The following is a 110,072-nucleotide window of genomic DNA, read 5'->3' on the forward strand; positions in this document are numbered from 1 at the left end:
TGAGTGACATTTTTCATCTAAATCTGCTTTGAGGAATGAGTATTGAAAATATCAATTCTAGAATAAAATAAATACATTTTATATTATAAAGACATTATTGATAATTGCTTCTTGTTATTTCTAGAAACCCACAATATACTGAAGGACTTGAGCCCAGCAATTTGGGGTCAGTGAGATCCAATATTTTAACAACAGCAGCAAATTAATAATAAAGGTTTATAATAAACATAAATTGGTTTAATACAAAGTCAATTATGTCTGCTAATAAAAATTTGGAAAATTCTATCAAAATTATGATAGTCATGTGCAATTATGAAACAAGTGAATATACTAAAATAATTTAATAATGCATAATTAAAACAAAAATCAGTGCAAAACACATATAATTCTTTGTAATAGGTACAATGAGGCATTTCTCCTGTCCTTTTAGTTAAAAACTAGATTTTATCCTAGTAAAATATTCATCAAAGAAATTCAAAAGAATGTGATAACAAACATTTCATTAGGATAAGAACCCACTGTGAAATATTATATTTCTAGAAATCAAAACTTCAAACTTACAAAGGTAGACCCAGTGACTATTTTTTGCCAGAAGCATCTGAATAATTTTAAGCATATATATACATATATATATACACATATACATATATATGTATATATATATGCAAGTTGGCATAAATTGTACCCGTAAGTTGCCAGCAACCTCTTTTGACTGAATGTGAAGAATGTGACATTAATAGTTACTTCCCCTCAGTTTTTGAGACAGTCTCCTAGAGTCCAAGCTGGCTTCAAGTTCACTATGTAGCCAAGGATGACTTTTAACCTCTGATCCTCCTGCCTCTACCTCTCCAGGGCAGGCATTGTGCCAACTGAGCTAGCCCTCCTATCTTATTATTACAGTTACTCTTCTATGGGTATAAATCACTAGAGGCATCAGATATTTTACAAGAAATGATCAAGTAATAATTTCTATTATATAGAAAACAGTCAATGGAAAACAAAAAGTACTATACCATGATGGTTGTTGGTATACATAATGATGGTATTGGATCAGCTAACTCCATCTCTGGATGGTTTTAATGTTGACTAGTATAATCAAGGGTTTTAGAAATGGGTGACCCATGAGTATAATAAAGAGCTATAAATACATCTCCAACTCAAGAATAAGACTAAATAGAAGGCTCTATTTTTAATAACTTGAACTTGGCTGAGCACTCACATTCCAATATGCTTACACACACATCACTCTGATACTGTACTGTTTTATTTTCCTGTAGAGGAATTTTAATCCAGCAACATGGCTGGTTTAGCAAGTGATGACATCCAAAGACCTTCTGGATCTGTGTGATTTGGCTGGAATACACAGACACATCTTTAATCCCAGGAGACAGAGGCAAGCAGATTTCTGAGTTCAAGCCAAGCCTGGTATAGAGCAAGTTTCAGGTAAAAAAAAAAAAGCTTAGGTCCATGCATGGTGGTCCACACCTTTAATTCTAGCACTCGGGAGACAGAGGCAGGCGGATGGAGCCAGAAGATTAGAACAGATTGTCAAGGTTAGTATGAGGCCAAGCAGAGCAATTCAGTCAGAAGCTGAGAGAAGCCAGTTTGAATCAGTCAGCTTAGAGAGGAATTTGGGCCAGAATAGCTGAGTTGAGCAAGCCAACCAGAATTCAGAAAGAGCTAGAAAGGATGGCCTTATTAAGAAGTAAGTCTCAGAGGCTGAAACCATTCTGGCCTAGATTAGATTATATAGACTATAGAAGCTTCCAGAACTAGGCCTAGGTTAGAGGTTATAAGTCTCTGAGATGACAATTACATCAGGTGAACAAAAAGTTATTTTTCCATTTTTCCTTAGTGGAAGTGAATTTCATCACATTGACTCTTCCTGTAGATCAGCCTCACATGCAAAATGGCAGCTCATGTGTACTGTTGGCTCCCCTGACTTTGATGACATCAGCAATATATCATATGTTGATGCTAATGGTATATATGTTAGTGATGATACCTTAGCCTATGAAATATGAGGGAGATGAGCAAATTTCTAAAACAAACATAAAATGGGTGCTCTTTGTTGTATGCAAATTATACCTAAGTTAAATTCATACAAATTTGAAACCTGAGAGTCACTTTTGGGAGAAGGACTATGGGTCAAGTTATGTGCGGTTAGTAAAGCCTAGGGAAGCTGCCCTCTGATTTTGGGAAAAAAGAAAGAAAGAAAAAAAGAAAGAAAGAAAAGAAAGAAAAGAAAAAAAAAGTTGTATTCATTTATCATCTTCCAAGCATAATCTAGGCTTCTGGAAAATTAGACCCAACCACTAGCTAGGTTCTACATTCACTTGCAGGGGGTGGGTGGACCATCCTTGGGATTCCAATTCCCCTTGAAACTCCGCCATTCTGAAATGATGAATGGCTCTGTAAAGAGCTCAGAGTATCAGGGATTACGGGGGGTTTATGCGGTGTCCTAAGTGCCCTCACCTGGGCCTGTAATGGTTAGCTACAGAAACAAAGTCCCCCTTTGCTGGAGCTGTCCTCACTAGTTTCCCCCCACCCTCGCCTAGCCTCTGTACGTCCCTCTCCCGCAGCGGGCCTTCCCCATTGGCCAGCCAAACACAACCGACTGTGACAGCCAATGGGAGCCGCCCTCCTGAACATTCAGAGGGTGGGTGCTCGTGGTGTGATGAGGGGAGGTTGGCGCCTGGTACGCGCCCCCCCCTACATCTGGCAAGTCTTTGACAGAAACAGTAACACTCCCTACATACTCACGCCCGTGCCCGGTGTCTGCCTCCTTTCAGCTGTGTGGGGGCCCTCCGCAAGTCACTGCGTTTACTGGTGTCCTGGCAGTGCCCTCCCCAATTCCTTGGGCACTAAAGAGTGCACCTGCTTACTCAGTAAGACTGAATACCTCTTTTTTTCCTAAGATTTGGTGGGGGGAGGCAGGGAACCAGAGCGGCGCAGCTGTCAGTGGCCGTGGAGATGTGAAAGAGGTATCTCAGATCCCCTACCCCTTAATGCTGCACCGGACCCCGAAACTCCGGTGATGCCCTAGGGCACAACGCTCTTTGTCCTCCCCAGCTGTGCTCACTGCCCACCGACCCTGTGCACTCTAAGCGGGGGTGGGAAGCCTGAAACTCATCACAGAACTGGGGACAAGAAGGGCAGGCTATCCTGAGGTGGTGTATTCCACTCTCCTCATCCCTTCCCTGTTGTGCTTCGGCTTTCTCCCTCCAGTGTGTCCCTGGGGTCCAGAAGGGGAGGGTCTAGGCGAAGGCGCGGCACAGCCTGAGCCTGCAGTCTAGAGCTCACACGCAGGCAGAAGGACTCCTCTCAAGGCTAGCCTATTCTCCATTTCTTCTCTCTCAAGCTTTTGTGTCTGTGCCTTTGAGCTGAAAGGAGGGTGCACTAAGGAAGGAGGAGGGGTGCCTGGGGTGACAGCACCCTCTTCACGCGCGCTCGCGCGCACACACGCGCGCGCGCACACACACACACACACACACGTTGCCGGCGCACGCACACACGGGCGGACACACACTTCCAGTCGCGCGCGCGAACACACACACACACACACACACACACAAAGCTCTCTCGCTTTGAGCACACTAACGTGGCCGCTTTCTTTGTGTGGAGCCCTCGAGTGGGGTTGGGACCCGGGTCCTGTCCCGGGGAGATGGCGCAGACCATCTTGGGCCATGGGAGCCTGCAGCCCGCCTCAGCTGCTGGCTTGGCATCCTTGGAGCTCGACTCATCGATGGACCAGTACGTGCAGATTCGCATCTTCAAAATCATCGTGATTGGGGACTCCAATGTGGGCAAGACCTGCCTGACCTTCCGCTTCTGCGGGGGTACTTTCCCAGACAAGACTGAGGCCACTATCGGTGTGGACTTCAGGGAGAAGACCGTGGAAATCGAGGGCGAGAAGATCAAGGTGATCCAGCTGGTCAGGTCCGGGCAGGGAGGAACCTGGGAGGGGGTTTCTGCCTGAGGTATATCGCAAATGATAATAAATGACTAGCTTTGGCTGTGTCGCCACCTGCCGAGCTCAAGACCCTGGGCACATCCACAACCCTTTTAGCTTCTTTCAGGGGCCCATCCCCACCTAACCCAAATTTTCTGGCAAGCTATAGTGGTTGCATTCTTACCCTTTGCCCCTGCCTGACAGCTTTGGCCTGGAAAAGCAGGTTTGAAATTGCCCTCAACCCTAAACCGGGAGAGACACCCCTAAACACAGGAAGGCCTGAGATGTCTCTGGTCCTAGTTTTGTGGGATGGATCTCAAAGCACTTTATACATTTTGAGATCTTTTTTATCTCTTGGGTGCCAATAGGCTGAAAAAAAAAAAAAAGTCATCCTGGCTAAGCCCTGTGACATTAGAAAGGTTGGGAATCCATGGAGCCAGAACACTGCTTTATTTTAAATTCCAGCTTACACTTGAGATTAAAGCTGGAGGTGGAGTGGGGGATGGTTATGTCACAAAGGCATGAGCCCTTTTAAAGATTGAGACACAGTCACCCGCTGGCTCTTCATAATGTCCAAAAACTTGTTCTTTGGGGGCAGTCCCTCCCACAGGCTTGCTGCTTTCTCTGGGTTGGATGAAGCTAATGAATGAAGAAGCCGTTACCCATTCTACTGGCATTGTCTTCAGAAGGCCTATTGGGAAACGTAGAACAACTTATCTGAGGGTCAGGGGAAGTGCCTTGACTCCTCCACAATTTACTAAATAGGCCAAGTAGAAATATTTTTGTGTGTTCATTTACTGTAGTAGAAGTAGAAACTCGGTAAGGCAGGCTGTGTCAGTGTGTTGGGAGGGGGTAGCAGGAAGCAGGTTATGGCTAGGACAGCTTTGTGTGTCACAGAAAGCTTCTAAGAAGATACCAGGGCTACTAAACACCAAGTCCTCCAGAGTCATAGCTGGCCTTTGCTTGAGCAGGACCCCAGGGAGGGCCAGAGATGAAGGTAAACTTCTTGCTGGTCAAACAGCTGAAGGAACCACATGTCCTGTTCTGTGTTCTGAGTGACATAGACAGAAGGACTGGTGAACTGGAGAGAATAAGGAAACACCCCAAACTGTGCAAGATGTCTTAGTGATTAAAATGATTATGTTTTAAAATGACTTCAGCAAAGAAGCCAAAAACACTGTGCTTTTGGAAGACAGGTGGGAGATAAGGAGAGATTCCGGGTCTGGGAGATTCTTTTGAACTTCTGACCTATTTTAGCTCTTCCCAATCTGAGGCGACAGGATGTCTTTTTAAAGCCAATGCTATCTGTCTTTATGTTTTTCAAGGATTCTTCTTGTTGTATGTTTGCACAGGTCAGGGCTTCTTCCTCAACAGTGCCTATTTTCTTTAATATATGACTGTAAGACCCTGGAAAGTCTAAGACATGATTTATTTTTAAGAAAATTAGAAATAAATCAATGGATGCATTTTGAAACATCTTCAAAATCATTCATGTTTAATTTTATCATTTATTTAAAATCAAATGTTACAGTGAGCTTAAGAGTTTCTCAGAATTGAAAGTTGGAGCAGTATGTTAAATCCCTCTGAAGTTTGAGTGGAGGGAAAAAGGAAGTGCATGGGAGGCTGAGGGGTGGAAGGGAGATGAAGGGGGAGAAAAGGAGGAGGAGAAATGAGGGGTAGGAGGTGAACAGTGGATGGAGTCATCACCCAATGGCCTGGGGAGGGTTTTAAACCATTATCCCCACCACACACACCCCTGTACTTAACCAGAGGCTTTCAAGTCTCTGCCAAATATCCTAGACTTTTTTTCCCCAGAGGGTAGAGCCTGTGACAGTGTGACTCACTAGAAACAGAGATCAGCACAACACCCCATGCTGATAAGTGCTTACTATGGGCTTTGGGGGGAAGATGATATTTTCAAGAGAACAAAGCCTTGTAGCACAGTTCAAGGAGGAACCTCTGAGGACAAATTGGACAAGAAACCTCAGCGGAGTGTGGGACCTGGGACATGATGACCTTGCTCTCCTGTAAGCTGTTGAAACACTAATGCCAAAGCTGGCAGGTGAGAGGCCAGAGTGTCTGTGGGAAGATGGCAGAGCATGGCATGTGGCAGGAGATCAAGAAAAATGTAGACTGTGCCTCATTCTTTTCCTGCAAGAAAAAAGTGCCAAAACATGGTTAGAGTTAGGGTTGGGGTTGGGGTTAGGTTTGGGGTTGGGGTTAGGGTTTGGGTTTGAGGTGGGGTTGGGGTTAGGGTTGGGGTTGGGGTTAGGGTTGGGGTTGGGGTTAGGGTTGGGGTTGGGGTTAGGGTTAGGGTTGGGGTTAGGGTTAGGGTTGGGGTTAGGGTTAGGGTTGGGGTTGGGGTTAGGGTTAGGGTTAGGGTTAGGGTTAGGGTTAGGGTTAGGGTTAGCCCTAGTAAGCTATCAGATTATAAGCAGAAGCCCTGGCAGATGACTGGCAGAGACTCCTCACTGTCTTTTTTTAGTTCTACAGTGGTGTATTGCCTCTCCTAGGCTTGCCTCCTTGTGTCCCCCAAGTGGCACATGTGACAGTCTCTGCTGGGGGATGTCCAATACTGCTCATTCAGAAGACTCTGTTATTCCAGTTCTAGCTGGATCTGATGCTTCTGTCCTCCACATGTACATTCAGTCATGTGCACATACCTACACATAATTAAAAATAATAAAAATAAATATAAACTAAACAAAACCCCACTTATTGACTAAACAAGGCCAAGGTAGGCATTTTATGTCTTATTTGATGCAACCCAGGAATTAAGATTTTAAAAATATTTTTAATTTTTAAAGTCTATAATGTGTGTATGAGTATGTGGGGGGGGGCACATGTGTTCCACATAGCATGGTGGAGTTCAGATGACAGCTTGCAGGTCCCGTTCTTTCTTTCTACCCTCCGAGTTTCAGGAATTAAAGTCATTAGGTTGGGCGCCAAGTGCTGTTCCATTTTGCCAGGGTAAAATTGGGATTTTTATTATTCTCCTTTGACAGATAAGGAGACTGAGTTTGAGACAGATGAAATACCTTGCCCATGGGCACAGAGATCTTTTGTCACTGCTAACATTTTAATTTAGATTCAGAGAGCATGTTCTTTATATTGAGGTCTATTTTAGACTGGAATATCTAGTCCACTAGATTGGGAGTGATACAGTACCAAGCAGCCAGTCTTATTGAGTCTAGGCAGGGACTCAAGGCTATGGTCCAAGGATCAAGGAGCCTTCATGTTATCTTCTTCAGGTTTGGGGGTGAAGTTCAATGGCAGAGTGTGTGTTTAGCATACGTGAGGCCTTGCGTTATATCCCCAGAGTCACTAAATAAGTAAAAAAGAATTTAAACAAGACATCTATTTTGCTGTACTCAGGACACTCAACAGAGTACTCCAAGTTTACTTTTCATACCATGTCTGTCTCACTGTGGGCATGAGAATTACAGGGGTCCAGAGATAGAAAAAAAACTTAGGGGCAAATCCTCCTCTAATCCAAAGTCCTCATTTTAGAGATACTGAACTGGAGCTCAGAGAAAGAAAGTGACTTACCTAAGACCAATCGTCCAATGCGGGCCTCCTAATCCCTTTTCAGTGCTCTTTCTGGGTTTAACACTGCCAGGCTTAGAAGAGTACACAAGTCCTAAGTCCATTTAACCCAGAAGGCTGTCTGTGCAAGCAACAAGGTGGGACACCACACAGGAAAGCTGGCGGCTTTTCCTAATCAATCTAGGAAAGATGGAGAGACATCTTCCAACTCCCAAAGGGAGGGTGGAGCCTCTCTTAATAACCATTATGCATTATGTATGTGTCACCTACAGGGTTAGCTAAACCATGTTGTGTCTGTCTCAGCCTATAAGCATCAGAAACCCATGAATAAGGTGCGGGTGTTGAACCATTCTTGGTAAAATTACAAGAAAGTAGCCCTTCTGCCTAGTTTGGGTACTCCCACAGGCCTAGCACCCCCACTGTGATTTGGCCATATCTATAGGCAGGCATAGGCCAGACTGCAGAGTTCGTCCTCTCTGCTCATCACTGGGGAAAACACCTTCCTGTGCTATGTTACTAAGTACAAGGAGGCTGAGCTCAGTGTTCCTTACAAGCTGCCTGTAGTCAGAATGACATCATATCTGTGGGGGCTTCTAAGCTTCCATCTTCTGTCAGCCTAATGATTAATTATCCATCACTGTGCGTTCCTTGCTGCCTTCCCCTCTTCCTCCCCCTCTTTCTCCCATCCTTTCTCTTCTTCCCCTTTTTCCTTTCTTCCCTTCCCTTCTCGTCTGTCTGTCTGTCTGTCTTTGTCTCTGTCCTTTTTATTGTTAGGTTTGTGTATCAGTGTATCTTAGATACACATGGGATAGTCTAGTTAATTGATAAAAAGATTTCTTTTAAACTTTCCCCATCCACCAAAGGTTGTAAATTCTCTCTCTCTCTCTCTCTCTCTCTCTCTCTCTCTCTCTCTCTCTCTCTCTGCACTTATGCCTTCTGTCATTGGCTTCCAACAAAAGGATACCCAAGGTCCATTTATAGAATGATGCCAGCTATGTCCCCTGAAGAAAAAAAATACTTAGGTCAGCTAAGAGATTGTGTCGGGGTGGAGAGCTGAAGCTCGTCAGGCAGATCTAAGTGTCAGAAAAATGGTAAAAAAGGTTCAGTTTCTCTGTGGCAGCTCTCCACACTGTGCCCCCCCACCTCAAGCTTCATCTATTCCCCATTAATCTGGGCCTATCCCAAGCTACTCATGGGAAGTTGATGACTCTTTCTCCCTGTACAGCCCCACTGGCTGCCCTTGCCCTGTTTCAGCTTCTAGAATGTTTCAGCTTGCCAGAATGAGAACCAGTAGATCCAAAGCACAGTACTAAAAGCTTCTGTTCTTTCTGACACAATGATAACAACTAATATTCATTGAGCACACCCCGTTTTGCAAAAGCCGTTTCTCATATGTCATGTCATTGGATCATCCTAGCAACCAGAGAAGCTTGTGTTCCCACTATAGAGATGAGGAGAGTGAGGCTCAGCTAAGGAATGCTATTCATTTACTCAGCTACTAACTAGAAGCCAGAATGCTGTCTTTCCAGCTGTACTCACTCAGTCGGCTGTCCATGTAGATTCAATGTGGTGTCATGTAGATTCATGTAGTGTCAGGCCTGGGAGGAAGACTGTATACAGTTGACCTTTTGTACTCATGGAGCCCAACTAACTGAGAATAAAATATTTAGAAAATAAAAGCAGGGACTGAGGGTATAGCTCTGTTAGTAAAGTGCTTGCCTAGCAAGTATGAGGCCCTGAGTTCAGTCCCAGTGCCACAGAATCCTGACCCAGTGGGGAATCCTGAAATCCTAGCGCTCAGGAAACAGAAGCAGAAAAATCAGCAATTCAAGGTCATCTTTAGCTACATACAGAGTTCAAGGCTGGCCAGCCTGGGCTATTTGAGATCTTGTCTATAAAACATATAAAACAACACACACACACACACACACACTACACATATATAGTGTACATATACATATATATGTATATTATATATGTGTGAGCATGCATCTACCATAAACATATACAGATTTTTTTCTTATTCCATAAGCAATACATTGTATCAAATATTTTAAGGATTATGTAGGAGGCGGTGTGCAAAGCAATATGTAAACAGCACATCATTTTATAGAGAGCATTTGAGCTTCCATGATTTGGGCATCTGGGGATTCTGGAATCTCCATTAGGCAATGTCATGCATAAGCCAAGAAATGCCACCAAAGCACACCTGTACAATTGCTCTTACTCTCTTCATTTTCCAGGTGGGGATGTTGAACAAAGGACCCACAACTAGCATGAGATTTGGACAGAGATTTGCACTGCAGTTGGTTTGACTCCACTGTGCCCTACTGGCCCTCTGAGAGGGATAAGGATCTTGGGCATGTGTAGCTAAGGGGCAAGCCTCTACCCTGTCCACTGGGAAGGAAAGACAGGGGAGAGGGAGCATCTACTGTCACTTCCTAGCAAGGATGAAAGGATTGTGGGGATGTTGAGGACAGGAAAACCTGGATCCCCTGACACAGAGAGCCCATTCCATGTGTCCAGCGAACCTGACTAATGTACTTCCCTTTCAAAGGCATTGAAGCCTCGTTCTGTATTCTGCTGGGTGTAGCCTGCTTCTAGGCTTCAGTCGAATTATGGCAGGGGTGTCAAAACTTTGGATGTGGTTTCTATAGAGCGGGGAGGGAGAAGTACCTACCCCTGAACTACCAAGCCTCTGCACGAAAGCTTTGAGGCTTTCTTTGTAGCTTCGGAAAGGCAGAGGAGGTCTCCAGCAGAGGGGAGACCCCTACGGTTCTGGCAACTTGAGTGGTGTACACAATTAGGACGCCAAGGAAAAGTCGAACAGCCAACCTTACTCTGCTTCAAACACCTCACACATTCCCACCCGTGTTCCTTCAGGTATTTTTAGAATCCTGAGCTCATGGTGTTAAAGCATCTGCCGCATGCCTGAGGGCCGTTAGGAATTCAGCTTCACTCAGAGGCGAGAGTTAAGACTACTGGAGACTGGGGGTGGGAAGTGGCGAGCAGGAGCCTAGAAATGATATTCTTGGACTAGGCCTGTTTTCTTCTCCCTGACCTCCATCCCTCTCCCCATCTGCCTCTCTTTCTTCCTGTTCAGAGTACCAGAGAGGTAGAAGGAATAAAAAAAAAACTCAAACATTTTTGTTTCGTTTTTCCTTACAGAAACAAATAAGTCTTTGAGGATTTTTGGGTTTGTGTGTAACCAAAGTCAGATGCTTTCTCTGAAATGGCTTTGGCAGACACCTGAGCTGTCCAATTGCGGGGGGCTCTAGTGGCTCAGGCCAGTACTGCTTTTGATCACCACCATCTCAATGATGTACAATCCATCGCTGAAAATTACTGCCAAGTTTAGTCAGCAAGGGGCCAGCAGCACTCATGGACACGGAACACACATATGTATTCTAAATGCTATGCTGGAGACCCAAGGCGCAATCAAAATTCCTAAGAGAATTGCAGAAGCTAGACAAGACGTGAAGAGATGGCTCAATAGTCAAGAGCACTGGCTTCTCTTCTAGAGGTCTGGGGTTTCGTTCTCATCACCTCTATGGTGGCTGATAACCATCTATAACTCCAGCTCCAGGGAATCTGCCAGTCCTTTTCTGGCCACTGCAGGCACTGCATGCACGTGGTACGCAGGTAAACACTCATATACATAAAATATAAATAAATAAATAAATAAATAAATACAATCTTTAAATATTTTTTTAAAAATGTTTGAACAAGGCATGGTGGCACATGTCTTTAATCCTAGCACTTGGAAGCAGGTTAATCTCTGAGTTCAAGGCCAACCTGGTTTACAGAGTGTGTTCCAAGATAGTCAGGGCTACACAGAGAAATCCCTTCCCCTCAAAAATGCCCCCTCCCCACCCCTAAAAATTGAGGATGATAGTGGAGGCACAAGTTGAATCTTCAAGAATGGATGGGATTAGAATCAGGAAGAGGAGGCGACCAGATCTACCGTGGAAGGATGGACCAGTGAACAGAAGTCACAGAGAAAGACATGGCCACGTAGCTTGAACATAGGGTGAAACAGGTCAAATTAAGACTGACTGAAATACTTGCATTTGGCACGGCATGCAGTAGAGGGCTACCATAATTTTCTGAAGAGGCAGATACAAGCAGGGATGTAGGTGGCTAGTGTGACAACAGCCCTCAGAGGGCAATGGAGAGGAGACATCTAGAAACCAAATGACGACTAGAGTCCATGAATAAGGAAGGAGAGGAGAGCCTGAGCCAGGGTCCATGAAAATCCAAATGGAAACTGAAGGTGGTAACAAATTGCAGCAGCCCAACACTTAGCAGGCTGAGACGGAAGGACTGAGGCCAAGCCAGGCTATAAGTGAGCTTCTGTCAAAGAAAAATTCACATAGAAGATGTAAAAACAAATGCCTCACTGAAAGATCTTGGAGGATGAAGGAGAGCCTGGGCAGTGAACACAGATGTTCAGAATGATGATGTTAGATCTTCAGTCAGCAAAGAGATTTGATTAGATTCCAAAGATTGTACTCACTGCCTGCTAATTCCAAATAAAGGCTATATACTTCATTTGAAAAGTCACAGTAGTCAAATTAGTGGCCATAACAAAATTTGGTTTCTTAACTGAGAATTTTGTAGGGTCTTGAGATCATCATTCTGAGCATGAATGTCTGTTGTCCCAGACCCTGCATACATAACAGAAAATAAAATTGAACTTGAATATATGTTGACTCCCAGAGTAATCCCCCTGGGAATTATGTCTGTGCATATGCTACTGACACCAGATTTTTCTCTTCATAAGTTGGCCTTTATTCCAAAAGAAAACAAGCAAAAGTAAAATAGATCGAACTTACTTATCTTTTACATAACAAAGAAGTGAATTTAAAAATAAATTGAAAAACAGGCATGGTGACTCAGACATATAGTTCCAGCCCCAGGTTGGCTGAGACAGGAAGATCATGAATTTGAAGTCAGCCTAGACTACATAATGAGATTTCATATAAATAAATAAATAAGGCTCAAGGGTGAGGATTTAAAGACTAATTTCGCTTTTATGATGGGAGGAAAGCAAGCTCTCATATAGCCCAGGCTGGCCTCCAACTTGCTTTGTAGCTTAAGCTAGTTGGTCTCAGTGTTGCTTGTAATGCAAAGTTAGATAAGAAGGTTCATGCTTATAATCCAAGAGCTCAGAAAGGTCAGGCAGGAGGATCACTAGTTTGAGGCTAGCTTGGGCTATATAGCAAGTTAGACGCCAGCTTGAAATATATATATATCCTGTGTCAAAACAATGGCAGCAAAGAAAACAAAGAAAATAAATAAATAAATAAATAAATAAATATTTCCTGTATTTAAACAGCCATTACTATTCTGATATATACAATTCTATACTTTTCTACAAATATGTTCATGTTGTATGTTTTTGGAAATTGAGACTATAGCATATGAAACAGATTTGAGACTGGTTAAAAATTGAGCACACCAGCCACGAAATGTTCTTTTGTATGTTTTCTCTCTTTCTCACTTTGTGTCTCTGGTCTTTTAAGACAGGGCTTATCATGTAGCCCAGGTTTGAACTCTCAGCAATCTTTTTGCCTTACTCTTGTGGATCGCAGGAATTGCTGTAATTGCAAGTGTGAACCAAGGCAAACACTACTGCGTGTGTGCTGTTCCTCTCCTAGTGAACATTGTTTTCCTTCAGGAGCACTAACACCGAGATGAAGATGTTTTCACGGAATGTAAGGCATCTTTTCAGTGCTTTTTGTATAGGCTCCTGAAAACAGGATTATAGGTCTTAAGAGTCATGAACATTTTTTAAGATTATTGACAAAATTGTCATATTGCCCTCCAGAAAATTTTGATCAACATGGGTGCTATTTTTTATTAATTTTTAAAAGATTCATTGTGTTATGTATATGAATGTTTTGCCTGCATATATGTGAACTGCACTATGTGCATGCCTGGGGCTAGCCAAGGTTAGAAGAGGGCAACCAATTCCCTGAGACTGTAGTTACAGACTGAGTTGGGTCTAGGGATCAAACTCAGATTCTTCAACAATAGCACTTCAACAAGTGCCATTAGCCACTGAGCCAACTCTCCAGGTCTTGTGTATATATTTTTTTAATACTACAATCCTTCAAACTTTTCATCTTAGTATTTTCATCCAAAAAAAAAAAAAAAACACTTAGCAAACTATAAATCTCTCGTGGGTCCATATTGCTGATAGTCAAGAAGTTCTTGTTATATTCATTTTCTAATGCTTTAAAGAATATGCATTTGCTTTATTTTTTGAGACAGGTTTTCTCTGTGCAACAACCCTGGCTGTTCTGGAACTCAGTAGACCAGGCTGGCCTTGAACTCACAGAGGTTCATCCATCTCTGCCTCCCTGGTGCTAGGATTAAAGACCTGTGCCATCACTGCCCAGCTAAGACTATGCCTTTTCTCTTCTACTCTTGTTTCCTTTTCTGACTTTGCATATGGGTTTTTGTTGCAGGTTCAGGTGTGGGACACAGCAGGACAAGAACGCTTCCGTAAAAGCATGGTCGAGCATTACTACCGCAATGTGCATGCCGTGGTCTTTGTCTATGATGTCACCAAGATGACCTCCTTCACCAACTTAAAAATGTGGATCCAGGAATGCAATGGGCATGCTGTGCCCCCACTAGTCCCAAAGGTGCTTGTGGGTAACAAGTGTGACTTGAGAGAACAGATCCAGGTACCCTCCAACTTAGCCCTGAAATTTGCTGATGCCCACAACATGCTCTTGTTTGAGACATCAGCCAAGGACCCCAAAGAAAGCCAGAACGTGGAGTCAATCTTCATGTGCCTGGCTTGCCGACTGAAGGCCCAGAAATCCCTCTTGTACCGTGATGCTGAGAGGCAGCAGGGCAAGGTGCAGAAACTGGAGTTCCCACAGGAAGCTAACAGTAAAGCTTCCTGTCCTTGTTGAAACCAAATGGTGTAAATACACGAGAATTAGTACTGGAGTTTTTTCTTTCCCCCTTTTCTGTGCCTGCATAATGCTTACACCTGCTTGTTTCCATACAAACTAATATCAAAATAAAATTTGTATAGATTATCACGTAGCTTTGTGTCTTGCTTTCTGCCAGGGAGACCTTTTTGTTTGGACTACTGACACTAGAAGCCAGGGCCTTGCATCTGATAATAAAAAGCTCCATCACTGAGCTCCATCTCCACCCACAGAGGAGGATTTTGACAGTCATTAAGTCTTTTGTTTGTCTGTTCACATGTTTGCTTTGTTTTTTCTTCCCCCAAGACAGGGTTTCTCTGTGTAGCCCTGGATGTCCTGGAACTCACTCTGTAGACCAGGCTGGCCTTGAACTCAGAGATCTTCCTGCTTCTGCCTCCCAAGTGCTGGGATTAAAGGCGTGCACCACCCTGAAGTCTTGAGATGAGATATGGATTTAAGGTTTCCCATATTTCCGAGGTATGTTCCTTGGATGTCTTGCTTCCTTTTGTTAAAGTGTAAAAATAGGCTACTTCGAAATCCCAGTTCTTTCACAAAAATTCCATTCCCCACCCATTTCATCATGAGAAGTTGATGTTTGTTCCCTGTCAGTCTAACAAATACATATTATGCAAAGAATGCCATGGAATAACTATCACAGGAAGACTCATTCTGTCGAAAGGCCCCATGACCCAGTTACAGAATAATGCAATTACTTAGAAACAAGGATTCAACAATAGGGGCTGGTGAGGTGGTACAATGATTTAAAGCACTTGCTGTTCTTGCCGAGGACCCAGGTTCAGTTCCCAGCATCTATATCATGGCTCACAACTGTTTGTGACTTCAGTTTCAAGGAATTCATGCCAAAATTCTGATCTCCTTTGGCACGTGGTACACATACATAAAAACATTCAGGTAAAACACTCACATACATAAAATAAATCTTTAAAAAATAGATCGAAGCCAGGCAGTGATGTGCACACCTTTAATTTCAGCACTCAGGAGGCAGAGGCAGGTAGATCTCTGTGATTTCAAGGCCAGCCTACTCTACAGAGCAAGTTCCAGGGCAGCCTAGGGCTGTTACCCAGAGAAACCATGTGTCGAAAAACCAATAAAAAAGAATTAGACGGGCTGGAGAGATGGCTCAGTGGCTAAGAGCACTGCTTGTTCTTCCAGAGGTCCTGAGTTCAATTCCCAGCAACCACATGGTGGCTCACAACCATCTGTTATGGGATCTGGCGCCCTCTTCTGGTGTGTCTGAAGACAGCTACAGTGTATTCATCATATATATAAAATAAATAAATAAAATATTTAAAAAAAAAGAAAAAAAAAGAATTAGACAACAGCAAGTATAGGGTCATGTTGTAAGAATATAGAACACTGTACACTTATCATCAGTGACTGGTCCTAGAAAACATTGTATTTATATTTTTTTCATTTTATATTTATTTGTGTGAGTGCAGTGACAAAGCATGCCTCTGTGTGTGTGTGTGTGTGTGTGTGTGTGTGTGTGTGTGTAAGTCCCAGGAAGGCCTGCAGGAGTTGATGGTCTCTTTCCACCATATGGGTTCCAGGAATTGAACTCAGGTCATCAGACTTGTCAGCAAGCACTTTTACCTACTGAACAATCTCCCCAGCCCATGAGTTTATTTTTAGGTTAAATAAAAATAGGCTATTTGCTCCTTTTGGGAAGGCCATCTTATGCTCTTGAACTACCTTGAAGTTTCTCAAGGATCTCACATGATTTACACAGTGAAACCATCTGGGTTAATCCAAATCCTTTGGCTACCCATGCCCCAAGGGCTGTGCAGGGGTGTTAGGGTCGATGAAATACCTCATTCGGGATTCTCTTGAATTAGTGGTTCTCAAATGCTGGTTCAAGCTAACTGTGGGATCTCAATTAGTTACAGTACAGATTTCCAACCCAGTCTATCCAGAAGCTCTAAAGTGGGGCTCAGGAATTTGAATTCTTAAAATGTTCACAGATGATTCTGTGGTGCCCCCATGCCTCTCTGTGTGTAGCTTTCTCTATGCTTTCTGACAAGCTCTGAAACCAGAAGCTATCTTTCTTCAGCCACAACATTAAAGCCAGCTGTGTGAACAATAGGGGACACTCTGGGTTTCCAGGGAACTCAGCTGGGTGAAGTGGATCCTTTCAGGCTCTAAGCAAGAAAAATGAAACTATTTTGGTCATGCCCATTGTCCGTGGGCTGTGTGCCTGAAACTAGTAGGTAAGAGCCTCTTAACGTCAAGAGACTTGGGAAGACTAATCCTGAGCATAAACACTTCCACTCTGAGAGCCACTCCAGATGCAAGAGACAAAATTGGCTCTAGGGGGAGGATAGCATGCCTATCACACGCCCCTTGCTGGTGAAGTTAGTGAATGCAGCAAAGTGGTTCTCTGTTACTGAATAGTTCCTGAACGTTTTTGCCCAAGCAGCAGGAACAAATCCTAGTCCCAACTCAGGCACTTAAGACAGCAGACACTAGGATATTCTTACAAAAGAAATGGCCTGAAAGATGTCCTGGGATTACTCCCTGTCAAATCGCTCGGGCTTCACTCTCCCTAGGGAAGCGTGTGAACCTGCTATGTTAAGAACCATGGCACAGCAGCAGCGTGGACAAGCAGGGAGTCAAGAGCCCACTTCACCTGTGCAGGGGGCAGATTCTGAAGCCAGGGATTCTTTCAGGGAAAGTAACTAGTTCTGTTGCTTTGGGGACATATTGATTGCCTTTGAATCAGTGTCTTACTCTGTAGCGCAGGCTATCCAGGAGCTCATATATGATGTGGCTGAACCAGAACAGGAAATAAACTTTATGACTGGCTCTGATTCTATGGTTGGTACTTATTTCATCCCCAATAAGTATTGTGACTTTGCATTTAATCTTAGATGTCTAGAAGAAGCTTTAGGCAGAATCATGGGTAAGAAACCTGGAACTTGAGCCTACCCACTAACCCCGTATGGAAATCAAGATAGTCCAAATAAAGATGGTGGTGGCACATACCTTTAATGTCAGCATTCAGCAGGCAGAGGCAGAGGCGAGCAGACATCTGAATTCGAGGCCAACCTGGTCTACAGATTGAGTTCCAGGACAGCCATGGCTACACAGAGAAACCTTATCCTGAAAAACCAAAAGATAAAGATAAATAAAATCAAATGAAGGGGAGCTAACTCTGATACTGTCCTGAGTCTCCTTTCAGGGGCCCCACTGAAGGAATCAGATTACTCGACAAAGAGGTTAGCTCTATTCTTTTTTTTTTTTTTTTTTTTTTTAAGATTTATTCATTTATTTTATGTATGTGAGTACACTGTCACTCTCTTCAGGCACACCAGAAGGGGGCATCAGACCCCATTACAGATGGTTGTGAGCCACCATGATGTTGCTGGGAATTGAACTCAGGACCTCTGGAAGAGCAGTCAGTGCTCTTTACTGCTGAGCCACCTCTCCAGCCCAGCTCTATTCTTCTTAGTTTGTGTGTGGCTTCCTTGGCAAGATCAACGAACCCAATTCATACAAGAACTGATTGACAAGATCAGTTCCTATCAAGATCTTGTCAAAATCATTGATTATTTTCCACTTAATTTTACATGTACACAGAAATTTTCTCAACGTCGGATTCTGAAGAAATGATGAAAGCATGATGCATTCATACTTTTTAGGTCAAGGACAATAATAAATCTGTGAAGTAATAACATAACAGTTTGTTATCTGGACTAGGGCAGTAACTTCTAAGGTTGTCCTAATAGAGATACATGGTGAGATATATCACTATTGGAAGATAAGAGTTATGTCAAAGAGTTTGTTTATTCAAGGTTACTGTAGCCTTAATGACCAGTCTCTTGTACTAAGACCCTTTCTCAGCTTTGGTATGTGAAGGCCATCCCCTCTTGAAAGAACCATTATGACTTGCTGTACTTTGAAAGTGCAGGCCAAATGGTCCTTCCTGAAGTTACATGTCCTTTAGGCTTGAAATAATAATAATAATAATAATCATCATCAATTGACCAGTCTGGTTTATTTTGACATGCCACTTGTTTAGGATTAACTCTAGTCTGCTGCCCTTATGTTTCCCACTGAATTAACGACAACTATTAGACTATTTGTTTTGCTTTTTTGAATCAGTGTGTAGTTCTGTAGCTCAGGCTGTCCAGGAGCTCAATATGTAACAGCTTAGGGTGAAACTCTCAATTCCTCTGCCTCAATCTCTTCAGCACTGGAACGACAGGCCCTTCAGTTGGGGTGTAGCTCAGTGGTAGAACACTTGCCTAGCATGAAGCCCCAGTTCCATTTCCAGCACCATCACAAAATAACCAACTAAACCCCCCAAACCCAACCTCCCTGTCCCCCAACATTCCACCCACCCCCAAACTTAGTAGTAGAAAGAAAACAATCTGATTTTACTAAAATAAGGCAAGGAAAATGATTTATCATGCAAATGTCAGTACTTACTGATAACATTACTTCCAGAAAAATGTTAACCTAGTGTCTTCATCTATAAAATAGGGTTGGAAATCTTTTGTTCAGGAATTCTGGAAGATTCAAGGAAGATAACTTAAGCAAAATGTAATTTTTGGATAGATAATTATATATTGTATTTTCCACATAGTGCTGTGTGTTGTTACACTTGAAGGTGTCTCTATGTAGCCTTGGCTGGCCTGGAGCTTGCTATGTTACATAGCCTAGGCTGGCTTCAAATTTATAGAGATCTGCCTGCCTTTCCCTCCCTAGCGCTGGGATTAAAAGCCTGTGCCATCACCACTGCCTGGCTGTAAATCAACTTTACAAATTATTTTAAGGGAGGCAGGCAAGGTGAGAGAGATGGATTGGAAGGAGAGGACGAAGGGGAACCTACATTCAGGATGTAAAGCAAATAAATAACTTAGTCAACAATATTTCATATTGTCTTTAGGGAATTTTGATCCAATCAATAGAGAAACAACTGGTTAAATAGCCTACTCATTTACTAGCAATTATATTCAGTGGCTCTGAAGATTTGCTTAATGGTAAGATCTCATTCCAGGCTGGTGAGATGGCTCAGCCAACAAAGGTGCCCATTGCCAAACTTGAATTTCATTTGTAGAACCCACATAGTAGGCGAACAGACTTCCTAAAGTGTCTTTCATCATACACTCATGAACTATAGCATGTGCACACCCATACACATAAACCATAATAAATGACTAAACAAATAAGGGTAATAAAATTAAACAAAAGCCCCTTCCTACTAGGCTAATGCTATAATTCACCTAATCAGATGGATTATGATGGAAAACTATGGAATAGAGGGAAATGGAGATCATAGGTAAAGAACAACCCCAAACATACTTTTTAAATTATTTCAAAACAAGGACATTTTACTATTGATATAACATGCTTTCAAAAATTAAAAGCATTGAGTAAATAGCCAAGATTTCTGGAAGTGAATTCTTGGTAATAATTCATAAAAAAGTTTTGGAGTAGAGATTCAAAATATAGCACAGAGTAGCCTCAAACTATTCTGCCTCTGCCTCCATCATGCTGAGATTACAGGTGTTCAGCCAAAATCCTTCTGTTACTGGATTCCCAGGCATTGCGTCACATGCCTATAATCCCAACACTTAGGAGGTTAAGGCTGGAGGATAAAGAGTTTGAGGCCAAGCCAGGCAGTAGTGGCATACACCTTTAAATCCTAGCATTCTGGCAGCACAGGCAGGTGGATTTCTGAGTTCGAGGCCAGCCTGGTCTACAGAGTGAGTTCCAGGACAGCCAGGACTACACAGAGAAACCCTGTGTCAACAAACTGCCACCACCACCATCACCAACAACAAACCCAAAACCAAGGAAACAACAACAACAAAAGTTTGAGGCCAAACCGCCACTAAAAGGCTAGGTATGTAACTAACTGGTAGTGTATGCTTAGCATATGCAAGGCCTTGGTTTCAATCTCAAGCACTAAAAAAAACAAAAGCATTTTTTTCTAAATGTAAGATAAGGGTTTTCTTCCAAATGAGATAGGATTCTATAGCCCTTTTTTAGCAAGGCAGTACTATCTTTTTTTTGTTTGTTTGTTTGTTTGTTTTTTGTTTTTTTTCGAGACAGGGTTTCTCTGTGTAGTTCTGGCTATCCTGGAACTCACTCTGTAGACCAGGCTGGCCTCGAACTCAGAAATCCGCCTGCCTCTGCCTCCCAAGTGCTGGGATTAAAGGTGTGCGCCACCACTGCCCAGCAACTATCTTGGTTTTCAGATACAAACCTCTAATCTCAGTCATCTAGAGGCCAGGCTGCTCTACATAGTAAATTCCAGGCCATCTAGGGAGGGCTACATAGTAACAGTTTGTCTTATCCTATCCCATTTAAAAAAAAAAAAAAAAACCCATAAGCAGAACAAAATCCTCCACTCAGCAGCATGGCATTGCAAGACCTGGGAATGATAAATAAAAGTTATGAATAGCCACAGTGTTTATGAACTGTTAGATTTCATTGATGTGTACATTCCAGTATCACTCCTAAGGATTATTATTAGTAGTGACAGTAAACATGCAGTACCATTATTTCAAGGCTGTTCTCTAAACACACCTCCATACATGACAGATATATACATATATATATGTGTATATATGTATACATATACATATGTATACATATATACATATATACACATATATATTCATTATGAATGATTAAAAACAGTAGGAGAGAAACACAAGAACTCCCCCCCCCCCCCCGAGTTTGTTCAGGAAGGAATCCCTTCCCACTGGTCAAATACAAATAATACCAAGAGCAAGGCTACCAGAAGACATTGAGTTTTGGAGAACTAAAGTATATGAGGTTAAAAATAGTTATATGAGGTGTTGTTAAGAATAAGTTCCTCACAAGTTAAGGAAAAGTAAATCCAAACATTTTATAAAAGAAGACAAGAAGACAATACGACTGACTGGAGTGTAGGCTCAGTGGTTGAGAGCACTTGATTGTCCCGCCGAGAACACAGGTTCAGTTTCTAGCACGCACAGTGTATGATTTACAATTCCTCTAACTCCAGTTCTAGTGGTGCTGATGCTGACACTTTAAGGGCACTTGAATATACACGGTGTACAGACATATTTGCAGGCAAAATACCCAGATGTATCAAAAAGTAGTGTTTTAGTATAGGTTTCACATCATCATTATGTCTTGTTCTCTCTTCCTCTCTCTCTCTCTCTCCACTTACTTTCCAGATATGAAAGAAAACGTGATAATTTTCTGAGTCTGACTCAACACAATTAGCTCCACTCCTATCTACTTCCCTGCAGATGACACGATTATCATCGTCTTTATACCTGACAAAAACTCCAGAGCAAAGGCACTGCCTGTTCTTTACTCATTCATTTCCCCCATTCGCCTGTTAATGAGCATCTAGGTATTTCATATCCAGACTATTGTGAACCACCCTGCAACAAATGTGGACATGCATGGAATTCTGTGGTCTGCTTACTCAGCGTCCTTCAGGTATGTAGGCAGAAGAGAAACAGCTGAGTTATATGGCACTTCTTTAGTTTTTTGGGGGAACCCCCGAGTTCCATAGTGGCTTCATGAGTTTACATTCTTACCAGTGGTCTGAAAGTGTTCTTTCCTCACAACCTTATGAGGATGACCATTCACGGACTGTGGCAAGACACAATGTCAATGTAGTTTAAATTTGCCTTTTCCCGACAGTTAAGGGTGTTGGGTATATTTTTCTGTATTAATCAGCCATTGGTATATCTTTTAAGGAAAAGATACAGTACTCATTGTGTATATGCATGCCAGGGCACATGTGTAGAGGTCAGAGGACAACTTGTAGGTGCCAGATCCCTCTTTCCATCATGAGAGTTCCAAGGATCAAACTCAAGTTATCAGGCTTGGTGACACGACCTTTTCTCACCAAGCAATCCTAACAGCTCTTTTCTTTCTTCAACATTAAGACTTTTTTGTTGTTTGTTTGTTTGTTTGTTTGTTTTTTCGAGACAGGGTTTCTCTGTGTAGCCTTGGCTGTCCTGGAACTCACTCTGTAGACCAGGCTGGCCTGAACTCAGAAATCTGCCTGCCTCTGCCTCCCAAGTGCTGGGATTAAAGGCGTGCGCCACCACAGCCTGGCACATTAAGACTTTAAAAAAAAAGTTTTTATTTACATTCTGAATATTGTCTCCCTTTCTGGTTCCCTTACCAGAGTTCTTCACCTGCTCCCCTTTGCCTCTGAGAGGGTGATCCCTTTCCCATTCCCTTTAAGTATTCCCCTTCCCTGGGGTATCGCCTTTCTACAGGATTAGGTGAATCCTCTCCCACTGAGGCCAGGCAAGGCAGTCTTCTGCTACATATGTGCCAGGAGGAAGTGGGTGGGCGGCTTGGACGAGCGCATGTGTGCTCTTTGGTTTTTATTTTATGTGTATGGTTACTTTTCCATGTCTATGCACCACATGCATGGAGTACCCATGGAGGCCAGTAGAGAGCATCTGTACTGCTGAGCCATCTCTCCACTTTTGAGAAATAGCTGTTCAGTTGTTGACTGATTTGTTCAATGTTTGTATTTCTGTCACTTGTTTGGTAATTTTTACACTCTGTTGTTTTCGAGACAGTTTCTCTGTTTAACAGCCCTGGCTGCCCTGGAACTTGCTCTGTAGTCTAGGCTGGCCTCAAACTCAGAGATTTGCCTGCCTCTGCCTCCAGAGTGTTGGGATTAAAGGCATGTGCGCCACCACTGCCCCGGTCAAAGGTACTGGAGAGACTGCCATGGGTTCTGAGAACCAAACTCTCTGTGAGCCTAGCCTTTAAATGGCTAAGTCATCTCTCCAGTCCATTTCATAGTTTTATTAGTATATCCTAACCACACACAATACATTTCTTCATAGATCCAAATCCCATGTTAGATGTGTAGTTGGTAAAGCTGTCTCCCCAGTCTTTAGGCCGTCACATTACTCACCTTCATTTACTGCTTTGCAGAAGCCTTTTAATCTCTTATAACCGTTTATTGAGCTGTTAGGTATTTTTCAGAAAGTCTCGATTCCTTTACTGTGAAGCACCTAAGACTTACTTATTTTCTAGTGTCTGTCTCCCACTATTAAAATACAAATTTCTCAAGGGTAGTGATTTCAATAATTGAAACACCGAGAATAGTGGCAATCACTAAGTTCTCAATAAATGTTTGCTGAACAAACCAAAGAGGTTTAACTATGTCTTGTCAGAAGGCGGGGGGGGGGGGGAGCAAAAATCTAAGTCTCTGTTTAGTTGTTATTATTATTATTATTATTGTTGTTGTTGTTGTTGAGTTTTCAAGATACGATTTCACTGGGTAGCCCTGGCTGTCCTGGAACTTGCTCTGTAGACCAGGCTGGTCGTGAACTCAGAGGTCTGTCTGCCCCTGCCTCCTGAGTGCTGGGATTAAAGGTGTGCACCACCACCTCCCATCTAGTGATTATTTTTTATTGGATATTTTATTTATTTATATTTCATTTACATCCCCTTTTCTGGTTTACCCTCCGGAAACCCCCATCCCATCCTCCCTTCCCCTGATTCTATGAGGATGTTCCCCCGCCCACCCACTCCCCACTTCCCTGCTGTAACAGTAATGAACTGAAAGTAAGCCAGTGGTACTTCTTATTCAATTGGGGAACAAAGGCCACTGTGCAGTTTCATGCAATGGCTATATCGAACTGAAAAAAACTTAGAATAACTTGAAGAAAAAGGAAGAGTATCAAGATAAAACTCTTTACTATCAAGGAGAACTTATATAAGCAGGCTTATACTGATTGCCTGAAATGTTAAAAAAGTATTACAATAAAAATATTACAAAAAAATATTACAATACACAGAACTTTAAGAAAAAAAGGTGGTGGTGGCGCACGCCTTTAATCCCAGCACTTGGGAGGCAGAGGCAGGCGGATTTCTGAGTTCAAGGCCAGCCTGGTCTACAGAGTGAGTTCCAGGACAGCCAGGGCTACACAGAGAAACCCTGTCTCGAAAAACAAAACAAAACAAAACAAAACAAAAAAACAAAAAACAAAAAAAGAGTTCCCCGGAATAGCAGAAAACCATATTCCTGACTTAAAACACCGCCACATCAGGAATGGACTCATTCACATTTTTTCAACTATGTTAGAAAGAAGTTATTTCTTGGTAAAAGTTTAACACTTAAAAGTTGGGATTTCATTAATACTGCTAAAACCAGAATGTTTTAAAAACTGAATGGAAAAATGGTAACTGACAAAAAAAAAAATCCTTGAGTTAGGTACAGAAATGAAAGCCTAGAGATCACCAAAGTCACTACAAAAGAAGCCAATCCCAAAGATTTTTGAAATACTATTGAAGCAGGTATCAGTACGAAAATTAACCTTGATTATGATTGCAAGGAATATGCTACATAACAAATGACCACTTGAAATGGCTTTTCGTTATGTTTCAAAGTACAGTCATCCTAGATCTGATTTAAAGTAAAAACAGCATAAAACATCCAACTAACCAGATAAAACCCTCATTATTGAGTTGGGACTTGAAACTCTGCCTCTTTCATCATAATTAAGAAAAGTTTTTTGCTAGCTTTTTTTGTTTTTTAGTCTAGTTGTGGTGACACATACCTTTAAACTCAGTTCTCAGGAGGCTGAGGCAGGTGGATTTCTGTGAGTTTGAGTCCAGCCTGGTCTACACAGCAAGTTCTAAGACAGCCAGGGCTACATAGAAAACCCTAGGGTTTTCAATTTTTTAAAAATTTTTGCCGGGCAGTGGTGGTGCACGCCTTTAATCCCAGCACTTGGGAGGCAGAGGCAGGCAGATTTCTGAGTTCGAGGCCAGCCTGGTCTACAGAGTGAGTTCCAGGACAGCCAGGGTTACACAGAGAAACCCTGTCTCGAAAATCAAAAAAAAATCTTTTTTATGTTTTATGTGTACAGGTGTTTTGCCTGCATGTACATCTGTGTACCACATGTATGCTTAGTGCATGTGGAGGCCAGAATAGGACATCAGAATTCCTGGCACAGAAGTTGTAGATAGTTGTGAGCTACTGTGGGGTGCTTGTAATTGAACCGGGGTCTTCTGGAAGAGCAGCCAGTGTTCTTATCAGCTGAGGCCCCTCTTCAGCCCATCTTTTGCTAGCTTGTAAAATACTTCACATTACTAAAGTATAAATAGTGAGCTTTTAAGTGTGCTTAAGGAAACTGAACAAGATGTAGTCAATAGGTAAAGATCTCAGTCAATAGACAAAGCAGGCAGTCTTCCATGTGAGAACAAAAGTAATTCTTATTAGATGATGCAATCTGTAGGTTTTTATATCAATTTATTATAAAATAATTCCCAAGAGTGTTTAACAATACAAATTTTATTAAAAAAATAAGTAACATCAAAACTGTTCAGAAAAATCTATATTTGATGTAACCAAAATAAACAAACACCAAAATAAAAAAATATACAACTCTCTCTATATATGTGGGCAAGAAACAAGTGCATTTTTGGTCCCAATATTTTTGAATATATTATATTTATCTAAGGAATTACATTTATGGCTAAGAAGATAATTACTAAGTTAATAGCAATGTAACTTAAAACTTCTTTTAAAATCTGTAAGCGGAGTTTTTGTTCTTTGTCTTGAATTCCTGACCACTAAGATGTTATGATAGTCTCAAGATAGAGAGAACATATATTAATGTCTAATGAACTGAACAGGTACCACTCATGCCTTTAAGTCCAGCACTTGGGAGGAAGAGGCAGGCAGAAATCTGAGTTCAAGGTCAGCCTGGTCAACATAATGAGTATCAGGATAGCCAGGGCTATATAATAGAGACCATGCCTCAAAAAAAAAAAAATAGGAAAGAAAGGAAGAAAAGAGTAATAATAGCTAGCTGCATAAAATAGAGAGTTTTAAAGAAATTTCTTGGCATTTTAAGCAAACACCAAAGAATTAAGCAGAAATTACAAATGTAGATAATAAATTTGGTGAATGACAAAATTAAGCTATTAAAATTTAATTTTTAAAAAATTATTAAACACTAGAATTGTCAAGAACTCGTGGAATGGTAGCTAAAACTTTAAATGATGACATAACTAACTGTTACTTTAGAGCCATAACTTCACAAAGTTTGTTTTTCCAAGAACATGAATGCAACCTTCACTCATTTGGTGAGCTTTCATGATTAGAACAAACTCATGAACTTACACTTAAGAACCAAAGTCTTCAGAGGGACGTTGTGCTCAAATTTATTTGGTGTACTTGACAGGCATTGATGGCCAAGCCAATATCAGCCTTATGGAAGGCCAGTTAGGTAGGAAGGGACTCTGCCTAAGAGCTGATACAATCCTAAGGCCACACATTGAAGCAGGTCTCACAGTCAAATAAATCACATTCCTTAGAAAGAGAGACCAGTCATCAATTGTGTCCATTGAAGGGGGACACTGTCCAGGAGTACACTGGACATTGTTTTGAAATTTCTGTGCTGCCTTTGCATCTGAAAAATAAACCCATGACAGATTAAGAATGAAGGAAAAAAAAAAACAGCTATCTGACCACCAAGACTTAGAAGAAATTAAAAAACCAAAAAAAAAAAAAAAAAAAAAAAAAAAACCCAGAAAAAAAAGAAAGAAACCAGACTAGCTATACCATTTGACACGTACTATTCTGAAGGCAAGTACAGCAGAGAAAAATACAAATTATCTGAAACAAAGTAAAAATAGGCTACAGTAACTAAGGTTCCTTCTCCAGAGCCGACTGGAGAAGAAAAGCACATGGTAACATATGTTAACCTGACACAAAGATAAGATGGAATCCAGTCTACTGCCATCTGAAAGCTGAAAAGAGCTGGCTACTAAGAGCTAGTGTCGTGAACTTTAACTGCCTTCATGGAAACACTTCAGAACTTTGAACTTAGGAAACTGGATTTGTGAAAGCAAACACTGCAGAACTTTGAACTTAGGAAATTCCAACTTGTCTTGCACCAGGTTGCACGAGCTTCATAGAGCAGGAATCTACTTGAACAAGCCACTTTAAAACAAAAACAAAAACACTTTAATATTTTTCACTGCTATTAGCGGTCCATTTAAAAATTGCAACAGTGCTAAAATCTATCAAATTGTGCTGAAGGAAAATTAGACTTACTCAGAAGTGGATTCAGAAGGTACGGCTCTCTCAGTAACTGAAATCAGAGAAGGCTTTATGTTTACAAATGTAATATATGAAGACTGAGTATCAGTTTAATTTTTAAGAGCTCACACTGTTATAGAGAAAAACTACTGGCCCATAGATCATAAATTCAAAGTAACAGACACATATACATACCATTCTCTATTACAACTTGGCAAGTATGAGTTTTACGTTGATTTAAGTGTTTAGCCATACGGTCTAAGCCAGGAGTATCAGCTAGGAAGTCACATTTAAGGCACACTAGAGTGATGCCCCTATGAAAAGAGAAGACTAATAAGACAGAGGATCATATGTGGAAATCCATGCATAAATTCAGTAATTGTTCTGTGTAATAACTCCTGATTTTTATTTTATGTATTATCACTGTTATTTCCAAATTTTGTTATAAATATGATCTATCTAATATGTTTCTCAAAGGGTTGGGGTTGTAGGCAATATTTACATTGCATGTGCATGGCCCTAAATTTATAGGCTCTGAAAAAAAAGGATGCTCAAGAGAATAGCCTAGCCATTGCTAAATTATACTATCTTTTAGTGCTTTATAAATAGTATACTCTCAATCTGTTACTAAAATATTCACATCCAGAGACCCCCCAAACAGTCTTGGTCCAACTAGCATCTTGTATAACTTGTATAAGTCACAGTGATTCCATGCCTTGGCTTATCCACCAAGCAAAAGATAACATTTGGAGCTGGAGCGATGGCTCAGTAGTTAAGAGCACTGACTGCTCTTCCGGAGGACCTGAGCTTTCAATCCCCAGCAACCACAAGGTGGCTCATAATCATCTGTAATGTGATCTGATGCCCTCTTCTGGTGTGTCTGAAGACAGCAACAATGTACTCACATACATAAGATAAACAAATCATTAAAAAAAAACTAACAAAAACCCAATAAGAACAACAAAAAAGAAATATAAGCACTAGAATGTTCTCTATATACCAAATTACTAGGTATTTTGGACACAAAAGCAAACAAAAAGGTTCAGTTTATGAGGCATATAATCTAGTGTATTTAAGTCAGAATAAAGTTAGAAGAGATATGAAGACTGTAAATTTAGTAATTTAATATAATTATTAGTTTGTTAACAAAGCATATACATACCTGATATTTTACTTGTGTTTTGTTTGCTTTGAGACAGAGTCTCACTATTACCCTGCGGGGCCTTGAACTCAGGGATGTCCCTGCTTCTTTTCCCCAGTGCTGGAATTATAGGTGTGAGCCACCACACCCAGCTCCATCATATAAAACATCTTACATTTTATAAGTCTAAAACCTAGTAGTATACCTTATGCTGATTTTTTTCATCTGCAGCTCTGGTCTTAACATCCTGTTTTGTATTTAAGACTAGGTGCTATACACGTAAGAAAGTGTTCTTAAACAAACAAAATCATGTCTTCTCTCCCAAATCACCCTGATTTCTCTTATGATGTCACTTCCTTGGTACTAAGGTTCAAATAAAAACATTTCAGATATTTTAAATATTTAATAATTTAAAATATCATTTACACTGTATTAAGCTGGGGCTTTTAGACCTATCTCCTCTAAACAAATGACCAAAATAACCCCTAAAAGACAGGCGTTCTAAAGACCACTTTTCTAAAGAGAATAAATTTAGTAACTTATCTAAGGCCAGCCCCATGTCTGAAATGTAGCCCTTTGATTCCAGAGGCCATTTTTAAAGTTGCTCATTAATAACATTTTTATTTTATTTTAACAAATGAGCCTCTTTAAAAAAATATATTTAATTAATTTAGTTTTTCAGGCTTTCCATTTATTTATTTGCTTGCTAATTAATTTATTTATTCACTTTGTATCACAATCACAGCCCTCCTCTTCTCGTCTCCATCCTTCCCCCACTACTCTTCTTCTCCTATTACTCCCTTCCCTTCTCTTCAGAGAAAGGGGAGCCCCCCCTCCACGGGTACCAACCTACCATGGCACATCAAGTCTCTGCAGGACTAAGCACATCCTCTCCCACTGAGGCCGGACAAGGCAGCCCAGCTAGGGAAAATGAATCCAAAGACAGGCAACAGAGTCAGAGACTCTAATTGTTAGGGGACCCACATGAAGACCAGCGGCACATCTGCTCCAAATGTGTAGGGGGCCTAGGTCCAGACACTGCATGCTCTCTGACTGGTGATTTAGTCTCTGTGAGCTCACTAATTTATTTATTTGATGTTTATTGTTGTTTTGCCTGCAAGCTTATCTCTGAGGGCGTTGAATCCTCTGGAATTGGAGGTACAAACAAGTGTGACCTGCCATGTGGGTGGTGGAAACTGAAGCCAGGTCCTCTGGAAGAACAGACAGTGCTCTTAACTGCTGAGCCATTTCTCCAGCCTCTCTGTTCTTTTTGATTTAAAAAAAGACTTATTATCTTATTTCCTGTGTATGAGTGCTTTGCTGGCATGTATGTATGTGTACCATATGCATACTTAATGCCCATGAGAGTTGGAACATTGAATTCCCCTGAAACTGGCATTATGAATGGTTGCAAGCCACATTGTGTATGTGCTGGGAACTGAACCCAGAGCCTCTGCAAGAGCAACAAGTGCTCTTAATCCCGTCACCATCTCCTCTGTAGTCCCAGCCCAATTCATTAGTAAATAACAGCCTTAACTACTCTCTGGTTTACAAAGCTACTACTCTCTATGTATACTCCACATTCATTGTCCTTCCAAACCCTTGATTCACCCAAAGTATTTGTGATTTTTCTCAATGTCTTTCAAAGTAAAATTAATTCTTATTCTTTAGAACAGTTTTTTGGGGGGATTAAAAAGTCTGTATCTAAACTCAAAATTATTTCCCCGAATTCCAATCCATGCTTTTTCTTCATGCATCTCTCTCTCCCTCCCACTCTCTTTCTCTCTCTATAATATATGTATGTATGTATACATACATATGAAATATATCTATTTTTTTTTTCATTTTTTGAGACACAGTTTCTCTGTGTATACTTGGCTGTCCTGGAACTCACTCTGTAGACCAAGCTGGCCTCGAACTCACAGAGTTTCACCTGCCTCTGCCTCCTGAGTCCTGGGGTTAAAGGTATGAAGCACCATACCCAAACTTCATGCATCTTTTGAAGTAGAAACCTCTATTTCCTATGAAATAAGTAACTCTCCCTGCATCTATGATAAATTTCCTGAGATTATTGTATTTATTTATGTTCACTTCTTTATAGCCTCCCAATAAATTGTATATATATTTTTTTGAGATGGGGGGGGGCTCATTATGTAGTCCTGGCTGTCCTGGAACTCACTATGTAGACCAGGTTAGCCTTGAATTCACAGAGATATACCTGCCTCTGTCTCTCAAATGCTGGGACTAAGGCGTTCATCACCTTACCCAGCTTAAATTCTACCTTCTTGAAAGTTGGTACCAAATAATCTTCATCCCTGTGATCTGTACACTTTTTCCTCCATAAAGAGCAAAAGTGAGAGGCTGGAGAGATGGCTTCGTTAGGAGCACTAGTTGGTCTTCCATAGAACCCAAGTTTGATTCCCAGAACCCACATGATTGATGGCTCACAACTGTCTGTAACTCCCATTTCAGGGCAATCCAATGCCCTCTTCTGGCTTTCATGGGCACCAAGCATGCATGTGGTGCACAGATATCTATCTATATAGGCAAGACACACATAATAAAATAAAGCATCTTATAGTAAGAACAAACCTGGGATTTATAAATAGTATATATTGATTCTAATTTTAAGTATTACAGCATTTTAATAAACCTACTTCCAACCAAATATTGCTAAAAAAGACTCTTTATCATTTTGCAATGTAAACACATGAAAGTTTCAACTCAATATTTAGCACCACTGAAATACGTTAGTCATAGGATAGACTATCCCTTCCTTTCTTCTAAGAATATAGTAACAAACATAACCATCACGTCCAGTGACAATCATTTAGATTTTAAATTAGGTACACCAACACTTGGTTAAAAAGTGTAATTACAACTTTCTAATACAAAGAACAGGAAAAGATCAATTAATTACCTGAGAGCTCGTGAATGCTTCTTAAAATTATAAAGCTGCTTACTTGGGTGGTCATTGTGAGAGCTGATAAATAAGACAAACAAGATTTTATTACTTTTATGATCTAATAAGTCATATTAACTTCGAGCACACTTTCAAGTCTATGCTTATTTTCTTACTTTTGAATAGAAGTTAATGACACAAATAATGAGATTATATTGATTACTGGTATGGCCTGAGCAAGTTATGGCCATCCATGAATATGTTATGATTGAAACCTCCCCGTCACCTCAATCAATGTGATGGCATTAGGAAAAACTTTGGGAAATAACTAGGCCACAAAAGCAGAATCCTTACACATAGGATTTGTGTCCGTATAAAGACAGACCCAGGAGAGCTAGCCTACCCCCTCTACTGGGCAACGTAGTGTGAAGGTGCTACAAGGGATGGGTTCTCCACCAGAACACCTCTTCTTGTCATGTCTTTTTCTTTCTCTCATTTAATTTCTTTCCTTTCCTTTCTCTCTCTTTACATTTTTTTCTTTTTTTAAAAAAGATTTATTTATGTATTTTTATTCTATGAGTGTTTTGGCTGCATGTGTGTGTCTGTGCACCACTTACATTCCTGGTGCTCATGGAGGCCACAAAAGAACATCAGATGCCCTGAACCTGGAGTTACTGCATCTACTTACAGAGAAACAGATTCTTCTCCCAGATTACATTGCTGTTTTTAGTGAATAAGCACACATTTGAGTATAAATTTAGCTTTCTGTGTTTGCCATTGAAGGAGGGCAAGGATGGATGGCTATGGGTTGGAGAGAGGAGAGGAAATGGAAATGAATGTTCTTTAGCATCATTAAAAATCCTGGAGCCCAGCCGGGCGGTGGTGGCGCACACCTTTAATCCCAGCACTTGGGAGGCAGAGGCAGGCAGATTTCTGAGTTCGAGGCCAGCCTGGTCTACAGAGTGAGTTCCAGGACAGCCAGGACTACACAGAGAAACCCTGTCTCAAAAATACAAACAGAAAAACAAAACAAACAAACAAAACCCCCCTGGAGCCTGGGGATTAGAGACGGTTCAGCAATTAGCAGCACTTGTTGCTTTTAAGAAGACTTGGCTTCATTTCCTAGTATCCACATGGTAGCTCACAATCTGTGACCCCAGTCCTAGAAAATCAGACACCCTTTTTTGGTATCTATGGGCACTACACCAACTCAGTGCATGTATATATACATAAGCAGGCAACACATTAATACATATAAAGTAAAAATAAATAAGTTTTTAAACATGTATTTACTTAATAAAGCCATTCTAATTTTCTTAATTTAACTGGTTTTTAAAAATAATTTCTGTCCCATTGGTTTCGTAAATTATTACATTTGAAAACATACAAGGAATATTCTAGACATTCTCTATTTCTACATTCCTACTCCCATGGTGAGACACACTTGCTTATAATAGCTAACTGTGTCTTTAAAATGAACAAACTTCTCGAAGAGTAGTAATTTTGATACAGGGTTTCATTTAGTTCAGGCTGGCTTTAAAATTAATATACAGCTGGAGATAAGTTTGAATTCTTGTTCTTTCTGCGTCTACCTCCTAAGTGCTGGAATTATAGGCATAAGCCATTAAATCTGGATGACATATTTTTTGTGCTGGGGATTGAACCTAGAACTTTATATATGTTAGGCAATGGTGTACCAGGAAGCTACACCCACAGACCAGAAAGGTAGTTTTGACTGGCATGTTCAACTTACCTCATATGATTTGTAAAGGCTTTGTTACAGTTAGTGGTATACTTGCAAAAATCACAATTTATATATGTAGAAAAGTGGCTTGAAAAATCTTTTATTTTGGAATGGCACTCAATACATGTGTGACTTCCCTGGTGACACCTTATGGAGACAGAAAAATAATAAAAATATGTTATTCAATAAAAATAATAAGGAAACCCTTTTTTAAAAATAAATTATTCATTTATTAAAAGTATCTGTAATTTGTATTCATAATAGAACACTAAAACTATTTTGATATTAAGAAATTGAGCCAGGCAGTGGTGGCGCACACCTTTAATCCCAGCACTTGGGAGGCAGAAGCAGGTGGATTTCTGAGTTCAAGGCCAGCTTGGTCTACAGAGTGAGTTCCAGGACAGCCAGAGCTACACAGAGAAACCCTGTCTCGAAAACCCAAGAAAAAAAAAAGAAGAAATTGAAAGGATATATTACAAGGTTAAGGAAACCCTTATTAACACTTAGTTAATTGATACAGATCTTTAAGATTATTAAATAGATATTTAAATTTTGAAAATTTACTTTGAAGCAAATAAGCTAAAAGTTTAACACATGTAAATGTTGTGAAAGTGGCCAACCAATGGCCCAAGCCATGAGAGGAAGCCCATACCCAGTATCACCTGGGTGGCCAGGAACCAGAGGCTAAATGATGGCTCAGAGACCTCAAGTATAATCAAACTTGATTGACCAAAACAACAAAAAAGTCAATGAAATGATTCCTAATAATATTCTGCTATAATCATAGATGGGTGCCTAGCCCAATTTTCATCAGAAGCTTCCTCTGGCAGCTGATGGGAGCAGATACAGAGACTCAGACCTAAACATTAGGTGGAGCTCCAGAAACCCTTTGGAAGAGGGGGAGGAAGGACTGTAGGAGCCAGAAGGGTTGAGGACATCAGGAGAACATGGACCACAAGAATCTACTAAGCAGGGCCCAGGGACTCACAACTAACTGAAAAGGCAATCACAGAGCCTGCAGAAGTCTGCTCTAGGTCCTCTGCATACATGCTGTGATTGTTTAGCTTGGGGGTAGTTGTGGGCCTACTAACAGTGTGAGAGGGGGCATCTTTTGCCTGTACTTGAGACCCTTTTCCTCTTACTGGGTTGCTTCATTCAGCCTTGCTATGAGGGCTTGTTCCTAGTCTTATTGCTATCTTATTATGTCATGCTCAGTTGATATCACTGGGAGGCCTGCTCTTTTCTGAAGGGAAATGGAGAAGCAGTGGATCTGGGGGAGAGGGAAAGTTGAGGGAGGGAACTGGGATGCTGTATGAGAGAATAAAAGATTATCAAATAGATACTTAAATTTCAAAAATTTGCTCTGAAGTAATAAGCTAAAACAAGTGCAAAAAGTCTAACACATGTAAATAGTTTTTCCCTAAGGGGAGAAAGACTTAATTAAGCAATTTAATGTTACAAGGCAAACATACAATGTTTAAGATTAGTGCAAAAGATTAAAATCACAGAATAAACACAGCAGTTCTGATTCTGCTCAGCAGTTGTAAAAAGTATCATTTTATTATCTGCTAAGTCTTCATAATAGAAAAATGATTGTCATGTAAGTGTGCAAGAAAGTTCTTTGACATGGTAATAAACATTTAACTTTTGAGATTACATTAGTATCACACATAATGAATAAAAATAAAGATAGTACCTTAAGTTCTTCAAATCTATGCTGAACTTGTTTTTCCTGGTGCGCTGTCTCTTTTGCTTGGAGGAGGGCTTGGCTTTGGATTTACTTGTACCTGTACCTGGCTTACTTGCATTGGGCTTACCAGTCGTGGTTGAAATTGTTTGAGGGCTAGTTGTGGTAACTTTATTTGCAGATGCTTTTGAGTTGTTCTTAGTAGTTGTACTTTTAGATTTTGGAACTGAGAGCTGAAGAGAAGTGCTTAGGACAGTACTAGAAGGTGGGCTTGATGATCTTGACTGACTAGATCCTAATGAAGCTCGAATGGTAACCTATGAAAACAAATCAGGATATACGTTTAGGAGATTAAGAAAATGGCATTAAAACACTGTGTTGAAAGGCCTTACATTCAGTTACCTAATATGTGTAAGTGTGTTTACATGTGTAAATACTGAAGCAGGCTCTCACTTGAACATAGAGCCTGCTGATTTGGCTAGCTCAGCCTAGCTAGCTTGCACCAGAAAGATCTCATCTCTGCCTTCCCACATTCTGGGACTACAGGTCCCAGATCATCATGCTTACCCAGATCTTTTTTTATGCTGATGTCAGGTATCCAAAACTTCAGCCTTCATATTTGTCTGTGTATTTCGCCAACTGACCCATCTCTCCAGCCCAAACCCTTACATTTATGATCGAATGTTTTATTTTTACAAGAGTGCCAAACAATTCAAGGCAGGAACAACAGTTCTATCAACATTGAAGCAGTGCTGTAAAAACTGACACCCACATATAGAAGGGTGCATTTGAATCCTACATATCAACATAAACAATTAATTCAACATATATCTAGGACTAAATCTTAAGTGTTAACATTATAAAACTCTCAGAAGTTAAACAATAAATTCTCATTCCATGGGAGTTAGGCAATGACTTCTACTTGTTTGAGAGGGGTGGGGTAGGGAGAGATACTCTCTATATAGCCTTGGCTGCTTTGGAATTCATTATATAGATAGACCAGGCTGACCTCAAACTCAAAGGAGATCCACCTGCCTCTACTTCCCCTGTGTGGTGGGATTAAAGGCACCACCATGTCTGCAGGCAATGACTCCTTAAATATGTTATCCAAGGCATAAGCAAACAACAAAATGGACAAGCAGGTATCTCTTTAAAGACAAATAAACACTAAATTCAAGTGTCAGTAAAGGAGCCCACAATTCTACTCCCCGTTACATTCCAAGAAAAAATGAAAACATATGCTTGCACAAAAACTTTAAAAAAAATATCTATAGCATCAGTCCAACAGTCTAAAGAAATGAAATTCTACCAATGGATGACTGAAGATATATACTAAAATGGAATAGTGTTCAACCATGGAAGGAATGAGGCAGTGAAACATGCTACAAGATAGAAACATTATACCGAATAAAATACATCCTTCGAAGACTGTTTGTTGTATGATTTCACTTATACAAAATTTTAAAAATGGGAAAATTCATGAGGAAGAGATTAAAGCTTGCATCAAGTGATGCTGGAATACAGTCACTGTTAATGGATGTAAAGTTCCTTTTACTGATAATACAGCAAATGGTCTAAAATTGCATAAGATGTTGTTTTCACAACTCTGTGTAAATGCTAATAAAACCACTTAACTGAGCACTTTAAATGGAAAAATTCTTTGAAACATGAATTGTATTCTAAATAAACTGTTACAAAAATCAGTATAGTCCAAAAAGTCAAATATCATTATTTAATAATAGTAAACATGAAGTACCATCAGATACATTTTTGATTTGTTCAATCTTTTGTAGGTTTTTGTGTAGGTGTGTGTGCATACTATGGTGAACATGTAGAGGTCAAAGAAAAACTCTGGAATTGAACCTCTCTTTTAATCTTTATATGGATTCCAGAAATCAATAGATTTCAGGTAATCAGACTTGCATTTTTGGGTGGCGAGTACCTTTACCCACTGGCCCAGTTTTCCATTTATTTTAAAAGGTTTTAACAGTTAAATGAAATTTACTAAGATATTTATTTGCTGTTGAAACAATTTCATATTGGTAACATGTTAACATGGATTTTAATGGATAATTTAGAAGTTGGTGCAAATTATCTAAAGAATGTATTTTTCCAGCCCCCTCATGGTTGGGAATTTATTCCATCTAAGTCTCTTTATCTAGAACGCAGGGATAACACTAGCTCACTTGTCTTTCTTGTTGGATTGCTGATTGGATAAATAAAAAGGTATAAAAAGACAAAAATTATTAATGTCATTACAATATAAAAATTGGGGAGGTTTTCAATATTCACATTAGTATTCCAAATGTCTAGTCTCAACATGGGATAAATGGATTGCAAGAAATTATATTGGGATGCATTTCTTACTCTAGATGTTCACAGAATTGTTCTATATTACTTTAGGTCATTCTAATAGCAGATATAAAAAACTGTATACACTAAAAGCCAAATATGAAAGGCTAGGAATAATTTCATTTTGGATTATCCATCCATCCACTTGACCAAATATTCAAGAGCAAACTTTATATAAAGAAGCCAGAGGAAAAAATATGGCAAACATGGAAAACTAAAATTTATAGTTAAAAATGTCTGCTTAGTCACTAAAAACAGTAACGTTATCCAGGAAAAGAATCTGTTTCTGTGTAAGAAGATTCAGTGACATCAGCTTTAACATATCTATGAGATCCAAAGCACTGTGGTAGATGCTTGGAATACAATAAATTAAACACGACTTGCAATCTCAACTGCCTTGTAGTATAGCAGGTAATATATTTAAAAAATAGCTTACAGAATACAAAAACAACTTAGTGACCCAGCTTACAATGAGTCTACAAAGGAATCAAGGCATGTATCAATCAACTTAAACAACAGTCAAAAGTTTTCACTTTTGGAGTATAGGAATAATAAAACCTGGTTGAAAACACAGATGGCTCAGCAGTTAAGAACATTTGATGCTCTTGCAGAGGACCAGCCTTTAGTTCCCAGAATCCATGTAGGGCAGCTCACAACTGCTTGTAGCCCCAGGGTATCTGATGCCTTTGTTTGACCTATACAGGTACTGATATAGCACATAGCACATTTGAACATGTGCATGCACGCACACACACACACATCTGTGGGTTAAAAAAAGTAGTATAACATTAACTTTAGTTCTACACACACACACACACACACACACACACACACACACTAAAACCTTAACTTCTTAACACATACACACACAAATTAAAAAGAATAATAAAATCTTAACTTTATTTTTAATAAAAATAAGAAAAAATTTTATATCATATTCAATAGATTTTTAAGACTAGATAGGAATTTCTCCTCCCCCCTCTTTTTTGGGGGACAAAGTGATGTAGCCCTGGCTGTTCTGGAAATCACTGTTTATCAGGCTCTCTTCAAACTCAGAGATACACCTGTTTCTCTGCCTATTGTGCGGTAGGACTGAAGGCATGCACCACGTTACCAAGCCCAGGAGCTTATTAGACAAACTGCTAAAATACAACATATTTAATACTCACTTTTGTTCCAGGAGGCAATCCTTCTAGTTCTTTAGGCTTTATAAACGTACGATGCTCTAACTTATGTTCTGTTTTCTCCTTGGAAGTCAAAAACTGTAGTCTGCATTTTGGGCAACGATAAATTCCTTTTTTCTGTTTATTAAAAATTAGAAATAACATTAAAATATATTTTCTTTTCTTTACTCTTTTCTCATTATATAGCCCCAGCTGCCCTTGAGAAATCTGTATGTGGTACATTTTGTTGGTCTCTTGTGATCCTCCTGTTTCTGCTTTGCAAGTGCTAGGATTACAGGTATGCACCACCATGTTTTAGAGACACTAACAACTACGTACCCCAAACACTGAGACCTAAAATTGCTCTTTGACTATCTGTAATTTAAAAACGGAATGTCAGCATGTAGAAGAATACAAACAGGTCCAAATCTATCACCCTGAACAAAAAAGTCCAAGTGGATCAAACATCTCAATGAAAATCTGAATATACTAAAATCTAATAGAACAGAAAGTGGAGAAGAGGCTTGAACTCATTGATACAGGAGACAACTTTTTGAACAGAACACTAACTGCTAAGGTCCTAAGTTCAACAAATGAAAAATGGGATCTCATGAAACTGCAAAGCTTCTCTAAAGAGAAGGACACTGTCAATAGGACAAAATGGCAACCTACAGATTGGGAAAGGATCCTCACCAACTTACATCCAACAGAGGGCTAATATCTAATTTTACAAAAAACTCAAGAAGTTAGACACCAACAACCCAAATAACCCAATTAAAAAATGGGGTATAGAACTAAACAGAGAACTCTCAACAGAGGAATCTCAAACAGCTTAGAAACACTTCAAGAAATGTTCAAAGTCCTTAGTCTCAGGGAAATGCAAATCAAAACAACTCTGAGGTTCCATTTTACACCCACCAGAATGTCTAAGATCAAAAACTCAAGAGATAGCACATGCTGGTGAGGATGTGGAACAAGAAGAAAACTCCTCCATTGCTGGTTGGAGTGCAAATTTGCACAACCACTTTGGAAATCAATTTGGTGGTTTCTCAGAAAACTGGGAATACTTTTACCTCAAGACCCAGCTATACCACTCCTGGGCATATACCCAAAAGATGCTCCACCATCCCACAACGACTCTTGCTCAACATAACAGCTTTATTTGTAATAGCCAGAAACTGGAAACAACATAGATATCCCTCAACTGAAGAATGGATAGAGAAAATGTGATCCATCTATATAACGGAATACTACTCAGTTATTAAAAATGAAGACATCATAAATTTTGCAGGCAAATGAATAGAATTTGAGAATATCATCCTGAATGAGGTAATCCAGTACTAAAAGGACACACATGGTATGTACTTACTTATAACTGGATATTAGCCAGAAAGTACAGGATATTCATGCTACACTCCACAGATCCAAAAAAATTAAACAAGAAGGAAGGCCCAAGTGAGGAAGCTTGAATCTCACTTAGAAGGGGAATACAATAATCATAAGAGGCAGATGGAGGGAGGGAACTGGGTAGGAAAAGACATGGGGAGGAGAATAGGGGTGGTTTCAGGTTCAGGTGTGGGGAGAGACAGGGAAGATGGTCAGATGAAATTAATGGAAAACTGCAGCTGGTGGGCGTGGGGGAGTGGGGAGCATCTGGAGGACTTGCCAGAGACCTGAGATTGGGGAACCTCCTAAGAATCAATAGGATTCTTAGTTAATCAATAGGATTAGCTGAGCCTCACAGTATTGGGGATATGGAACCTGAAGAGGCCACATCCTGTAGCCAGGCAGAAACCCCAGTGGAGCTATAGGGACACTAACCTACCCACAAAACTTTCGATCCAAAATTTACCCTGTCTACAAGAAATGGAGGGATGGGGAATGAAGAAAGAGACTGAGAGAGTGGCCAAGCAATAACCAGCCCAACTAGAAACCCATCCCATGGGTAAGCACCAATCCCTGACATTATGAGTGATTATACTCTGTTATGCTTGCACACAGGAGTCTAGCATGACCATCCTCTGAAAGGCTTCACCCAGCAGCTGACTGAAACAGATGCAGAGACCCACAACCAAACTATTGCCGGCTCACAGAAGGATAGCAACTCCACAGGAAGAACAACAGAGTCAACTAACCTGGACACTTGGGGGCTCTAAGAGACTGATCCACCAACCAAAGAGCATACAGAGTCTGGATCTAGGCCCCCAAACATATGTAGAAGATGCAGCTTGGTCTTCATGGGAGACCCAAACAACTGGAGCAGAAGCTCCCCCTAAATGTTGCCTGTCTGTGGGATATGTTCCCCGAACTCTGTTACCTTGTCTGGCCTCAGGGGATGAAGAAGTGCCTAGCCCTGCAGAGATTTGGTGTGCCAGAGTAGGGGGATGCTCAGGAGTGTCATCCACTCTTTCAGAGAAGGGGAGGGTGGACAGTGATTAGAATGTAAAGTGAATTAAAAGAAAAATTTTAAAGTCACTATTGCACTATCTCCCAACATAGATAGATAATGCTACAATATTCTTACCCACTCCTCCTTTCCTTTTTGGTGCTAGGAATCATATGCAGGGCCTTATGCTACCACTGGGCTATACTGAGCCATTCATTTACTCATTCATTCATTCGTTTTTGAAGAACTGGAGATGAATTTCAGGTAGGTTAGGCAAATGCTTTATTCCATCTTTTTAAGCAATTTTGCATATAAATTTGATATATAAACTATCTAAACATTTGAGATTACAAAAATGAATTACATTTTATTTTTATCCTTGGAAAAAGTCAATGTTTTACTTTTGATCTCTTCATTTATTTAACAAGGTGGTAAAGCAAATTTAACTTTTAAAACCAAAAAACATCTAGGTAGGTATGGTTGCACATGCCTTTAACCCTAGCCTTAGAGGTTAGAGGCATGTAGATCTTTCATTTTGAGCCAACCTGGTCTACATAGCAAGTTCCAGGCCAGCCAGAGTTACATGATAGATCCTATTTCAAACAAACAAACAAACAAACAAACAAACAAACCCCAACAGACAATTACAAAAAATCCAAACCAACCAACCAACCAGCCAACTAACCAAACCCACAAAAACAAAAAATCTAATCAGAAACTCTTAAGAAAGTTATATAATAGAAATAGATTTAAATGACAGTTCTGCCCAACAGAACTTTCTATAGTTGCATTATCCACTGTGAAATCTATCACTTAGTGCTCACAAGTGGGCAGTGAGTGCTTTAAATGTAAGAAGTGCAACTGAGAAGGTAATTTTGTAATTTTATTTTTTCGTGGGTCTAAATTCAAATAGACACACATCACTAGATGTTAGTTGAGCCACATGCATATGGAGACACTAACAGTAGGGTACAGATGAGAAAGAGGAAAGTAGTGGGCAAGGGAGAGAGATGTTTAAAGCCTATTATAGACTTGCATGAAAATAACTTTATATAATCTAGTTTAATAAAATAAAAAACAAATTTCTATTATTTCATGTTTAGGAACATAAACAAAAAAATTGAGACTAGTCACTGTGGCACATGCCTTTATTCCAAGCAATTAGGCAGCAGAAGCAGAAGGATCTCTGTGAATTCAAGGCCAGCCTGGTTTACATAGTAAGTTCCAGGACAGCCAAGAAAATATACAGGGACCCTGTCTCAAAAAAATGTTTTAACTCTGAATTATGAAAGTCCAGTCATTTCTTTTATCAGAAAGTATTAGAGAAGAGAATTGTTTTAGAGGAATCCTTTACTAGATTTTGTTGCTGAGTATGAAAGAGTGTCCTTAATGCTAGAATTTGGGACACAGAGGCAGAAGAAGGTGGATCTCTGTGAATTTGTGGCCAGCAGGTTCTACATAGAGAGTTTCAAAACAGCCAGAGCTACATAGTGAGTTCCTGACAAAAGAGGTGGGGAGGGAGAGAAAGAAAACATGAAGGCAGGCACACAGATTGATTTTTGTCAGAGATTTTTAAGGGTGAAAGATTTTTTTCTCAGTTAACATGAAGTTAATTTTATTATCTAATGACTGAAACCAAAGTCATGTTAGCAGTAAGGCTGAGTAAATTGGCAATGACAATCCAATTTATAATAAGAAAATACGGTGAGCCAATCACCGAGAGGGCAAAAGTTTAGTACATATCCAGTAAATACTGTTCAATGCTCTTTCAAACAAATAAATAAGAGGATCACAGTTTCACCAAAGTTTTCAGCCAAAGGCCCGGCTAATGGATTCGGACAAAGACTAGGTGAACTCAAAATCAGAACTCAAGAAAAAGGTGTAAGTACTGATACTGGTATCCTAGAAATTTTACAGTAGAAGTGGTAAAATTCACATAAGAAGCAAGTTATAGCCTAAATACAATTTACAAATCTGTTAGTAAGAGTCACGGCTGTTTCCTCCTAACAGTTACTACTAGAAACCATCCTGGGTAACCGATCACAAATACCTGTAGACTCCCAACAATAACAACAACAGACTAGGAGATGGAAAGAGTATTTGAAGAGAAGGAAAAACAAAAGCAAAATGTCTTTGATTCTTAGCTTCCTCACTTCCAATGTTTTCCTCTGCTCTTCAGAATTATCTACAAGATCACAGTTCCTACCAATCTAGGATACCAAAACATGCAGCTTATGCACCCCACTCATTTACCCCCTTTCCCTTTATCGTGCGGTCCCTATTTCTAGTGATATCTTTCAGAAAGTTCACTGGTTAAAGACCTCAGTATTATCTGAAAGCAGGGGGAAAAGTAGCTGTTTCATAAGTCAGCATAAATTGTCAATTCAACATGATATTTTGAACAAGTTTGCTTTCTGTCGGGGATAAATTGAATTACTGTAGTTTACTTCTGTAGTTTTAATAAGACCATGCGAAGACATAAAGTAGATCTCACCTGATGACGCATGTAGTGGTTCATATAAGGGGTTGCCATTCTACTAACTTTGAGGCAGAACGGACATAGCAAGTTCTTAGTGTTTTCATGAGACGATCTAAAATGACTTTCTACATCAGAAAATATTGATGATCTAAACTGGCAAACCTAGAAATATAAATAAAGTTAAGTTCAACACAAAAGTTTATAACTTGCATACAATTTTACATCAAATTAGTAGAGACATATCATTGGTTTAGAAAAACATTGGTTTAGAGCTATATCAAAATACACTCAGATTTTATTCCTCTTTTCAGATCTACCATCCCTCATGTTGACTTACATTTTCAAGCACTTATTTATGCTTTTTTTCCTGTTATATAAAGGATCATTTTCTTCTTCAGATTTTAAAGGCTAAGCCAGAGACAGTTTATCTTTAGGTTGCTTTCTTTATACTGGGTGTCACTTCAAATTCTGGAGAAATACTTGTCAAAAAATATTTAGTTAGGTTCTCTAGTATTTCCTATTTCCCTGACATGTGTATAATCTTTGCTATATGATAAGACCATGTTTTAAGTCAGAAAACTATGGCCAGGAAGGTCAACTCTACCTCACTATGCCCACATACATGGCATGACTTTGGCCAGGTGGAAGTCACCAAACACAAGGTCTTTTCAGTTTTAGTATACTAACTCATTTTATTGAAATGCTTCAGAAATCAAAAGAAACAATACTATTTCATGGGATGTAGACATTGAACAGATAGAGGTATATAATAAACATGTGTATACCTGGCAAATATATGGCATTTCACCAGGTTTATGAGTGTCCTTCATATGTTGTAAAAGCATATGCTCCGTTTCAAATGACAATTCACAGATTTTGCAAATAGCTGAAAGGGAAAAAACACATTACAGCATTTTTCACATGCTTATGAAAGCAGGATTCATTTCATATCATCATAGCATCAAAGAATACAGTAACATTACTAGAATAGGCAATTCTAGCAATCTTATCACTATTGACTCTAATCCTGTTCTGAGGAACTGGGGATGTAGCCCGGTTGGAGAGCTACACAGTTCCCAGCTTGTGCTAACTACAACCATAATTAGTTTTTATATTAAGCATAAATTAAGGGCACTGATTTTAAAATTGAAAAAAAAATCCTCTTTAACGTTCCAACAGAATCCTCAACGTTCCCTCACAATCAGATAATCAAATTATGTAAAAATGCCACTTACTAGAAAAATCATGAGGAGTGTGTGTACTCTCAATGTGGCACTGTAGCTGGAAGGGGTTGGGGTACTGCCGGTAGCAGTGCTGACATGTAGTATGGCTTTCCCAGGTCTCATTGTTCTGTTTTTCAAATTCCAAATGGTGTTTCATGTGGTTCATGAACCTATAAGACAGGTGCAAAAACAAAGCAAATTTGTAACAAGAGATTTACAAATAATTATTGGATCCAAAAAATGTTAAATGCAGTTGCACGATTGATATTCAAAATATTACCTGTAAGGCTTTAATGCCATCCAGAAATGTATATATTTGTAGTGTGATTGGAATGAGATATGAAATGCTCCAAAACCCAAAAGTTTTTGAGCATCTTGTCACTCCACAAGTGCACTTAACTTTTATGTCAATTTGACACAAGCTAGAGTCATCAAAGTGGAGAGTACCTCAATTAAGAAAATGTCTCCATAAGATCAACTGTGAGCAAGCCTGTTGGCCATTTTTAAAATTAGCGATTCATAAAGGAGAGCCCAGTCCATTCTGGGTAGGGCTAACCCTGGGCCGGTAGTCCTAGGTGCTATAAGAAAGCAGGTTGATCTGTTCACAGAAATCAAGCCAGTAAGCAGCACCCCTCCATGGCCTCTGCACCAGCTCCTGCCTCCAGCTTCTGCCCTGTTTGAGTTCCTGCCCTCACTGCTTTTGCTGATGATGACACTGTGAGCAAGTGAAATAAACACTTTCCTCCACCAGTTAAGAAGAAGGTGTTTCATCACAGCAATGGAAACCCAAAGTAAGACACATGATAATATACAATGCAGGTAAATCAGAAGTATCATGCAAATTATCTCTAGGCTATATATAATAAAGCCATACATAAGCTAACTTATCTGATTTCTACAGTACAAAGTGAATGGTAAAATCAAATTGGTAAATAGATGGTCATGGTAAAACTTTTTAAAAAAATATTGTTGAATATTTAACATTTTTTCTTACAAAGTATTGGGAAAATAGCACTGTTACTCATATGAACTCACAGTGCTTTTGAGTATAGGCACAAGACCTGCATAAGATCAAGCCAACCAAAATCTCAGTATGGATGGGAAAGGGGTTTATAAAGTCCCATTCCTAATTGAGGAACTATTAACATGAGTCAATTTTCTTCAGACATGTGGTCTCTGAAAGACTGGCTCATGTTCCAGTAGATGCCCTTATATCCACGCCCTACCCCCTATACCAAGCAGCACTAGGTGAACCCAGTGGGTTTAAGAAAAAAATAGCAATGCCTTGGGAGGGAAAAGTGGGGGTAGGGAAATAGGGGCAGTTATTGAGGGTGAAGACACGAGGTGGATTTGGTCAAAATGCATTATATGCATGTTTGAAATTCTCAATTAAAAAAGACAAGAAAAAGGCTATTCCATATTTTTTAGTTTTCCTAAAGCTGTACTGTATAGTGTCGATCCTGCCTAAAAGCAATATGAAGATTTTGCTGTAGTTTGTATTTGACAGAGCTCATAACTCAAATCTTACATGAAAGAATGAATAAAAGGTCCGGTTTTGAGCAATCTACCATGTTATATTTATAAAAGAAAAAATTCTAGCAAGGTATCATGGGACACACCATTAATCTCAGTACCTAGGATTAAAGCAGAGGCAGGCAGCTCTATGTGATTTTGAGGTCAGCCTAGTAGTCTACATAGTGAGTTCCAGGACAGTCAGAGGTACACAGTGAAGTCCTATCTCAATTTTTTTCTCTAAGAGGTAGCATACTCCTTTAGTTACAGCACTTAGGAGGCAGAGACAGGTGTGAATTCAAGGCAAGCTCTATGAATTAGCCTACATAGTGAGTTCCAGGATAGCCAGAGTTACTGAATAGAAAGACCATGTCTCAAAAAGATTTTTCTTTTTCATCAGGGCATGGTATCACATGTCATTAGTCCCAGTACTCAGGAGGCAGAGGCAGGTGGATCTGTAGAGTTTGAGCCAGCCTCCTGGTTTACAAATCAAGTTCCAGCACAGCCAGGGCCACAAAGAGAAACCCTGTCTCAAAAAAGAAAAAACGTTTTTTTTTTTCTGTACAAAAATCTTGGAAGTAGTATTAACAATAAATATCAAGAAAGATATCACACACACACACACACACACACACACACACACACACACACACTGCAAAAGCTATGTCACCTACCACAAATATCAGGTTATAAAAGTAATGAAAAAAATCAGTTGTTTTGTTACTTGTTTAATGAATGATGATAAATATTCAACATGCCATGTAATTTTGATAATAAAATTCAAGTTCTTAAATTTTAAGACAAAAAAATTATAAAATGTTTAGAATTTCAACCAGGCATCTTAGTACATGCCTTTGACCTCATTACTAAGGAGGAAGAAATAGGCACATCTGTGAGTTTAAGGACAGTGTAGTCTACATAGTCAGTTTCTATATATTCTGAGACCCTGTTTCACAAAAAGAAGGCTTTAGAACTCCATTGGGAATTATATTTGTGTTTAAAATGTTTCAATTGTACAAAAATCAAAGCAGACATGTTGTATACACCTTGAACTCCTGTTTTTAAGCTACCTGAAAAATTATAACTGGGTAGATTCAGATATCAAATTATGAAAATGGAAAAGAAAATAAAGACATCCACCACAAGAAATAGCCTTTCTTAGTAGAAGTATTACAAAGATTTACCTAGGATAACAAAAAATACAATATTTATATTAAAAGATCAAGGTGCAAATTTTTGTTTCTTTTCAAACAAATAAAAATCAACAGTTACATACCTAATATTATTTTTAAGAACTTTTGTGCAACTGAAGCATTTAAAAGTTGTGTGAGTCTTCTGGTCTTCCTCAATAGCTCCTTCATGCCTTCCATAATAAAAATCACTAACTAGCATGATCAATTTTTCTTTATCTGAGTCAATGTTAGCTCTGCTTGTAGCCTTTGAATTTTCTGACTTGAGAGTTTCCAGAAAGTTATTTATCATGTCTGGGCAGCAACGCTGAAAGAGGAGAAATAGCATGCTTTATTTGTACATCTTATAAAAAAAATCTATGCTTAGCAATATGAAGAGATACCCACCAAAACACTGGCTTCCTTCCTTATACAAAAAATTCCAGCAATAAACACCAGCATTTTAATGAAAGAAATAACTTCCAAAACAAATGACAAACTTTAAGTCTGGAGAGATCTATATTGTAGTAGCTTGCAACTTTTGTTTTTGGAGTAAGATTTGAGCAATTGCTTTTTGGCCCATAACCACACATTTCATACTAATGTCAAGATATAACTTAAAAGTTACACACATCATTACGTATGAAGCCCAATATTTTTAAAGAGTTTATTTATTTAATGTATAAATATCTGCATGTACACCTGCATTCGAGAAGAGGGCATCGGATCCCATTACAGATGGTCATGAGCCACCATGTGGTTGCTGGGAATTGAGCTCAGGACCTCTGAAAGGGCAGCCAGTGCTCTTAACTGCTGAGCAATCTCTCTGGCCCAGTGCCTAGTTATCTAATACTTGCTAAAGCGTAACTGGAACTAGATTTGAGCACAGTTGATATGTCGTTCTAGCTCAAGGCACTAGATAATGTGTGACCCACAACGAAAGAGTTATCAGTTACAGTCTTACGAACACTGACTATTCCAGATAACACAGCGTTTAATTTTGAGCACCCACATCGTCCCAACTATAACTGTAGTCCCAGGGAAGCCAAAGTTTATTCTAGTCTCCAGGAACACCCGGTATGCAAATGGTACAGACATACATGCAAACAAAGTACCCAAATACATAAAATAAAAACAAGTAAATCTTTAAAATAATAACTGAAGAACAAAAATAAAATGGGAGAAAATATTTGCAAATCATAGAATTATAATTGTTGAATATATACACTTTAAAGTGTTAGAAAACTGAGTATTCTTATAATTCAGTAGCACCTCAATAACAACAACATTAAATATATCCTAAAATAACTTAAAAATAGACAGAGATGGCAGGAAAATAGAAAGGTGCTTATGCATGAACAGGGAAAAATTACTTTCAGAAGAAAATTACCATATAATTAAATCTCAGTAAATGTTATCTGTGCTGTATTTAAAACCTGAAGTCACAGTTGATTGCATTGGCATCTTGACGTTTATGAAAGAATTTTACACTACTGACTGTAATGGCTAATCTTGGTTGTCAAGTTGACTACATGTGAAATTAACTAAAACCCAAGCAGCTAGGCACACCCATGAGGGATTTTTCTTGGTTGAATTATTTGACGTGGAAGACCCACCCTAAATCTTAGTCACATCCATTGGCAACCCACATTAAAAAAAATAGGAGAAGCTCTTGGCTCTTTGTCTGCTTCCCTTCACGGTCACTGATGAATTCATCTATCCTGGTCCTGAGCCATTCCTTCGCTGGTGTTAAAACACAGTTCTTTGGGATTACTATGTGGACTGCAAAATGGCAACTCTAGACTTGCGATTCCAGCACCAGATTGGGATTGCTGATACCTTCATTGTAGAGGATTGAACAACTACTGGATCCTTGACCCTTTCTTCAGGACCACCCATAAGTCATTTTAACAAATCACATGTGTGTGTGCAATATTTAAATATGTATTTTCTCATATGTCAAGTCTGTTCTTTAGAGAACCCTGACTAATAAACTGATCTGTTCTATTAGGAATTGCAGTTCAACCTTTTTACATCTGTTTCTTTTGCTGATATGTAATCCTACTGAAAATAAGGTAGTCTATTTCCCCACATCTCCACACATTCAGCCATTTCTACTGTTTCGCTGTTAGTTTTTATAGTGATGTCTTTTGTCTTTCATTAGTTCAAATTGTTTAAATTTTCTAATAAATATTTGTAAGATGAATAAACACAAAGGAACTGAGAAGACATTTCTTTTAACAACAGATACAAAATGAACAGGTGTACATGCAGATACTCATACATTAAATTAAAAAAATATTTTTTAAAAAAAAAGATAATTAGACTCCATACATGAACAGGAAAATAAGGATTATGAGGGGTAGGGAAATGCTTCAGTAGGCAAAGCATTTTCTGTACTTAGGTGAGGACCTGACATCGAATCCCTAGAACCCAGGGAGGCTGGGCATGGTAGCACTTGCCCATAGTACTTGTGCTTCTACAAAGAGATGGGAGGCAGAGGCAGGAGAATTTGGAATAACAGCCACAAACAACAAAAAGATCCTGTTTTTCAAGCAAAGTGGACGACAAAGACTAACACCTGAAGTTGTCCTATGACCTCCACACATGTAAACACTAGTACTCAAACACATGAATGTGCACAGACACACACACACACACACACACACATGCACTCATACAGGATAATGAATAAATAAATGAAATTTAGACCAAAGTACAGTAAAAGTAAGGTAAATGACACTTTATTTAAAATGCTGGTAAAGTTATGTGTGTGTGTGTGTGTGTGTGTGTGTGTGTGTGTGTGTGTGAGAGAGAGAGAGAGAGAGAGAGAGAGAGAGAGAGAGAGAGAGAGAGAGAGAGCCATATCCTAAAGGAATACAAAATAGAAGTCACTATCAATGACAATATTAATGGTGGGACTGGACCCATTGTTCGAACTCAGGAAGGTGGGTGGACTAATGTCTAGTACCAGAATAGATATTTGTATTTAAAATTCTGAACACTCATTCTCACCCCTCTACTTTTTTCCAGGATTAAATAAAAGTCTGTATTTTGGAACAGTGAGCAGAAGAACCTTTTCCCAAGATGGCTCTTCACACTCTCCCTATCCTTTTTTTTCACAGAACCATCTATCTTAGGTATTTTACTGTTTTTCTTGCCATTTACATGGGGGCAGACAAAGATAAGGTGGACTACTTTACAAAGGTACCACAGAATATTGGTTTACTATTTTGTTAATAAATAACATACTTTAATTAGAAATCCCTCTAAATCCCATATTTTTTAGTAGTTTCAAATTTACCTAAAAATCCAAGTGCAGGAGCTTGAAAGACGAATATAAAGCTAGAATTCATTTATAATCCTATCCTATTCTGGATTGAGTTAAAACTATCATTTCATAATGCTCCATTAGGAAGGTGTGGAAAGCTAAGACATTTAAAACTAAGATTTCTAGAAAGATGAAATAGGAGAAATATGAAATGATTATGACACCATGGAAAAAAATTAAAAGAACAAAATTTTAAGTTATATGAACGATTATTTAATAAAATGCCTGCTTTATGAGAAGTATAAAGGGGGCTGGAGAGATGGTTCAGGGGTTAAGAGCACTGGCTGCTCTTCCAGAGGTCATGAGTTCAATTCCCAACAACCACATGGTAGCTCACAACTATCTGTAATGAGATTTGATGCCTTCTTCACATAAAATAAGTAAATAAATCTTAAAAAAAAATAAAAAAGAGAAGTATAAAGAATAACATGATTTATTCAATAAAATATTATGGTTTATTCGTTTTCAATTAAAATTACACATACTATTTAACTTAATGTAAATTTAAAAACGCATACTATGGTGTATACATGATGAATTTCAGTTTAATAATTTCATGGCTAGGAAGAATTTAAATTTTGTATGATCATTATGAAAACTAATTTTTACTCATATGAAAATGACAATAAAAGAAGCTTACAATTTAAATGTCTAGACAAATATTTACTGTGTATTTTTCTTAATATTTCATTATCTTCAAAACTCAAATTTGAAACTATTTTACCTTCATGTGGCACTTCAAAGGATCCAAAAGACTGAACTTAACATTGCACTTTGGACAGGATTTTAGTGAAGGTGATCCAGTTGCAGACTGAATTGATGAGGTATTCATATCTAAAACATATTAAGGATTTTTATGAATAAAAATTGAACTTTTAAAATATCACAATTCTTTTTTTTTTTTTTTTTTTTGGTTTTTCAAGACAGGGTTCCTCTGTGTAGTCCTGGCTGTCCTGGAACTCACTCTGTAGACCAGGCTGGCCTCGAACTCAGAAATCCGCCTGCCTCTGCCTCCCAAGTGCTAGGAACAAAGGCGTGCGCCACCACTGCCTGGCTAATATCATAATTCTTAAAATTTGTTTCTAACTAATTCATTTTTCCTCTGTACAATTTCATACTTACTTGATAGTACAACTTGGGAAGAGGCCTCTGCAGGAGCCTCACTTAAAGAAGATGAAGAGTAGGGGCTTGTTTCCGAAATGCTTGCATTAGTTTTTGGCTTTTTTGGAATAACACTGTTTACATTGGAAGTGGAAGGATGTTTTAATCCTAAAGTATGATCGACACCTATAAAGATTTGAACACCAGAAAAGATATTTATAAATGCTTCAGCACAGAATATTACTTATGTAAAACTGCTATGAAAATTACTTTAACATGTAAAATGCAGCAAAAATGCCTTGGAGCTAATTTACATGACAAAATTTCTATAACCAAAAAGCACAAACTATACAAGGAAGCATTTTAAGATTCACAAAATAAAGTTTATGCAAAAATTTAAAAAGGTACTCATTAAAGAAGACAGGCTGAGGGGAAAAAGGCATCCACTCCACAAAACACAAAGCAACAATAACAACAACAATATAGCAAAAAAGAAAGACAGAAAAAAGAAAGCTAGATTAACTTTCTCTGAGTTAAGTTCTTACAAGTGAATCTATGTTTTGGTGATCAAATACATTTAAACTTAAAAACTAATCATTCTACAATTCAGGAGAATTCTTTACTGGTGTTTTAAAAATCTTGAGATATCTAATAAAAATTGAATTTGGTCTTCTCCCAACTAATAACCCAACAAATAGTTTATTTGGATGTTCCTTATTGTAGGTAGTGGAAACAAAAATAATTCACTCATTCATATGAAAAACATCTAGAGTTTCCACAATGGCCTTCCAATTATTATCCTCTGAGTTAATTAAACATAGCGGACAATTCAGACCAACCCTTTCCTTTTATGTTTTATACGACTTTTGTAGTTTGAGTAGAGATTTCCTTGGAAGAAATGGTTGTTTTTGAAAACACATCTTAGCATCTAAAGGATTATAAAATTTACGGCATCTGTTTGAGAAATAGGCCCAGGCTCAGAAAAAGTGATTTTATAAAATAATCCAATATAAATTGTTCTTTATGAAAACGGCCCTAAAAACCCTTTTTGAGTTTAATGCTCTCAAATCTAAAGTCACAGGAGAAGCAGGTATATGAAAGTAAGAGCTCCTCTGCACAATTTATGGTGTTTCTTTCTTTAAGATGACATAGAGCTCTTTTTCCTATCATTAGAGGATATATTCACTGAAGGATTACTGCCAGCACTTGAGACTGACTTTGGTTTTGTTACTTTAATGTTTTTGTAAGTTGCCTGTGTCACTTGAACAATCAATAAATGTTGGCATTTTGCACCAGGTAATACTACACAATATTCTAGATAATAAAAATACTATTTAAATATATAACTTCTTAAAAGGTTTATTTTTATTATTTTTATGTATGCATATGTTTGTGTGTGCCTGCAAAGCCCAGAAGAAGGTGTCAGATCTCCTGGAGTTGGCATCTGTGCATCTCTGTAAATAGGCTACATGCATTCAGACATAGATTTAAAAAAAACTTAAAATCTTATTCTCATAAAAATCCCATTTCTGTTCTTCAAATTCAAACACGAATATAATTTTTCTAAGAACCTTTCATGGCCATCCTAGACAAGATGTGCTGTCAAACGTATCACATGTTTATAATTATTGTTGTAAACTTTAAGAAACCATTTAAAGCTTATAAGGCAACTTTCACTTTTCTTATTTTTGCCACAATAAAATCCTAAGAAGAGTACCATAATCTCCAAATGGCTCACACTGGGTCCAGAGGCTGAATGTATATATAATGTGAGAAACATAAAATGATATATTGACAATGTGAGAAAAGTGAGATGTAAGAAACTTGGTGAGTTGAAAAAGCACACACACAGAGGTAGAACAGAGGTTTGAACCTGTATGTTTTAGAGTAATTTGAACAGTGTTTGCTATTCAGGACAAGACTCTCTCCTCTACAGTTTATAAACCCTTTGTTGTGGCAGGGTCTTGTGCAGCCCAGGCTGACCTTGAATTTATTATGCAGCTAATTCTGGTCCTCCAACTCCTGCCTCCACTTCCCAAGTGCTGGAATCTCATGCATGTGTCACTACACTCAGTGGTAAATGTTTAAAATAGTGAGCAGGTGTTACTGTCTTTCACTCCTAGAAACTTCACAAATTAAGACTTGTTCTAGGAATGAGACCTTCTGTTTAGTAAAACCAAACTTAAGATGACTATATCATCGCCCTATCCATTTCGGTTCTTCGTTATTTTGATAACTGGACATAGGTTAATATCAAATGAAGTATTAGCAAAGTGATAAAAAAATTGACACTGAAATCTCTATAAAAATTTTCCTCTGGATTGATAAATGTAATATAGTATTTACTAGTAAATCAAAGTTTAAAAGATAATTTATGTTCCTCTCTAGTGATATATATCAAATAAGATAATAGAGAAACACCTAATTCTATTATAGAGAATAGTTTCTTTTTTTTTTTTTATCTAGGTGACATTCTTCCACTATCACGCTAATTTACATTCATGAAGAATTTTGTCACGGTAGAAAAAAAATAAAAGAATTTTATTTTAATCCTCCAATTTCTGTTCCTTCAATGGATATGCAGTAGGTACTGATCAAATGTAAATCACTTTCTCTTTCGTCCTGCCATTTTATGATACCACTCTATTATCACATGTAGCTGTCATATACATCATTTCTTTCATAGAAAGTTTGCATAAATTACTGGTGTCCAAATAATAAAACCATTTTTACAGAATATTTAACATATAAGGCGACTTCTCTGACTTACAGAGATTATATTAAGACTTCATTGTTTTACAGGTAGTTCTAATAACTCAATAATAAGCTCAGCCAGGTGTGGTAGTACAGTCTTTAATTCCAGCCCTTAGGAGGCAAGGCAGAGAAGGACAAGAATAGAAGCGGGGAAAGGAGGGGGAGGAGGAGGAGGAGGAGGAGAGAATAAAGTAGTATACACTAACTTAGGAGAAAGAAAATAGTCTACTATTGAATATAAAATTTAAGATTGAGAGCTGGAGAGATGGCTCAGTGATTAAGAATACTGGTTACTCTTCCAGAGATCCTGAGTTCAATTCCCAGCAAACACATGGTGGCTCACAACCATCTATAAAGGGATCCGATACCCTCTTCTGGCATATGGGTATATGTGCAGACAGAGCATTACTTCATTAAAAAACACATAAATAAAAAGCTCATGTATGTACATGTATATATATGAACACTATGATCACACATGAAAAGCATTCAAGAATGATTAGCTCTATTTCCACCATATAATATATGCAAAATGTAACATGAAGGCCCTTATTTCAGAAGAAAAAATTTAAAATATGTGTATGTATATGAGTACATGCATACCATGGCATACCTGTGGAGGTTAGAGGACAACCCGCCAGAATCAGTTCTCTCTCCCTATCATGTGTGTTCAAAGACCATGCTCAGATCATCAGGTTTAGTGACAGTGACCTTTACTTGTTGAGCCACCTTTCTGGCTTTTAAAATTTTTATTCGTTTGTTTATTTAATGTGCATCTGTGCACAGTATGGAGTTGATTCTCTACTTTGACTCTGAGGGTTCCAGGGACTCAACTTAGGTTATCAGTTTGTCTCAAACACCTTTACCTGCTAAGCCATCTTCAGGCTTTCATACAGAAACTCTATATATACATTAATGAAGTCTCTTTTTATAGATTTTAAAGAAGAAATGTTAAATCAAACCTGTACTCTTTTGCAGTATGTTGGAGGATGGTATATCCTTGCTTGAGTCTAGCTGTAAGACAGAAGAAGCACCTGAATCATCTTCTAATAAAGTCTTTGTAAAGTTCTGCAAAATGTTAAAAATTATTTTGTCAATTATTATAAAAATAAACCAAACTCTATGCTAGTACTACAAAGACAAGCTAGAAAACACAAAAGCAATTTCCCCTCGCTGCTAAAATGACCACATACTGGGTGAGACGCATATTGGCATTCATTATTTTTGTAATTTTCCTAGAGAACTAAAATTAGTTGTGAATAAACTATTAAAATTTTAAAAAGGCAGTGATAACATTGGCAAGGCAGAGGTTTCATTTTTGGTATAACTTCTCTAAGGATATTTAAGCAGTACCTACTAAAGACTTTCAAAGGTCCACATCCCTTAATATGATTCCATGTCTAAAAATTTGTGTTAAGGAAATGAAAATGTTTAACAGAATCTTTATAATATCAAAATATGAAAACGTGTGTGTTCAACAAGAGATGAATAGGTAAATACGTTTAACAGACTATTATGTATCCTCATGCTTTTGAGGAAGAGACAATGAATGTCAAAGAAATATATTCTCAATACAATATTCAGTGATAATGAGGGATATCAAATCTATGTAAATATGGTCCTGACTGACAGACTATACTATCTACAGAAAACAAACATCAAAATACAAATTGGGTTTCCTTGTTTCTAATCCTTTTCATGTATATAACTTTTACAATGAGAATACAAAGATATTGTTTGCTTGTCTTATGCATTCAAGGTGAGAGATGAGTACGCTGTAAGAATTTTATTTTCTTCCTAAATTTTCTTATTTTGAGGGCGGGGTGGGGGAGAGGGAATGAAACCCAGTTTTCCAATATAATCCTGCATAGCCTGGAACTGACTATGTTGAATAGACTGGCCTCTTCATCCTCCCGCCTCAGTCTTTTGAGTGTTATTATCAGCCATAAGCCACCATGCCTGTCTTTGGCACTAACTTTTCTATCAGTTTGTTAGGAAGTTAAAGAGACAGAGGCTGGAGAGACAATGCCTCAGTGGTTCGGAGTACTTGCTGCTCTTGCTGTGGATCTGGATTCAGTTCTCAGAACCTGCACAGGGCTTTACAACTGAATACAACTCTAGTTCCCAGGGATCCAACACCCTTTTCTGGCATTTGTGTGTACAAAACACACATATATGATGTACATACACAGGCACTCACATATATGTATAAAATAAAAAAAAAAAACTGTTACAAAAGGAGTATGGAGGCAGCTATTACCTAAAACTGACAGTTATAGTGGTGCATGAATTTAATCCCACACTCAGGAGACAGAGGCAGGCAGATCTCTGAGTTTGAGGCCAGCCTGGTCTACAGATAGTTTCAGACCAGCCAGTGCTACATAGAGAAACCCTGTCACGAAAAACAAAAATAATTATGAACAAATTACCTAAAACATTCCATTCCTAGAATTTGAGACATAATTATAATTATTCACTTGAATACATGAAATACAACACGCACATACACATATGCCTTAACGTACACTGAAACAGTGGCTATAGCTCAATTTACCAGAAGAGACTCTAAAAAGGTATCATGTTGAAGAGACTGGTCTCAAACTCAATCCTCTTGCCCCGAGTCCCCCAAGTACTAGGACTACATGCATGTAACTGCCATGCTGGCTTAAAATGTTTAAAAACTAAACAATGAAAACGGTTTTGAGAATAAACAGCCAGGACTTGTTGGAATGATCATCCCAATTAAGGACACCTAAGTTTACTCTGTTTAAAAAGTTGACTTTCTGTGGGTTCCTTCTTGACTCAATAAGCTTTTTAGTTTTATGAGGTCCTATTTGCCAATTGTTGACTTTGATTCCTGGACAAGTGGGGTCCTATTCAGAAAGTTCTTCCCTATACCTAAATCATGTAGAGTACTGCCTATGTCTTATGGCAATGTCCACGTTTCAGGTTTCAAATTGAGGTCTTTGATCCACTTGGAGCTTTTTTTTTCATGCAGCATGATAGATATGGACCAATTTCATTTGTCTATATGTGGACATTGAGGTTTTCAGAACCACTTGATACACATGTTGTCTTTTCTCAACGGTATGTTTTTGGTCTCTTTTTCAAATACCTGAAGTAGATTACGGGTTACTGGGGCTCAGAAGAACAAAGGGGATAGTCAAGATTTTGGTACAAAAATTCTAGATAAGGTATCCATTGAATTTGATGTTGGATCTTTGTAGTGTTGACTTGAATGTATCTGGAATAGTTGTACATAAAAATCACACAATATACCTACTTTATGCTATATAATTTTGTCAGTGTAACAGTGTCCTTTAACACAATGAAATAAATTTAGTTTACAAATGAAGCTGAGTGTGGTGGCTCATACTTTTTAATCTCAGGAGGCAGAGGCAGGTGGATCTCTGACTTTAAGGCCAGCCCAGTCTACATAGTGAGTTCCAAGACAGCTAGAGCTACATAGTGAGACTCTTTCTTGAACAAACAAACAATACCCCAAACAAACCAATAAAAAAATCTAAGGATATTGACTCAAAGATAATTTTCTTTGAGTAATTATGGCAGTTAGCTATGACTATTCTCAACTCTGGCCGGATATATTCTATCCAGTGTGTCCTTGAATTAATTGTAAAGTATTGAAAACAAAAACAAACTTACAGGTTTAGACACAGTCTGAACGTCAGAACTCTCTGAAGATTTGGGTGCAGGATGAAAGCTTGGCAAAGCAACCAGTGGATTAGATGATGGATTTCTGTAGTGTTGATTTGTAGGCTTGAATATATTAGAAATAGCTATATATGTAAAAAAAAAAAAAAAAGACCCAGAACATAATGAACATATTGGTATACAATTGTGCCAAATAGTCGAGTTTAAAATAGTAGAAACTGGAGAGATGGCTTAGCCAGTAAATACACTTGCTGCTCTTGTAGAGGACCCAGGTTCAGTTCCTAGCACCTACATCAGGTGGTTAACCACCACCAATTAATTCCAGTTCCAGGGGACCCAATGCCCTCTTCTGCCCATCCATGGGCTCCCGTACATATATGGTGCACAAAAAACTCATACAGTCACACATATATACATATAAATAAAACATAAACAAATGTTTAACATTAAGACAGTACAATAATAAAGTACCTGGATTGAATGAGCCATTCTTCAGTCCCTTTGAAGATGAACCAGGGCTACATCTGTTCAAAATATCTACAAGAATATTTCAAAACACATTATTGAAATGAAATATATTAAGATAATATAAAACTGTCTAAAACGAACATGTGTACCCATTAATAGAAATATATTTGTGATCCTTAATGATGATAAAATTTTATGACTCAAGTTTTTATTATTCAGAAATCAAGCCCATGCCCAATTCTCATGCCACATTTGACACCCCTAGATTTCTGGAAGTTTCATTATGGACCAGCTGATTGGATTGCTGTTCTTCTGATTCTCTGAATCGTTACTTGCGTTCTGAAAGGAAAATTATCAAATAACAGATTAAGTTAAACCTAGATATTAGTATTTGACTAGTTTTAGAGGTCAATCTGAGCCTAACAGGATACTCTAGATCATTTCAGACTGTTTGTTATCTCTTGTCCTTATGTGAACATAGTTTTCTGATAACCAAGAAATCATATTTAAATTAAGAAGGTAAAAATGTGATTAAAATTTCTCACCACAAGAAGGTAATATCTAAATGATGGTTTCTATTGCTGTTGGTAAATCACCATGACCAAAGCAACTTGGAGAGTAAAGAGTTTATTTCATCTTACAAGTCATACTCCATCACTGATGGAGGTCAGGGCAGGAACTCAAGTACGACAGGAACCTGGAAACAAGAACTGATACAGAGGTCTTGAAGGAATGCTGCTTCTTGGCTTGCTTATCATTGTTTGCTCAGCTTGCTTGCTTGCTTATATCACCCAGGTCCACCCACAAAGGGATGTCATCACACTGTATGCGATGGGCTCACCTACAACAATTATCAAGAGAATTCACCAAATGGGCTTGCCTACAGGCAAAACTGGTGTGGGCATTTTCTCAATTGAGGTTCTCTCTCCAAAAATTTTATGTCAAGTTGACATAAAATATAACTAGAACAGGCAAAAAGAACACACATTCCATAAAACCACAAAAAAATTTTATCTCCTCATAGGATTAGTAACAAGTAACATAAAAATGAAATTGTTATATGATCACAAAAATAATGAAACATTTTATGACAATGTTTCTCAACCTGTGGGTCCTGATGCTTTGGTGATCAAATATCAGGTATTTACATTGTAACTCATAACAGTAATAAAATTACAGTTATGAAGTAGTAACTTTATGAGTCAGCTTCACCACAATATGAGGAACTGTACTGAAGGGTTGCAGCATTACTAAAGTTGTGACCACTGTTCTATGAAAACAGGACAGAAGTCTAGGGAAAAACAACTTTTTGCTCAAATTATTTGATATCATGATTTTTTTTTGCTACTTTATTTATGAGCCAAGATCTCAGTATACAGGCCAGACTGGCCTTGAACTCTCAATATTTCTGAGATTATAAGTATGTACTGCCAATGCTGGGCTTAGATCTTATGTTCAGTTTAAGTATTAAACCATCAAGTTGTTCCTACTTTGTTGTGGCTGTAGTTCACTAACGCTTTTTTTTTTTTTTTTTTTTTTTTTTTTTTTGAGAAAAGCACTTTGGTCATATTTGCTTTTAAAATTATTTTTTATACTTTGAGGATCATTATGACAATCACTTCCACCTTCCCCTTTCTCCTTCTAAATCCTTCCATATACCTCTGTCCTTGCTCATTTTCAAATTCATGGCCTCTTTTTTCATCAGTTGTTGTCACATATAGGTGTGTGTGTGTGTGTGTGTGTGTGTGTGTTCCTAAATATGTAGGTGTGCTGGCTAGTTTTACATCATCTTGACACAAGGTACAGTCACCTCAACTGAGAAAATGCCTCCATAAGATTGGGCTGTACACAAGCCTGTAGGGCATTTTCTTAATTAGTGATTGATGGGGGAGGACCCAGCCCATTGTATGTGTGAACCACCTGGGCTGGTGGTTCTGGGTTCTATAAGAAAGCAGGATGAACAAGCCCGGGGACCAAGCCAATAAGCAGCACCCCTCCATGTCCTCTGTATCAGCTCCTGCCTACATGGCCTGTTTGAGTTTCTGTCCTGACTTTCTTTCATGATGAACAGTGCTGTGGAAGTATAAGCCAAATAAAACTCTTTCCTCCCCAACTTGCTTTTTTGATCATGGTGTTCCCTCACAGCAATAGTAACCCTAATTAAGATAGTAAGTATAACTTCTCAGTCTATGTAATTACTTGTACTTATACTTTATAATAGCTGTACATAAATGTTTAGCTCCTATATTTTACATGCTAAGATTATTTTAAGGCATAAAACGCCGGGCGGTGGTGGCGCACGCCTTTAATCCCAGCACTTGGGAGGCAGAGGCAGGCGGATTTCTGAGTTCGAGGCCAGCCTGGTCTACCGAGTGAGTTCCAGGACAGCCAAAGGCTATACAGAGAAACCCTGTCTCAAAAAACCAAAAAAAAAAAAAAAAAAAAAAAGGCATGAAACATCAACAAAATTTGAATTCTGAATTAATAAATTTAGAATAACTACTTGAGCTCTGAATTTAAAATATCAGAATAATTTAGAAAAGATATTCCATTAGTTCGATCCTTTTTGGTAGAATTACCTGAAGCTGACAGATATAATGCTAGCTAAATATTGTTAACAATTTTTTGAAATTTTTATGTTTGGCTTAAAATTGACTTATCTGTTTTCAACAAAATGTGAATAGCAATTTTCAAATATAATTTTTTTTTTTGCTTTTTCCAGACAGGTTTTCTTTGTGTAGTCTTGGCTGTTTTGGAACTAGCTCTGTAGATCAGGCTAACTTTGAACTCACAGAGAGATCCTACCTCTGCCTCCTGAGTGCTGGGATTAAAGGTGTGCCCCATCACTGCCTGGCTCCTAGTTCATTTTTAATTTAAGTGGGACTCCACTCTTTGTCACAAAAATGATACTGAGAATTCTACTATTTAAAATTTTCTACCTCTGATTAAAATTTTCTACCTCTGATTAAACTTTAAATGATGAAGCAGTTGTCTGGATGTGAGAATCCTTACTAGACACAATCTTATTTAGTATATTCTGGTATTTTAGCAAAGCATTTTAAACACTTCCTTTTCTGTGTATCTGAACTAAAAGGAGCAAAGATAAAGAATAAACAAGCAGGTTATGGGGATTCTTTAAAAATTAAGTGGGGCACTCTGTCCAGGGAAGCAGATAGGCTAACTGCAAATTTTCACCTTTCCCTCTATTCTTCTAGATCAAATCCCCCATTCTCATTCTTAAATCTGTAGCAGACTACCTGATGTGGCCTTTACATACTCTCTGCCACCATTCCCAGGGAACTAACAGATCCTGGTGGTACAACCTCTTTCATCCCTCTCGTGGACCCCCATCTTAGTCCATCCCTATTCCTAAATGTCAGATCCCAATATCTATCTAACACATTTTATCTGGAACCCCCAGTGGCCACTCCAATCAAGATATCAGAAGAATTTTCCACTAGTCAATAAGATCCAGAGAGGGTATCAGAAACCAAGGAACAAAGATGCACCCAACAAAGACAAAAACAGATATCTGCACCTAGAATTATAATCTTCTAAAACCCAGATGTTTAGACCAATGTAAAAACACAATCAATAACATCCAGGACAATATGTCTCTCCACCAGAACCTAGCAACCTTACAACAACAGGCCCTAGATATTGTAACATAGCTGAAACATAAAGAAATAGACCTTAAAATACCCTTTATTAATATGTTAGAGGTCCTTAAGAAGGAAATGAATAGGTTCTCTAAAGAATCTATGAAAAGCTGGGCAATGTTGGTGTTTAATCCTAGCACTTGGGAGGCAGAGGAAGACAGATTTGTCTCTATGAGTTCAAGGCCAGCCTGATCTATAGAGTTAGTTCCAGGATAGCCAGGGCTACACAGAGAAATCCTATCTCAACAAAACAAACTAAAACAACAATAATAGAATCAATAAAGAAAACCCAAACTGAAGAAATTATGGAAATGAAAACAATTTTGGAATTCGAACAGGAATTTCACTCTTTTTTTTTTTTTTTTTTTTTTGGTTTTTCAAGACAGGGTTTCTCTGTGTAGCCCCTGGCTGTCCTGGAACTCATTCTGTAGACCAGGCTGACCTTGAACTCAGAAATCCTCCTGCCTCTGCCTCTCAATAGGAAAGGACATTGCATAATCAAGGGAAAAAATCCACCAAGAGGACACTGCAATTATTAAATCTATGCACCAGCTGGGAAGTGGTGGTGCACGCTTTTAATCCCAGCACTTGGGAGGCAGAGGCAGGCAGATTTCTGAGTTTGAGGCCAGCCTGGTCTACAGAATGTGTTCCAGGACAGCCAGGGCTACACAGAGAAACCCTGTCTCGAAAAACCAAACTAAATGAAAACAAAACAAAACAAAACAAAATCTATGCACCACACACAAGGGTCAAATTAATAAGAGAAGTATTACTACAGGTTAAATCACATATTGACTCACTCACACTGATAGTGGGAGAATTTAATACCTGACTCAGGTCATCTACAACAACAACAACAACAACAAAACCTACACATAGAAATGTTGGTGCTAACTGACTTTGTAAATGAAATGGACATAACAGATATTTACTGAACATTTCACCTACACACAAAGGAATATAACTTGTTCTCAGCACCTCATAGAACTTTCTCCAAAATTGGCCAAATACTCAGACACAAGTAAGTCACAATAGTAGGGAAAAAACTGAAATAACATTCTGCATCCATGTGACAACCACAGATTAACGCTGGACATCAAAAACAACAGAAAGCTTACAAATTCATGGAAACTGACCAACATACTCTTGAATGGAAAATGAGTCAAGACATAAATGAGACTTTCTAGAATGAAATGAAAATGAACACACAACATACCTAAACTTAGAGGACAGCGTGAAAGTGTTACTAAGGACAATTTCATAGTACTACATGCTTACATAAAAATAATGGAGCGATCTCATACTAGTCACTTTATCAGCACACCTGACAGCTCTAAAACATAATAAACCCAAAAAGCATAGACAGAAAGAAATAATCAAACTCAGGGCTAAAATCAATAAAATGGAAATAGAAAAATGCACAGAATCAATAAAACAAAGAGTTCTCTGAGAAAATCAAGATTGACAATCATCTAAAGTAACTAAAAGGTGGAGAGAGAAAATCTCAATTAACCAAATAAAAAACGAAAAGGGGGACATTAACAGCAGACATCAAGGAACTCCAGAGAATAATAGAAACATACTTTAAAAAAAACCCTGTACTCCAAGATGAAGTGATTATTCAGAGGTTAAGAGCACTGACTGTTCTTCCAGAAGTCCTGAGTTCAATTTCCTAGCAACCATTTGGTAGCTCACAACCATCTGTAATGGTATCTGATGTCCTGATGCCCTCTTCTGGTGTGTCTGAAGACAGCTACAGTGTACTCATACATAAAATAAATAAATCTTTAAAAAGTAAAAAACAAACCTGTACCCTTCCAAATTGGAAAACATAAAAGAAATAGATAATATTCTTGATAGATACCACTTACCAATGTTAAATCAAAATCAGCTATAACCCCTAGTGAAATAGAAGCAGTAATTAAACATCCCACTGGTCTTAGTGTTTTATTGCTATGAAAAGACACCATGACCAAGGCAACTCTTACAAAGTAAAACATTAAATTTGAGGCTGGATTATAGTTTGAGAGGTTTAGTCCATTACTATCATGGTGGGAAGCATGGCACTGTGCAGGCAGACATGGTTTTAGAGGAGCCATATTACATATTGCTCCAAAGGCAGCAGAAGGGGACTGGAATGTGTTTCACATCAGGTGAAGCTTGAGCATTGAAGACTTCAACACCTCACCTCCACAGTGACACACTTCCCATAACTAGGCCACACCTTCTCCAAGAGGGTCACACCTCCTAAAAGTGCCACTTCCTACGGGCCAAGCGTTCAAACACATGAATCTATGGGGACCATACCTATTCAAACCACCACACCAACCAAAAAATTATTTACATTGGAGTCCCCAGGCTGAGAACTGAACCCAGAGCTTGCCAATAAGACTGGAGTCTGCCCAGTCACTTTCCTGTCTCTGCCTCCTAAGAACTGAAATTATAGGCAGGCTGCCATTCCTACCTGGCATTTACATGGCTTCTGGGAATCCAAATTCCAGGACTTGTGCTTTCAGCTTGTACAGCAAATGCTTTAACTGCCAAGGCATTCCCTAACCCTATCTTTTCATCTAAGCTCTTTTCAGATCGAATACATCAAGTACTAAAATTAAAACAGTCACAGGTTTGTCACATTAAAAAAAACAACAACAACCATCATATGAAATTTCATTGAAATAAATGCTTACTTGAAATGGCTGGTTTGGAACTTGATATCTCTCCAACAAAGATCAACTCATCATCGTCGTCTTTGTTTTGACTTTCTTCTACTTTCTGCTGCCATGGTTCCAACTCTTCTTCTTCACATTCCATGAAAAGTTCAGCCATTTTTGAGTTATCTAATTTCCAAGAGGGGATAAACAACCCTTATGTTCAAAAGGGAAAAAAAATACATATTTGTAATAGGAAGTAAGCTAATTAAAGATAAACTTTAATAATCCTAAAGAAAACTACTGAATAGCTACATAATAAACTGCGAAAACAACCTGTAATATCTAAACTAGTAGCTCAGTGCAGTGGTGTACTCCTGAAACTCTACCTACCATTCATTCAGGAAGTTTAAGTAGCAGGATGACGTTTTGGAGGCCAGCCTGCTCTATACATGAAGCTCTATCTCAAAACAAAACTGGTAAAAATTGGTTAGGTAGCTAGAAGATTGGGGACAGCAGTTGAGTTACAGTGGTCAAATTTTTATTTTTTAGGCTTTTGATAGGTTTTGTTTGCATGTATGTTTGTGCTCCACGCATGCAATGCCTGCAGAGGCCAGAAGAGGCCTGGAATGAGATTTAGAGACATTAGTTGGCAGCCAAGTGGGTTGTGGGAACCAAACCGGGTCCTCTGGAAGAATGAGCAGTGCTCTTAACTGCTGAGCCATCTCTCTAGCCCCAGGTAGCCAAAAATTTAAGATAAAATCTAATCAAAGTACCTTTATGCTATATGACTAGGATATGATTATATGTACAAAAAGGAGAGTATATGATCATTACCTGAAACAAAAACACATCACTTGTATTTTAGAAAGGAAATAAACCAAAAATAAGTGGCAGTTAGATTGGAAGGAGGAAAAAAAACTGCACCAGAGATATTAGGGTACAGAATAACCCACCTCCCCCAAAGTTAATAGGATGGAAATAGGGAAAATAGAAAAGCTTATCCTATTCCAGGGTAGAATAGACAGTTCTCATCTCAAGAAATTAAACAAAGAATGCACTGCAAATACTACCAGTTCTGAATAATGACACAACTCATAACAAACATAATTATTTTAAAAATCTAAGAATAAAAAAACAGCAGCAAAAATAGATGTGAATAACTAATGAGCACCTCAATTTTGAGTTAAGTCTCTAATGTGAAAGACCAAAGCAATAAGACAAGTTAAAAGACCTTAAACAAAACCAAGGACAAGAGAAATGAAAAACAATATGATGAGGTTCATTTAGAGAAATTTGACAAAATGTAATAAATTGGGACTGAAAAGATGGCTCAGTGGGTAAAGGTGCCTATTGCCCCAGCCTGATGACCCGAGTTTCAATCTCTTGATCATGCCATGTAAGAGTGGAAGGTAAAAGGACTCACAAAAGTTATCCTTTGACCTCCACATGTGTGCTGTGGCATGTGTGCACACACACAGTATACACACACACACACACACACACACACCAATAACGATAAAATAAAATTTAAATATATAAACAATAACATTCAGAAAATGATTAAAATCAAATCAGGTGATACTAACTAAAACATATCCTAAAAGCAAAAGCTGAGTATATATGGCACACACACACACACACACACACACACACACACACACACACACACACTCAGTTAGAAATAGAAATAGAAATATAAAATTTAAATGTACAACAGCTATCTAATGAAAATTCCAGAAAAAAAAAATCAATCGAGAAAAGAGGGCCAGGTTTGTATCCCAGCTTGTAGAGTAGTTGCCTAGCATTTATAAAGACCTAGATTCAGTTCCCAGCACAAACTTAGAACAGTGTTAGTATTCTGGAGGTGAGACAAAAATCTTAGCAGTTTAAGATAATCCTCAGTGTTGCCTGAACATTTTTTTCCTGTCTACTCACCCCAGACAGGGAACTAAGAATGGAACTCAATTGTAAGTTGGTTAAAAGGTTTTAAAACGTTTATGTATTTGTTTATACATCCCATTATGTCCCCCCCCCCATTTTCCTAGTCTCCCCCTCACACAGCTCCTCCCTCCACTCCTCCTCTGAAAAGGGGGAGCCCCGCCCTCCATATCACCCCACCCTGGCACCTCAAGTCACTGCAAGACTAGATGCATCCTCTCCCACTGAGGCCATATAAAGTATTAGCAGTACTACTGCATTTTTCAAACAATGTGTATTTAAGTAGATTCTCCTCCCTTATTTTCCCAATTACCCTGCTACCCCTGTCCTACACCTCCCCTTCTATTTTTCTCTTATGTTTTATATGTCCTTTTGCCCTTTCTCCTCTTCCCATCTTCTTCTTCATCCCCTATTTTTACCCTCTTAGTCTCCTTTATAGATAGTCTTGGCTGGCCGAGCAGTTGCTATGAAGACCAGGTTTTTCTTGAACTCAGAGCTCCACCTGCCCCTGCCTCTATGTGGTCTTTGCTACTTTGTGGGTTCTTCTTTATTCCACCCCTTTTATACCCTTTCAACTCCCTACCATTTGATAAGAGAGAAAAAGGGATAGAGAGAAAAAGCAAGAGGTCCCTGAGTAAAGTCAAGGGTTGGAAAGAAAGTAACATTATCATTATACTACTTTCTGCTGATTAGGGGTGTTGAGTTCCTTGGGGGCAAGTTTGATCTTTACCATCAGGATCTCTAATTTCTTCTTGTTTCTTCTTTGCTCACAGCTACTTAACAAACTACAACCAACAACAGCCAATAACAACCCACAACCTACCATGTCTCTGGGGGCCTTAGTACTTATATACCCTCTAAAATGTCCCCAGGATTCCAAATGGCACATAACTGCAGAAACTATCTGTTGCTGGCAAAATTATGCTCCTGCTAGAGCACAAGACAATCTGAAGCAGCCCTATACTTCACACCTTGGATTAAAATGATAACATATTTTTATATTTCTGTTTTTTTTTTTCTTTTTTCTTTTTCTTTTTTTTTTTTTTTTTTTTGGCTTTTCTCTGTGTTTTTTAAGAAACCAAAATTCCAAAATTGTCACTACATCTGCCTTTGAAGCACTGAGATTAAGGCATGTGCACCTGACCTCTAATATCTAATATTTTTTTAGTTGGGGTTATTTACAAGATCATGAGCAACTTATGGAGGGTGGCTTTAGTACTGAAGAAAAGGTATCTCTGCCTACTAAGTGGTCTCAGTAGCCATCCCTCCATGCAAAAGTTTTCTTCTGTTTGGAGACATACATGAACCCTTCCCCGAGAAACAACTGCTTGTAAGTCTTGAAGAGGGTTGGGGCCACTGAAATTGTCCCCTATTAATTGCTTACAAATCTTGGCCAGATCTATGGTTTCATTTTCTAGTAATTATTGTCTATAAAGCCTTGGGAGGAGTGAGACCCTCGTCTTGGCATCCTTAACTGTGCAACTGTCAACTGTCTATGATTCATTGGTGTAGGGCAGGGCCTCATGAGCCCTCCTCATTTATTTTTTGAGGGCATTCTCTATAGTGACAGTTTTTAGAATTCTGAAATTTTTGCTTCTTTAAAAAAAAACAAAGAAATATAAGAATGTGCTTTTGTTCTAATCTCAGGGGCTGTTAGTCTGGGGCTGCCTCAGACTGTCCGTAGCATCTGACCATGATTTGTCTCATGCCCTAGCAGAAGCATGGTTTTGCCAGCTGCAGATAATTTCTGCAATTGTATGATGTTTGGAATTCTGGCAGGTTTTCAGAGGAGCCCTGATAAGTGAGATGGGTGCTTGTTGGTAGTTTAGGGAGGTTGGTTGCAATTTGTTAGTAGCCGTGGTCAAAGAAGAAACAAAAGAAAAAAATTAGATTCAAGGATTTTCCTAATTCCTCTCTCCCCTCTATCCTTGTTTCTTTCCTATCTTGTGTTAAGGAGTGAAAACAAGGGGGATAAAGGATGAGGAAAATAAGAACCCATAAAGTAGCAAAGACCAGCTACAATTCTTCCATCATGTGGGTCCCACAGACTGAACTCAAGTCATCAGGCTTAGTCCCACTGAACCATCTTACAGTCTCAATCCCATCATTTTTTAAATGCCTATAAATCCTTGGAGAAGGATATGGCCTCATGAGTCCCCTCCTCTAGTAACCATTAGCACTCTATAAAACCTTGGAGTAGGAAGGGAGTCATAAGTCTTTTTCCCATTCTATGAAAAAAAAGTTGTCAAACTTGTGTAGGTCTCCTTCAGGTATCATACCTGCTAACAGTTCAAGAAGGAAAAGGCTATAATTCCCAGATGTCAGGAGCCTTCATAGGAGAAGCTAATAACTAGCAGGTGATCTTCCTGAGATGAGTTCATTTTGTATTATAATCCACCACGGATTTGCTCCAGTAGGCAAGGCCCATAAGAAAATCATTTTAGGAAAGATTCCTATTAATATGCTTTTCCTGTTATTATTAAACATATATAACAATCACTAGGTATTAGCCCAACGTTTTGAGCAGATCTCTGCAGAACAATAAACTACTGTCTTATACTGACGCTGTATAGACAAATAGATGACTTCCTAATTCTTAATTATGATCCTATAAGAATTCCTAAAATTATATCAGTATTTATTAAGCTCTTTTATAATAGGACAGCTATTAGGTCCTTTCTGATAGTCAAAACTTCAATGAGAACTCTGCCAGTCTCCCATGTGTTACCAGTTAATTGCCTCTTAGTAAGCAGACATTTTACTACTTAGAGAATATTTCAAGAGGTTGTAAAACAATTAACCAAAGGTCATAAAAAGGAAATGAATGATTTATTATAGGTGCTAGGTCAGAAGGTAAAATATTGACTGGGGTTATCCATATGAAACTTCACTAATAACTTAGTTATGTTTTCTAACTCTCCATGAACCTGTGGAGCTGTGACAGGTGATGAATGCTTAGCCAGATGATTGCTCCTAATGGATATGCATGTAAATATTCTCTGTTGTAAACTGCTTGTTCAATTTATGATTTGGATTTATGTGTAAACTTGTGGTGAACTTTTACCATGTGATCATGTATTCTGAAAGATGTATAGGTGTTGAAGACAGAGGAGAGCATTCCCTTTGTTCCCACTTGTCTTAGCATTAATCTTACCGCCCTCATCTTAGCACTCCGTATCTTGCTTTTCTTAGATTCCCTTATCTCCTTTTTTCTTAGACATATCTCCAGTTTTCTTAGAAGCCCCTTCCCCTTTTTCCTTAGAGAACTTTCATAGGAAAATTTTTAGAACTTAAAAACCTAAAACTTAAAAACACTAAAATCACCTTTTAAAGTGTCCCTTTTTCTTCCTGCAACTTTAACTAGCAGACTAAAAGTTAGAGCTGTGCAGTTCTTGTGGAGATAGAACAAAGGCTTTAGGCTACAGATGTTAATTGCCCAACCCTCAGAAAGAGCAAGCAAGTTTTCAGGACCTTTTAGAAGCTAACAAGCATTTAGTATAGAGAGCTAGGATGTCTGGAGGCCATCAGTCTTTAAAGATACACCCGAGTCTGACTCTGTGTTTCATTTCAATACACTCCAAGCCAGGAGGCTCCCAACATCCAGAGGACACAGTGTTCCACAACACTCAGCTAATTGTAAATGAAATACACGAATCCCAATAACAAAAAAAGAAGGATGCCTACCACCAAGTCTGTCCACCTGAATTTCAGTACCAGGACCTACATAGTAGAAGATAAATGATTCTCAAAAACTGTCCTCTGACCATCTCATATGACACATGCCTGCATACAACACACACATGTACACATAAGCACACATACACTAATTAAAAGGGTGAGAGGGGAGATGGAGGACAGTCAAAGGAAAGTGCTCAGCAGATACAGCACTTATGTAAGTAGGAGGATCAAGGTTCAGATCCCAGAGCCCACAAAAAAGCTGGGCAGAGGAGCTGAAGAGATGGTTCATCAGTTGAGAGCACTTGTTGCTCTCCCAGGTCTTGGACTCAGTTACCAGCACCCATATGGTACTCACACTCATCTGTAACTCTAGTTTACTGGTTTCAAATGGCAATAGGTACATATGTGGTGCACAGATATACATGCAGGCAAAACAGCCATACATATAAAATAAAATGTTTAAAAAAAGAAAAAATGCTGAGCATATGTGGTAGCTGCCTGTAATCTCAGCACTCTGGTGGCAGAAACAGGAAATCCTTAGGGCAAGATGGCTAACTCCAGACTCAGCCCAGAGATCCTGCTTCAGTAAAATGCAAATACAAAATCCAGGGACAGGAAAGGTGGCTCAACAGGTAAGGGAACTTGCTGCCATGCCTGACAACCTCAGCTCAATCCCAGGAACCCTGGGCAGGCTACTTGTAGGAGTCAATTCTCCTCTATGTTGTGATTTCTAGTGATCAAATTCAAGTTTGTCAGGTTTTGTGGCAAGAACCTACAGAACCATCTATTTAGTCCAATTCTACTTAGTTTATTTAGTAAATAGTAAATTTAAACAATGAAAAATTTTTACTTTTAGAATACACAAAATAAGAAAAATAAAAATGTTTCTAATATATCAATAAGATACTACTACTAACAACATACTAGTGTTAGGATCATCCATGAAAAATATTTACCTTGGTCATCATAACAAATTTGAATTAGCCAAAAAAAATCAAAGGATTAACTATACTTATTCCTTCAGTGGATGCTTGCAGACAGGGCTACAATGTTGAAATTTAAAATTTTTCATCTTCTGTAAGAATAAATCATCAGTTAATGGCAAATGATGATTCAAGAGAAAGTTATAATTATATGAGTATTTAGTTTTTTTAAAAATTATATGTATGAAGATATTGACTGCATGCATGTATATGAGCCATATGCATGCCTGGTGCCTGTAGATGTTAGAAGAAGGGGTTGGGGGCTGGTGAGACGGCTCAGTGGTTAAGAGCACTGACTGCTCTTCCGGAGGTCATGAGTTCAAATCCCAACAACCACATGGTGGCTCACAACCATTTGTAATGAGATCTGATGCCCTCTTATGGGGTGTCTGAAGACAACTACAGTGTACTTACATATAATAAATAAATAAATAATCTAAAAAAAAAAGAAGAAGAAGGTGTTGGATCCCCAGCGCTGGATTTAGAGATGGCTGTGAGCCGCCATGTGGAAGCTGGGAATGGAACTAAATAAAGTCCTCTGCGAGACCAACAAGTGCTCTTAAATGATGAACCATCTCTCCAGCCCCTTTTATGGGTATTTTTAAAAGAGGACCTTCTATTATTATTATTAATTTTATGTATATACGTACACTACTGCTCTCTTCAGACACACTAGAAAGGGCATCAGACCCCATTACAGATGGTTGTGAGTCACCATGTGGTTGCTGGGAATTGAACTCAACCTCTGGAAGAGCAGTCTCTTAACCACTAAGCCATCTCTCCAGCCCTTATATGGGTATTTTAAAAACAGAATATAGAAATGATTATTAGAAAACTATTTAAGGAATTCAAAGCAAACACTAGGTAGACTAGGGAGTATATAATTATGTGCAATATGTACATGCACACACCTATGACTATCTCGCCTCATTTCAGAAAGTTGTAGATACTGCCAGACATGGTGGAGCATGCCTTTGATGCAGAGACAGGTTGATCTCTTTGAGTTTGAGGCCAGCCTGTTTTTCATAATGAGTTCCAGAACAGCCAGGACTATATAGTAAGAACCTGTCAAAACAAACAAACAAACAAATAAACAAACACACACAAAACAACAAAAGTAAAGAAAAAACAAGAAAGAGAAAAAAAGAAAGAAAGAAAGAGAGAGAGAGAAAGAAAGAAAGAAAGAAAGAAAGAAAGAAAGAAAGAAAGGGAGAGAAGGAAGGAAGAAACGGTAGTTATGAGGGTTGGAGCGATTGCTCAATGATTAAGAAGACTTGGTGCTCATCCAGGGGACTCAAGGTTGGCTCCTAGCACCCATGTAGGACTGCTTACACATGCCTATGACTATAACCATGTGACACCCTATTCTGGACTCTACAGGTACATGTACACAAATGCATATATAAACAAATCTAAAAAAAATCTTAGAACCTTTCTGGTTTATTTGACTTTAAATAACTGTGTATTATTTCAGTTAAATAAACTGGAAACTTAAAATAATAACAATGGGGATGTACATGTGATGGAGTAAGTTTTGGCTGGGGTGGGGGATAACTAATAACATAAAATAACTTTGGGATTTGGGCTTAGACAATGATAGTTTTACATTTAAAATACAGTTATGAGCCATCAAAATGGCTCAGCAGAAAAAGTGCTTCAGTGCCCAGAAACAATATGATAGGTGGAAGACGAAAACCAATTCCTTTTACTTCTACATGTGCAACAAGGCAGTCATCACTACTACCCCACCACACACACACACATACACACGCGCACACACACATACATACACACACTTAAAACATAACACAATAATAATGATGATACAGTAATTTTTAAAGGTATTTATATTAAAATGACAATATACCTGTCCAATAGCCTTAAATGGCAGTGCATGAAAACAGTAAGTTGGGGATAGCATGCAAACAAACAAACAAAAAACCCAACCAACCAACCAAACAAACAAAAAACCCAACAAATTGGTGCCACCAAATTTTTAAATTTCCTCTCTTATCCATGGATGACAACTGTTTTTGCAGTGCTGGGGATTGAGCACAGAGCCTCATGCATGCTAGAGGTAAGTGTTCTGCTACTGAGTCACGCTCTGAGCCCTAACAGTATTTCTTAGCATAATAGTTCTAAGTTTAGAAGTTCTCCTATGCCCCTAAAACAAACAAACAAAAACTTCTCATCCTCCAAATGTAAGCAATATTATAAATGGACTGCTTTCATTTTTAGTCTATCCCCTAAAACGTTATGCAGGATCTTCTAAGTTAAACACATAAAGCATAACTCAGAGTTTCGCATCTTTATATGCAATGGGTTTTCTTCTACCTCTAATCAATTCAGTCTAATATCAGAAATTCAGCTCAAACTTTTCACTATTTTTAATGCATCTTAATTGTACATGTTCCATATCAGAGGGAAGGACATATTATTCGCACTTTGTTTACTGCAAAGAAAGCAGGCATTAATCTACAGGTTAAGAAATCTCCTTCCTGTCTGGGCCCAAGCACTGAGCAGATCCTGGGTGGCAGCTCTGCCCTCAATCTCACAGAACCCAGAGGAAGCAGGCCTCCCAGGAGCTCTAACCCGGGGAGTATCTTAGGTAAGGAGAAAGCAACACTGGCCCCAAACAGGGAGTAACTAGGACCCACTAAGACCCAGGAAGTCACTCTTGGCCCACAGCACTGGATCCTTCTAGTCTGGGCCCAAGCACTGAGCAGATCTTGGGCCCCAGCTCTAACCCCAATCCCACACAGTGGGATGATACAACCAAGATAACAGGAAAGACAGGCTGCAGTCAGAGACAGGGCAGGTAGCATTAAGGAGATCCAGATGGAGAAAGGCAAGTGCAAGAACATAAGCATCAGCAACCCAGGGTACTTGGCATCATTAGAACTTAGTTCTCCCACACAAGAAAGTCCGGAATTCCCGATATCAGTAGGAAAGCAAGATTCAGATTTAAAATCACTTCTAATGATGATGTTAGAGGACTTTAAGAAGGACATAAGTAACACTCTCAAAGAATTTGAGGAAAACACAGGTAAACAGGTAGAAGCCCTTAAAGAGGAAACACAAAAATCCCTTAAAGAATTATAAGAGAACACAACCAAACAGGTGAAGGAATTGAACAAAACCATCCAGGACATAAAAAAAATGGAAGTAGAAACAATAAAGAAATCACAAAGAGAGACTACCCTGGAGATAAAAAACCTAGGAAAGAAATCAGGAGTCATAGACAAAAGCATCACCAACAGAATACAAGAGATAGAAGAATCTCAGGTACAGAAGACACAATAGAAAATATTGACAAAACTGTCAAAGAAAATGCAAAATGCAAAAGGTTCTTAACACAAAACATCCAGGAAATCCAGAACACAATGAGAAGACCAAACCTAAGGATAATAGGTATAAATGAGGTGAAGATTCCCAACTTAAAGGGCCAATAAATCTCTTCAACAAAATTATAGAAGAAAACTTCCCTAATCTAAAGAACAAGATGCCCATAAACATACAAGAAGCCTATAGAACGCCAAATAGATTAGACCAGAAAAGAAATACCTCCCGTCACATAATAATCAAAACACCAAGTGCACAAAACAAAGAAAGAATATTAAATGCAGTAAGGGGAAAAGGCCAAGTAACATACAAAGGCAGACCTATCAGAATTACACCAGACTTCTCACCAGATACTATAAAAGCCAGAAGATGCTGGACAGATGTCATACAGACCCTAAGAGAACACAAATGCCAGCCCAGGCTACTATACCCAGCAAAACTCTCAATTACCATAGATGAAGAAACCTAGATATTCCACGACAAAACCAAATTTACACAGTATCTTTCCACAAACCCAGCATTACAAAGAATAGTGGGAAAGCGCCAATACGAGGAGGGAAATTATACCCTAGAAAGAGCAAGAAAGTAATTCTCTTCCAACAAATCCAAAAGAAGATAGCCATACAAAGATAATTCCACCTCTAATAACAAAAATAACAGGAAGCAACAATCACCGTTCCTTAATATCTCTTAACATCAATGGACTCAATTCTCCAATTAAAAGACATAGGCTAATGGACTGGATACATAAACAGGACCCAGCATTTTGCTGCATACAGGAAATCCACCTCAGTGACAAAGACAGACTCTACCTTACAGTAAAAGGCTGGCAAACAATTTTTCAAGCAAATGGTCCTAAGAAACAAGCTGGAGTAGCCATTCTAAAATCTCCAGCCCGAGAACACAAAGGGAGGGACTCATGGCTCCACCTGTATAGGTAGTTGAGGGTGGCCTCACCAGGCATCAGTGGAAGTGGACCGCCTTGGTGCATGAAAGTTTGGATTCCCTAGTGTTGGGGAATTTCAAGAGCAGGGAGGTGGGAATGGGAGGATGGAGGGAGCACACCCTCATAGAAACTCCCAGAATTATATGGATCAGACATGACAGAGGCAGGCCGCCAGAAGACTAGATTCCAGAATTCAAACAAAAAATTCTCTTGATACTAAAATTTGTTTTGAGAATTGTGTATTGCAGAATACACAGCCTTGGTGTATCTATTCATCAAGCAAGCTGAGCAGAGCTGCTCGAACCTCTGATGTCCTGGAATTTCAGCTGGATGCAGTGAAGACACATCGTCAGAGGCTTATCATTTTACTCTTCCCCCTGCCCCTCTTCTAATATCTCAACACCCATGATCAGCTTGAAGAAGTTAATGAAGAGTCGGTGCCCCTATTCCCTGGGATTAGGGACTGAGGTGGTTAATATTGGGCTGTCTTTCTAGGGAAAAGTAGTGGTTTTGTTGGAACAGGAAGGATTAGCTAGGATTTATTGCATAGCCATAACCTATTGGTAGAAATATGTATAATTGTTATTAAGATGAAGTTATAATTTCTTAAATGGTGCAAAATTTACTTTGATTTCAAATTTAAGGTTTTCATTGCTATGAGCTTCTTATTAATATAAAAGTGAGATGAATATTGTTACTCCCATAGGCATTGTGCCTATATAACACATTTAGAAATACAAGGCTTAGACCCGGTCCTTCTTTAAGGTTTCTAACTGATTTGAGGTGGTTAGCCTGTGATTTAAGGTCCTATAGCAAATTCAGGGCTCTGAGTTTATTGTTAGCGTGTTTTCTATATTTTATTTAGAAATAGCTGAGAAGGAGTTAACAGAGAACAGTCCAGATTGCCTTACATAGTTGGTTTTCAAAACATCAGAAGTCCACAGAATTGACGTTACAAACATTTCTGTATTAATGTTCATTTTGATTAGAGACCTGTCTGCTCCTGACAGCTTCCTGTCTTGGATTCTAAGAAGAAATTGAGCATCTTTGGAGTTACTCCAGTTGTGGTGAGACAGCCACTAGGCAAGAATTGCCTCTTTTCATCTACAGACAAATTACTGTCCAGAAAAGGACACACTTGCTGAATAGTTGGCTGATTATATCTGCCAAGACAGGGTAATCAGCCTTTAATAATTCCGCATCACTAGGTCTGTCAGATGATCCTGGGCCAGAAGGCTGTCAGATGCTCCAACGTTTTGGAGTATAGGGACTGTCCAGGTGTTCAGGTGTCTCTATAAATGGCTAAATTTTAGAAGCTATGCCAACTATGTGATGTATGTGCACATGTGTGTTCTCATAAGAACCAGAGGAACACTTCAGGTGCCCTACTTTATCACTCTCCACCTTATTCCCTTGAGAAAGGAGTTCTCACTGAATGCAGAGCTAGGCTGGCTATCACTTCCACCAACAATTCACTTTTCCCTGGCCCCTGTATCAACTGCTGACATTGCAGATGGAAACACAGCCACACCTAGCTTTTTACATGGGTGCTGATGATTTGACCTAAGAGTCTCATGCTAGTGCAGAAAGTAAGCAGTTAGCCAGTGAGCCATTTTTTAGCCTGTTTACTCATATTTTTTGTTGATCTTTCACTTTTTATTATATGTATAACTTTAATTAATCTAAGTAAAAACTAAATGTACCCATCTCTCAGTAAACCCATTAAAGAAAGGTTATCAGTATAAATGCCATTCATGAGTTGTCAAGATGGCTCAGCCAGCAAAAAGCATTTGCCACCAAGCCTGATGACATAAGTTTAATTCCCAAGATCCAAGATGTAGAAGAAAAAATCTTCTCCATGTTGTCCTCTGACCAACATAGGTATGTACATGTGCACATACACTCACAAATAGGTAAGTGAATAAATAGATGTCATTTTAAAAATCCATATATGTTAGTATCAATTGAAGAAACAATACTTACTTTTTTCTTGAACAGAGTTGTCTTTATCCATCAAATTGAAGAAGCAACTAAAAACAAGCCCAAGACACCAATTAATTTTATGAGTTCTGAATAATACTAAATACTGAAACATGAAACTTAAGTCAGAAATCTTTGGGTCTAATTTCAGTCTTAAGCAAACTTATCATATGATTCCTGACAAGGTAACAGGTTAGGACTGTATTTTCCACTTTATAAAATTAAGGCATCAGGCTAGTAGGACTTCACTAACACAAGTACTTGCTTCCAAGTCTGAAAACTTCAGTTTAAGAAAGAACCACCTTCTGTAAGTTGTCCTCTGATGTCTGCAAGAGTGCTCTGACATGCACTCACCCATATACATGTTCGTGTACACACACACACACACACACACACACACACCACACAATCATTTTGATATCTTTGAACTCAAATGTTGAAGCCTTATCATATTAACTATGTTGGTTTTCATATTTCTTATATCTCTATGTTGTGATTTTTACATTTATTAGGGTCAGGGTTGGGTTTTTTTTATGGTGTTGTGTGGAGATCTTTTGAGTGATTGGCATATTCGTGTTTGTCTGTTAATTAAATAAAACAAAATAGTGGACTGGGGAAATAGCTCAGTACAGTTCTTGTCCTTCAGGTATAGGATCTGAGTCTGATCACCAGAACCAATAGCATAAAAACATGCACTTGTAATCTCAGAGCTGAGGAGGCAGAGACAGGAGGACTCCTGGGGGTTGTTGTCCAACCAGTCTTTCCTAGTTGGTGACCTCCAGGCCAATAAGGAAACCTTGTTTCAAGGAGGTGGATAGAATTTCTGAGGATGACACCTGAGATTGCCCTGTGGCTTTCACATGCATCCACATATACACATTCACAAGTGCACCTGCACATACAAATACAATGCATAAGAAAAAAATTAAGAGCCTGGAAGTGGTGGCGAATGTCTTTAATCCCAGCACTTGGGAGGCAGAGGCAGGTGGATTTCTGATTTCTGAGTTCGAGGTCAGCCTGGTCTACAGAGTGAGTTCTAGGACTGTCAGGGCTATACAGAGAAACCTTATCTCAAAAACAAAAAAAAAAAATTTAAAATATGTAACACTGGAGGCTGGAGAGATGGTTTATCAGTTAAGAGCTCTGGTTGCTCTTCGGAAGTACTGAGTTTAATTTCCACCAACCACATGGAGACTCACAACCATCTATAAAGGGATCTGATGCTCTCTTCTGGCATGCAGGCATACATGCAGATAGGAAACTCATATACATTAAATAAATAAATCTTTTTTTAAAAAAAGAAAAACAGCAAAACCAGAACTGGGCATGGCTGCTTACAGCTGTATCCCCACCCCTCAATGGAGACTGTTTATAGGCATTTAAGATTTTATTTTTGTGGTGGTGGTGATAAAATGTAAGGCTTTATATGTGCTAAGCCAGTGCGTTTCCATAAGCAACATATTCCAGCCCTATTTGGACCTTTAAAAACAGGTGTTACATTAAAATAATCAAAAATTTGAATAGCTTCATTAAAAAGAATTTCAGTTTAAATTATATCTTGAGTTCTCTCACACACACACACCATATAGTCTACAATTTCTCTCTCCCTAAAAAAAATAATCTTGGTTATAGCTAGATGTGGTGGCATTTATATGTAATCCCAGAATTTGAGAGGGTGAGGCAAGAGAATCATGAATTACAGGCTGGGCTAAGCTATATAGGAAGGTTCAGGGTTAGCCTGAGATACATAGTAAAGCCCTGGCTTGGAAAATCAAGAGTTAGTATGTAGCTCAATATAGAGCATTTGCTTAGCAGGCACAAGAGCCTAGGATTTATACTTAGGATTGGGAGGAAAAAGCAGAGATCTCAGCTCCGAAAGTGCATTAGTTAGGCTAGACAGATGGCTCAGTAAGTAAAGACACTTGCCGCCAAGCTTGATTATCTGAGTTCAATCCTTGGAGCTCACATAAGGGAAAAGAACCAACTATGTACGTTGTTCTTTAACCATTATATGAATGCAATTACACAGACAAAATGTAAAAAGAATTAAATGCATTTGTTTATATTTTCATTCCCCACTTTTCTCCTCTCTTCCCCTCTCTCCTCCCACTTCAGACTGTTCCGCTTTCTCTCTCTCTTGAGTCAGGGTCTTGTTACATAACCCTGGTTGGCTTGACCTTTTAATTGTACACCTGTCTGGCCTTAAACTCTCAGTGATCCTCCTGCTTCTACCTCCCAACTGCTAGGATCACAGGTGTGCACCATCATGCCTTGATACTTTTCATTTTTCTAGGTATAAAAAGGAGTATCATGTCTAAATTGTTATCAAATAGCTGTTTCTGCAACCCTTTTATCTTTATGTTAATTATTAACGTAAAAGCAATTTGTAGAGAATGAATTTTAAAAGTCTACAGGTACCATTTTTATTCAAGTTACTGGGTAATTCAAAGCTTCCAAAAGTATTACTTAATTTAATCTAACGCCAATTATCTTTCAAACTGTGTGTGTGTATGTGTGTATTTGCATATGCCACGGCATGTGTGAAAGTCAGAATACAACCTAAAGGAGTTGTTTCTCTCCTACCATATGGGTCCCTGGGATTGAACTCAAGTTGTCAGGTTTGGTGGCAGCAATTACGTCACCTTCCTGGCTCCAGAAAGACAAGGTCCTCCCTGAAAGTAGAAAGAAAAAAATTATTCAGCTATAATTAGTATATACAACTTGATCCCTAGTATTCCAAAAAAAAAAATTCTGTATAGTTCTAAATGTTCTCCTAGAAAATAAAATAAAATAAGTGGAAGAAAAGAAAGGCATAGAATTCTATATCCCTTCCCTTAATAAAAAGGTAATGCTAAGTGGTGAAACACTGGGCTGAAAAGGCTAGCCTATATTGAAAATTTCAGCCAACTGGAGCAAACGGATGGAATAGGAAAGCTGAGGGAAAATGTTGGGGTTTCTTCATTATCAAAACTCTTTCCAATGCTCTTCTTCAGTTTTTCAACATACTTGGATGTAGTATTCAAATGCTAAAATGTACAAAAATATAACATCTTTAAAAACTGTAGAGACAAGGGGCTGGAGAGATGCCTCAGAGGTTAAAGGGCGCACATGGCTCTTCCAAAGCTCCGGAGTTCAATTCCCAGCAGCCACATGGTGGCTTACAACCACCTGTAATGGGATCCGATGCCCTCTTCTGGCCTGCAGACATATACACAGTCCGAATGTTGTATATATAATAAAATCAATCTTAAAAAAATAGGAAAGTGATTTAAAAAAAAAAAAAAAAAACAATGTAAAGACGGGAATTGAGTAACACTTGTTAAAAATTTTAGGTGAGCCTCCTTGCTTTTCTTTCTCCGGAACTTTGAGATGCCTATAAGAAAATGAGGCATTATTTAATGAATTGAATCTTAGGTTCATCAAAAGCCAGAAGCCACTGGTTTATGAACTGTTTTTAAGATGCACCTAACCCTCAAGAGACTGGAGGACTCCCTCAGGGAGTGGAGAGGTCTAGTGAGGTGGGGGTGGGGGAGGGGACATCCTCGTGGAGATGGGGGGAGGAGGTATGGGATGTGGAACAGTCAGAGGGTGGACTGGAAGGGGGATAAAACCTTTGTAAAAAAGATTAAATAAAAAATGGAAAAAAAAAAAAAGAGAACTGGTTTTAAGGTGACAGGCATGAGGATCCTTAACTGGAATCCCTGTATGTTGGAGGCTGAGCCAGCAGGAGAGCCTCAGTTCATGGATAGCCTCAGTTACATATCAAATACAAGACCGGCCTGGGCTATAAGGGACCCTCTCAAAAACAAACAAATAAACCAAAACAGCAGGAGGTCTCTGAGACTGTCTCAGCAAGTAAGAGGGTCTGCTCCCCAAACTGATGATCGGAGATCCACCTGCCGGGACCTATACAGTAAGAACTTACAACCACCACGTTGTCATTTGACCTTCAAACTGTGGGGACAAACATGTACACACACACACACACACACACACATACACACACACACATACACACACACACACACACAAATGTAATTTTAAGAAACCACCACAACTGGCTGTTTACTGATCACATAACCTCTTGAAGGTATTTCTTCACTTTCAAAACAGTTCTCTAATACCTTACAACCTGTAAAAGAGTGGCATCGATCAAACACTCAAATGTTATCACAACTGCATTTGCATGGATATTAAAGTGAAGGCACAGATTAGCTCCTTCATAGATAAAATGTTTCTTTTATTTTTTTACTTTAAGATGGCTTGAATAACACCCTTAACTCTTTAAGGCACCTCACAAATACCTAGGGAACTTTGTGGCTTAAAACTGGTTTATGTATCAAATATAGTTTTAGAGGTGCTAAGAGTCACTGAAACTCATAACCCAACCCCCAAACAACAAAATCGAAAATGTAAGCTCATAGACTTAAAAAATTTTTTTAGCTAATCCTCCCAAACAAAGAGAGGTCCTTGGATAAAGGTCTCCCACATTTGGAAGAAACTGGTTCACTTCACTTTAAGACTACTTCCTAAAAGAATTCAAACTTGAGGAGCATTGAAAGGGACTTCTGTGTCTGCAGCAGGTTTTCCTTCTCCGAATGAAATGCTTTCCCCGGTGCTTAAAAACGAAAAAATCCTGCACAACAGCTCACTGATGGAAAATCGTGCATCTAAGTCCACGTCTCTCCCGTCTGGGTTTTTTTGTTTGTTTGTTTGTTTTGTTTTGTTTTTATCTTCTAGAATCTAGACAATAACCCGAAGAGAGCAAGATTCCTGTGACAGAGAAGGGCAGTCCCTTTGGGAAGAATAAGGGTACTAGCACGGGGAAACTGCTAGCAGTCCTGGGCAAGAGGTAGGGCAGAACTTAAGGGCCGCGCAGGAGCCCGAGGCTGGAAAGTTCGGCATGCCCCAAGACTGAAGATATCCGTGGACAGGAGGTCCCGTCGCTATCCAATGTACAAAAGAGCAGCAGGAGCTGACTCCAGAAAGCGAAGCCAGAGAGGTACTGGGGGCCGGACAGCCTCCCAGGCCTTGGGAACCCAGGCTACCGCCGGATCGGGGCCCACGCGGCCACCCATGCCCAGTCCAGGCCTGGGAGGCGGCTGCCTGTGATCGCCACAAGCAGCCCAAGCTCCGCGTTGCCCAGGCGACCTTTCCCTCCCCGGGGCCCGAAACAAGATGGTGGGCCACAAGCCACTGGGCTTCGGCTCCCTACTATCCAGGGCACGGAAGCTCTGGGCGGGCATCGCGGCCGCTTCGCTCACCTTCGAAGCGGGGAGGCGCGGAGAGGCTTACCCAGACCGCTGTAGGACGTCCGGAGCTCAGAGGAGAAGGAGGAGCAGCAGGAGGAAGAGAAGAAGGAAGGACAGGAGGAGGGGAAAAGAGGGGCGAGGAGAAGGGGAGGAGGCGGAGCGAGAAAGGAGGAGCGCGGAAACACCGGGTGCCTGCCACTCAAATGGCGGCGGGCGGTGACCACAGTCAAAACCCTGGAGACTTGCAGCGCCAAACGAGCTACTGCTGCAAGAGCACCCCAGTATATTCAGGACGCAGTGCCTGACGGGTAAACCGCCACCCCCAAAGTGTACATCCGGGGACCCTGGTGACCGGCCAGTAGGCCAGTGATGAGTTTTAGCATGTGCACTGCCACCAGCAACCTCGAAGGCCCTGGCCTGAGACTGGGATACTGGCCTTTGGAAGGCCCGTGGGAACCATCATCGGCCATGCTGCTCGCCACCCCTGGGCTGCAGCCCCAAAGCAGAGCTCCAGATTCTGTCTGAGCGAGCGCATACGAATACAAAATCTGCGATCACCCAGGGAATAAACATTAAAAGCCCTGGTTTTTAAAAACACCAGACTTAATACACCTTTCACGTTTTAACAGAAAAGAAGTAAATCGACCTGTTTAAGTCATTGGCTGATGGTACCCACGGTTGTTTTAAACACAATTTTGTTTTCCTTTTTTCACTCCTGTCATATACAGTCTTGTAGTTATATAAACTTTTTTTTTTTAATTTACAAGAACACTTGCTAAAATACTGCTTACATGATAGTTTTCTTTTTAAAGATTTTTGTTGTTATTTTGTTTGTCTTATGGGTTTTGGTGGCGGTAGTGGTAGTTGGTTGGGGCTTTTTGTTTTGTTTTTTATTTTTGTTTTCTATTCTTGATTTGTTGGTTTGTTTTTGTTTCCCCTGACACAGGGTTTCTCAGTGTAGCCCTGGCTGTCCTGGAACTCTCTAGGTAGACCAGGCTGGCCTCAAACTCAGAGATCCACCTGCCTCTACCTCCCCGAGGGCTGGGATGAAAGGCAGCTGACACCACAGTCCGGCTCACCACAACCATTCTCAAAAGATCACTTTCTAAATCTTGTCTTTTAAACTTTAAACAGCATTCCCTGTTGTTCCTACCATCTTCTTTGGTGTGAGTGGAAATTTTAAAGATACGACCTGCAACTCAAGTGATTCTGCTTTGGCACATCCAGCAAGTTAAATAAGAATCTAGGTAGGCTTGTCTGACCGTGGTATCTTTAGCTTTTAATCTGTATAGGAGGCAGAGACAGGCAGAACTCTTGAGTTTGAGGCCAGCCTTGTCTACAATGCAAGTTCCAAGACAACCACAGCTACACAGAGAAACACTGTCTCGAAAAGGCCAAAATAAAACAAAAATCTGGGGTCTGTGTTATAGCTCAGTAGATGGTCATCCCTGGGACCCACGCACATGGTAGTATGGCAGGGGAGAACAAAGTTCCTCAAGTTATCTTCTAATCTCCACATAAAAGCCTTAGCGTGAACATGAAACACACACGCACACGTGCACACGCACGCGCAAACACATGCACTCACGCACCATACTAGGCTTCCTGTAGCAGAATTTTAGCAGAACCATTGTTTCTAGCATGAATCTGGAGTGATGGCACCTAGGCTTTGGAGTGGCCTTTTGTCAGTGATTGCTCTCTGAAATTTTATGGGGCTATTCGTTTAAAGAATTCGCAGTCTTTGCATAACTTAGTCCCTAGACATACCTGACAAACCAGGACGTCTAGTACTGAGGAGAACTGCTTCACACAACCCTAAGCTCAGATAAGAGGTTTTGCTACACAGTAACTGACTTGCTAAAAGTGCCTTTTGTGTAATGATGAAAAATGCTGAGGCTGGTAGAATTCAGTCCTTGGAAGGCTGGTCCCCCTGCTGCTTGAGAAGCCTAAACTCCTCCTGGAGAGTCTCCCGCAAACCAAAACAGGACAGCTGCAAACAAGAAAGTTTCTTCTGTAGAATGTTTCAATCTCCCTCCCTCCCTCCCCCCCCCCCGCCCCCGCCCCCGCAGAGAAAAGACTGCTGTTTGTTCCTAAAGCTCTCAGAAAAACAGGTCTCAAACCAGTTAGTTTAGGGAGAGGCAGTTTTATTATGTGCTAATCAGAAGCACAGTGTTAAAAGAAAAAAATGTTAGTGCTAGAGAATATATACAAACTACATTTATATATAGGATGGCTTGATTCGTCCTTACATTTTAGCCAATATAACCATCGTCAGGCAACAGAATAGCAAATGTGTGGTTTAAAGAGAATGACTTTCACATTTATAATTCTTAGTGGCAACCGACTAGTGTTAAGATTTAAAAACTACCTATGTGGATGAGCATGTAGCAAGCTGTTTCCAATGATGCTTAACAAGAAAACCCTTCCAGTTGTTATTCTCACCAAGGTTTACCTTGGTGAAATGTCCAGGAACTGTCATAGGAATTATGGTTACAAGAATATCTTGAGGGACTGATGAGTACCACAGCTACTTGTAGATAATTTCCTTACCTCGGGCTTCATTTCATATCTTCTGCCACTTTTTTATTCAATATTTGCAACCCCCCCCCAGACTTGGCCTACAGAATAAAAGAGGGTGTAACATGCAACTGCTAGAGTCATGGGACAGAGAAAACCCAGTATGTCAGTACATATTTCTGTATGCTAGTGGAACATACTTAATCTCAGTTTGATCAAACCAACCATAAGAAAAATATCTTTGATACAGTTGGAAGCATATCTGAATATTGATTATCCATGCTATTATAAAAATAGTGGTATAATAATGATATTATTCTGTTTGGAGATGTTTGGGAGCCTTTTACATCTGAACTGTATGCATTTACATAATTTGTAAGTATTTTTTCCTGTTCTGTCATTACTTTTATTGCATCCTAGACAATACTCTTCGAAGCACCGTCATCTTTGATTTTGATAAAACATAATTCACCCACTGTTTTCACTCTTGTTTTTGTATTATACATAAGAAACCAATGCCTAATCCAAACTCATGAAGATTAAAACCCAGGTTGCCTACTTAATATTTTATACTTTAGAATTCTGATGTCCCCCTTTCTTCAGTTTTTGTGTAAGTTTATATTAAACATTGGGCATGTTCCTCTCATATTCTCTTAAGCATCCTTCTTTCACCCTTCCCCTCTTGTGTCTGTCCTGTTCCCATTAATGCTTTTACTTCTATATTCATGTCATATATACATATACTACTTTAATTATTTATCAGAGACAGGGTCTCATTGGACCCAGTCTGAACCTAAACTCACATAGCAACTGCAGCTGGCCTTGAATTTTGGTTCACTTTCAAGAATATAACCATTTTAAATTTGTTGCCTGTCAGTGGATCTTGTTCCCCTAACTGGGGTACCTTGTCTGTCCTCAGTGGGAGAGGATGTGCCTATCCCTGCAGTGACTTGATGTGCCAAGGAGGGTTGGTACAGGGTCGGGGTGGGGAGGGGGCTCTCCCTTCTCAGAGGAGAGGGGGAGAGGAACCCATGTGTGAGGGAAGGACTGGGAGGAGGCAGGCTGCAATTGGGATGTAAAGTAAATAAATAAATAAGTAAATAAATGGAAAAAAGAGAATATGACAGTTTTAACAATATTATTTATGCTGATCTATTAATATAGGCGGTCATTTATCAACTTTTAGGATGTTCTTTAATTTTATATTTTTGTTTGAGACAAGGTCTTACTATGTATCCCTGGCTGCCCTGGAGTTTGCTATGTAGCCCAACTTGGCCTTGAATTTACAGAAAACCACTTGCCTCTGCCTCTCTAGTGCTGATATTAAAGGCTCGTGCCACCACCCCCAGCATGTCCTTCAGTTTTTTTTTTTTTTTTTTTTTTTTTTTTTTTTTTTTTTTTTTTTTTTTTTTTTTTTTTTTTTTTTTTTTTATCTTTGGTGCTTTATAGTTCTCTTTATTGAATTCTCTCTCCTGCTTGGTTAGGGTTACTCCTTTGTACTTCATTGTTTTGAAGATTGTTGTGAATAAGATTTGCTTTTCTCCCTTTGTTCTCACTGGATTGATTATTGGTGTATAGAAAAGCTACTGATTTTCGAGTGTTGACTTTATATTCTGCTATTTTTCTGACTTTGTTTATCAGCTCTAAAAGTCTTTTGTTGTAATATTTAGAATAGTCTAAATATAGGATATTGTCTATGAAGTCATAATGTGACTTCTCTTCATCTAATTTTCTTATCTGTAAGAGAAGTGTGGGCTCATAATTACTGAACCACTATCTCTAGCCCCCCTCCTTTCTTTAGTGCTATGTGGACATATGAATTTCTCAATCTTGCCTTAGATCACTGACATTTTTCTTTCATTTGGTCATAGTGTATTAATAATGTTCTCCATTAACTTTTTTATTTGTTTGTTTGCTTGGTTTTTGTTTTTTCAAGTCAGGGTTTCTTATTCATTGAGCTTTTAATTTGAATTTTATTGAGCTTTTTATCTCTGAGGTTTGTGTTTGGGTTTTATTTTTTAGAATCTCTGTGTCGTTACCAAATTTCTCATTCAAGTTGTTAAATTTCTTGTCCCAGTTTTGAATTGAATTGTTTCCTTCATTTATCTGCTCATTTGTGTCTTCTTTGACATTGTTAATAACTTAATTCTATGCTCTTGAATTTATTAATTGGCATTTCAATCAATCATTTTGATATTTTTGAACTCAAATGTTGAAGCCTTGTTTATGTTGCGATTTTTGCATCTATTAGGCTCAGGATTTTTTTTTTCTGGTGTTGTGTGGAGATTTTTTGACTGATCTGTGTTCTCTTCAGGCCTCAGTCACCACTCTTTCTCAGAAGGATGAAGGCACATTGTAGCAATAACAATACAAAAAAAAGAGAGAAAGCACTACCATTTTTTAATGTTGAGATTTTATGAGTTTATTTTAAATTTTAGATCACTGTTTTTCACTTGGATGTGTGATATTCTGGCAGTACTTTGTAGGAGAAAGAGTGTGTGTGTGTGTGGGGGGGTGTCATCCTTCCAAATAAAAAATAGGATCTTTGTAACTAATCAGAGAAGTTTGAATCCACTTCAGAAATGAAAACCTCAATGTATTTGTCCAAATATTCACGGTGACTCTCCATTGTGACATATCTTGTACCCAAGCAATCACACTTGAAAGTTGTATTAATCTCCATTATAGTCACATGATTCCTTGCTTATTTTTTTTATAAAAAGATTTATTTACTTTTATGTTCATGCTTATGTGTGTTTTTTCCTACATGTATATAAGTGAACCACATGTGTGCTTGGTGCCCTGGAAGGCAGAAGTGGGCATTGGATCCCCTGCATCTAGAGTTACAGATAGTTGAGAGCTGCCATGTGAGTGCTGGGAACTGAGCCCTGGAAGAACAGCAAGTGCTCATACATACTAAAGCATCTCTCCAGCCTGTTTGTTTCTTGCTTTTTTTCTTTTCTTTGTTCTAATTTAAATATTTTTTGAGATTATAATGCAATTGCATCATTACCTACCTTCTCTTTCCTCCCTCCAACCCTTCATGTATCCCCTTGTGTTCTCTCTCTCAAATTCAGTCTCTATTTTTTAAATGTTATTGTTGTTGGTGGTGGTGATGGTGTGTGTGTGTGTGTTGCTGTAGCCTGTATATAATACAGATTTTCCTACATTGCCCTGTGGTTTGAAGTTTGCTCCCTTAGACCTTTGTTTACTCCCCCAGGGGAATTGTTTTTTTGCTGACAAAGAATGCCTCTGGCTAGATGTTTCCTTTCCTTAATTTAGTGTTCTCAAGGACGTTGTGCAAGCAGTCACTATTCAGCCCAGAGCAAGAATTTATACTCCCAAAGTGCAGCTTGGGAAAGAGATAAAGATTGCCGTGCCTATCACTCTCTACCCCAGCTTGGAATCCTGAGTTATCTTGGAATAAAAGCTTCAGAGAAGCCAGTTCTTTTTGGTAGATAGTAGAATGGAGGGAGTGTGAACCAGAGGAGTCACAGGACAAGACAGGAAGTGAGAGCATATGTAGTATAGTCAAGCTTTTTTCTTTTAAGAAATCCTCTCACTGGGGCTGGAGAGATGGCTCAGTGGTTAAGAGCACTGACTGCTCTTCCAGAGGTCCTGAGTTCAATTCCCGGCAACCACATGGTGGCTCACAACCATCTGCAATTAGATCTGACGCCCTCTTCTGGCTTGCCTGAAGACAACTACAGTGTACTCATATATGTAAAATAAATAAATAAAATCTTTAAAAAAAAAAAAAGAAATCCTCTCACTAGAACTTATCAAGGCAAAAGTGATCAACATCAGTTTCTTCTGAGGCCCCAACTCTTTAGTTCCCTTTACTGCTTAACATTGTTATGGTAAAGGCTAAATTTCAAATACTTTGGCCCTTGGGGAACACAACAACTAAACCACAGAATTAATATTGTTGGGCATAACTTCATGTATTTGCTAGCTATTATTTTGTCTTTCCTGGAGGAATATTGAACTATTGAAGTCTTTTTTCCATTTAAATTTTTTTATTACATTTTACGTGTGTGTGTGTGTGTGTAAAACTTTTTAGGGATTGAATTCAGGTTGTCACTTTTAGCAGCCTACTCCTTTACCTTCTGAGCTATCCTGCTGTGTCTTGCCCCACCCCCATTTTAAAAACTAAGTTGTTTATACTTTTGACTTATAGAAGTTCTTTTAATAGTCTTATCATAATTTTGTAATAATAACTTATTTTTTATTTTATATTTTTATCTTTTTTGTTTCCCCTTCCCTTCTCCCTCTTGCTCTGACCCCACTCACTCAAACACCCCATAAGAGGGCATCAGGTCCCATTACAGATGGTTGTGAGCCACCATGTGGTTGCTGGAATTTGAACTCAGGACCTCTGGAAGAGCAGCAAGTGCTCTTAACCGCCGAGCTATCTCACCAGCCTAAGATATTTAAAGTCTTAATCCTTATAGTTAAATCTTTGGTCTATTTTGTATCAATTCATGTTTATATTAAAGAGTGTGCTACAAAATCCTTGTTTGTTATGTGGAAATACTATTTTTTCACCATGGACTGGTTGGGACATGTGATGCATTCTTAAATGGGATATTATTTATCCTGAAAATGGAATGAAGAAATCAAATACAAAAGTCACAGACATTTGATGTTTAAAAAATTATATATTCAGAATAATTGAATCCATAGAGCCAAGCAGGAGATTAGTGGTGGGGGTAGAGAGTGAATGAGAAGGGGTTACTTGTGAGCAGGAGTTCTTCCTAGGATGCTGAAAGGATTTCAAACTCCAGCGAGGTGATTGATGTCTAGCATAATGAAAATATTGCGTGCCACTGAAGTGAACACTGTAAAAGGGTTCTTTGTGTAGTAGGTAAATTTCATCCTTAAAATAAATATGAATGTTAACAGAACTCAGAAAATTCCTTGTATGTAACAATGTGAATAATTATAAATGTAAAGAATTCCATCAGGAAACCATGTAAGCGGTATGTTCTTGCTGCCTGATAGAGGAGAATAGTGACAAGTCTGCTGGCATTATATGCTTTGAACTGAAGGATTCGATTGTTATTAAACCATTTTAAGAACATTGTTTTGTTCCTTCTAATACCATGTAGGCAGTTATTATAGGAATCATACTGATGGGAATAATATAACATCCTCCTATCATAATGACAAATGCAAAGGCTGCATTAGAGCATGAACTGAAAATCCTCAAAATGGTGTATGTCAAAAGATTGATAGCTGTCATTCCAGCCCTCAGTTTTTGACTGTCCTATTTGTTCACAGAATGGTGCAGAAATGAGGCCTGACAGCCCTAACCTTAAAGGAATTTGCTGTATAACAAAGAGAAGGAAGTATACAGCCAAGCATTTTGGGTTATTATAAATATGAAAACATTTTGCTAGCTAGTCCCCCACAGGAGCTGCCATGACTGATGATTTGAGTGAATGGCTAGTTCTTCTTCTGATTTAGTTGTCTGGCAAGAGTGACAAATTGCTAATCACACCTCTGGAAAACAAATGCTACTCTATCAGATCAGGTTACATGTCCCCCTCCCTTGGGCTTTCCCTGTACCCTCATCACTGAGTTGTGGAATTATACTACTTACTAATTGTGATTGTGGAATCGATACTGGAATAAATCCTTAAAACTTAGCTAATACATATACTCATTTCATGTTTGGGTCTTTGTTACCCCTTTTCCCCCAAAAGGCTATGGGACCTATACTAGTTAGAAACACTGTATTATAAGTAACAGACATCTAGACCTGATGACCTAATTAGTAAATGTAAAACTATATTCAGAAAGTTTTGTATTTGGTGGCTTAATCATGGCATCAAAGGAGATGTTCAAGATAGGGCTACTATTGCTGTAATGAAATATCATGATCAAAGCAAGTTGGGGAGGAAAGGGTTTGTTTGACTTATGTTTCATCATCATCATCATCATCACTGTATCAAAGGAAGTCAGGACAAGAACTCACACAGGGCAGGAACTTGGAGGCAGGAGCTAATGCAGAAGCCATGGAGGAATATGCTGCTTATTGGCTTGCTCCACTTGGCTTGCTCAGCCTGCTTTCTTATAGCTTCCAAGACCAGGAGCCCAGAGATGGCCCCACTTACAATGAGTTGGGCCTTCTCTCATTAATCATTAATTAAGAAAATGCCCTACAGGCTTACGTACAGCTCAATCTGATAGAGGCATTTTTCTCAGTTGGGGCACCCTCCTCTCCAATGACTACATAGCGTGTGTCAAGTTGCTTGCCTGTTGGGAGCCGACTTTTAGCAGAAAGCGGCTATCAGCTTTGCAGCCATCTTGAGCCATATACCCTGACAAGAGACTTGTTTTTCAACAGCCTCCAACAGCTGAGCACACTCTGATAAACATCTTGTTTATCCCACATCTCTTGTTTTGCTGTTTCGTGACCCCAGCTGCATGGTGCATGTGGTAAAGTGTCTTCAGCTGTGTTCCCCTGCTTGTGCTTATAAATACTCAGGATTTTCTTGCAAGGGAGTGAATGGGAGACAGTAAACGAGACTTGACTATACACTCTGGTTTGTCTCCATTCTTTGAGTCTCTTCCCCTTCTTCCCCTGACTGTCTCTCTTGCTAGACCCTGACCACAGACCAGAGCAGCAGAGCGGTCCAGAACATTTTGGCCCCCAAGCGTGGGGCAGCTCTGGCTGAAACACTTGCCCCCTTCTTGCTCTAGTTCCCTTACCCTCTTCCCCCTCTCTCCCCATTCCCCTCCCCCTCTCTTCACATGCTCATAGCCAGCCTCTACTCCTTATTATCTCTCTCCCCGTCCCTCTCCCTTTCCTCCCTCTCCCTTTCCTCCCTTTCCTCCCTTTCCTCCCTTTCCTCCCTTTCCTCCCTTTCCTCCCTTTCCTCCCTTTCCTCCCTCCCCCTCCCCCCTCCCCCCTCCCCCTCCCCCTCCCCCTCCCCCTGTCTCTCTCCCTTTCCCTGCCTCTCTCTGCCTTTCTCTGCCTCTACTATCCTCTCAATTCCCCTCTCCATGTCCCGAATAAAACTCTATTCTATACTATACGGTCTTGTGGCTGGTTCCTCAGGGGGAAGGGATGCCTCAGCATGGGCCCCGCCAAGACAAACCCTTTCCCCATACCTGACTACACATCCAACAAACATACTCCTTCTCTCCTTATCTTTTCATAAAACACAACACTCAACAAACAATAAATATCTCTGCATGGCCACTTAACTGGCACTTTAAAAACAACTCTCTTGCTAGTGATCCGTAGGCTTCCCCCGCCCCCCCTTATTCTCTTGATGCCGGAAAAGCAGCCATCGCCCACCCCCACCCCATGCTTCCACTGCTTGGGACTCCATTCTGCAGTTCTGCCGAGACGGGCATGTCTCGGTCTCTCACTCTTGGCATTGCCTGCGCAACTCCGCAGTCTTGCATTTTGTGACAGAGGTGCTAAGCTTTCTCACACTGCCTGAACTGACTTGCTAGGAGACAACTCTACTTCAGGTGCTTCCCTTCCCCTGTGGATTCCAATGGGCTGGGCCGGGGGCTTCTGGCTTCGAGGAGGGAGCTCAGCCCTGCGGGACCAGCCTGGTGCTGCCCTGCCCCTTAATTCTGCAGCCACAGAAAAGCAGCTACAAGCCCCCATCCCCATCCAGAGCTCTGCCTGGGACCCTGTTCTGCTGAGACTTTTCTGTGGCCATCTGCCCCACCTGTGTTTTCATCATGCCTGGGACTGAGGCAGAACTAGCTCTTGCCCCGCCCCACTCACTTGAGCATATGCAGCCCCGCCCCCTTGATTCTGCTGCCAAAGCCACCACTGAGGCAGCAGCCGCTGCCACAGCCCCCCAGGCTGCAGCCACGCTGCCCAAACCACTCCGTGGCATAGGCTGGGAAATGAGTCTGTGCACTTGCTTTCTGTCCCTGTCCACAGCTCACACCACAGCTGTCAGCTCTCTGGTTTCTTTCCATTTTGGTCCATATCAGCTCTAAGCCAAGTGTACACTAGACAAAACTTGGCCATTTGTCTCTTTGTATGTGTGTCTCTTTACGTGATTTTCTCTGTTGATACATAGCTGCAAGGCCGAGATTTCTAAACAGTATGAAGGTTAAAGATCACTGCTTTATATATGTTTAACCTTGGTTTTGCTATTGCCATCAAGTTACAATATGTTCTCTTTATTTGCTAGATACACTCTCAAATAAGTAATTAAACAAACACAGGTTGTCTAACTCAGATTATGCTTAATAGATACTGCTCTCAATCTTGTCAGAAATCTGCTAAATGTAATAAGTTTAAGCTTATGACAGAGACTCCCAAAGCCTGATAGCTTACACCCCAAGGTCTCTGAGGAAATAATGGAAACAGCAACAAGAATCTACCTGGATTGTGGTATGATAATCACTGAGAAACACCACTCCATTGCCTTGCCCACAGCTAGGGCTTGGTCTACACTGTGGACAAAACAGGATACCCTAAGAGCCAAATGTCTCATATTGCCTAAGTCAAGGAGGGTCATTTCTCATTTCACAGGTATCTACTCCACAGGAAAAAGTGTGTGTGTGTGTGTGTGTGTGTGTGTGTGTGTGTGTGTGTGTCCAGGCATTTACTACAGGACAGCTACAGAGAAGCAACTCACAGATGCTCCAGTCTACTCTCACAGACACAGATGCTCCTGGAATTCTGCCAGGCCAGTTTCTCTAGGTCAAGGAACTTCATACATACATACATACATACATACATACATACATATGCTTGTGTGTACATTGTACTGTATTGCCTCACACTTATGATGCTACACATTCTCCATTCTTTAGTTTTGCCTAGAGCTATGCAGTGTTCAGTTTTTGAAAGTCTAATCTAAATGCTGGCAGATCTGAACATATATTAAAGACATAACCTTTGAATGGTAACTCCTTCTTGCAGTAACACTTAGTTCAGGTGCTACACTTCAAAGTCTGGTGATTTTACAGGAACTAAGTAGGCCACACCATTCTATTGTTATTTATATGTTAACAGAAATCATTTGTACACTTTAGTGAGCTATGCAAATTGCATTTGTTCCTTACATTATTCTCAAAGGGAAATATAGTCTCCATAATGAAAAAAAAAAAAAGAAACTGATGTGTTTGTGTGTAAAGTTGACAAAGGATAGAGTTGTTTAATTTTCAACCTGATACAACTTAGAATCACATGCAGATAGCACCTCAATGAGAAATTGTCTACATGCTGTTAGCCTGTGGTCTCATAGGCTATATCTATATCTATATATCTATATATCTATATATCTATATATCTATATCTATAGGGAACTGTAACAATGACCTTAGTTGATGTGGCTTCCACTTAGCCTACTTTGGGTGACACTAATGGCAGGGAGTCCTAAATTGTATAAGAGTAGAGAAATTGAGCTGAGTGCTAAGAAGTAAGTATGTATGCATACATTTTCTCTGTTCTTGACTGTGGATGTGATTTGCCCAGCTGCTTCAAGTTCTTACCACCGTGAATTTTCCTCAATAATGGCCTGAAGCTTGAAGTAAAATAACCTTTTTCTCCATTAAGTTTCTCTTTACTAAGGTACTTTTCATAGTAACACAAATGAAACCAGAAGAGTTATTCATGAAAACCTCATTGTAAAACCCTGATGCTGAAGACATCACATGGATTTGATTGTACCATGTATCTGAAGAGCTATTGGTAGTTGGTGGATGCTGGGAGAGGGAGAGTCAGTTTTCTTCAGAAATGTCCATGTTCTCAGTGGTTGCTTGAACTCCAAAAGATAGCCCTGCGTTCCTGAACACACAGGCAGCACACATAGGACTCAGTTTTAAAAAGGAGTGTAGTGGTTTGAATATGCTTGGCCCAGAAACTGGCACTATTAGGAGGCCTTGTTGGAGTAGGTGTGGTCTTGTTGGAGAAAGTGTGTCATTGTTTGTGTGGGCTTCAAGACTCTCTTTCTAGCTGTCTGAGGAGTCAGTCTTCTAGCAGCCTTCAGATGAAGATGTAGAACTCTCAGCTCCTCCTGCACCATGCCTGCCTGGTTGCTGTCATGCTCCCTCCTTGATGATAATGGACTGAATTTCTGAACCTGTAAGCCAGCCCCAATTAAATGTTATCCTTATAAGAGTTGCCTTCGTCATGGTGTCTCTTCATAACACTAAAATCCTAACTAAGAAAAGGGGGATATGAAAAGTGGGACAGAGTGTGGTGAGTCTGGAAGAGGTTGGAGAGGAGTGGGAATGGATATAATCAAAATATATTATATTTATGTACGAAATTCTCAAAGTACGTATTTTTTGGATTTTTTTTTGAGATAGTTTCTCTGTATGACCCTGACTGTCTTGGAACTTACTCTGTAGACAAGGCTGCCTCCTGAGTGCAGGGTTTATAGGCATGAGCCACCACAGGTATGAATTGGATGTGTGCAAGAAGTGAAAATCTATTTCTTAAGGTTTCATATGCAAACTAATTACATAGGTTAGTGCAAAATGCTAATTCTGATTTAAATGGCACTTTGCTAGAGTCTGAATATCAGCATCGTACAAGCGCCAAGTGATTCTGATAATGTCAGATGATTTCACTTGAGTATCAGGGGAACTAGATGCTTCTTTGAGGGCTTTGTGGAGAAGGTATGTGATTATGCTTAAGACAATGGAAGGAATCAGATCTCTGGTGCCTTGCATATTGGCAAAGCTAACATACAATGTTACTGAGCACTTAAAATGTGCCTAGTCTGAATCTGAGGGGTAATGCAATTATAAAATACAGTGACTTAGCACAAAGTAGACTTAATTGTCTCATTAATAATTTCTATTGACTGTAAGCTGAAATGGAAATGTTTTGGACATATTGGGCTTTGGTAGAGCTCAGTGGTTGAGTACTTGCCTAGCAGCATGAGGCCTTAGGTTTGATCTTCTAAGCATAGGAAAAAGTGAAAAGGATAGAAAGATTTAGTAGCACTCATGACTCATGAATCTAAGCAGATTGGCCACTATCTTGAAGGTGACACACTCTTAAAGAATTTTTCTTTGTGGTAATCTGGAAAGAACTCAAAACTGATAGGAAGGGTAAATGATGAGGAAGAGAGTGACTCTTAGGAACAGCAAGAGATGCTTTAGCAGAGTCTAAACCAATATCTGTAACAAATCTCTAAGTTACATTAGAAATGGACTCCACAATTCTGTCCTCTTGACTAGCTTATATTTTAGGTAGAATATAAGTTAAACAAAACTCAAGACACAATATGTATGGTTAAAAACTGGACTTTTGGGAAAAGACTAGATAATAGAAGGCAATTTATAAGAAAAATGGCTAACTTTGAGAAGGAGGATTACGTTTTTGTGCATTATAGCATTAAAGATGCTAAAACTGAAACAATGCAACCAAGATGCAAATGTATTAGTGTAGCAAGATACTTATTCTGCTACATTGTATTCCCAGTGGAGCTCAGTGATTAGGCAGTAGAAGTGGAGGTGGAGCTGGGAGAAGAAGAGAGGAAGGGGAGGGGAGAAAGAGAGGAAGAGGAGGAAAGGGAGGAAGGGAAGGAAGGGGAGGAGATGACTGGAGGGGAGGTGGTATGAGAAATCTGAGGATAAAGAGGTAGAAGGACAATGGAGAAGGATGTGGCCTGGAAAAACCACAAGTTATAAGGGATCACGTAGATGGGGAATAAAATAGGGTAGTGGTAAATCTGCCCAATTTAGGCATGCAGTTTGTATTCATAATTATTGAGTTGTGTTTTCTTTCTTTGGTCCTATTTGGATTGGAGATTTACCCCAACAAGTGGTGCCCAACTTATTGCTTAGAACTCAACTAACCTGAGATAAAAGTTCACTGCCTCCCCCAACCCCTGAACAGAGAGCCAGGGGCAGCACCCAACCTGGAGTTGGGCTTGAGCAGTGTAAGAATTGCAAGAAGGGACAGGAAACCCTGGAACACAACTGCCTGTGTGGTAGTTTTTGAGCAGACACAGTGAATTAATCTGAGTATCTTCACCTGGAGAGCCTTTCTGTGTTTGCTTCCCAGTATCCCCACCCCCAAGAAAAGAAAGAGGCAATCTCTGAACTGCTTGCTTGTGCTGCAGGTGGCCTGAGATCAGCACATAAGAGAGATATATAACCTTTTGGTACTTAAAGATGATAAACACAATAAACATCTTTCAGGCTTTATATGATGATATTCTCAATGGTTTGACGGGAATGGATTTAAAGGAAATAGACATCTTACCATTTATCGGTATTGGAATATTAATTCTTTTGATTTACTATGTCTTCTCAAAACAAAGGGCCCTAGATAAAAAATTCCCTGCCTTAGAAAAGAGATTACAAGTAACACTGGAACTAAAGGTTCAGAATTTTATTGGTCAAAATAAGCAACAGCAAGGAGATAGAGATAAAATTTGGAAGCAAAGTATAGAGGAAAATTTACTACAGCTAGCAAATCAAAATAAGGCAGATGCTGCAATATTACAATTACAACATAAAGAGAAGCTAAGATTATGAAAGCAGGGCTTAGAACAGAAAATACAAGAAATTATAGAACAGCATGAACAACAGAAAGAGAAATTTAAGACTTGGCAACATGGCCTAGAGGAAACACTAGAATTGAAGACACAGGAAATTATAGATCAGAATAAGAAAGAGAAAGATGAAAATGAAGGTGGGAGACAGGAGCTGGAAAAGATGATAGAAAAAAGGATGCACCAGCTCACAGATCAAACTGAGCAGCAGAGAGAAAATAATGAGGGTTGAAAGCAAGACTTGGAGAATAACCTTTTAAAATTAATCAGTCAAAATAAAATGGACAACAGACTATCAGAATTGCAATATAAAGAAAAAATCAAAATGTGGAAGCAGAACCTTGAACAGAGACTACAGGAACTCAAGGAACAGGAGCAGCGACAAAAGGAGAGATATGAAGCATGGACACAGACCTTAATAGGGGAGGAATTTAAAATTTCAGCTAAGGAAAATACTCAGGTAGAGACAGAAGATAAAATTAGAGAAAAATCAATCAAGGGTTATTAGAAAATAAACTTTAGTCTATCCAGTTAATATACAGCAAAGACCTCCAGGCGTTAATTATCCACAGGGTTATCAGGAATTTGAATGGCAACCTGTGGATGTGTTAGATCTGAGAAAATTTAAGTATAGTGTCACTGAACTTGGAATGCATTTGCCATTTGTAAAACAAATCGTGACTTCTTGTGCTATTAAAAGCAAAATAATCCCCCAAGACCGGAAAGATATGGCAAAAGCAATACTAGAACCTGCTGTAAATTTACAAAGGTTTGCATGGTGGAGAGATGAGGAGAGGGAGATAGCACGACAAAATAGAGCCAGGGGAAGAGAGATTTCCATAGACCAACTGCTTGGTGAAGGTTGCTTTGCTGAAGTAGAGGTGCAGGCTGTATATGATGAAGAAACTCTGGCCTTTTGTCGATTATCAGCCTTAAAGGTTTGAAACAAAGTCACAGAATCAGGGAAATGACTTGAACCTTTTACTCAAGTTATACAAGGTCCAAAAGAAACCTTCCCTGACTTTTTACAAAGGCTAACCTCAGCTGTGGAAAGGAGTGTATCAGATTCAGCAGCAAGAAAGGCAATAATCAAGTTTTTAGCCTTTGAAAATGCAAATGCAGAATGTAAGGAAGTAATCAGACCACTGAGGGACAGGTCAGTATTAATAGATTAGTGGATTAGATACACAGCTGATACGATGGTAATAGGAGATGCTGCCACTAGACACCTAGAGATGACCCAAGATTTCAAATGTTTTAATTGTGTTGAGCAGGGTCATCTCAGAAATGACTACAGGAAAAACCAAAGTAATTCAAAAAGGGGGCCTATGCCTTCTGAAATATGTCAAAGATGTAGCAAAGGCTAACGTTTGATTAGGAGATGTAGAGCAACAACAGACAAATATGGAAATACCCTGCCAAAAAACTGCCAGTGGGGCCTCTTGTAGGCCCCAGTGCCAGGAAGGGAGAGCTCTCTTCCTCAGGACAATTAAAAGTCACTGCTTCAAACACAGATGTTCTGAGACCAGACAAGGCTGAGGCAAGTACTATAGACAATTTAAAAGGCCTCACAGGGAGCCAAAAACGAATATTTTGGCAAACTTCTATAGAGGATCAAAGGCCAAAACTAAGAATACTAGTGAACAATACTGAGATTGAAGGGATGATGGGCACTGGAGCAGATGTCACCATTTGTACCCTTCCCCCAGGCTGCCAGCCTGTCTGAGCATGCCTGGAACTCACTGTTTACCACTAGAGACTGAATAACAAAGGACCTGGGAAGCTGCCTGCCTTGGAAACCGCAGTCTTCCACAGGAGTTGTGTTGAATAGATTGCCTGCTGAGCTTGCTTGATACACCTCTGCTTGCGATTAAGGATACATACCCCTCACCCACACTGCTGAGCTGAAGTGCCAGACTCTTCTTGTGGGGGTGGGGGTCTCTCCCTTTTTATTTGATGGTCTTACATTAAACTTTGAGCCTCGATCAGAGAACTTTGTCCTGGCTTCATCTCTTCCCGCCCTCCTACTCTTCTCCCATTCCCAGCCTCTCTTACAGGTGAACCGGGTTCGAATGTGGCTGCTGATAGCTACAACCATTATCTTTCCACAATCTTGGCCTGAAAGTTGGCCACGTCAAGAAGTAGACATCCAGTTTCAAGGAGTTGGGACCTTATCCAAAATGAAACAAAGCACCAGATGGCTTAAATGTATAGGACCAGAAGGTCATGTAGGAAAATTGAGGCCACACATAGCTGATACAGCAATTAACTTATGGGGAAGAGCTCTATTACAGCAGTGGAAAACCCAAATTAATATTCCCTCAGTTTCAGTGGCTAGTCATGAAACCCATCAGGCTCATAATAAAAATTTAAAGTTAGTTAGAGAACGTTATCAAAGGCAGTCATGGGCTGTCCAAGCTGTCCATAAACAAGATACGGCAGAGGCTGACAATTTAGCTCTACCCCAAGGAGTCTTTGCTGCCAAGACACCAACAACCTTACCATTAAGGTGGTTGACTGACCAACCCATCTGAATTGATCAATGGTCTATGAAAAACTACAAAAGAAAAACTACAGGCATTAGAACAGCTGGTCCAGGAGCAGCTCGAGGCTCAGCATATAAAAGAGTCTACCAGCTCTTAGAATTCTCCAGTATTTGTCATTAAAAAGAAATCTGACAAATGGAGGATGTTGACAGATCTCAGAGCGGTTAATAAGGTTATTCGGCTAATGAGTTCCTTGCATCCTGAGATATCGTTGCCTTCCTTGTTGCCTAAGGAATGGCCTATCATAGTGATTGATCTCAAAAATTGTTTCTTCACAATTCCTCTACATGAATGTGATGAGGAAAGGTTTGCTTTCTCAGTACCTACCTTCAATAGAGGTCACCCAATAAAAAGATATCATTGGAAAGTCCTGCCACAAGGAATGTTAAATAGCCCTACCTTGTGTCAATATTTTGTACAACAGCCATTGGAGATGACTCGCAAACAATTTCCCCAATCCATATTTATCATTACATAGATGATATTTTTTCCCCGAAACCCTTTATTTATCAGTATTTGTATATACATTCATACTTATACATGTATACATATATACATACATATATGAACAATAATTAAATAAGATGTATTTGAACAGTATTGGGGGGTTGGGAAGAGTGGGAGGAAGGAGAGAAAGAAAAAAATTATGTAAATACAGTACTCATATATGAAATTCTCAAAAAGGAATCTATGTTTAAAAAAATGTTCAACAGATTAACTTGCATTTTACAATATGAAAATAAATATGACCTATAATTATGTTGAAGGACATTTTAACTCACTACAAATTTTGAAATTTAAAATGAAATCAATAAAAATTATTTTACCCAGCATATTAACAAAAACCACAATAACATTTTATAATTCAAAGTATTTCTGAGAACAAGAAAATGGATTGTCAGAAGCTAAGTCAGCAGAGCCAGGGGGACACTGTGTGTTATTTCTTTTCTTTTCATTTCTTTTTTTCTTTTTTTTGTCTTTATTATTATCAAATCATAATTTTAACTTTTTAACACAGGGGTTATAAACATGAAAATGCAGGATGTGGGGAAGGGGATGACACAGGAGCATAGATGTTCGGGGCAGTACAGGTATCTTTCAAAACAGGGTATCAGCTGGGTGAAGGTTCAGGGGTCAGGTCACTATGACTCTGCCTATGCTTCACTTGTCCTTATCTAAGTTGGTATTATCCACCAAGGCTGCCTATTTACAAGGTCTATAACTACTCAAGCTGGTAGATTTCCACAAAAGCTGCCTGTTTACAATAGTTTATAGACATCTGTTTCAGTGTTTTTCCACAGAGACCCAAGACTTTGTGTTAGCAGGCATGTATGTCAGGCCTATTGCTGATTTTAGGCTTATGGCTGATTTTAGACCTTCAGTGTATAAGCAGGGCTGCTCCTGACATCTCCTCCCTTCTCTAATTATAGAAGGGCTGTGGCGATTCTAATCTTGCCAAGGCGGGGATAGAGGCCTGACCTCCAGTAATTAAAGGGGACCTTGTAATGGCTCCAGTCCTCCTGTCATTGTCCAGTGAGGCATGAGAACCATACCCGTCCTGGTGTCTTTTTCCTGGAGAGGGGATACTTTCGACATCAACCCCTATGCAGTCAGGCTTGTCCCTCAGGGAACCCAGAAACATATTTTAACTTTTATTTATGTTCCCTTGCAGTGCTTAGCCTTGCAGCCTAAGCAAGAATTCAGATCACCAGACAGAGGGGGTTCTGGGTGGCCCTTCTCTGCTTGGTCTAGGGGCAGAAGTCCCCTCTTTTAGGTTGGGTGGAGATGGAACTTGGGAGCACCCTGGATAGAATAACATCCTCATCTAGAGTCTTGTGGTCTTCGATAGCTAACTTATGATAATGTATCTGAATAGATTTTGCTATCAGATTATCTATCTGTTGTTTCACAAAGTTAGTAAGCCTATTTAAGGCCCAGGGACCAAAGGAAATAGGCAAAAATAACCTAATTAATGGCCCCAAAATGGAAGGAAGTAGGGTTAACAATCATGGAGAGGTTGAAGACCAATTCTTGTACAAGCTCTCATTTTTCTCTTTCTCTCTCTGTCTTTTCTCAAGACCTTCTCTGGCCTTTTCCATGCTCTCTTTAACCATCCCTGTTTTGTCTATGTAAAAGCAGCATTCTTCTTTAAGGGCTGTACACAGTCTAGAGCTGCACACAATCTTTTCTATTGTAAAAGAGAACATCAAGTCCAATAAAGTCCTTTGCAATTTTGGGGGGATTGCATCAGACAGCAAAAAGAGGGATTTCTTCAGATTAGTGATGTCAGTCTATAGCTGTTTGAAGTCCTTGTCAAAGGCCCATTGGAGGTCTCAGTAGTATAAGTCCGGAAGCCAGCATCAGGATTACAACTCCTAACAGCAGACATCACCAGTGATTAATTTTTTATCTGGAAAGTAAAAAAGAAGGGAATTCTCAGGGAAATTTCTCTTCCCTGGATGTCAATTGTTATTCATCTTATTTATAATTGGGCCTGGTTTTGTGGGGGTATCTATTTAGTTCATTAATCTTTTTGGTGGCCATTTAGCTATGCCTTCTGTGATATCAAACATGCATATCAATCCTCAGGCCCATGTAAGACCTGGGTCCTGGCCATTCCATTTAAGAGTAAAAGGGTCCTTCCACATAGTTGTGGCTTAGTTTTTATTGGCCTCAGCGATGCCAGAGGCAAAGCGGCAGATTTACCATGAGCTTTCAGTTTTAGAAAGTTAAGAGTAAACAAGGCATGCCCCTTCCATCCTCAGAGAGTCATGAAGACACTATTTGAAGAAATATAATTCTTTATTAATAATTTTTTTATCAAAGGACTATTATAAAATAGCCAATAATTAATCAATCTATATCAATCTATATAATATATAAATTAATGAGAGCTTCTTCTACTTTTTGTAAAATTACTCCTCTTTTGTCAATTAATTGTTGAGAGAAATTAGGATTTGCATCTCTCTTGAGAATATTAAACAGAGACATAAATTCTTTTGTGAAGAGCTTAAAATAAGATCTTAGCCAATAAGTATCTCTTGGAAACCTTTGAAAATCGTTTGAAATAAGTAAACTATCTTTTTTTTTCCCAGACCCATTATCTAGGGTTTTTTTTTTTTTTTTGGATATTTTACATATTTACCTTTCAGTGTTATCTCCACTTCCTTTCTCTCCCCAAACCCCTTATCCCATACCCCCTCTTCCAATTTTTATGAGGGTGTGCTCCCACCATTCTCCCAATACTGCCTCCTTGCTCTCGCATTCCCCAACATTATGGATCCAATCTTTCGGGGAACATGGCCCTCCACTTCCACTGTTGCCTAACGAGGCCACCCTCAGTTACCTATACAAGTGGAGCCATGAGTCCCCCCCTTTCTGTTCTCAGGCTGGAGGTTTAGACCCTGGGAGCTCTGGTTGAGTATTTTGCTACTCCTTCAAAAAAAAAAAAAAAAAGCACCCACACTCTGGTCTTCCTTCCTCCTCTTGAGTTTCATGTCGTCTATGCATTGAGTCTTAGGTATTGTGAGCCTTTGGGCTAATATCCACTTATCAGTGATTGTGTGCCATGTATGCCATGTATGCCATCTAAACAGTCCCATAATCCTGAAAGAAATAGAAGCAGTCATTAAAAATCTAGTCACCAAAAAAAAAAAAAAAAAAAAAAAAAAAAAAAAAAGTCTGGGACCAGATGGTTTCAGTGCAGAATTCTATCAGACCTTCAAGGAAGACCTAGAAGGAACACTGCCCAATTCATTCTATGAAGCCACAATCATGCTCATACCTAAACCACACAAAGACCCAACAAAGAAAGAGAACTTCAGACCAATATCCCAGGAATGCAGGGTTGGTTCAATATATGGAAGTCCATCAATGTAATTCACTATATAAACAAATTCTCAATTGAGGAATCTCGAATGGTTGAGAAACACCAAAAGAAGTGTTCAACATTCCTAGTCATCAGAGAAATGTAAATGAAAACAACATTGAGATTCCACCTCACACCAGTCAGAATTGCTAAGATCGAAAACACAGATGACAGCAGATGCTGGCGAGGATGTGGACAAAGAGGAACACTCCTCCATTGTTGGTGGGATTGTTAGCTGGTACAACCACTATGGAAATCAGTCTGGTGGTACCTTAGAAAATTGAACATAGTATTATCTGAGGACCCAGCTATACCACTCCTGGGCATATACCCAAAAGATGTTTTAAAATACAACAGGAACAAATGCTCCACTATGTTCATAGCAGCCTTATTTATAATAGCCAGAAGTTGGAAAGAACCCTGATGTCCTTCAACAGAGGAATGGATACAGAAAATATGGTATATTTACACAATGGAGTACTACTCAGCTATTAAAAACAATGAGTTCATGAAATTCTTAGGCAAATGGATGGAGCTTGATAATATCATCCTGAGTGAGGTAACCCAATCATAAAAGAACATAGATGACATTTTATTGGCTGATCCAGATATTAATATTGTGGAAAGCATGTTTGATGAAATAAAAAAAGCCTTGCTTTGCTGGGTATTTCAAATATCCCCTGAAAAAATACAAAGAGGGGATTCTATTAACTATCTAGGGTATAAAATAAGTCTGCAAGGGGATAATCCACAAAAATTGCAAATCAGAAGAAACCAATTAAGATTAATGATTTTCAGAAGCTACTGGGAGATATCAACTGGCTGCGGTGGCAATTGGCTTGACCACTCAAGAGCTGAACAATTTATTTCAAACCTTACAAGGTGATAAAGATTTAAATAGCCCAAGGAAACTATCATCTGAGGCTGAGAAGGAGTTAGCCTTGATAGAAAGAAAATTATAGGATACACATCTAGATCGTATTGATCCAAAGATGGCCTGCATCTTAGTTATCTTACCTTCTACTCATTCTCCTACAGGAATTCTTATGCAGAGAGAAGATTATATCTTAGAATGGATAATTTAGCACATAAACAGGGTAGGAAATTAAGGACCTACATTGAGAAGGTCTCTGAATTGATGCTAAAGGGAAAGATGAGACTTTGACAATTAGTTGGAATGGACCCAGCTCAAATTTGTGGTTCCTTTTACTAACAAAGAAATTGCCTTGTTATGAACATAAGATGAACATTGGCAAAGAGCATGAAGTAACTTCTTGGGAAGAGATTGGCAGCAGATACTCTAAAAAGCAAGCGGCTTCAGTTCATAAAAAGAACTAATTGGATTATCCCTCATATATTAAAGGGAACTCTGATATCTGGAACCCCTATGTTTTACACTGATGCTAGTAAATCAGGAAAGGCAGGATATAAATCAAAAGATGTAAGTAAGGTGGCTGAGAGTCCCTATAAGACAGTTCAAAAATCTGAATTATATGCAATAATCATGGTGTTGTCAGATTTTTAAGAGTCCCTTAATATAATAACTGACTCTCAATATGCAGAAAGGGTTGTTTTACACATAGAGACTGCTGAACTTATTTAGGATGACTCTGAATTGACCTCACTATTTATTCAACTACAACAAATGATCAGGAACAGGAGTCATCCACTGTATATAACACACATAAGATCCCATACAGGTCTGCCAGGCCCTCTAGCATAAGGTAATAATAAAATCGACCAGTTATTGATAGGAAACAAACTAGAGGCTTCATAATTCCATAAAAAACACCATGTTAACAGCAAAGGTTTAAAGAAAGAGTTCTCTATCACTTGGCAAGAAGCCAAGGAAATTGTGAGGCAATGTCTGACTTGCTCATTATATAACCAAACTCCACTGCCTACAGGAACTAACCCTAAGGGTACCCAAAGAAATGACATTTGGCAAATGGATGTCTTCCATTTTACAGAGTTTGGTAAACTGAAATATGTGCACCATACTATAGACACATATTCAGGATTTCAATGGGCAACTGCCTTGGCATCAGAAAAGGCTGATTCTGTAATTACACATTTGTTAGAAGTTATGGCCATTATGGGAATACCCATACAAATTAAAACGGACAACAGTCTGGCCTATATCTCTAATAAAATGAAGTTTTGCATATTATAATATAAAACATGTTATAGGCATATCACACTATCCTACGGGACAAGCGATTATGGAGAGATCTAATCGAACTCTAAAGGAGATGCTTAATAGGAAAAAGGGATCAACAAGAACCCCCAAAGGTAGATTACACTGTGCTTTATTAACCTTAAATTTTAAAAATGCTAATGAACAAAACACCACAGCTGTTGAAAGACATTGGATGGTGGAAAAAAAAAAAAACTATTGAACTAAACCAACCTGTTTATTTTTTAATTTTTAAATTTTTTTGGTTTTTTGAGACAGGGTTTTTCTGTGTAGTCCTGGTTGTCCTGGAACTCACTCTGTAGATCAGGCTGGTCTCGAACTCAGAAATCCACCTGCCTCTGTCTCCCAAGTGCTGGGATTAAAGGCGTGTGCCACCACTGCTGGGCTACCAACCTGTTTATATTAAGGATATTCTGATGTCAGAATGGAAAATGGGAAACATGTTATGCTGGGGGAGGGGTTATGCCTATGTTTCCACAGGAAAAGAAAAGCTGTGGGTTCTTTTCAAGTTGATAAAAATCAGACATGACAAGGGGAGACCTGAAGACCTTGGCAATACAGAAGTAAAGGGAGACTAACACAACCAACCAAATAGATTCACACTTGACTCTACTGCAACTACATCGAAGCTGCTTCTTTTAAAGACTTGTTTCCAGAACTTTTCCAGAACAGCTGGCTTGCCTGTCCAGCCTTTCAGACTGTCACAGTCACGATGTCAGCTAAGCAACAAACTTTCTCAGTACATAGGGACTGCAAGACAAATGATGCCAGCTAGCTCTCCTTTGACTAAGCCAATTTTCCTACTTCCCTTTGGGGCCCCAGACATTTTTTTTTATTAAAGATCATTTGACTAGAGACCTGTCTGCTCTTGACAGCTTCCCCTTCTTGGATAAAAAGAAATTGAGCATCTTCAGAGTTACTCCAGTAGTGGTGAGACAGCCACTAGGCAAATTGCCTCTTTTCATCTACAGACAAAATACTGTCCAGAAAAAGGACCCACTTGTGGAATAGTTCACTGATTATATCTGCTGAGACAGAGTGATCAGCCCTTCAATATTCGGTATTACTATGTCTGTCACATGATCCTGGGCCAGAAGGCTGAAGATCAGATGCTCCAACATTTTGTAGTATAAGGGACTGTTCAAGTAATCAGCGGTCTCTATAATTGGCTAAGTTTTGGAAGCTATGCTTTGTGCTTCCCATATCTTCAGTTAATTAAGTCATTCTGGATTTCAGACAGGGTTGAAGACTTAAGTCTCTTAGCCAACCCAGGCTATTTACTTTGAGAGAACAGATTTGAGAGGATGATTTTCAGATGGCATTCATTCTAGAGCCAAGATATAAGCCAGGTACAGAACTATAGTCTTCTGAGTCAAGATAGATGACAATAGTCTTTTTATTGACAATATTGGATTGGGTATTATGTCTGTCTTGTACCTTATTATTACAAATTGGTAATAGTTGTGCTCTAATTATATTTTGAGGGAAAGTTTTTTCTCTTTTATTCTAACAGAAAGGCAAGATACTTATTCTGCTATATTGTATTCGCAGTGGAGCTCAGTGATTAGGCAGTAGAAGTGGAGGTGGGGCTGGGAGAAGATGAGAAAGAGGAGGGGGAAAAAGAGGAAGGGGAGGAGAGAAAGAGAGGAAGGGGAGGAAACGACTGGAGGGGAGGTGGAGTGAGACAACCGGAGGATAGAGAGGTGGAAGGACAATGGAGGAGAAGGATGTGGCCTAGAGAAACCACAAGTTATAAGGGATCACGTAGATGGGGAATAAAATAGGGTAGTGGTAAATTTGCCCAATTTAGGCATGCAGTTTGTATTCATAATTATTGAGTTGTGTTTTCTTTCTTTGGTCCTATTTGGGTTGGAGATTTACCCCAACATATTAGTGTGCTGTATGTTTATAATATTTCTACAATTGCCATTTTTACTCACATGTAGAATTTAAAAAATGAGTCAATTGAAAACAAAAGGCTGCCGGGCAGTGGTGGCGCACACCTTTAATCCCAGCACTTGGGAGGCAGAGGCAGGTGGATTTCTGAGTTCAAGGCCAGCTTGGTCTACAGAGTGAGTTCCAGGACAGCCAGGGCTACACAGAGAAACCCTGTCTCGAAAAAAACCAAAAAAAAAAGGAAGAAAACAAAGGCCTTTTAAAATTTTACCTAGTGGATGACTAGATTAACTGTTGGTAGAAGGGGCTGAGTAGGAAAATATAGTCTTCTACAAAACCTAAGATAGCAATTTTCTCAAGGGACAGAGCATAATTCTACAAGTTTCAGTGAGTTAGATGTGAGACACAAACCTAGGTGACAACTGCACAAGTACTTCATGTCACTGAAGAGAGCCCTAAACTTTCAAGTTATAAGGACGCTACGGTATATTTTCCCGTCCCTCATTTGTCTGAAAGGGTTTTGCTTTGCTGATGTCTAAAATGAAAGAGTTCACCTTTTAAACTAAAAAACTGTATTTTATGTGTATGGGTGTTTTGTCTATATGTGTTTCGGTATACCACATGAGTGCCTGGTGTCAGTGGAGGTAACTGTAGTTACAGAGGTTTATTTGAGCCTTGGGAACTTAGTGGTGGGAACTGAACCCTTGTTTTCTAGAAGAGCAGCTAATGCTCTTAACTACTGAGATGTCTCTCTAGCATCAGAGAATTCACATGTTGCAATGCATGCAGGTGTTTCTTATCTCTGGAGTAATGACATTTCTGACATTAACACAGAGCTTGGACTCAGACGTCAGTCTCATGTTAAAATTTGAATTCTGCCAGTTATGTCTATAACTTTGCTTAACTTTTATGACCTCATTTTTTTAGTTGTTAGGAGGGCAAAATAAGTGTGTCAACTTTATAAGGAAGTAGCAAGCAAAAAAGCTCTTGCCATCACACAACTGTTAACTGTTAACATGGTTAAGTACTCTAGAATGCTATCTATTATTACTGTGCGTGCTGCCGTAATAATTTATTTAAGTGAAAAAATGTGAGATGAAGAATATTCTTTTGGAGTAAATGAATTTAAAAATTCATTCAACAAATACTCTTTTAGGACGATGGGCCTTGAGGTCACCTATTTATACTTATGTAAACAACAAATACTATTATTAACTTTCATGTGATTGTGAAATGGGCATAGCCTTAATTTAGCTAATGGATTCATCCAGAAGTTTGTGGTTCTCCTCTAATGCCACTGGGAACTGGGGTCCCAAGCTGGGGTTTAAGCTTTACCTAGCTGACTGTGAGGTGCGGATTAACTGCTACACTCTTTCGGTTATCCTCTCCAGATTCATTTGCTTTAACTTTGCACGGTTCCGTTTTCTGTTTCCAACTTGTTCCGAAGTTTGTCTGTCTCTGGGCTTTGAGAACAAGGCACGTACATAATTTTTCAGCCACTGCTGTATTCACTGCTGACATTCAGCAGAT

At 39.2% G+C, this 110,072-nt stretch overlaps 2 protein-coding genes across 10 annotated transcripts; one reads left to right on the forward strand and one right to left on the reverse strand.

Annotated features, from left to right (window-relative positions):
• The first annotated feature begins 2,751 nt into the window (after positions 1-2,751).
• Positions 2,752-14,563, forward strand: Rab33a (RAB33A, member RAS oncogene family). 3 transcript variants are annotated; one of them, XM_076919155.1, is made up of 3 exons: positions 2,752-2,888; positions 3,625-3,922; positions 13,972-14,563. In XM_076919155.1, the coding sequence occupies exons 2-3, from the start codon at positions 3,665-3,667 to the stop codon at positions 14,425-14,427; spliced, it is 714 nt and encodes a 237-aa protein (XP_076775270.1). In that variant the 5' UTR covers positions 2,752-2,888; positions 3,625-3,664; the 3' UTR covers positions 14,428-14,563. The 3 variants fall into 3 exon arrangements, with proteins under 3 accessions (XP_076775270.1, XP_034341405.1, XP_076775271.1); XM_034485514.2 differs by lacking the exon at positions 2,752-2,888 and having other exon boundaries at positions 2,895-3,922; XM_076919156.1 differs by lacking the exon at positions 2,752-2,888 and having other exon boundaries at positions 2,895-3,939; positions 13,972-14,229.
• An 11,169-nt stretch (positions 14,564-25,732) lies between these two features.
• On the reverse strand, positions 25,733-83,288 carry Znf280c (zinc finger protein 280C). Of its 7 annotated transcripts, none has more exons than XM_076918938.1 (20): positions 83,031-83,286; positions 80,350-80,438; positions 77,770-77,816; positions 64,936-65,112; positions 58,593-58,658; positions 58,113-58,246; positions 55,412-55,463; positions 51,717-51,881; positions 51,319-51,428; positions 47,371-47,591; positions 44,595-44,752; positions 44,145-44,245; positions 43,375-43,521; positions 38,501-38,632; positions 34,989-35,296; positions 33,302-33,439; positions 31,567-31,629; positions 27,701-27,819; positions 27,521-27,557; positions 25,733-27,406 (listed from the first exon to the last, which is right to left on the reverse strand). In XM_076918938.1, the coding sequence occupies exons 3-20, from the start codon at positions 77,798-77,800 to the stop codon at positions 27,391-27,393; spliced, it is 2,175 nt and encodes a 724-aa protein (XP_076775053.1). In that variant the 5' UTR covers positions 77,801-77,816; positions 80,350-80,438; positions 83,031-83,286; the 3' UTR covers positions 25,733-27,390. The 7 variants fall into 7 exon arrangements, 6 of the variants coding, with proteins under 6 accessions (XP_076775053.1, XP_076775050.1, XP_076775049.1 ...); XM_076918935.1 differs by having other exon boundaries at positions 55,412-55,517; positions 80,409-80,438; positions 83,062-83,285; XM_076918934.1 differs by having other exon boundaries at positions 55,412-55,517; positions 83,062-83,285.
• Between the last annotated feature and the right edge of the window lie 26,784 nt (positions 83,289-110,072).

Source organism: Arvicanthis niloticus, chromosome X (assembly GCF_011762505.2).
Source record: "Arvicanthis niloticus isolate mArvNil1 chromosome X, mArvNil1.pat.X, whole genome shotgun sequence".
NCBI lineage: Eukaryota > Metazoa > Chordata > Mammalia > Rodentia > Muridae > Arvicanthis > Arvicanthis niloticus.

Excerpts from the sequence above, each read along its gene's own strand:
- Znf280c (XM_076918935.1), bottom strand. The coding sequence starts at position 77,800 with ATGGATAAAGACAACTCTGTTCAAGAAAAAA. Across the intron at positions 58,659-64,935 it reads TTCCAAACCAGCCATTTCAA|ATATTTTGAACAGATGTAGC; the intron begins GTAAGCATTTAT and ends ATATTCTTGTAG. Across the intron at positions 31,630-33,301 it reads GCCTTTACAAATCATATGAG|CTCTCACAATGACCACCCAA; the intron begins GTAAGTTGAACA and ends CTTATTTATCAG.
- Rab33a (XM_076919155.1), top strand. The coding sequence starts at position 3,665 with ATGGCGCAGACCATCTTGGGCCATGGGAGCCTGCAGCCCGCCTCAGCT. Across the intron at positions 3,923-13,971 it reads TCGAGGGCGAGAAGATCAAG|GTTCAGGTGTGGGACACAGC; the intron begins GTGATCCAGCTG and ends TTTTTGTTGCAG.